Here is a 144179-nt window from a genome sequence, read left to right as displayed (position 1 = left end):
TACAGGGAGCAGCAACACAGAAGGAACAGTGCTTGTCATATGAGGAACAATTGAGGACTCTGGGTCTGTACTCATTGGAGTTTAGAAGGATGAGGGGGGATCTTATTGAAACTTATAGGATACTGAGAGGCCTGGATAGAGTGGATGTGGGGAGGATGTTTCCATTTGTAGGAAAAACTAGAACCAGAGGACACCATCTCAGACTACAGGGACAATCCTTCAAAACAGGATGAGGAGGAATTTCTTCAGCCAGAGGGTGGTGAATCTGTGGAACTCTTTGCTGCAGAAGGCTGTGGAGACCAAATCACTGAGTGTCTTTAAGACAAATATAGGTAGGTTCTTGATTAATAAGGGGATCGGGGGTTATGGGAAGAAGGCAGGAGAATGGGGATGAGAAAAATATCAGCCATGAGTGAATAGCGGAGCAGACTCGATGGGCCGAGTGGCCTAACTCTGCTCCTATGTGTTATAGTCTAAGGAAAACAACATCAGCCTAGCAAGCTTCTCTTCACAGCTGAAATGCTCCAACTCAGGCAACATGCTGGTGAATCTCCTCTGCACCCCTTCGAGTGCAATCACTTCCTTCCTGTGGTGACCTGAACTGCACACAGTACTCCAGCTGTGGCCTGATGAGCATTTTATACAGCTCCATCATAACCTCCCTGCTCTTATATTGTATGCCTCGGCTAATATAGGCAAGTATCTGCCTTATCTACATTTCCTGCTGCCTTCAGGGATTTTTGGGCACGTACCACGAGATTCCTCTAGTCATAGATTTCTTAGTATTTACCGTGCAGAAGGAGGCCATTCAGCCTGTCGAATCAGCACCAGCCCTTGGAAGGAGCACTCTACCCAAGCCCACACCCTATCCCCATAATCCAGTAACCCCACTCAACCCAACCCAACCTTCTTGGACACTAAGGATAATTTAGCATGGCCAATCCACCTAACCCGCACATCTTTGGATTGTGGGAGGAAACCGGAGCACCGGGAGGAAACCCCCACAGACACTGGGAGAACGTGCAGACTCCGCACAGACGGTGACCCAAGCCGGGAATCGAACCTGGGACCCTGGACCTGTGAAGCAACTGTGCTAACCACTGTGCTGCCGTGCAGCCCTCTGTACTTCCCAGCATCCTTCATATGCATATAGAATTCTGAGGGGGCTTAACAGGGTAGGTGTTGAGAGGGTGTTTTCTCCTCTTGGAGCACAGTTTCAAAATAAGGTGTCTCCTATTTCAGAGTGATGAGGAGGAATTACTTCTCTCGTGGGTCATTAATCTCTGTAACTCACTACCCCAGTTGAGACTGAGTTACTGAATATATTCAACGCTGAGTGAGATAGATTTAATCGACAAGGGAGTAAAGGGTCATGGGGGGATGGGGACAGGCGGGAAATTGGAGTTAAGGCCACAATTATATCAGCCGTGATCTTACTCATGGTGGAGCAGGCTCAGTGGACCGAATGGCCAACTCCTGTTTCTGATGTTCTAATGTTAACTGTTAAATAATGCGGATTGTTGCATATCAGCAGTGTGATGCCCCCCCACTCACCTCTGAACCTCCTCCAGCCCTGCATAATCCACAGGATCTCTTCGCGCCCCCAATTCATTTTTTAATATAAATTTAGAGTACCCAATTCTTTTTTTCCAATTAAGGGGCAATTGAGCGTGGCCACTCCACCTACCCTGCACATCATTGGGTTGTGGGGGTGAGACCCACGCAGACACGTGGAGAATGTGCAAACTCCACACGGACAGTGACCCGGGGCCGGGATCGAAACGTCTTGGAAGGTTTTGTGAAGTTAAAGGCGGGGTATCATGGCAGTTGTTGTTGTTGTTCTTTTTGGCTGACGATTGAGTACAACAACAACTTCTATTTATATGACACTTTAAAAAAAAGATTCAAACGTCCCAAGGTCTTCATAGGAGCAGTATAAAACAAAATATGACAGACTGCGCTTCAGGAATTATCCACTTGACTGTAAAGCTCTTTAGAACATGCTGGGGTTACAGATAGATAGAAGGATTATGGGTTTATTGAAATCCATCATGGCAGAATATGCCAGATGCTGATCATAATTCATAACAGAGTCATAGACAATCATGAAACTATAAATACAGCAGAAAATAACCACAAAGGACATTTCAGTGCACAAATAATTGCAGTACAAAATGCAGGTTTCCTTCATTTACAGAATAAAAATGAAAGGCCCCCTGCATTTCGTATTAAAGTCCATAGATCATATATCTTCAGGACCCGACTTGAACAAGAGGCGCTACAGAAATGCAAGTCCGTCTTTCCCACACCCCCCCCCGCCGGGGTTTCTCTCACGGTGACCAGGACACGCCCCCTCGCTCCCTGTCACTCACCAGCCCGGGCCCCGCCCCTCTCGCCGCGGCATGGGGCCCCGCCCCCGCCCTACGTCACTCGCAGGCCCGGCCCCACTCACGGCGTCCCAAGCCCCGCCCAGCCGCCTTTGCTGGGATGTAAAGCCGATGCCCGCTGCTGCCGCTGTGCTGTGATGGCCGAGTGGTTAAGGCGTTGGACTTGAAATCCAATGGGGTCTCCCCGCGCAGGTTCGAACCCTGCTCGCAGCGATAACCGTTTTGCACCAATTTAACTCCTGGTTAAATCATTGTGGCTCCTGACAAACTCATTTCCTGTTTCAATCAACCTTCAGCAATTGTGGATTAATCACCTTTCAGAGCCCAAACTGCTGGGATTCTTTTGTTCTATAATTATTCATATTTCACACAATCACTGATACTTGATTTTGAGTAAAAGAAAATGAAATTTTAAAAGTCACAGACATTAATCAATCCATATTAATGATTTTTAAACAAAATTTAGTAAACTAATCCTGCCCTCTTAGGTGGAGGTAAAAGATTTCACAGTTGGACCAAAAGGGAACTCTCACCGGTAACCTGAGGCCAACACTTGTCCCTCAACCAATACCATCAAAAAAGATAATTTTGACAAGTATCTTACAAGGCTCCTGTCAGTCACATTGCTGTCTGTGGGATCTTGCTGTGCGCAAAATGTATGCTACGTTTCTCACATTACAACAGTGGACGTACTTCAAAAATACCTCATTGGCTGTGAAGACTTTTGGGCATGGCCTGTGATGGCAAAGGGCGCCGGTGAAAGGCAGCTTCGCTCTTTAATTTGAATTTGTTATTGTGCTTAGGGTCAAACTAAAACGTTGAGATGAACATAGAACATAACAGCGCAGTACAGGCCCTTCGGCCCTCGATGTTCCGCCGACCTGTGAAACCACTCTAAAGCCCAAATACACTATTCCCTTATCGTCCATATGAAAGAAGAAGCACTGGTTACTCAACAGAAGGAGGCCACCTCACGGCGACCGCCGAGGGCCCAGGTTCGATCCTGGCCTTGGGTCACTGTCCGTGTGGAGTTTGCACATTCTCCCCGTGTCTGTGTGGCTCTCATGAAAATCGCTAATGGTCACAAGTAGGTTTCAATTACGTTACTGTGGAAAAAGCCCCTAGTCGCCACATTCCGGCGCCTGTTCGGGGAGGCTGGTACGGGAGTTGAACCGTGCTGCCGGCCTGCCTTGGTCTGCTTTAAAAGCCAGCGATTTAGCCCAGTGTGCTAAACCATCCCCCCCCACAACCCAAAAAGATGTGCGGGGTAGGTGAATTGGCCATGCTAAATTGACCCTTAATTGGGGAAAAAAAGAATTTGAAACTCTAAATTTATTTTTAAAAATAGAGGAGGGCCGTTCGACCTATCGTGTCCACATTAGGTCGGTGCAATAGCATCAGCCTGTCCCACAATCCCGGGGTGTATGTCAGTTGTGAGGAACTAAGACCTCACACTGTACATTTTTATAATGTATATATATAAAGAACAAAGAAAAATTACAGCACAGGAACAGGCCCTTCGGCCCTCCAAGCCTGCGTCGATCCAGATCCTCTATCTAAAACTGTCGCCTAAAAGAACAAAGAAAAAGTACAGCACAGGTATATATAAAGACATGCTCATTGCTGTTTCTAAAATTTAAAACAGAATAAAAACCTATAAAATGGCTGAACCTTTGCCTGTCTGTGATCCCCGATCAAAATAAACTACTTGGCAGTTTTTAGGAAAACTTGTAGCTCGTTATCTCTTAGGGATCTCTCACGACCACCATCTCATAAGGCCCAATTTCAAAGAGAGCTATACAAATGCCAACTGCATTTAATAATCCAAGCTGGCCAGAAGGAAATGGATCATCTAAGACAAAGGCCCCACAATCTTTCTTTTTAATTCAAAATGGTTGAGGCATTTAATAGTCTGGCAATATTATGGGCACACATCCTTCGTCGAAGGCGAGATGGGGCGGGGGTCACATGACTTAGGCCTCTGGCTTGTGGAACATGGAATTGCCTTGCCGAATTGTACAGCGCAGTCTGCTGTTTACTGTCAAGGGGCCCAAGCAAAACTGGAGTCAATGGGAATCAGGGATATGTCTCCACTGGTTGGAATCATACCGAGCATAGAGTAAGGTGGTTGTGGTTGTTGGAGGTCAGTGTACTCAGCACCGGGACATCACTGCACAAATTCCTTAAGGTAGTGGCCTAGGCCCAACATCTTCCGCTTTTTCATCAATGACCGTCCTTACAACATAAAGTCAGATGTGGGGGACGTTTGTTGATAATTGCACAATGTTCAGCACCATTCACGACTCCTCAGACACCGAAAGAGTCCATGTGCAAATGCAGCAAGACCTGGACAATATCCAGGCTCGGGCTGACAAATGGCAAGTAACATTCAAACCACACAAGTGCCAGGCAATGACCATCTCCAACAAGAGAGAATCAAACCATCGCCCCTTGACATTCAACGGCATCACCATCACTGTACCTCCCACGAAGAGTGGGATGATGGGTGGCACGGTAGTACAGTCGTTAGCACTGTTGCTCCATAGCACCAGGGACCCAGGTTCGATTCCCGGCTTGGGTCACCATCTGTGCGGAGTCTACACGTTCTCCCGTGTCTCTGTGGGTTTCCTCCGGGTGCTCCGGTTTCCTCCCACAAGTCCCGAAAGACGTGCTTGTTAGGTGAATTGGATATTCTGAATTCTCCCTCGGTGTACCCGAACAGGCGCTGGAGTGTGGGCAACTAGGGGATTTTCACAGTAACTTCATTGCTGTGTTAATGTAAGCCTACTTGTGACACTAATAAAGATTATTATTATTACTATCAACATCCTGGGGCTTACCATTGGCCAGAAACTTAATTGACTGGCCATATAAATACTGTGGCTACAAGAGCAGGCCAGAGACTGTTTTGAGCAGTTGCCAAATCTGACCAGCACCTATAAGACACAAGTGTGATGGAATATTCCCTATTTGCCTGGATGACTGCAACAACACGCAAGAAGCTCCAGGAAAAAGCAGCCCACTTGACTGACACCCCATGCACAAACATTCAATCCCTCCACCACCGATGCAGCGTGTCTGCAGTGTATACCATCTACAATTGTTTGGAGACTTGGGCGGAGAGATGGCAGGTGGAGTTTAATCCGGACAAATGTGAGGTAATGCATTTTGGAAGGTCTAATGCAGGTAGGGAATATACAGTGAATGGTAGAACCCTCTAGAGTATTGAAAGTCAAAGAGATCTAGGAGTACAGGTCCACAGATCACTGAAAGGGGCATCACAGGTGGAGAAGGTAGTCAAGAAGGCATACGGCATGCTTGCCTTCATTGGCCGGGGCATTGAGTATAAGAATTGGCAAGTCATGTTGCAGCTGTATAGAACCTTAGTTAGGCCACACTTGGAGTATAGGTTCAATTCTGGTCGCCACACTACCAGAAGGATGTGGAGGCTTTAGAGAGGGTGCAGAAGAGATTTACCAGAATGTTGCCTGGTATGGAGGGCATTAGCTATGAGGAGCGGTTGAATGAACTCGGTTTGTTCTCACTGGAACAACGGAGGTTGAGGGGCGACCTGATAGAGGTCTACAAAATTATGAGGGCATAGACAGAGTGGATAGTCAGAGGCTTTTCCCCAGGGTAGAGGGGTCAATTACTAGGGGGCATAGGTTTAAGGTGAGAGGGGCAATGTTTAGAGTAGATCTACGAGGCAAGTTTTTTACACAGAGGGTAGTGGGTGCCTGGAACTCGCTACCGGAGCAGGTGGTAGAAGCAGGGACGATAGTGACATTTAAGGGGCATCTTGACAAATACATGAATAGGATGGGAAGAGAGGGATACGGACCCAGGAAGTGTAGAAGATTGTAGTTTAGTCGGGCAGCATGGTGGGCTTGGAGGGCCAAAGGGCCTGTTCCTGTGCTGTACATTTCTTTGTTCTTTGTACAAGATGCCCTGCAGGAACTCACCAAGGATCCATAGGCAGCACCTTCCAAACACCTTCCAGCCACTACCATCCAAGGACAAGGGCAGCATATTCATGAGGACAAGGGCAGCATATACATGGGAACACCACAACTTGGAAGTTTCCCTCCAAGTCACTCACCATCCTGATTTGGAAATAAATCGCCGTTCCTTCACTGTCACAGTGGGTTTATCCATGCCACATGGGTTGCAGTGGTATTTACAGGGTCCCCGGGGGTGTGTGTCAGTATTTACAGGGGGTCCCCGGGGAGTGTGTCAGTATACAGGGGTTCCCCGGGGAGTGTGTCAGTGTTTACAGGGGGTCCCCGGGGAGTGTTTACAGGGGGTCCCCGGGGAGTGTGTCAGTGTTTACAGGGGGTCCCAGGTGAGTGTGTCTATTTGCAGGGGGTCCCCGGGGCGTGTGTCTGTATTTGCAGGGGGTCCCCGGGGAGTGTGTCTGTATTTGCAGGGGGTCCCCGGGAGTGTGTCAGTATTTACTAGAGTTCCCGGGGAGTGTGTCAGTATTTACAAAGGGTCCCTGGGGAATGTGTCTGTATTTGCAGGGGGTCCCCGGGAGTGTGTCCGTATTTACAAAGGGTCCCCGGGGAGTGTGTCAGTATTTACAGGGAATCCCCGGGGAGTGTGTCAGGATCTACAGGGGGTCGCTGGGGAGTGTGTCAGTATTTACAGGGGGTCCCCGGGGAGTGTGTCAGTATTCACTGGGGGTCCCGGGGAGTGTGTCAGTATTTACAGGGGGTCCCCGGGTTGTGTGTCTTTATTTACAGGGGGTCCCTGGGGAGTGTGTCAGTATTCACTGGAGGTCCCATGGAGTGTGTCAGTATTTACAGAGGATCCCTGGGGAGTGTGTCAGTATTTACAGGGGGTCGCTGGGGAGTGTGTCAGTATTTACAGGGGGTCCCCGTGGAGTGTGTCTGTATTTACAGGGGGTCCCTGGGGAGTGTGTCAGCATTTACAGTGGGTCCCTAGGGAGTGTGTCAGTATTTACAGTGGGTCCCTGGGGAGTGTGTCAGTATTTACAGGGGGTCCCTGGGGAGTGTGTCAGCATTTACAGTGGGTCCCTGGGGAGTGTGTCAGTATTTACAGTGGGTCCCTGGGGAGTGTGTCAGTATTTACAGGGGGTCCATGGGGAGTGTGTCAGTATTCACTGGAGGTCCCATGGAGTGTGTCAGTATTTACAGAGGATCCCTGGGGAGTGTGTCAGTATTTACAGGGTTCCCTTGGGAGTGTGTCAGTATTTACAAAGGGTCCCTGGGGAATGTGTCTGTATTTGCAGGGGGTCCCCGGGAGTGTGTCAGTATTTACAAAGGGTCCCTGGGGAATGTGTCTGTATTTGCAGGGGGTCCCCGGGAGTGTGTCAGTATTTACAAAGGGTCCCCGGGGAGTGTGTCAGTATTTACAGAGGGTCCGCGGGGAATGTGTCAGTATTTACAGAGGATCCTTGGGGAGTGTGCAGTTTTACAGAGGGTCCGCGGGGAATGTGTCAGTATTTACAGAGGATCCTTGGGGAGTGTGTCAGTATTTACAGAGGGTCCCTGGGGAGTGTGCAGTTTTACAGAGGGTCCGCGGGGAATGTGTCAGTATTTACAGAGGGTCCGCGGTGAGTGTGTCAGTATTTACAGAGGGTCCACGGTGAGTGTGTCAGTATTTACAGAGGATCCCTGGTGTGTATGCAGTTTTTACAAGGGGCCCCTGGGGAGCGTGTCAGTAATTACAGGGGGTCCCTGGGGAGCTTGTCAGTATTTACAGGGGGTCCCTGGGGGAGTGTGTCAGTATTTACAGGGGTCCCCGGTGAGTGTGTCAGTATTTACAGTGGGTCCCTGGGGGAGTGTGTCAGTATTTACAGGGGGTCCCTGGGGGAGTGTGTCAGTATTTACAGGGGGTCCCTGGGGGAGTGTGTCAGTATTTACAGGGGGGTCCCTGGGGGAGTGTGTCAGTATTTACAGGGGGTCCCTGGGGAGTGTGTCGGTATTTACAGGGGGTCCCTGGGGAGTGTGTCACGGTAGCACAGTAGTTAGCACCGTCGCTTCCAGAATCCCAGGTTCAATTCCCGACTTTGGCCACTGTCTGTTCGGAGTTTGCACGTTCTCCCCGTGTCTGTGTGGGTTTCCTCCGGGTGCTCTGGCTTCCTCACACAGTCCAAGGACGTGCGGGTTAGGTGGATTGGCCATGCTAAATTGTTCTTGGTGTCCAAAGGGGTTGGGTTGGCTTACGGGTATGGGGCGGAGGTGAGGATTTAAGTGGGGTGCTCTCTCCAAGGGCCGGTGCAGACTCGATGGGCCGAATGCCCTGCTTCTGCACTGTAGATTCTGTCAATTCTATGTCTGTGCCTTTAAGTTTTATGTCAGCAAGTGCGCATGCCCGTCAGGGTGGTCACGCCCCTTGCCTCTGTGATGTCACTGTGATTGGCGGTGCAGCTGTCCAATGGGGCTGTGCAGCCGGACACCAATCAGCCCGCTGCCGGCCAATAGGAGGGAAGGGATTGTGCAGCTTGGTTTCGGCGGCGCGGTGAGTAGGCGAGGCCGGGGATGCGGCCTGGGCCCTGGGCCCTGGGTCTGGGCTCTTCTCCCCGGGGTTCCCGTTCTTGCTTTCCGGTCCCAGCCCGGGAGCCTCTCCCGGCGGCTCGGATTTCCCGCAGGCCAGAGACCAGAGCGGCAGGAAAATCATCCCAACAACATGGGGATTAATCCCCGCTCCCGCCTGAGGAGGAATAATCCCCCTGTCTGAGGAGGAGGGGGTAATAATCCCCCCTGTCTGAGGAGGAGGGGTAATAATCCCCCTGTTTGAGGAGGAGGGGTAATAATCCCCCCTGTCTGAGGAGGAGGGGTAATAATCCCCCTGTTTGAGGAGGAGGGGTAATAATCCCCCTGTTTGAGGAGGAGGGGTAATAATCCCCCTGTTTGAGGAGGAGGGGTAATAATCCCCCTGTCTGAGGAGGAGGGGTAATAATTCCCCTGTCTGAGGAGGAGGGGTAATAATCCCCCCTGTCTGAGGAGGAGGGGTAATAATCCCCCTGTTTGAGGAGGAGGGGTAATAATTCCCCCTGTCTGAGGCGGAGGGGTAATAATTCCCCTGTCTGAGGAGGAGGGGTAATAATCCCCCTGTCTGAGGAGGAGGGGTAATAATCCCCCTGTCTGAGGAGGAGGGGTAATAATTCCCCCTGTCTGAGGAGGAGGGGTAATAATTCCCCTGTCTGAGGAGGAGGGGTAATAATCCCCCTGTCTGAGGAGGAGGGGTAATAATCCCCCTGTCTGAGGAGGAGGGGTAATAATTCCCCCTGTCTGAGGAGGAGGGGTAATAATCCCCCTGTCTGAGGAGGAGGGGTAATAATCCCCCTGTCTGAGGAGGAGGGGTAATAATTCCCCTGTCTGAGGAGGAGGGGTAATAATCCCCCTGTCTGAGGAGGAGGGGTAATAATCCCCCCTGTCTGAGGAGGAGGGGTAATAATCCCCCTGTCTGAGGAGGAGGGGTAATAATCCCCCTGTCTGAGGAGGAGGGGGTAATAATCCCCCCTGTCTGGGGAGGTGGTGTAATAATCCCCCCTGTCTGAGGAGGAGGGGTAATAATCCCCCTGTCTGAGGAGGAGGGGTAATAATTCCCCCTGTCTGAGGAGGAGGGGGTAATAATCCCCCCTGTTTGAGGAGGAGGGGGTAATAATCCCCCCTGTCTGAGGAGGAGGGGGTAATAATCCCCCCTGTCTGAGGAGGAGGGGGTAATAATCCCCCTGTCTGAGGAGGTGGTGTAATAATCCCCCTGTCTGAGGAGGAGGGGTAATAATCCCCCTGTCTGAGGAGGAGGGGTAATAATTCCCCCTGTCTGAGGAGGAGGGGTAATAATCCCCCTGTCTGAGGAGGAGGGGTAATAATTCCCCCTGTCTGAGGAGGTGGTGTAATAATCCCCCCTGTCTGAGGAGGGGGTAATAATCCCCCCCCCTGTCTGAGGAGGTGGTGTAATAATCCCCCCTGTCTGAGGAGGAGGGGGTAATAATCCCCCCTGTCTGAGGAGGAGGGTGTAATAACCCCCCCTGTCTGAGGAGGGGGTAATAATCCCCCCCCCCCCTGTCTGAGGAGGAGGTGTAATAATCCCCCCTGTCTGAGGAGGAGGGGTAATAATCCCCCCTGCCTGAGGAGGAGGGGGTAATAATCTCCCCCGTGTCTGAGGAGGGGGTAATAATCCCCCCCTATCTGAGGAGGGGTAATAACCCCACCTGTCTGAGGAGGGGTAATAATCCCCCCCTGTCTGAGGAGGGGTAATAACCCCCCCCCTGTCTGAGGAGTAGGGGGTAATAATCCCCCCTGTCTGAGGCGGGGGTAATAATCCCCCCTGTCTGAGGCGGGGTTAATAATCCCCCCCTTTCTGAGGAGGAGGGGTAATAATCCCCCCCCCTGTCTGAGGAGGAGGGGTAATAATCCCCCTTGTCTGAGGAGGAGCGGGTTATAATCCCCCGGTCTGAGGAGGGGGTAATAATCCCCCCCTGTCTGATGAGGGGTTAATAATCCCCCCCCCTTTCTGAGGAGGAGGGGGTAATAATCCCCCCCCCCTGTCTGAGGAGGAGGGGGTAATAATCCACCCCCTGTCTGAGGAGGAGGGGTAATAATCCCCCTTGTCTGAGGAGGAGCGGGTTATAATCCCCCGGTCTGAGGAGGGGGTAATAATCCCCCCCTGTCTGATGAGGGGGTAATAACCCCCCCCCCCGTCTGAGGAGGAGGGGGTAATAATCCCCCCTGTCTGAGGAGGAGGGGGTAATAATCCCCCCTGTCTGAGGAGGAGGGGGTAATAATCCCCCCTGTCTGAGGAGGAGGGGGTAATAATCCCCCCTGTCTGAGGAGGAGGTGTAATAATCCCCCCCTGTCTGAGGAGGAGGGTTAATAATCCCCCTAGTCTGAGGAGGAGGGGTAATAATCCCCCCTGTCTGAGGAGGAGGGGGTAATAATCTCCCCCGTGTCTGAGGAAGGGGTAATAATCCCCCCCTATCTGAGGAGGGGTAATAACCCCCCCTGTCTGAGGAGGGGTAATAATCCCCCCCTGTCTAAGGAGGGGTAATAACCCCCCTGTCTGAGGAGGAGGGGGTAATAATCCCCCCTATCTGAGGAGGAGGGGGTAATAATCCTCCCTGTCTGAGGTGGGGTTAATAATCCTCCCCTTTCTGAGGAGGAGGGGTAATAATCCCCCCCCTGTCTGAGGAGGAGGGGTAATAATCCCCCCCTGTCTGAGGAGGAGGGGTAATAATCCCCCTTGTCTGAGGAGGAGCGGGTTATAATCCCCCGGTCTGAGGAGGGTGTAATAATCTCCCCCTGTCTGATGAGGGGGTAATAACCCCCCCCTGTCTGAGGAGGAGGGGGTAATAATCCCCCCTGTCTGAGGAGGAGGGGGTAATAATCCCCCCTGTCTGAGGCGGGGGTAATAATCCCCCCCCTTGTCTGAGGAGGAGGGGGTAATAATCCCCCCCCCCTGCCGGAGGCGGGGTAATAACCCCCCCTTGTCTGAGGAGGTGGTATTAATCCCCCCTGTCTGAGGAGGAGGGGGTAATAACCCCCCCCCCCGTCTGAGGAGGAGGGGTTAATAATCCCCCCGTCTGAGGAGGAGTGGGTACTAATCCTTTCCCCCCCCTGTTTGAGGAGGAGGGGGGTAATAATCCCCCCTGTCTGAGTAGGGGGTAATAACCCTCCCTGTCTGAGGAGGGGGTAATAACCCCCACTGTCTGAGGAGGAGGGGGTAATAACCCCCCCACCCCCGTCTGAGGAGGGGGTAATAACCCCCCCTGTCTGAGGAGGAGGGGGTAATAACCCCCCCCCCCGTCTGAGGAGGGGGTAATAACCCCCCCTGTCTGAGGAGGAGGAGGGGTTAATAACACCCCCCCCCCCCGTCTGAGGACGAGGGAGGAAAAGCCCCCCCATCTCTGAGGAGGAGAGGGTTATAACCCCCCCCCCCCCTGTCTGAGGAGGGGGTAATATCCCCCCCTGTCTGAGGAGGATGGGCTAATAACCCCCCAATCTGAGGAGGGGGTAATAACCCCCCCTGTCTGAGGAGGATGGGGTAAAACTCTTCTCCACCCCGCCCCCCCCCCCCCCCCCGCCCCCCAAGAATTAGAGGAGCGCAGAGATCTCTAAAGAGTTGTGAGTCTGGAGGAGATTACCGAGATAGGGAGGACCGGGGCTAAGGGGGGATTTGAAAGCAAGAACAAAAATGTTAATAACGAGGGCCGGTGGTCCTGCAGCCAGTGTAGGTCAGCGAGCACAAGGGGGTGAGGTGTGTGTTATGACACCAGACTTTGGTGTGAGTTATGACACAGGCAGCAAAGCTTTGGAGGATCCTCAGTTTATGGCGACTGCAAATTGGGAGGGCGGCCAGGAGTGAATTAAAATAGTCTAGTCTGGAGGCAACAAAGGCATGGATGCAGGAGCCAGTTGGAGTTTAATGAGAATCTGATAGCTTCACATGTACAGAGCAGCTTTTTATATCCAATTATTTTTATTAATCCAAATTCTCCAGCTGCACAGTAAGATTTAAACTTTGGGTTGCGCGGATTAGTCTGATTATTATTTTGTTCCACGTCAGCCGGACTGACCCTCTCCAGTAACCCAGCAAGTCACTCAGTTCAAAGCAGAATAACGAGCTATACAGCACGGCAGAGGTTCAGGAGAAAAGCTCAGCGCATCGATGTGCATTGATAGGGTGCCTAAAATGACTCTCAGCACTTCATAGAAGAGATGATCAGAGACAATTTGACACCGAATCGGTTCAGGAGATATTAGATTTTAAGGGATGTCTTAAAGGAAGAGAGGTTGAGGAAGGGAATTCTAGAGTTCAGGACAGGTATGGCTGCCAGCGAAAATTGAAGATGCACAAACGGCCAGAATTGGAGCAGTGCAGAGATCTTTTAGGGATGGAGTAGGTTACAGAAATAGACGGGTAATGCCAAGGAGAAACTTAAAAGCGATGATCAGAATTTTAAAATTGAAACAGTGAAACGGCCGCCTGGCTTAGAGTAAGCAATAAAACAACAGCTTTGAGCTCATTCCGTTCTCTTTCTTGCAGTTCCACTTGCATTGAGTGCAATGGGTGAGCCGCAGCAGGTGAGTGCGTTGCCCCTGCCTCCGGCGCAGTACTACAAGGAGTACACAGACGACAATGTCCGTAAAGGCTTTGCCCCTAAGCCCCCACCTCCCATCAGGGATAGCTACACCATGTTTGGTAACCAGTTCCAGTGTGACGATTTGATCATCCGCCCTTTGGAGGGCCAGGGCATCGAGAGGCTGCACCCCTCCCAGTTCGATCACAAGAAGGAGCTGAAGAAACTCAACATGTCCATTCTGGTGAATTTCCTGGACCTCCTGGACATCTTGATCAAAAGCCCCGGGAGCATCAAACGGGAGGAGAAACTGGAGGACCTCAAACTGCTGTTTGTTCACATGCATCACCTGATCAACGAGTACCGTCCTCACCAGGCCAGGGAGACCCTGCGCGTCATGATGGAGGTGCAGAAGAGGCAGCGGCTGGAGACGGCCGAGCGGTTCCAGAAGCACCTGGACCGGGTGGTGGAGCTGATCCAGAGCAGCCTGACCTCGCTGCCCGATGACCTGCCCGAGGCTGGGGGCCTTCTGGCCAAGGTGAAGGCCGAGCCCATGGATGTGGATGAGCAAGTCCCCTGTGGACAGGCAGAAACTGAGGTGGACACTTTGTTGAAGAATGAGCAAGTTAGCGACAAAGATGCAGCCATGTGCACCATCATTGACGATATGACATAGACATGGCTTGACTTGTAAATACATCAGACTGCTTCAGAAGAGGCTGACGTTGATGGAGCTGATAGGATTTCAGTATAGTTGCTCGTGGGCATGAGAAATTGTCATTCTCGTCCCTCCCCTTCAACTATAGAGTAGAAGTATAGACTGCGGACTGTGTCTGGAGTGGCCTGAGTGAGCACCAGAACTGTTGGTGCCAATAATTTCAGGCAATGAATTTGCACAGATGTGTGTTGACTTAAAGAATTTGCTTTAATCCTTTTACAATCTCGGGCATTCCACGTCCCCTCAGTGAGCTACTTCTGGAATGTTACATCCTGGTTTTCCTTATTTCCTTGCCACCGCAGGTGGTTGTCCCGCTCATTCCCTCCTCCCACCTTTCTCAGACCCCCACACGTGAGAGGTGTTGAGGAGTCACGTCCAGGGGCAAAGTGTTTCCTGGTTTGTATTTGCATCTCGATTTGGTTCCTGAGTATCAAACACTGCACATCGCGCTCCCACCAGCTACGTATCACATGGGAGGCATGTGGAGCGACCAACGGAGCCAGTGATGCTTTGGATTTGACAAGACAAAACCCAGGTGTCTTCATCCTCTTCTCTGCTAACCTTGCCACAGCACCAACGTCCCACCTCCAATTCCACCCCCCACCCCCCTTCCCAGTGGATCACTTTCCTTGTTAGAGGTTCGATGGCTTCCTGTAACCATTGCAAAGATAGCCCGTTCACAGCTCTCCCGCTTTGTGGTATTTCCGATATGAAAAGTGAGCTGAACCGAGCACCCGAAGGTAGGGAAATGGGACACCAGTCTGCAGCACACTGTGCTCCATCGCTTCGTTGGGGATTGAGGTGACGTTTACGCCACTCAGTTGATCCTTTGCCCCTGCAGACGGCGAGCTTGCTTACTCGCTGAACGTGATTGCTGTGTTCACCTGTTTTAAAGTCGTGTCCCAGGCGCACAGCCACCTGACCCTGGAGACTTGCTTCCTGAGCCAGTGCCCGAGTGAGTGCAGGTTTTCAGGCCCCCCCCCCCCATTGGCTAACTGGTGGGGCACGTGGTTTGAGGTTAGGATGCGGAAGATTCAAACAAAAGTCCAAATTCAGCTTCTTGGGAGAAAATCCTTTGGCTTGGTAAATGTGAGATTAACAGTAATGGTAATGCTGGGGTTTATCAAATGCTGGAATCTGGTACTTCACTGTCTCCTTAAAGGAAGCAATTCTATCTCCAAATAAAGGCACTGTTGTCCGTTATTCTCTGAAATCTACCCCCCGCCCCCCCCCCCACAATCTAATGTTCGTTCTTCCACCTGGCAAGAAATATTGCAGCAAGTATGTTTTGTATTTCATTAAAATTCCATTCTGATTCAACAGCGAGTGCTTCTGATTGCAACCTGGCCCTGATGCGAATAAAGCACAGATTGATTTAGCTCTTTCCTTTGCTGACTGCTCTATCTGTTTGCACACACCACCATATAATCTGCAATACCCTCTGATGGCCAGAGCAATGTTTCATCCAATAGACAATGGGTGGGATTTACCAGCGCTCTGGTTTCCCGGGGAATCCTGTTGACAACGGCAGGTTCGCTTGATCCCGCTCGCGGGCCAGCTCCGTGGCTGAAAAACTCACAGTGGGTTGGTCGGTAAGTCCCGGCCAATGCGGCCTCTGAGGGACCAATCTTTTATCACTCCGCTGCAAGAGGGAATGCTGCATTACAGGAAGGTCAGCACTGAGGGAGTGCTGCACTATCACAGGTTCAGAACCGAGGGAGTGCTGCACTGTCACAGGGTCAGTACTGAGGGAGTGCTGCACTGTCAGAGGGTCAGTACCTAGGAAGTGCTGTGCTGTCAGAGGGTTAGTACTGAGGGAGTGCTGCACTGTCACAGGGTCAGTACTGAGGGAGTGCTGTACTGTCAGGGTCAGTACTGAGGGAGTGCCGCACTGTTAGAGGGTCAGTACTGAGGGAGTGCCGCACTGTCAGAGGGTCAGTACTGAGGGAGTGTTGTACTGTCAGAGGGTCAGTACTGAGGGAGTGCTGTACTGTCATGGTCAGTACTGAGGGAGTGCTGCACTGTCGGGGCAGTACTGAGGGAGAGTTGCACTGTCAGGGGGTCACTACTGAGGGAGTGCTGCACTGTCAGGGTCAGTATTGAGGGAATGCCGCACTGTCGGGGTCAGTACTGAGGGAGTGCTGCACTGTCAGAGGGTCAGTACTGAGGGAGTGCTGCACTGACAGAGGGTCAGTACTGAGGGAATGCTGCACTGTCAGAGGGTCAGTATTGAGGGAATGCCGCACTGTCAGAGGGTCAGTATTGAGGGAATGCCGCACTGTTGGAGGGTTAGTACTGAGGAAGTGCTGCACTGTCAGAGGGTCAGTACTGAGGGGGTGCTGCACTGTCAGAGGGACTACTGAGGGAGTGCTGAACTGTCAGAGGGTCAGTACTGACGGAGTGCTGCACTGTCAGCGGGGCAGCACTGAGGCAGCCTGCACTGTCAAAGGGTCAGTACTGAGGGAGTGCTGCACTGTCAGAGGGTCAGTACTGAGGGAGTGCTGCACTGTCAGAGGGTCAGTACTGAGGGAGTGCTGCACTGTCAGAGGGTCAGTACTGAGGGAGTGCTGCACTGTCAGAGGGTCAATACTGATGGGGATGCTGCACTGTGAGAGGGTCAGTACTGAGGGAGTGCTGCACTGTCAGAGGGTCAGTACTGAGAGAGTGCTGCACTGTCAGCGGGGCAGTACTGATGGAGTGCTGAACTGTCGGAAGGGCAGTACTGAGGGAGTGCTGCACTGTCGGAGGGGAGTACTGAAGGACTGCAGCCAGTCGGAGGTGTCATACATCAGACAACCAGTCCGCTCTCTCCGGTGAAAGGAAAACAATTCAAGCATATTATTTGAGAACAGCAAGGGATTTACCCTCGTCTGTGTTTACCACACAATAATAATCTTTATTAGTGTCACAAGTTGGTTTATATTAACACTGCAGTGAAGTTACTGTGAAAAGTCCCTGGTCACCACATTCCAGCGCCTGTTCCGGTACACGGAGGAAGAATTTGGAATGTCCAATTGACCTAACAGCACGTCTTTCGGGACTTGTGGGAGGAAAACCTCCCTCTTTAACAAGCTTTAGGCCACCTGCCCGAATATCCCGGTCTCAAATTCTGTTGTGTGTCTGCAAAGCAATTTTTGATGCAAATTGTTTCAAGTGCACTACTTGGAATCTTATCGCAAAAGCGAAACACTGCGGCCGTTAGCGATCTGGAACGAAAAAAAAAGAAAATGCTGGAAAAGCTCCGCAGCTCTGGCAGCATCTTTGGAGAGAGAAACAAGAGGCCACACGTTCCAGGTCGACGACCTTTCATCAGAATTCCTGACGTTCTGATGAACGAACAGACCAGAACGGATCTGATGAAGCGAAAGCCAAAGTACTTCAGCTGCTGAAACGTCAGCTCTGCTTCCCACTCCACAGGTGTTGGGGCACTTTGTTTTGGAATCTAATTTTAGATTTCTGCCAGTGGGAGAGAGTTAAAGTTCCTGACTTCGATCTCCAGATTGCTGTTCCGACACCGGAACCATTAGAGTACCGTACCCAAACCTCAGAGTAAAACAGCGGCAGGTCCCAGGTTCGATTCCCGGTTTGGGTCACTGTCTGTGCGGAGTCTGCACGTTCTCCCCGTGACTCTGGGCGCTCCGGTTTCCTCCCACAAGTCCCGAAAGACGTGCTGTTAGGTGAATTGGACATTCTGAACTCTCCCTCGGTGTACCCAAACAGGCGCCGGAATGTGGCAACTAGGGGCTTTTCTCAGTAACTTCATTCCAGTTTTAATGTAAGCCTACTTGTGACATTAAAGATTATTATTAAACATATGCTCTCACTTGCCGTGGACAGGAACATGCTGAATGCCAGATTCAGTGATAACCCGGCTTTACAGTCGATGATGTAACCTGACTCAAAGGAGCTTGATGTAATTTATGAAAGGTTCCAAATTCTTGGCTAAATTCTGCCACCTGCTGACCATCTCAATTGTTTCATTAAAATAGAAAGAATTTGCATTTCTGATATTCCCCAAATGCCTTCGAGCCAATGAAGTACGTCCAAAATGGAGTCAACTGTTGTAATGTAAGAAACCAGCGAGCTCTCACAAAAGACAATGATAGAATCCACAGCATCCCCACAGTGCAGAAGGAGGCCATTCAGCCTGTCGAGTCTGCACCAACCCTCTGAAAGAGCACCCTAACTAGATCCACTTCCTCGCCCTATCCCCGTAACCCCGCCGAGCCACCAAGAGGCAATTTTCTCACGGCCAATCCACCTAACCTGCACATCTTTGGACTAGAATGACCAACGCAGTTCAGAGATTTGGAAGAGAGGGCAAACGAGAAAGTGCGACAGCGGACTGTTCAAGAGGCGCCTGTCGGACATTGTGATGGGGAGATAACTGTGACTGGGGGGTCTCCTTTTCCTCCTGGATGTATGCCCCATGCCAGAGTGGCTGTAGAGTGGACACCAGCGGGTGGAAGAAGTCGTGGCCAACCGGAGAAGACCTGGTCAGGAGACAGGAGACTATTCAGCCCATCAGGCCCCTGCTAGCCCCTTGAAAATGCTATTGAATTAGTTCCACAAGCTGGTCATTCCTCACAGCGTTGTAAATTTGTTTCGACTATTTATCCAATTCTCTTTCGAAAGTTACGATTCAATTTCCTTCCACCGCCCGCTCGGTCAGCACATTCCAGATCGCACCTTCTCATTGTGTAAAAATATGATTTTTTATATCATGTCTGATTCATCAATCGCCTTAAATCTGCGAGCTCTGATTACCGACTCACCTGCCGGTGAAAATAGTTTCTGTTCACTCCATCAAAAACCGTTGACGATTTTGAACACCTCTATCAAATCTCCCTGTTTACCCCCTCTACCCCAAAGAGAGCAAGCTCAGCTTTGCCAGTCCATCCACATTACTGAAGTTCCTCACCCCTGGTACCAAAATCTCTTCTGCACCCTCTCTTAAGACGTAACACTCTTCCAAAAGTGTGGTGCCCAGAATTCAACATGTTGGCCCAGATCGTCCATTCTCCGGAGGTTTGTACCCCAGAGGTACCCTGGAAGTGGCGTTGGACCCTTCGGAAGTCCCCAGGCAAGGACTGCACTCGGGTTGCTCAGAGCGTTTCAATTTACTCTACACCTGGAACCGAAAATCTGATTTAAAATCTCTGAGCGGAATAGTTACCCAGGAATAGTCAGAAGGATTGAAACCACCTGTAACAGTGGTGCTAATGACCCCCCCTCCTCAACTACCCCTCACCCCCCCCAATCCGACTACACCCCTAACCCCTACACCCCATCCCCTGCGACAACACCAAATCCCTCAACCAATACCCCCGACCCACCTCAATCCCTCACCGACTTAACTTACACACTTGCTCTCTCTCCTGCGCAAATGGCTGGGACATTTAAACCTCCCAGAATATAGGGGCCACCACTGTGACAAGGGCACATGGCTTTGTTTCCTCTGACAGACTGCCCGACACAGAAGGCACTCCCAAAGCTGTTACTCTGAATATTTCTCAGCAGACCTGGGTCAGACGTCTGGACTAGAAACCAGGAGCTCCAGATGAAAGTAAGTGAAAAGTAAGTGGAGTTTAGTATCATCTTCAAACTTTCAACCTATGCCCAGTGCACCCAATTCTTCTTTAGAACCAAGAACTAGACCTGTCAAAGGGTGGATGAGCTTGCAGTCGAGCCAACGGCTAACTGGGGAGTGGTGGTGTCACCTTTAAAACACCTTCTGGAGTGGATTGGCGACTCCCAGATTATCAGCGTACAATCATCTTGCACATCAATTAATGTCAAGGAAGGGGGACCCCCAGGGTTAGGTGACACCCAGATACGACTGAGGAGGGATGTGTTGTAATATGCCTTTAAGGGATATCAGCATAACATTATCAGAAGGGAAATGTATCATGTGATCCAGTCTTAATTCCACTTTTGCTTTTGAGCAAAGCGTGCACAGCTCTGCTGCTGGTGTCTTCAACCTTTTACCTCTGTACAAATGTTCTGATGTGCCTAGTCTAAAGAATTGAACCCACTGCATACTTACCCAATCCTTTATGAGTGTTTGGTGCCTTTGTAATCGTTATAACAACACAACAGGTTGTGCATCCAAGAATGTAAGAGAGGACGGAAAAAGGAAAATGCTGGAAAAACGCAGCAGGTCTGGAGGCATCTGTGGAGAGAGTTAACATTTCAAGTCCGTATGACTCTTCTTCAGAGTTGAAGGGATGTGATGGGTTTATGCTTTTGAAGAGAGGGGGATGGAGCCAAATAGAAGGCCGTGGGGCGGGGGGGGGGGGGGGGGGGGGGAGGGGGCTGGAGCTCAGGAGAGAACAAGAGACAAAGATGTCATCAACATCAAAACAAAGGGAGTGTTCAAGACGAAGGCAGGTGCTGTAGTGGCAGAAAGGCCAGATAGCATAATGTGTAAATAACAGACCAGGGGTCAGCGCTTTCCGAAAACAAAACGTGAGAACAATAATGTGGGAGAGGTATTGTGTGCTGAGGCACGCCTAAACTCATTAAAGTGCGGCGTCTCTGTTCAACCACATGTTTAATGAACAGCACAAAGGACTGAACTTGGCAACCTGGAATGTGGACACTGACTGATGCAGGAAAGTTGGAGCAAAGTATGCATGGAGGCAGAAAGATTGACAATTGACCAGCTTTGACAAAGAGTCATTGGACTGGGAGCGTTAGCTCTTTCCCCTCCCTACAGATGCTGCCAGACCTGCTGAGATTTTCCAGCATTTTCTTTTTGGTTGACAATTGACCTGATGGGTCTGTCTGAGGTCAGACGAGCAGCCATCGGCCAGAAGAGGTCAGAACGCTGGATCTTTCACTGTAGTGGAGGAGATAAGCATCAGCATATAGTGGGCTTCCTGAAGTCACCGAGATTTGTCACTAGTCAGTGACGGTGATCAGAGTAGATGTTAACCCCAAGCCTATTAATATCATACAGTTTGATCTCCCGATAATTGAGATGGATGATGACGCATTATGGATGTGTAAAGATTCAAGAAACTATTGATGCATATCCAAAGAGAGAACATCTGGTTGTTATGGAAGATTTTAAAGCAAAGTTGAGAGAAAATACACAACGCAGCACTTGTGGCAAGTATGGTCTTGGTGCCGCCAACAAAAATAGATTAATATTCGTGGATTGGTTAGAGGACAATAAGTTGTTGCCCTGAATACATGCTTCCGTCATAGAGACAGCCAGCACTATACGTGGACTTCCTCTGGTAAATGTCACAAGGACCAAATTGCTTTAATCGGGCAGCCCGATAGCACAGTGTTTAGCACATTTGCTTCACAGCTCCAGGGTCCCAGGTTTGATTCCCGGCTTGGGTCACTGTCTGTGTGGAGTCTGCTCGTTCTCCCCGTGTGTGCGTGGGTTTCCTCCGGGTGCTCTGGTCTCCTCCCACAGTCCAAAGATGTGCAGGTTAGGTGGACTGGCCATGATAAATTGCCCTTCGTGTCCAAAAATGGTTAGGTGGGGTCACTGGGTTACGGGGATAGGGTGGAGCTTAGATAGGGTGCTCTTTTCAAGGGCCGGTGCTGACTCGATGGGCCGAATGGCCTCCTTCTGCACTGTAAATTCTATGATTCTATGATCATAGTCAGCAGAACAGTTACACGAGAAGGGTAAGGTCAGCCACCTAAATTGGCCAACTCCCGATTTAAAATGGCGAACGGCAAAGGCTGATGGGAAAGTCAGCCAACACAGACAGACACCAGCAGCTGCCGGTTTGCTGTGTATTTAACTCTGCAAAAGGCCAGACAACATCGATACCAGCGACCATCAGCATAACAAAGTAGCAACCATCTGCATACTGATGAGCAATTCCCGGGAACAATAAGTAACATTTGGGACACACAAAGCAAAGCCAGACTTCCCGGCGCCAGCAGGAGCCAACACAAAGGAGGTGAACGAGCACCTCAAGATCGCCCATCGATCAGGGAACCGCTCCAGTATTGGAGAAATCGAACCAAGTGATTAGGACAAAGTCCAATCACTTGGGACCAGGTACAGGGTCCGCCCCAAAAGGCGGGAAGCCCCTGGGGACTATAAGAGTTAAGCCCCAAGTTCAAATCGGTCTCTCTTCAGCTCTCTTCACCTCTTCGTCCTGCCCGGGTCTGTTGCTCTGATTAGCCTTAGTTTATTTAGTTCTGATTACGTCACCTTTGCTCACGAGTCGCCAGGTATCTTTCTGATACCGCCACGTGGTTCAAGCTCAAGTTATGATTAATAAGTCAGCACACCGCTGAGTAAGATTGAAATCAACGGTCATTTATTATATACAACAAGTAATGTTTATACAATAATCCTACTATCTATATAGAAACCTATCACTACTGGCCAATACTTAACTTTAGGAAGAGCCCACCAGGTCAGGGAAACGAATGGCTTATCGAATCGGATCTGGCCCGCGGGATTCAAAAGGCTGATACAGGTCGATGGCTAGGAGTCTTTATCGGGTAGCGATCGCTGGATTCAAACTTACAGTTGCTGGTTGATGTTCTTGCGAAGGTCTCGAGCAGGCGAAGAAGGGAGAGAGATAGCGATCTGAACTTGGCCCCTCACTTTATAGGGCCCAGGGGCTTCCCGCCTCCCGGGGCGGCCCTTGACCCTGAGTCCCAAGTGATTGGACTTGTTCCCAATCACTGGGTTTGATATGTCCAATAACGGGGCGATTCCCCGATCGGGGGGTGGTCGTTCACCTGCCTTTGTTTCGGCCACTGCAGGCGCCGACAGGTCTGGTCCGGCATTCAATTGGTAATATGTTGCAATTGTTCCCGGGATAGCCGATTAAACTGCAGATGTCTGGGTTGATGGGCTGCTAATAGTCCTGAGTATAACTGCAGATGTCTGGGTTGATGGGCTGTTAATAGTCCGGAGTATCGATCTGGGCCGACTTCCCCAGAGCCGAATACGCTATTCTGTCTGCAGCTGTCCGTTTGTGTCCTGTTGGCTGCTTTTCCCATCAGCCTTTTCGGTTAGCCATTTTAAATCGGGTTTTGGCCAAATTAATAGGGAAGCAGCCATTTTACGTGGCTACAATCCCGCCTTGTGATCCTAACGCGAAGCGCGAAGGATCACATAAATTTGTTTCTTCCATTCCCTGACCGGGGGGGGGGGGGGGGGGGCACCTCCTACATGGCCACTACTCTGACCCTAGCTATGCACAAAAATTTACCTAAACAATTCTTGAGGGCGCTATGTCAGACAGGGGCATGTATCTAAAAAAGAAAACTGGGAACCTCTAACTTTACCTAAACAACTCATCAAGCATTGCATAATCCTAACTCTCTAAACATACAACAACAATCATAATATTCCATATATTCTTTCCTGGCTTGGCAGTCAAGCGCAGGATCATACATTTCCATACATTTCTTTTTATTTACAGGAAAACGCAAGTGCATGTTTCATTATTCATAGGTCGCGGGGGTCTGAGGCCTGGTCATAACCGAATATCGGGGATCGGATCCGATAGACCGGGGTTCGAGCGCGGTACGCTCTCCTTTTCCACTTGCGGAGGCGCATGGTCTGTACTGCACAGCAGAGTATAGCCAATGCCAACAGTGCCTCAATAACGTACGACAGGGAGTACCAGGTTATGAACTTGGCACACCAGGATAATGCAGCGCGGCTGGTGACTGGGCCCTCGGTACTGCGGGGCAGTGAAACATTAACGGCAGGGGGGTTTGGAGTAATGGGGTCCGCGTTCCCGCGCAACCAAATGTTCAGAAAAAGAGTGTTGAGCACGATGAAAGGAGTCCTCATGGCTGTCCTCTTTCTTTTCTTTCTCTGTGTTCTCTGTTTTTCTCCGGTCCTGGAGCTTCTGAAGTTCTGAAAAACAAGCATAGTATCTGTAACTACCTTGGTTTAATATCCGGTGTGTTAGTGTGTCTGTCCTTCTTGGGGCCAATTAAACCCTTATAATTGGTCACAATATGTGACTTCTCCCCCATTTTTTTTTCAAAACAAATGTTAGGACACGGCACACTTCCCAATGGTGGACCAGTGCTAAGTTTATCATCCAAATGTTCTGGGATGTAAATAGCATTTGGCAGCAACCCAAAGGTTGCCTAAATAAATAAAACTGTTTTTGAAAGAAAAGGTCGAATGAGGTGCGTATGGGCCGCGACGGGTAAGATTTGGATGGAGCCCCCGGGTAGGACGGCTACCAATACCGTATGTCCCCTACCCGAGCGTTTTTGACCAACAGGGGGGTCCCCAGGCAGGGCGGGTCTCACGCCGTTTCTCCACTGCCTGGGCAACCGACAAGAACGGACAAAAATGTAGTCATCATGGTGGGGTTACTGTTCTGAATCTCCCGTCAAATCAGAAGAGCAGTTATGATCGGGCGTCTGATACCCGAACCAGTATCAGCTGAAAAGCTAGTTCCTCTGAACAAGCGTCTGGTGTCGGTGGGTGTCTGAGGCAAGTCCTCAGAGGTGTCAGCAGAATGGCCGTGTGGCGGTGGTGGTTGTCAGTGGGAAAAGTTAAAAGGTTCAGGTGAATGGGTGTGGGGCGGTGAGAACATTCTCCTGTTGGACGAACAACATTAAACAAACATACAAACAACGGAAAACATCCTGCAGGTTCCATCAGGAAGGACAACACTTTTCACCAAGTGTCTCCTTTAAATCATCATGTGGACACCTCAGTTCTCGGTTGCGAACAGGGTCGCAAAGGGGTTGGCGGAGTCAGGCCCGAGGTCGTCACCTTCTCCCGGGTGCCAAACTCTGGAGTGGATCAGGGCGGAAAGGGCTGCGTGGTGTGAGTTGGGGTCGTCCTCGTCGTTGCGGACGAGTCTGCAGGAGTTGTCGCGGTGCCAATGAGTGGTGTCGAGTTGGGTGGGGCCAAAGTCGGGGTCGTCCGTGTGGTTCGGTGGTCGGTGGTGTGGTTTATTTAAGTAAGTGATGAGGAAGGGGTCACTGGAGTCGTGGTCGGAGTTGCTGGGTGTGGGACCAGGATAGTAGGGAGGCGTGCTGTGGCTGTCGTCAGAGTCACAGTCGCTGTCTGTGCTGCTGCAGTCTGTGGGCGTTCCGGGGCGGAGCGTAAAGTTTGTGGGTGGAGTCGGGGGCGAGTCCGTGTCTGGGCTGGACGTGGAGGGGGTTGGTGTGGTCACGTTGGCTGTGGGTGGGGTTTGGTCGGCTGCGTCAAGCATGACGTGGAGGGCTTGGTTTGACTGTGCTCCATAAACCTTTAGCTGGTTTATGTGAAACCATGCAGTCTTACCATTTTGGTATTTGATTTTATATACCGATGGGTTTACTTTATCCGTAATGGAGTACGGACCCGAGTATTTCGGAGACAGAAATGTGCTGGGGTTATACACCGACAACATCACCTGTCCTATATTATACTCCGTTGCATGTACTGCCTTATCAAAACAGGCTTTGCTCTGTTTTCTTTTAGTGCCCAGTTTAACAGCGGCTGCTAACTGAGCCGTTTTTACATTCGCAAGTAATTGCTCAACGGCTTTCTCGTGGGTGAGTGCCGTAACTTCAGGGCTGGTCAGGTCTAAACCCAACAAGTACTCTGTCCCTTTCATGGGGCGTCCGGTCATGAGGGTGTGTGGGGTGAAACCTGTGGAGGTGGAAACAGTGTTACGCAAAAACATCAGCGCAAAGGGAAGGACCGAATCCCAAGTGGTGTTGTTTAGCTGGACCATTTTTCTAAGGGTGGTTTTTAGGGTCCGATTCATGCGCTCCACTATACCACTCGACCGAGGGTGGTACGCAATGTGAAATTTTGGGGTTATGCCAAATATCGTGAGGACGTTCTGCATGACCCGTCCCGTAAAGTGAGAAACTTGGTCCGATTCAATACTGCGGGGGAGTCCCCATCTTGTGAAGATGTGGTGGGTTAGGATTTTGGCGGTGGTTTTCGCGGTGTTGGTGCGGGCTGGAAATGCTTCCACCCACTTTGTAAAAGTGTCTATGACCACCAGAACATATTTATAGCCATTCCTGCAAGGGGGCAATGGACCTATAAAATCGATCTGGAGGTTAGTCCAGGGGCCATTAACGGGTCGGGTGTGGCTGAGATGCGCCTTTTTGGCATATCTATCTGGGTTGTTCTGAGCGCAGATGAGGCAATTCTCAATGTAATGGGATACATCCTCTTTGAGATTAGGCCACCAACAAAGCTGTTTGAGGTGGGCTGCGGTGGGTTTGATTCCCTGGTGTCCATGACCATCATGGAATAAACAGATCATTCGATTCCTATCCTGCTCAGGAACTACGTAAAGGGTGTCCTTTAGCACCACACCGTCATGTGTGGTTATTGTATTTCTGTACCTCTCGTATGAGGCTGGAAACTTCCCTTTCACGATTTCAGTGAGAGCGCTATCCTGCTTCTGGGCCTCTACTAGATCTTCGATCCTAGCCTGCGCGTCCTGAACTGCACTCACTGGCGCACTCACTGGCGCGCTCTCAGGGGGGCTTCCAAAAATACCCATGCCTGGATCCTGCCTTAGCCAGCGCGTCGGCTTTTACATTTCCAGGGGGGGAGGAACGATGGTGGCTGCGGACTTTTATAATGCCAAAGGTACGGTTCTTGGCTTTTTTCAGAATATGGCGGAGTAATGGGGCTGAGGGGAGGGGTTTCCCATCCGCGGAAACAAATCCTCCAGAGGGGCAGAAATTCTGTGAGGCTGTTGCAGACGTATAGACTGTCTGAGTATATGTCTGCCGGGCTGGGGAAGGAATCTGGGTGCTCTACAATGTAAGCGATGGCCGCAAGCTCTGCTGCCTGCGTGCCTAACTGTCTGGGGAATTTTAGTGCGATTTCCTCGAGGACGCGTCCCTGCGCGTCCTCCACATAAATCCCACAACCTGTTATGCGTTGCCCATCCAGGATTGTGGAAGATCCATCCACATAGATCCTGATGGGGTCACACGTGTCCGGGTGAGGGGGGTTCTGAGATGGAGTGGCTAGTTTTCTGGGGGGTGTTTTAGCTATAAAGGGGTCTGTATTATGGTGGGGCGAGATGATTTCACACTCATGGGGGGTTCCGGGGTACTGTAGATTGTCCGCTAAGTATGTGTGAGTCTTTGTCCGTTTTACTGTGATGTCCCGTCCTTGTAAGAGATGGGTCCACCTAGCAGCGCGGATTTGGCTGACGGTACCGTCTTTAAGTCGTCCGTCTAGTAAAAGTTGGGTGGGGGTGTGCTCGGTCAAAATGGTGATGGGGTTCAGTCCGGTAATGTATGAAAAGTACTGGACTGCCCAGAAAACTGCGAGCACGTGCCTCTCACAGGCTGAGAATCCCTGCTCCACAGCATCTAAAATCCGGGAGGCAGAAGCCACGGGTCTTAGCTGGTCGTGCCGTTCCTGCAGGAGCACGGCTGAAAGGGTGCGGTCTGTGGTCGCTACCTCTATTGCGTAAGGGGAAAGCGGGTCGGGAACTTGTAGTGCGGGGGCGGCTATGATCGCCTGTTTTAATGATTCCACAGCATCCGTATGCTGCGGAAGCCACTCCCAGGGGGCTCCTTTCTTTAGGAGGTCTGAGAGGGGCGCTGCCTTGCTGGCGAAATCGTCAGTGGTTTCGGCAGTAGCCAACCAGTCCTAAAAACGACCGGAGGGCTGACACGTGTTGGGGAAGGGGCAATTTAGCGATCGAGTCAATTCTTTTGTGCTCGATCTCGCGTTTGCCGTGTGTGATGATAGTACCCAAATATATCACCTTTTCTTCCAATATCTGGGCCTTTTTGGGGTTTACTTTACAGCCAATGGAGTGTAGTAACTCCAGGAGTTCGGCCAGAAGCTCAATGTGCTCTTCCTTTGTGTCTGTCTGCAGTAGTAGATCGTCTACGTACTGTACCAGGCATTCGGGGCGAGAACATTTTGCTGGTCCATTTGCCAGCTGTCGGTGGAAAATGGAGGGGGAGTTGTGGAAGCCTTGTGGCAGGCATGTCCACGTGTACTGCTGCGCTCTGAAAGTGAAGGCAAATTTATATTGGCACGCCTTTGCCAATGGAATGGACCAGAACCCATTACTGACGTCCAAAACCGTGAAATATTGGGCATGGAGTCCCTGTTTGAGCATGGTCTCGGGACTTGTTGCAACGGTGCGGGCTGCTGCGGGGGTGACTTTATTGAGTTCCCGATAATCAATGGTCAAGCGCCATGATCCGTCGGGCTTTCTTACTGGCCAAATCGGGGCATTATTAGTTGAGGCTACCGATCTTAGGACGCCCTGCTCTAATAAGCTTTCTATGACCTTTAGGATTTCTCCCTCTGCTTCTAGGGGAAATCTGTACTGTTTCTGGGGTCTAGGGTCCGGTCCTGTTATTTGTACGGAGCCAGTCATCCGTCCACAGTCGTGCTTGTGGGTTGCGAATGCTGCCCTGTTCTTTTGCAGGACTGCCCTAACCTGCCAGTCCGTGCTGAGTGTGGTGGGGTTGAACCAAAACTCGCCTCCTGCGCTAATTTTGTTCATGTAGTCCCCTATGTTGAGTGTTGCGGGGGCTCTAGCGGATTTCGCCATCTTCCAGACACACTGGTTGACTGGATCGAAAGAGAGGTGATGAGAATTCATGAAGTCGATCACTAAAATGTGCTCTGCTGTTGGGGGCAGGTCGACTAACATTACGGGGTGTTTTGTATTAATGGTGCCGATTTGGATGGGTACAGGGGTTGTGATATGTCCCTGCTGTGAGTGGCCTGTGAAGCCGCTGAGGGTGATAGTGGCTGTGGTGGGCCACGTGTCCTTACCAAGGGTGGAGGAATTTAAGGTTGTGCGGGATCCTCCTGTGTCCCAGAGAAGCTCGATCGGCTGTCCCCTAACCTTTGCTGCGACTACGGGTGCCGGTGTTTATGCAGTTACATTGTGTATTTGTGTTGCCCTATTATGTATTTTCTTTTCTTTTCATGTGCTTAATGATCTGTTCGCAGAAAAATACTTTTCACTGTATCTCGGTACACGTTACAATAAACAAAATCCAAATGCAATGGTAATCATCTGATTTAATTGCATGAACACAGTTCCAGGGATCTCTCCCTTCACTGAAGTGTGCTTACATCTAAAGTGAAGATTTGTATTGATGAACACAACGCAGGGAGGAAGTGGTCGAGCAAGGGAACCATGGTTTACTAAAGCAGTCGAAACACTTGTCAAGAGGAAGAAGGAGGCTTATGTAAAGATGAGACATGAAGGTTCAGTAAGGGCGCTCGAGAGTTACAAGTTAGCTAGGAAGGACCTAAAGAGAGAGCTAAGAAGAGCCAGGAGGGGACATGAGAAGTCTTTGGCAGGTAGAATCAAGGATAACCCTAAAGCTTTCTATAGATATGTCAGGAATAAAAGAATGACTCGGGTAAGAGTAAGGCCAGTCAAGGACAGTAGTGGGAAGTTGTGCTTGGAGTCCGAGGAGATAGGAGAGGGGCTAAATGAATATTTTTCGTCAGTATTCACACAGGAAAAAGACAATGTTGTCGAGGAGAATACTGAGATTCAGGCTACTAGACTAGAAGGGCTTGAGGCTCATAAGGAGGAGGTGTTAGCAATTCTGGAAAGTGTGAAAATAGATAAGTCACCTGGACCGGATGGGATTTATCCTAGGATTCTCTGGGAAGCTAGGGAGGAGATTGCTGAGCCTTTGGCTTTGATCTTTAAGTCATCTTTGTCTACAGGAATAGTGCCAGAAGACTGGAGGATAGCAAATGTTGTCCCCTTGTTCAAGAAGGGAAGTAGAGACAACCCCGGTAACTATAGACCAGTGAGCCTTACTTCTGTTGTGGGCAAAATCTTGGAAAGGTTTATAAGAGATAGGATGTATAATCACCTTGCTGCCATACTCTGTTTCCTGTTGGACAACCAATCTTCTAACTATGTTAACCTCTACACCATGAGCTCTGGTTTTGCAAAGCAACCTTTGAAGTGCCACCTTGTCAAACGTTTTATGGGAATTAAATTACAGCACATTCACAAATTCCCCTTTATTCACATCGCGTGTTACTTCCTCACAAAACTCCAATAAATTAGTCAATTCTGATTTCCCTTTCACAAAAGCATTTTGCGCTCGAGCGAGAGCGCGACGAGACTGGTGACTAGCGGGAGAGGCCAAAAATGAGAACCATGCAGGGCACCAAACCGTTTGCGATGCAACCGGCCCACTCCCGAAGGCAAAATCGGGATCCCGCCGTAGCATGGCGAGATCACCACTTAAGCCCTATTTCCATACAATGAACAGGAGCCACCCCATATCCAACGGCCTCCCCAGCAAGTGGTCACTCTGGCGCCGATTAGTAAATACGTGAATCTGGCGGAAGGGCTTCTGTGGGGAGCCGAGGAGGTGAGGAGCCATCTTTGCTCACAGGCAAAGAGCCCGGGGGATCCTGGGATTGCTGCCCCTGTGCTCGGAGAGGAGGTGGGGGGTTGGGGGGGGGGGCAACGGTGGGGTGGGAGGGTTCATCTCGGCTGGAGTGGCCCACCATGGGGGTGGGTGGTTCGGAGCAGGGGGTGGAGGGGGTGTTCAGCTGGGGAGGGCAACCGTGTGCGGCTGTCAACCCCTGGATCGTGTGTACCCATTCCGCGGCAACCCAAGCCCCTGCCAGTCTGCCTCACCCACCACCATAACCCCCACTGACCGTGGCGGCCTCTGGCCGTGCGGCTGAAGGCTATTGCTAACAGGAAATTGGCAGTCGTAGTTAAGTGAGCACTTCACACATCCCAAGTGAATTCCTGTGGGTGGGTGGGCCACATTAGCATGTGGGAGTTCTTGCCTTGCGTCCCAAACAGTCCGTGGCAGCTGGACACTGTGCTTGAACACTGCGGGAGGCACCACCACACACCCAGCAGCCAATATCCGAACACCCAGGGAATGGGACACAGTTCCGGGGACATGTCCAGAGCCGGAGGATGAGTGAATGTAACAAGGAGGGGACCAGTGCCAGGTCCAGGTGATGTTATGAGCGGGTGTCCAGGGTACAGAGTCTGGGGGAATGGAGTGTCCCAAGGTGGAAGACATCGCTGTTTGTCAGTCTAACACTCTCTCCCAATTCCTTACAGATATTGAACAGTATGGACGATATTTTGGACCTTGCGGAACTTGCCCTGATGGTGATGCTGGTAGGCCGGGTGGCCAGGCGCCGGAGATGGAGGCATCAGCAACGTCAACAGAGGCTCGAGACGGTGGCCCATGCGATGGCCCCCTCCCCACACCCTGAGGACCCAGCTGCCCATCAGGCCTGGGTAGGGACCCAGAGGGGAAGGCCCACGATAGCCCAAGGTGTACAGTCATGACTGGTCATTCGAACAGATGATGGAGAACACGTGGGGCATGAGGCTCCGCATCGACAAGGAGACGGTGCGGTACCTGTGCCATATCCCCGCGGACCTGGCACCACGTGGAGGAGGAGGACCTCTGCTCTCTGTGGCCATAAAGGTCACTGCAGCCCTCAACGTTTACACCGCAGGATCATTCCAGGGCTCGAGGGGGACCTGTGTGGTATCTCACAGGCCACAGTCCACAGGTGCATCTGACAGGTCACGAATGTCCTGTACCGGGCAGAAAACTGTATCAACATTGACATGGACCAAGCCCAACCGGATGCCCGGGCAGCAGGTTTCTCCGCCATCACCAGGATGCCCCAGGCCCAGGGGCTGATAGATTTCACACATGTTGTCCTGCACTCACCGGGCTATCTGGGAGTGCCCTACATCAACAGGAAATGGTTCCACTCCCTGAATATCCAGCTCGTGTGCAACACGAAGATCATGCACGTGTGTGCACTCTTCCCAGGGAGTGTTCACAACAGCTACAACCTGGGGCAGTCAGAAATCTCTGAACTCTTCGAGGAGCACCCCAGGCTGGTCAGCTGGCTCTTGGGGAATAAGGCGGATCCACTTAGGGCCTGGCAAATGACACCAGTACAGAGGCCGGAGACCGATACGGAGACCCGGTACAGTGAGGTCCATGTGGCCACCCGGGCTGTCATTGAGCGGTCCATCGGACTGCTCAAAATGCGGTTCCGATGCCTCGACCAGTCCGGTGGTGCCCTGCAGTACACCCCTGCAACCTGCGTCCACCGCAACCTGGCGCAGCAGCGGGGCAACGTGCTGGAGGTGGAGGATGAGGAACATGTGGCCACCTCTGAGGAGGAGGAAGAGGAGGAGGTTCCGGTCCAGCAGGGGCTGGACGACGATCCTGGGGAGGAACCGGAGGACCAGGCAGAGGTTGCAGGACAAGCAGCAGCGGCGAGGGTCCGGCAAGCCTGGAGGACCAGGGCGGCCCTTATACTCGCCCGATTCATATAGGACGTGGCCTGATCGCTACCCTCCACCCCCGTGCAGCCCGCCCCCTGCAGTGTAGGCACTGTCAGCGGGTAACTGTTGAGGGCAGCGGAGTGATGATATTACCGTGCCACCCTGTCCCAGGTGAGACGTGGCGTCATCAGAGGGGTGGAACCCGGGGAAGCAGTGGCCACCATCGCCGCTCCATGGGATGGGTCCAGGTTGGCACCCAGTGCCCCCCTCCTCCCGGTCGGTGGCCATAGGGCCCTGGGTTCACCTTAGGACAAGGGGGCAGCTGGATTGAATCCCGGCTGCCCCTGCATCACCAGGCTCTGCCAGCCTTGGCGGCTCCCCAATGTCTGCGCCATGATGTCGATATACTTGACGATGCTCCTCAGTGACTGGAGCAAGCTCTGCAGTGTATCGGCAATGCCCATCTGAGACTGGGACATGTCCCGCAGAACCTCACCAACGTCAGCCTGGTACTGGGTCACGTCCTCCAGTGAGTCAGGCATTCTGCCGAGACCCTCAGCCATGGCTGTCATTGACTGCGCGACAACTTGGACACCTTTACTCATGCTGCTGATGGCGTGCACCTGGCTCGCCACTGCGACCGCCACCCTAGCAGTGTTGGACTCTGTGCCACGCGTCGATGCCGATATCTCCTGCACCTGTAGACACTGGGACTACTTCAATTAGCTAGAGACCTGCTTTAGTGTCGCTGACATCCCCTCTGAATTTGATCGGCACACCCTATCGTCTCCATCAGCCCCAGGTACCAGAGGCTCAGCATCAGACTGGGACCCAGCTGGGTCCTGGGATCCAGCAGAAGTCCAACTGCTGTCTCGTCTGGGGGTTCCTGCCTCCGCCTGATGTACATCAGCAACTGTGTGGGGCTCACCAGACTGTGCCCCAGAAGCCTGGCAGAGGTGCCTGTCTCTGTGCGGGTGGAGGGTGGGGATGATACCTCTGGCGCCTCGATAGTGGCATCCTCGGAGCTCTCCTCTGGGGTGTTCTCGGATAGGCCGGCGCCATCGGCTGGAGGTCCTGAGGGACAATGGACATATGCTCAGTGGGAGGGATGGGTCATTCAGTTTGGCAAAAACAATTGACGTGTGACAGTCCACCTGGGTGGGGCCCGGTGGGTCCTCACCTCTGCGGCACACACTGACCTCCGCATTGGTGACCCTCTGTCCTCGGTCACCACCACAACCTTCAGGGTCCATTCCTCAAAGGTGATGAGGATTCTGATGTCTGGCACCCCACCACCAGTCTGGGCCCTCTGCCGACAGTTATGGGCCAACTTCTCCTGCAGAGACACAGGGCATCATTAGCCGCACGCGCGGTTCGGTGCGAGAGGCGGAGGGGAGGTTCCGGGGAGAGGGTGGTTGGGGGGGGGAAGGGGGGGGGGGGTTTGGGGTGGGGAAGAAGGTTTTGGGGAGGGGCTTGGAGAGGGTGCGGCATGGGTGAGCCAGGGCACGGTGCTGGGCACTTGGTGCCAGGTGCAGTCTTGTGAGGGGAGGGTATGGTGCCAACCCACCCATGCGGCTCGGTGTAGGTCACTGACCTTCTTGCGGCACTGGGTGCGGCTGCTCCTGGTCACGCTGCCCAAGCTTACGGCCACTGCCACTTCCTCCCAGGCGGCATTGGTTACCCCGTGGCTGACTCTCCGGGACCCTCAGGGGAACAGGACATCCCTCCTGGTCTCAACCGCCTCCAGGAGCCTCCCCAGGTCAGCATCCCCGAATCGTGGGGTTGGTTGTCTGGGCCCCTGGTTGCGCGCTGGTAGGGTTGGCTGAGCAAGAGCAGTTTATGTCCTGCTCGACGTTGTTAGCGGGGGGGGGGGCAGGCGAGTGCGGTCCCGGCGAATCGACTGACGAGCCTTCATTTGCGGCGTGAAGCCCGTGGGGCCTCCTTAAGGGACCAATAAACAATTAACGTTGTATTGCGGTGACGGTCTTGCCGGGCCGGGCGCTGGGAAACTCGCGGCAGTTCCCGCTCGCTATCAATTAGAATCGAGCCCATTGAATCTGCCTTCCTGCATTGAGATTTTCGGCGTACCCCAATATAACCTCCTTCAGAATGGATTCCAGTATTTCCCTGATGACAAGTGTTAAGCTAACTGCGTGTAGTTCCCTGCTCTCTGTTCCTCTCCTTTCTTGAGTAGAGAGTCACCTTCGCCATTTTCCAATCTGATGAGATCTTTCCAGAATCTGGGCAATTTTGGGTTAAACCAACATCTCCAATATCTCAGCAGTCATCTCTGTGACAACTCAAGGATGAAGTCCATCTGGATTGCTGCCAAGCTCAGATTGACCAGCAGGTATTGGACAAACCGGGTCACTAATGCGTCAGGTGAGCCCCCCCCCCCGGCTGTTTTTTTATTCAGTATTATTACTGAAATGTCCTCGGAGGACGGGGTATCACCCCTCTGGATAATTCCTCTCGGGCTCCCTTGCCCTGACCAAGTCATTCCGGTTCCGTGCATCTAATTTACAATGTTTCGGAGTTGCTTTTAGATAGAATTATATTGTTCCTTTAGACCGCAACATAATTGCTTCTCTTATATCAATTCACCAAAAACATTTCTTCAGTGTAGCACACCTTCAGGACTGTCCCTCTGACAGTGCTGCACTCCCTCAATACTGACCATCTGACACTGCAGCACTCCCTCAGTACTGACCCGCTGACAGTGCAGCACTCCCGCAGTACTGACCCTCTGACAGTGCTGCACTCCCTCAATACTGGCCCTCTGACAGTGCAGCACTCCCTCAGTACTGACCCGCTGACAGTGCAGCACTTCCTCATTACTGACCCTCTGACAGTGCTGCACTCCCTCAGTACTGACCCTCTGACAGTGCAGCACTCCCTCAGTACTGACCCTCTGACAGTACTGCACTCCCTCAATACTGACCCTCTGACAGTGCAGCACTCCCTCAGTACTGACCCGCTGACAGTGCAGCACTTCCTCAGTACTGACCCTATGACAGTGCTGCACTCCCTCAGTACTGAACCTCTGACAGTGCAGCACTCCCTCAGGACTGACCCTCTGACAGTGCAGCACTCCCTCAGAATTGAACCTCTGACAGTGCAGCACTCCCTCAGTACTGCCCCTCTGACAGTGCAGCACTCCCTCAGTACTGACCCTCTGACAGTGCCTCACTCCCTCAGCACTGGCCCTCTGACAGTGCAGCACTCCCTCAGTATTGACCCTTGGACAGTGCAGCATTCCCTCAGTACTGACCCTCTGACAGCACAGCACTCCCTCAGTACTGACCCTCTGACAGCGCAACAATCCCTCAGTTTGACCCTGTGACAGTGCAGCACTCCCTCAGTACTGACCCTCTGACAGCGCAGCACTCCCTCAGTACTGACCCTCTGACAGTGCTGCACTCCCTCAGTACTGACCCTCTGACAGTGCAGCACTCCCTCAGTACTGACCCTCTGACAGTGCAGCACTCCCTCAGTACTGACCCTCTGACAGTGCAGCACTCCCTCAGTACTGACCCTCTGACAGTGCAGCACTCCCTCAGCACTGACCCTCTGACAGTGCAGCACTCCCTCAGTACTGACCCTCTGACAGTGCCTCACTCCCTCAGCACTGACCCTCTGACAGTGCAGCACTCCCTCAGTATTGACCTTTGGACAGTGCAGCATTCCCTCAGTACTGAGCCTCTGACAGTGCAGCACTCCCTCAGTACTGACCCTCTGACAGTGCAGCACTCCCTCAGTACTGACACTTTGACAGTGCAGCACTCCCTCAGTACTGACCCTCTGACAGTGCAGCACTCCCTCAGTACTGACCCTCTGACAGTGCAGCACTCCCTCAGTACTGACCCTCTGACAGTACAGCACTCCCTCAGTACTGACCCTCTGACAGTGCAGCACTCCCTCAGTACTGACCCTCTGACAGTGCAGCACTCCCTCAGTACTGACCCTCTGACAGTGCAGCACTCCCTCAGTACTGACCCTCTGACAGTGCAGCACTCCCTCAGCACTGACCCTCTGTTTCTTTGCTGAATATGGATCTCAGAGTCTTAAATTTTCCTTTATTATTAAAAGTCTCTAGCGATAGTGAAATTCACGCTGGCATCTGTTAACTCAGACATGAGACCACCTGCACCTCCCTCGCAGTCCTACATCCTCCAGCAACACCTCTGCTTCCTTTTCATTTCTTTCTACCCTCCTCCATTGGGGGCTGTTATAGATTCTGGGCCTCTGGCCTCCAGTTGCTTCTGGCTGAACATTCCGCACTTTCTGTAAAAACAAACTCTTCTGAATTCTGCCTGTGTTTGTTTCGAGATTGAATTACTTCCCTCTGATTACTCACACACTGATGGAAATACGTTCTCACGAATAACTTTATCAGAGCCCCGATCAATTGTGAAGTTACCGAGAACCGGGTTATCTGCCCAAAATCTTCCTCTAATAGGATCAAAAGATTTTTCTTATTTTTAATCGGTGGCAATGATTGGCTTGTGCTGAATTTGGTGCGATACTCTTTGCGTTTTGTTATCTGCCTGCTCGCTTGATTTGCAAAGGATGTGGTTTCACATTCTACCTTCATCAGAGGCTGAAGACAACGTAGCGCATTTTCCTGACAGTTTCTCAGCTATCAGTAACTGTGCACCTACGCTGTCCCTTAGCACTGCAATATTCACTGAAACTTCTGACACACTCCTGTCTCGCTCTCTCTCAATGGGGAGGGACATTCGCAATTAGAATGAATTCCAACTCCATCCTTGAGGAGTTCCTCATCAAACGCTCGCAGCAGAAACGAAGGACTTCGCCCTCCAACTACAAGGAACGATATTTCATTCTGACCAAATCCAGACTGGCCTACTATGAGTGTCGTACAGGGGTATGTCTCTCTCTCTTTCTCTCTTTGTCTGCTTATTCACTGCTGGCCAATACCAACGCCTAATACCAATCTCGCACGCTCCATCAGCTGCGGCCGTGCGACTCGGTCACGGTTTGAGCCCTTTTTGGGTATGCGGTCTCGTTCGTTGTTTCGCATGTTTGCCTGTTGGTAAAGATCTTCAGGGTTGCGTCTCACCTGCCCACCTTCTGTCACACCCCCAGTGCCAACATGGTGGCTCCAACGGGCTTTGTTGATGGGTTACGGGGAGAGAGGTGTGGGCCTGGTTGGGGTGCTCTTTCCAAGGGCCGGTGCGGACTTGATGGGCCGAATGACCTCCTTCTGCACTGTAGGGGCAGCACGGTAGCATAGTGGTTAGCACAATTGCTTCACAGCTCCAGGGTCCCAGGTTCGATTCCCGGCTTGAGTCACGTTCTCCCCGTGTGTGCGTGGGTTTCCTCCGGGTGCTCCGGTTTCCTCCCACAGCCCAAAGATGTGCAGGTTAGGTGAATTGGCCATACTAAATTGCCCTTAGTTCCAAAATTGCCCTTAGTGTTGGGTGGGGTTTCTGGGTTATGGGGATAGGGTGGAGGTGTGGGCTTGGGTAGGGATGCTCTTTCCAAGAGCCGGTGCAGACTCGATGGGCCGAATGGCCTCCTTCTGCACTGTAAATTCTATGAAATTCTCTGATGATTCTATTGCATCACAAGCTCATCCGGTCCTTGTAGGGGCACAACTAATCCCTCACCACTCACAGTGGTCACTGAGCTGGTGTGAAAAGTGTGAAGCTAAATTTATTTTTAGCGTTGGGCTCCTCAGTTACTGAAGTGTCAACATTGGCACGGTTGGTGCTGGGACCTTTGGTGTTTGTCCACGATGGCTTGTGACATATTATGTGTCAATGTATCTCACTCTCGGCTGCTCTGCCTTGTCCACCCAGCCAGTGGGAATGCCAGGTCTGTGCACTGTGTAACATCATGTTGTAACTCTGCAGCGTTACATATTCCAGTGCTTCTCTTAGCCGGCGTTAACCCCCCCCCCCCCCCCGCGTAAACTTCAGCTCATCCAAAACTGAGCCTCATAACTGTCACCAGACCCCGTTCCCCTACCACCCCTGCGTTCATTGACCCATATTAACTCTTTAACTCCTGGTCCAGCCACACCTCCGTTTAAAAACTTCTCTTTGTTTTCAAGCCCCTTCCATCACCTTGCCCCTCCCTATCACTGTACTCACCTCCAGCTGTGCATCCCTCGGATATCAGTAAACTCTTCCAGTCCAGGCCTTTTACACATCACCGATTTCCATTGCTCCACTGGATGCTGGGCCTTCAGTTATCAAGGCATCAAATTCCTTCCCTAAACCTCTTTGCCTCTTTAGCTCTCCCCCTCCCCTTTAAAATGCTTATAATCCACCTCTGTGACTCAAGTTTCTGCGAGGAACATGCTACAGCGCTAGATTGTTTTCACTTTACATTTCTAAGTCGGGATGGTGAGTGTCTTGAAGGGGAACTTGCAGGTAGTGGAGTTCCCATGTGTCTGCTGCCCTTGTCCTTCTAGATGGTAGCGGTCACGGGTCTGGAAGGTGCTGTTAAAGTGAGTTCCTTTAGTGCATCTTGTAGATGGTGGATACACGGCGGAGGAAGTGAATGTTTACGGTGGTGGATGGGGTGCGATCAAATGAGCTGCTTGGACCTGCATGGTGTTGAGTTTCCTGAGCGCTTTTGGAGCTGCATTCATGCAGGCAAGCAGAGAGTATCCCGTTACATTCCTGACTCGTGCCTTGTAGAATGTGGACAGACTTTGGGGAGCCTGGAGGTGAGTTACTCACTGCAGAATTCCCAGCCTCTGATCTGCTCTTGTAACCACAGTATATATATGTCCAGTCCAGTTCAGGTTCTGGTCAATGGCAACCTCCGAGGTAGCGGGTATATTCAGCGATGTCAATGCCATTGAATGTCAAGGGATGATGGTTAAATTCTCTCTACTTGGAGATGGTCATTGCCTGGCACTTGTGTAGTGAATGTCACAGCCCAAACCTAAGCATTGTGCAGGTCTTTCTGCATTTGGACATGGACAGCTTCTGTGTCTAAGGAATTGTGAATGGTGCTGAGCATGGTGTAATCACCCCCACTTCTTCCCAAGGTGAAGAGAGGGTCATTGATGAATAAACCCATTGGACTTTAGGAGAATGATGGCTGATCTCACTGAAACATGTTTGATCCTGAGGGGGTAAGAACCAGAAGGATATTTCCACTTGTGGGTAGATTAGAACTAGGAGACTAATTTAACTTTGGCGAAATGTTCTCTCTCGGAAGACCGTAAGTCTTCGGAATTCTCTTCCGCAGAGAGCAGGGGCGGCTGGGTCACTGAATATATTCAAGGCTGAGTTAGACAGATTCTTGATAAACAAGGGAGTCAAGGGTTACGGAAAGCAGGAAGGAAAGTGGATTGGAGACCACAATCACATCAGCCATGATCTCATCGAATGGTGGAGCAGTCTCAAAGGGCCGAATGGCCTCCTCTTGTTCCTATGTTCCTATGAAGCCGCTGAATATGGCTGGTCCTTGGGCACTAATAGTTGAATCCACCAAGCAGCACAGATACGTATTTGCAAGGACCATAAGCCACAGATAGAAGAAGTCCAGTGTGTGCCTGTTTTCGTGTGACTGTGTTTTTGTGACTGTGTAGTTCTGTGCTGCATGTTTTGTGAGTGTGAGTGTGTGTGGCCGTGAGTGTGTGTAAGTTTGTGCGTGTGTGCAAGCGTGAATGTGTGTGAGCACGTGTTTGCGTGACGCGCCATGGGACTTCAGTGATTCCCAAACTTTAACATCCAACAGACTGCTTTCATGAAAACGCCAAACCTTGCAAACCCCCTGCCTAAAAATAAGCATGTCCCAGAGATTTACTTTCTGAATAAATTATAAATGAAAATAATGTAAAAATTGTCAAAGTGGTGATCTTGGAAATATAAAATTATTTTTCCTCATGACACCATTAATAATTACATTATTATTTATCATTACATTACTAATGTTACATTATGAAAACAGCAACACTCTTCCAAGATTTCACTTTCGTAACTCGGGTTACGAAACATGTTTCGTAACCGTGGGGTGTAAAACTGTTCGAATTAAAAATAACACGTTGAAAACGCTGACAGGCAGACAAACTATTAAATGAGAACGTTCACTCATGTCTCACCAGAGCGAGCCAGCAGGTCTGGTATCATGTGTAGCTCACTGGGTGGGCGCCAAACTGATAGCTGCTTCTGAATAATGCAAATAAAAACCACGTATCTTAGTTATGCTGGATTCGCTTTTAATAGGCTTGCATTTTCGTAATTCTGTTTAGTTATTTATTTGTACATATGTCGAATCAATGGCACACGCAATGTCCGTCAATTCCCTCATACTTGGCGAAAAAAGCACCAAATGTCATTTTCCCGTAAGCTTAGAAATTTGGCGTATAACCACGTTTGCTTCCTCCATGGAATTTTCCCCAAGAACTGGGCTAAAGCATTTTGCAACCCCCCCCCCCCCCCCAAGGGGTTGACACACCACAATTTGGGAACCGCTGCTTTATGTCGATGGTGCTGTGTAAATGCAAGCTGCTTTTGTACATAATGATTCTGGAAGAGGCCTTGATGGGGTTACACAACTGTTATCGTGGAATAATTGTAAGTTTGATGCCGTTACGTCATGGGAGTAATGCAGAATAAATCTGGCCTCAGTCTGTTCACTATTTCCAATATACGGACTACAATGGGACCATCAGTAGTTGAGACGATGATATCACCATTGACCAGGATCTGAATGATGAGCCGGTTTGATAAATCCCCCAACCTGCCTTTCAATCCCTTGCATCTCGTAAGGTTATGGAACGTTTATTTCTTCGAGTGGCTAGTTCTGAAACATAAGGGACATGAGGAACATGACGGATAGCAGGTACTAGGTCTCCTAAATAGCAAGTTCCTGACCAGTATTTTGGGAGCCAGGAATATGCCCTATCATCACAAATAAAATACGTTTTATTATTTGTGATGTTACGTATGCCTGTTATTGTTGAGGACCGTTTAGTTCCTTGTAATAAATTTTGTGTACATTTATAAGCTGTGTTAACATCTAAATAATTAGCACAAACACTATTGCCTATTTTCATCCCTTTAGAGTGATTACTAATGAGGCATATTGATCCTTTTTGTTTAATATTAGTTGGGAGGCTAACATATTGAGGATTTTTGTTAGGGTTATATTTAAGTTGGTGCCATCCTGAAAAGGTGTTTAGTGGATAGCCCGCAGATTTCCCTAAGTTAATAAATTTCTGTAAATAAATCTTGCACCTTCCTTTTTCACATGAATATGCTCCAGAACGGAACACTACAGAGCAAGGGACACTCTGATAGATGTACCATTCTGCTGTTTCTGAAGCATTAAAGGGGGTAGTTAAGAAGGGAATACCCTCTCCTGAGTTAGTAGGGGTAGCAATGCATACCCAACAATTGGAAATGTTGAAATTTTTAGCATCTATCTTAGATGTGTGAAGGAATGTGTTCTCATTCAGTCCTGGTACAACATTTACAAAGCTAATCAAATAACTGAGAATTAATATTACGGTAAACATTTTACAGATCGTAATATATATACGCGCGCTTCACATGTGATGCGTCGATCCAACTTTTCTTTCCTTAGTATTGCTTAAAACATTGATACACCGATTAAAAATTAATATCATGATTACATAATTCAGTAATAAACAATTAATAATAATAATTTCATGGATACAAATAGAATGATTATACAGTAAAATAACTGAAGTTTAGTATATGATTTAGTAATAAATTATTAATAATAATTCACTAATAAATGAATAATAATGCAGTAAATAATAGTTCAACAGAAACTTTCCATTTTGATGCTATTGGCTCGTGGTGCTTATGAATAAATATGAACCATGTGGATTGGTGGGGCACTATAGGTAGGCATGCATTCGCCAAAGTATCTGATCAGCAACATTAGTACGTAAATGATAAGTCCAAATATGCAAAATAGGAAAAGTCCCTTAATGATGTCAATTCCTGTGCCACCCAACCAATTGGAAAGTCAACCCCAAAGAGTGTAATCAAAGGGTTGGTCAAGTTTTTTTTTAAACTTTGTACTGGATGTGAATTGACAAGTCTTTGACATCTTCTGAATTATACGCAAAAACTGTTGAAAGGATTAATTTTCCTACAGAAACAAAAAGGGGCGTAGAGCTTGGAATGATGCCATTCGCATCTTTCTCAACCGTTTTTTAAAAATATATGTCACTCAAATGGACTGGGAGTAAAAGTTGGATTGCTGCCAAATTCCCGTTATCAATTGTCTTAGAACAAGTGTTCTCTTGGAACATAGATTTGCTTTTAATAAAAATTGTGTGGTTTTTTTTCAGAAAACAGCTTCCACATTGTCTGAAGTTTTAATTTTCAAGCTAATTTTAAAAATTTATTTTAAAATATCAAACACAATAACATATTGAATATATGACTGAACCAATCTTGCGCTGAATGAACTTGGTTTTCTGTAGATAAATTCGTCGACACTGTTAAAGGAAGCACAGCTAACAAGATTTGTTAATTTCTTAAAATTAATAAAGCAACATTCAAAATAATGACAGTTTTCTCGAGTTAACAGTTCTTGCAACTTTTTAGCGATACGTGACTTGAGGCGTATCCCTGTAGCCAGGAGGTGGGCCTTCATCGTAGGAGACCAGTTGGTAATCATGAAATCTGAAACTCGCAAAATGGCCGTCTTCAACACGAGAAAGGAATTTCATTTCTCTTCTGGACAGATTTGTCGTTAACGGAGGAAGAGAGGCAACTCTTGACATGCTTTTTTTAGCAGTTGCGGTTTCGGACTGAGGTCTGGGTAGGATCAAGTTTAAAGCTGCAGACAGTTCTGGTTTTAAACCAGTGACAAAATGGTTTTTTGATAGCTCTTTTAAATGGTTTAAAACCCAGGCTGTTGTCTTTATCACTTTAACTCCAAGCTGTTTGGTGCTTAATGGGTTAAGTTGTATTACACTTTGTTTGCCACTAGGCTCATTGCTCAACCGAATAGGCTTTACTTGTTTAAAAATCTCACAGTCTATTAAATCTGCCATGATCTTTTGGATCGGGGCCAGCAGCATTTCATGGTCGGTCTCAGAGTAAGATAACGGTTCTGGGGTAAAAGTGTCCTTGACAAATAATTCATTTGGCCAGATACCCTGTGGAACTTCAATCAGTGTATTCATTGTTTTCATGTCAGTAGCAACTTGCAATAATGTAGGATTTGGTTTAGATATCACTGGTACATCTTGGGCTTTAGTTAAAATCATTTCAACTCTTCCTGTTGGTAGCACTGTTTGCTTTGGAGAGTTCAGCTGATGTTTTAAAGAGAGATTTGAAGGCTTTTGAGCTGTTAATTTGTCTGTCGGTAATTTGTTATGACATTTCATGGTGTCCATGTCACTTTCCAAAATACATTTTTCCTTAAGTAACTGGCAATTTTGACTTTTAAGACCATCATTTTCTGATATTAACTGTTGAAGTTTGGATTCTGAGTCAGTATTTTTACGTTGTAATTCACCAATTTGAAATGATTGTTGTTGAACTTTAAAGGTTTCATTTTTCAATAATGTTCTAATCTGATCACATTGTTCAAGTTTAGATTTTGCATCTCGGAATTCTTCAACAACTGCTGCTAGTTGGTCTTTAGTGGACTTAAGGTCATGATCTAATTTAGTTTTTGCGATTGTCTCTTGATGTTTTTGGAGCTGTGCATTTACTGCAAAAGACCATTTCATATGTTTTCCTCTATTTATGCATGTGGTTTTTCCCCATGCCTTCTTGATATTATCAAGGGACCACTGTTCTTTGGGAATATCATATTTTGATTCAATCGTTCTTGCAACTTCAGACAGTCTAAATTGTCTACAAATCAAAGATCGAAGATCACCCAATATATCGTCAATAGAGACATCTGGTACAGCGCAACCTCCCTTGGACGTTGTGGGAAGTAGTTCTCTACCATTTGAAGGTCCTGAATCTATTTTAGGAGTCAAGTCCGCCATAAACTCAACCTTACACCCAATTGTTTGGTTGTCAACTATGTGTAATCTGTGTACACTACCGTGACTATTCTTCCAGTCCCGTTTTATTTTAGTTTCAACGACCGGCACCCGATTGAATTAACACAGTCTATAAAAAAGGTTCTTTCTAGGGGTCGAAGCACTGCTTGATGCGTAGTTAAGACTTTTAATGGGTGAAAAATATATTTCTTACCCCAGTCTAGCCTTTTGTTTTGGTCTTCCATCCTTCTGGTCTTTCTTCGGTCTTCTGATTTCTTCCTGGCTGGCTCCTCCCCTCCTGCCTGACTCACCAGTTGTAGGGATCTACCATGCAGATTTAGTGGCACTTGCAACACTAAAACTCAGTAGAAATTTGAGTTAAAACTTCTCGGGTGCAAATAAGAATCGTTTATTGCCTCTATTTGATCACAGTTGAGAGTCACTTAAATCTTATTCTCTCATAAGTCTGGCTAGCAAAAAGGACTTAAAGAGAAACAACTTGTACACAATTTAACTTTCAAAATAATACAGAAATGGTTTCTTGCTTACGGCAAAACAGCTTGCATTTACTTCAAGAGTTAGAGTGGAAAAATGAAAGTATAGAGACAGCGAATAGTTTAGATCAAAGTATAGATGATTCATGAATAAAGATGGCTGTATGGACCCTCACGGTTATACAAAATCATATCAGTCTTTAGCCATCTATCTACACTCCTATGTAATCCTAATTGGTTTGGGTTAGAATCGAATGAGTTTGATTTGACGGTTAGCTGTCAATCTTCAATGTGCAACATTAGTTTTAAATGTTTCATGTCTGAATACTTGTGCATGTTATGGAATGCGGTTCTGTGCTGTTATCGTGACCAGTTTAAACTGGTCTTCTGCTGACTTTGCTGTTATCCGCATCATGAACAATGGTGCCTTCATATTACTATGGCGTTGCTATGTCCTTGCTCTGAGAAATGGTACAGCACAAGTATAGCGTCAAACTGTCTTGCAAATGTATTTGTTAGCTCAGTAAAAGTGTTGTTTTAATCATTAATGGAATTATGCTGTTTCATGCTCTTTTGTGTCTCTGTATGTTTTGAGATTGCCTGAGGTTATGAGTGAATGTAAAATGGGTATTTAAAGGCTGGGGCTTAATATTTACACTAAATAGCTGTCTTTTACCTATCAGGTGTATTAGTAAATAGTTGGTTTCTACACTTACTTTGATACAAGTTTGTAATAAAATGCTTTTAAGAAAAAAAAATTAATGTTGTTTCGACAAGTGTAAATTGAAATCAGATTAGAAAGGAGCGGACGCATCAGACATCTTTCTTTCTGCGTCCTCAGGATGTGGTGTGGGTGGCAAGGCCGGCACTTATTGTCCACCCCCAGAGCACAACGCTGTGGCTATCATGTCACAGGACGACGAATCCCGGTTCAAATCCCACCGAGGGCACTTAGCTCATTGGAATTCATATCCTCTCATGAGATGGGGGCTCCCCTGGTATTTATTGCCCTTGCTAGGCCAGAGGCAACCAAATCAGGCCAGACCAGTTGAGGATAGCAGATTTCCAAATGCACCTTAGTGAACCTGCCCGTTGATGATTTCATGTTCTTAGATTAGCTTTCAATTCCAGATTTTGTTTATTGAATTTAAATTACTTCAGCGGCTGTGGTGGGATTTGTGTCAGGGCATGGGACTTTGGGTTGCCAGCCCTGTGACATTAACACTGCACCACCATCTCCCCTACGTTGATGAATGTGACTACTGTGGTAATACCAGGTATTGCGGTACCTGAGAGGTGGATGACCATTGGCTGGACCCAGGAGTCTACCATTGGCTGATGTACATAGCTCCGCCCTGAGAGGCGGAGTATTAGAACCAATGCCATCCCAGCAGCCTTCACTTTCTGTATCGAAGCTGCTGGGGAAGAGTTCTAGCAGATTAGAGACGATTAGTATGACTCACCTTGTCTCGAGAGTAATTGATTGCGCACACCTACGTAAAGTGAAAGGCTGCTTTTTGGTGTTTGTGTAGCTGGTGGGGAAATTCACTCTTTGCCAACTGCCCTCCACCTCACCCCCAAGCTCACAATTTAACGGGTGGCCCAGTGTCCCACTCAGTGAAGGGATGCCAGGTTAAATATTCCCCAGGGTACAAACGCGGACATTTCCAGACCACCGTCACGTGGTTTCAGACTCCGATATTCCTTGATCACAAAAATAAAAGCAAACGACTGCAGATGTTGGGAATCTGAAACGAAAACAGAAAACACTGGACGGTCTCAGCAGGTCTGACAGTCTCCGTGGCGAGAGAAGGGAGCTAACGCTTCGAGTCTGGGTGACATGACTCTTCTTCGTCAAAACTCTTGATCACTTTTGATCGGATGACACTCTGACCTCACGGGTGCCTGACCATGTGACACCAGATCCGGGGAAAGGTGATCACATGACTTCCACGACGGTGCTTTTAGCCAATGACAATGAGGAACATTTATTCTCCCAATAACTCGAACCAAGAATGAACAACTCAACACCAACATTTGTAAATGAGTGCTTCATGGATGCATAAATATTACCGCACAGGAGACCATTCAGCATTCCTTGTGCTAATGTTATCCCCTTCCCTGCCTGCTACACTCCCGGATCCTTCCATATTCCTCCTCCCATTCCCTTTGAATTGAGGTTTACATCTCTGCCTAATAGTCGCACATGGTGAAGGATCTCATGGTCTAATAGCCTTCAGTTCAAAAATCTCCCTCCTCCCTTTCTGCCTGTTTCTTCCTCGAGAGTGCTCGAGTTTCAGTCCCGTGTTCCCTGTTCACTCACCGATAGTGTGAATATTTCACTGGATCAGTCCCCAGGTTCACGTCCCCCTTTCCCAGATGTTCCCCTCAAATCTCTTCACCTCTCCCCTTTACTGGTTCTTGTGCCCCCCCAGCCCCCTCACCCTCAGTCCTGCTGTTCCAGAATCTGGGAGCAATAGTGATCACAACATTCAGGCCAACCCATTAACCTCCCCCTGCCCCACCCCCACCAACCCCCCCCCTTCACTCCCTCCAGATGACTTCCCACCCCGCCTTAAATTCCTGGACCAACTTCTCCCTCCTCTCTGAAAGACATTATTCCCCAGTCACCTCTTGGTCCACTGGTCTCCTTCCTTTGCCCCCACTCTTGAGTAGCCGTACATCCGCCTCCTGCCCCCCCCCCCCCCCCCACCCCACCCACTACCACCCCTGATTTCAGAGCTTCCCTGGGAGCTGATAGAGTATCCTGATTCCTAACTCCCCAACCTTCCAGACGATATTTCCCTATGGGGTCACCAGGGCTGGACTGTAAGGGTGGGGGTAGTATCCCTGATTCTGAAAAACACGTGATCATCCCGGGATATTTCGGAAGTGTTGTGTTGGGCGCTCTGGATCCGTGTAACACATACAGGTCACCAACACTTGAAATAGTGCAACACTATTTTATTGAATCATTAACTGTTTAACATACTCTCACTGTGGGTTAATGCGATACTAGCTTTAGCTAAAGACCTTTGCCTTGTCCTAACCAGTCGATGCACTCAGCACATGGTGAATGTCTGTGTTGCAGGCTGTGAGCTCGATCCTCCGAGCTAGCTGCAACTCGAATGAGCGGGAACTCTCCTGTCCCCTGTCTTTATAGTACGTGTGCTCTAACTGGTGATTGGCTGCGGTGTTGTGTATGTTGATTGGTCCCACTGTGTGTCCATCAGTGTGTGTCTGCACCATGATATACTGGTGTATATTATGACAGGAAGGGCGGGAAAACCCTTCTGCCGGCAGTCACAATGAAATTCCCTTTTGCGTCACACTGTGCAGCAAATGTTATCAAACAACAACAACTTGCATTTATATAGCACCTTTCATTGTGGTTAGCCACTCACAGGAGCGATAATCACAGAAGCATCTTCAAGGATGAAAGACTGATGGAGAGATATAGAGAGGATATTCGAGAGCTGAGGGTCTGGGTAGCTGAAGACAGGAACATCAATGGGGAAGTCATTAAAATCATATTCATAAAACCAGAACTAAAGGTACACAGCGATGTCAGAGGGCAGGAAATCTGGAGGAGATTACCGAGGTAGAAATACATTTAAGACATTAGGAGTACATGTGCCAGTCACAGTACAGAATACAGGATTGCTACACATGCGACAGGGTGGGGAGGAGAGAGAGTCCAGAGAAATAATGACATGTAAAATACATCTGCTGATAATAATAATCTTTATGATTGTCACAAGTAGGATTACATTAACACTGCAATGACGTTACTGTGAAAATCCCCCAGTCGCCACATTCCGGCGCCTGTTCGGGTACACACAGGGAGAATTCAGAAATTCCAAATGACCTAATAGCACGTCTTTTGGGACTTGTGGGAGGAAACTGGAGCACCCGGAGGAAACCCACGCAGACACGGGGAGAGCGTGCAGACTCCGCACAGACAGTGACCCCAGCCGGGAATCGAACCTGGGACCCTGGAGCTGTGAAGCAACAGTGCTAACAACTATGCCGAGTTGACAATGATGATTATTATTTGCTCCAATGCAGTGCCAAAGGAGTGCCGCACTGCCCGAGGTTTAGTAGGGAAAGAGTGCTGCACTGTTGGTGATCCAGGACTGAGAGAGTGCTGTATTGTTGGAAGCTCTGTACTGGGGGAGTGTGGTAATGTCAAATGGTCAGTACTGAGATCGTGCTATGTACTGATTGGCGTCTGTGTCTTCCTACATCGCAGTGAGACTTGACAAAGTTGTCAATTGTTTACAAAGACCTTTGAGGTGACCTGAATGATGCTGAGGGAGTTGTCACGGCAAGTGCTTTCACCCTTCTGCGTCAAACCGTGGAGGAGGTATTACTGCCTGTTGGTAGAAAAAAACTTTCCCAGACACACCTTCCAGTCTCTCAATATAAGATTACGATAAACCCTGAAAGGGTCAGAAGTCTACTTCCCAAATAAGACAGCAATGCTCAGACTGTTACTGTGTATTATAATCTTCCAAATGACCTGCCACTACCTGCTTAATACTGGATTCCAGCTATTTCCCAATGGCAGACATTTATCCGGTTTAGTTTCCTGTTTTCTGTCTCACTCCTTTCACATCTGCTGCGACTTTTCCAGAATCTAGGGAATTTGGGAAGTTTACAACCAATGCATCTGCAGTCGCTTCTTTTAAGACATTAAAATTTACAATCGTGAGGAGCTAGGAACAGGTGGAGGTGCAAAGGGACTGAAGGCCCCTGTGCACAGGGCAGTGAAATGTGGTACCTGCTGGAGAGAAAATAATTTAAAAGGCTGATGCAGTGTTCTCTGAAAGGTAAATCATGTTTAACCAATCCATTGCAGTTCTGTGACGGAGTCACAATGTGCTGTGGATATATGGGAACCGATAGATGCTGCTGTACTTTTAAAAATTTAATTTAGAGTACCCAATTCATTTTTTTCCAATTACCGGGAAATTTAGCGTGGCCAATCCACCTACCCTGCACATCTTTGGGGTGTGGGGGCGAAACCCACGCAAACACGGGGAGAATGTGCAAACTGCACACGGACACTTTTCAGGTGCAAATAAGAATTATTTTACTTGTCTTACAATTGAGAGTCATTTTAAAGTCCAGCCGCCATATGGCTCACAAAGAGGCAATTTGTAGACAATTGAACTTTCAAACAATCACAGATAAAATTTACTTGCTTAGGCAAACAGCTCGACAATAACTTTTAAAGTCAAAGTCTGAAAATGAAATATGAATACAGGGAGACAGATAACGAATAGTCAGTCGACAAAGAGAGCGAGAGAGAGAGCTAATCTTCAGCTTCAAACCAAGTCCATCAACCAAACAACCAACTAACCTACCAAAAAATGGCGGGCGGAAACTCTTCAGTTATACTGTTTCATATCTGTGTTAAGCCATCTAATCACACCCCAATATAATCCTAATTGTTTTGGGTTAGACTCAAACGCATCTGATTTGGCGGCAAGCCGTCCATCTTTAATATGTAACATTACTTCTACATAGAACATAGAACATAGAACAATACAGCGCAGTACAGGCCCTTCGGCCCACGATGTTGCACCGAAACAAAAGCCATCTAACCTACACTATGCCATTATCATCCATATGTTTATCCAATAAACTTTTAAATGCCCTCAATGTTGGCGAGTTCACTACTGTAGCAGGTAGGGCATTCCACGGCCTCACTACTCTTTGCGTAAAGAACCTACCTCTGACCTCTGTCCTATATCTATTACCCCTCAGTTTAAAGTTATGTCCCCTCGTGCCAGCCATATCCATCCGCGGGAGAAGGCTCTCACTGTCCACCCTATCCAACCCCCTGATCATTTTGTATGCCTAAATAGTTTCATCTCTGCATACTTGTGTATGTTAAAGAATGCGATATTGTGCTTTATCAAGGCCAACAGAAACTGGTTTTATTCTGGCTTGGCTATTGTAACAATGGAGACTTCATGTTATCTTGTCATGCAATGCTGGACAATGACTTGAAAAATGTAAATCAAACTGTCTGTTTTAATCTAGCAAAGAAAATAATGCTGCTTCTATGAAATTGTTATGTTTCGAGAATGTTGGAATCAAGTACATTTGATTCGATGTTTTATAAACTGTCCATTTATAAAAAACAGCATAGTCTAGAATGTTTCAGCCTGTATAAGTTATGGAATGTGATTCAGGCTGTTATCACTAATGGCCCGAAATGAGAACAATAGAGCCTTTAAGTTACTGGGCTCTTGCCACCTCGTTGCCATGGATTCAGCCCTTGTCCTTGGAGAAATGTAGTGAAAAGTGTTTGTTTTATCAGACTTCTGTGTTACTTTAAAACTATGTACCTAAAAGTTGTGTTGGAGAAAATGATTAAATGAATTTGCAGAATATGTGTTTTTAATCCTTAACTTCAAACTGGGGCTTAATATTTATGCTTAAGCAGCTATCTTTGACCTATATTAGGTGTATTAGAAATACCTGGCTTCTACATTTAGGCAGGAATGTGGGGTTGACGTTACAATCAGATTAGCCACAATCTTATTGAATGGCGGAGCAGGCTCGAGGGGCCGAATGGCCTGCTCCTGATCCTAATTTGTATGTCAGCCTTTGTAATGTAAAGGAAGTTTTGTTGCAGTTATGCAGATCTCATCTGGAATAGTGTGTGCAGTTCTAGAGATCACATCTGGAGTGCAGTGCAGATTCACCAAGCTTCCAAAAGTTAGATTTCTAAAGAGTGATATCATAAAGTAGGCTTGAATTCCCTGGAATGCATGGGGTTCATTAAAAAAGGCTTTTCGGATTTTGAAAGAAATTTATACAGAAAGTTTTCAGGCTAGCAGGGGACGAGCAGAATTTAAATCGTAGCATATGCAACTGAGTGGAAGGCGGTTAAAAGTCAACCACATTGCTGTGGGTCTGGAGTCACGAATTGGACAGAGTGGGCAAGGATGGAAAGTTTCCTCCCCTGATCAGCAGCAGTGAATCAGAGGAGTTTTTACAATACGGCTAACTTTGTGGCCACCGTTACTGAGGCTAACTTTCCAATTCCAATTCTCTTCCCACATCTAGTGGTCACTTAGGCAGACTTCCGCCTGTTTCCATCGCCAGTAATTCCCGGAACAGGTGGCTGGTCTGCCGCCAGGGGCTTGTAGCTTGAGGGGCTCCACTCCACATCGAGAGTGGCTGACCAGGAGTCTCTCCCTCTCTTACCACCAGTGTGTTTGGCAGGATTTGCGGGTTGGCACACTCAAGCTGTTTGGCCGGGTTATGAATTCACCTTCCTTGGCCATCACGTCCTGGGGTGGGACTTGAACCCAAGGCTTACTGGCTCTGACATAGAGACGCTGTGCATTGGGCCACAAGACCTCCCTAACTTCTTTCATTCCAGGTTTCTTTAATTAACTCAACTCAATTTCGATTTGATGGGCTTTGAACTCAGAGCATTAGTCCAGATCTCTGCATTGCTCGTCTTACTAACATAGTCACTATACCGCCAATTTTGAGAGTTCAATGTCTTCCTGTACCCATATTCCTGGAGCCCTTCCAGTAAACCTCATCGAGCCAGAAGGAAAAGACAGTTCAAAATCCCAGTAAAAATCGGCAGCACTAGTTATACTAGCTGGTTTAGCTCACTGGGCTAAATCGCTGGCTACCAAGGCAGGCCAGTAGCACGGTTCAATTCCCGTACCAGCCTCCCCGAACAGGCGCCGGAATGTGGCGACTAGGGTCTTTTCACAGTAACTTCATTTGAAGCCTACTTGTGACAATAAGCGATTTTCATTTTTCATTCATTTCATTATACTGGAGTTCCATTGAAGGGATACAAGAGTAGTTTGGACAAGTTTTACTGGTATCTTTCATTTCCAAGTTTTGCTGGTTGTTCCCTTGCCCACTCCAGGCCCAGAGTCACCAGAATACCCCAGTGGGCTGGGTACCCACTTGGTGAAATCTCTGACAGCGCAGCACTCCCTCAGTATTGCACTGAAGCATTTTAGCTCAAAGGGTTCTACTCTTCTTGATCCTGTGCTCGAAATCTCTGAGTGATGCTTCGGATGGCTGACACCTCGACCTCGGACCTGTCCCTGCTTCACAGAGTTAAATGATGAATCTTGTGTCTTGCAGAAGAAGCTCATACTGAAAGGATCCATCGACATTTCCAAGATCAAATGTGTGGAGATTGTGTTGAGTGATATCAGCTTCCCTTGCACTTACAAGTACCCGTTCCAGGTAAGATGATGCCAATTATCCTTTATTGGGGCACTTTAACTGGGCTGCTTCACAATCCAACTGGGCCTCAAGTGCACCTTGGTTCGAACTTCCCTCCAAGAAGGTTTCTGTTACAAGCAATTCTTTACAAAAGGGCTGATTTTAACCCGTTACCTCCCCCCCCCCCCCCCCCCCCCCCCCCCACACACACACACACCATCGTTGACCAGCAGCAATGGCTGGATGGGTAACACAACCAGTGAGAACAAGGGGGAGTGGGTATAGTTACGATTGTGAGGGAGGGGGAAAGGGTAAAGGTGGAAAGGGAAAGGGGGAGAATATGGGGATAGGAAGGTCTGGATGGCCGCAGGCCATTTTTATTTGCTTGAGTTCAGGCATGGGAAGGACGCCCATTACATCCTAATTTTAAATGGCAAATCACATCCCATTGACCTCATTTTAACTGCTGGGCCCACTAAGGCCCACTCAGACCAGGACCAAAAGTGAAAGTGAATCCAGTCGGTTCTGCTCCAGTTTCTTTATTCATTCCTGTATGTAAGCATAACTGGCAAGGCCAACAATTATTGCCCTTTCCTAATTGCCCCTTGAGAGGCTGGTGGTGAGCTGCCTGATTGAACCGCCACACAAAAACACAAGAATTAGGAGTAGGCCATTCAGCCCCTCGAGCCTGCTCCACCATCCAATAAGATCATGGCTTATCTTACTGTGGCCTTAACTTCACTTTCTTGCTTCCCTCCTCGTAACCCTTGACTCCCTTAATTGTAGATCAAAAACCTGTCTATATTCAATGACCCAGCCTCCACTGCTCTCTGCGGAGTGCGATTCCCAAGATTTTCAAACAGAATTCCTCCTCATTTCCTTCATAAATGGGAGACGCCTTGGGCAAAATCTAACTGCTGCGAACGCGGCCGGCAAACATCGCGAGAGGCTTCTCTCTCGGGACTTACACCGGCTCACTACTCCTCGCGAGATCTATTGCGATCTCGAGACTCGTCGCGATCTGGATCCTTCCCACAACGGGCAAGACCCAAATCTGCATTTGTGCACTCGCCACATCTAACCAGCGCCCAGGATCAAATCCCCTCGCCGAGGAGACCCCAGCCAGGTGCTGTTTAGCACTTGTCTCCACAAATGGGTACCAGGTGGACCAGCACTTGGTGGGGGGGAGGGTTTCGCAGGCGATCGGGGGCCCCTGGCTGATCGGGTCCTGGGCAGGGTGCTGCCCATGGCTCCCCTGATGCCACCTGGGCACACTGGCAGTGCCCCCCGGGTGCCCAGGGACTGGTTTAGCACAGGGCTAAATCGCTGTCTTTGAAAGCAGACCAAAGCAGGCCAGCAGCACGGGTTCAATTCCCCGTACCAGCCTCCCCGAACAGGCGCCGGAATGTGGCGACTAGGGGCTTGTCGCAGTAACTTCATTTGAAGCCTACTTGTGACAATAACCGATTTTCATTTCATTTCAGAGGCCACGGTGGGGATGGGGGTGGGGTTGTGGGGGGGGCGGTCTCGAGATCTGGGTGCTGCTTAAAAATGGCCTCCCGATTTCATCCTGCACTGTCGAGCAGAGCCCGTTGTGCAGGAAATGGGACTGTGTGCGGTCTCGACTGGGCATTCCTCACTGAGGCAACAAAATGAAGCAGAGGCCTACTGGCGCTGGGAATCTCCCAGCTAAACACTCCCGACACGGGAATCTCCCAGCTAAACGCTCCCGACACGGGTATCTCCCAGCTAAACACTCCCAACACTGGAATCTCCCAGATAAACACTCCCGACACGGGAATCTCCCAGCTAAACACTACCGACATGGGAATCTCCCAGCTAAACACTCCCGACACGGGAATCTCCCAGCGAATCACTCCCGACACGGAAATCTCCCAGCTAAACACTCCCAACACGGGAATCTCCCAGATAAACACTCCCAACACGGGAATCTCCCAGCTAAACACTCCCTACATGGGAATCTCCCAGCTAAACACTCCCTACTTGGGAATCTCCCAGATAAACAATCCCGACACGGGAATCTCCCAGATAAACACTCCCGACACGAGAATCTCCCAGATAAACAATCCCGACACGGGAATCTCCCAGATAAACACTCCCGACACGGGAATCTCCCAGATAAACACTCCCGACATGGGAATCTCCCAGCTAAACACTCCCGACATGGGAATCTCCCAGCTAAACACTGCCTACATGGGAATCTCCCAGATAAACACTCCCTACATGGGAATAGAACAAAGAACAAAGAACAAAGAAATGTACAGCACAGGAACAGGCCCTTCGGCCCTCCAAGCCCGTGCCGACCATGCTGCCCGACTAAACTACAATCTTCTACACTTCCTGGGTCCGTATCCCTCTATTCCCATCCTATTCATGTATTTGTCAAGATGCCCCTCAAATGTCACTATCGTCCCTGCTTCCACCACCTCCTCCGGTAGCGAGTTCTAGGCACCCACTACCCTCTGCGTGAAAAACTTGCCTCGTACATCTACTCTAAACCTAACCCCTCTCACCTTAAACCTATGCCCCTTAGTAATTGACCCCTATACCCTGGGGAAAAGCCTCTGACTATCCACTCTGTCTATGCCCCTCATAATTTTGTATACCTCTATCAGGTCGCCCCTCAACCTCCTTTGTTCCAGTGAGAACAAACCGAGTTTATTTAACCGCTCCTCATAGCTAATGCCCTCCATACCAGGCAACATTCTGGTAAATCTCTTCTGCACCCTCTCTAAAGCCTCCACATCCTTCTGGTAGTGTGGCGACCAGAATTGAACACTATACTCCAAGTGTGGCCTAACTAAGGTTCTATACAGCTGCAACATGACTTGCCAATTCTTATACTCAATGCTCCGGCCAATGAAGGCAAGCATGCCATATGCCTTCTTGACTACCTTCTCCACCTGTGTTGCCCCTTTCAATGACCTGTGGACCTGTACTCCTAGATCTCTTTGACTTTCAATACTCTTGAGGGTTCTCCCATTCACTGTATATTCCCTACCTGCATTAGACCTTCCAAAATGCATTACCTCACATTTGTCCGGATTAAGCTCCATCTGCCATCTCTCCACCCAAGTCTCCAAACAATCTAAATCCTGCTGTATCCTCTGACAGTCCTCATCGCTATCCGCAATTCCACCAACCTTTGTGTCGTCTGCAAACGAGAATCACCCAGCTAAACACACCCCGACATGGGAATCTCCCAGGTAAACACTCCCGACACGGAAATCTCCCAGCTGAACACTCCCGACATGGGAATCTCCCAGCTAAGCATTCCCGACATGGGAATCTCCCAGCGAAACACTCCCGACATGGGAATCTCCCAGCTAACACGGGAATCTACCAGCTAAACGCTCCCGACATGGGAATCTCCCAGCTAAACACTCCCGACAATGGAATCCCCCAGATAAACACACCCGACATGGGAATCTCCCAGCTAAACACTCCTGACATGGGAATCTCCCAGCTAAACACTCCTGACATGGGAATCTCCCAGATAAACACACCCAACATGGATATCTCCCAGCTAATCGCTCCCGACATGGGAATCTCCAAGCTAAACGCTCTCGACACGGGAAACTCCCAGCTAAACACTCCCAACATGGGAATCTCCCAGCTAAACACACCTGACATGGGAATCTCCCAGCTAAACGCTCTCTCCATGGGAATCTCCCAGCTATACGCTCCCGACATGGGAATCTCCCAGCTAAACGCGCTCGACACGGGAATCTCCCAGCTAAACGCTCTCGACACCGGAATCTCCCAGCTCAACGCTCCCGACATGGGAATCTCCCAGATAAACGCTCCCGACACAGGAATCTCCCTGCTATACGCTCCCGACACAGGAATCTCCCAGTTAAATACTCACGACACGGGAATCTCCCAGCTAAACGCTCCTGACACGGGAATCTCCCAGCTAAACACTCCCGACATGGGAATCTCCCAGCTAAATGCTCCCGACGTGGGGATCTCCCAGTTAAATGCTCCCGACACGGGAATCTCCCAGCTAAACACACCCCGACATGGGAATCTCCAGCTAAATGCTCCCGACACGGGAATCTCCCAGCGAAACGCTCCCGACATGGGAATCTCCCAGCTAAACACTCCCGACAGGGGAATCTCCCAACTAAACACTCCAGTCATGGGAATCTCCCAGCTAAACACTCCCGACACGGGAATCTCCCAGCTAAACGCTCCCGACACGGGAATCTCCCAGCTAAACACTCCCAACACGGGAATCTCCCAGATAAACACTCCCAACACGGGAATCTCCCGGATAAACACTCCCGACACGGGAATATCCCAGCTAAACACTCCCGACATGGGAATCTCCCAGCTAAACACTCCCGACAGGGGAATCTCCCAACTAAACACTCCCGACACGGGAAACACCCAGCTAAACGCTCCCGACATGGGAATCTCCCAGATAAACGCTCCCTACACGGGAATCTCCCAGCTAAACACACCCCGACATGGGAATCTCCCAGCTAAACACTCCCGACACGGGAATCTCCCAGCTGAACACTCCCGACACGGGAATCTCCCAGCTAAACACTCCCAACACGGGAATCTCCCAGATAAACACTCCCAACACGGGAATCTCCCAGATAAACACTCCCGACACGGGAATCTCCCAGCGAAACACTCCCGACATGGGAATCTCCCAGCTAACACTCCCGACACGGGAATCTCCCAGCTAAACACTCCCAACATGGGAATCTCCCAGCTAAATGCTCCCGACATGGGAATCTCCCAGATAAACACTCCCGACATGGGAATCTCCCAGCTAAATGCTCCCGACATGGGAATCTCCCAGATAAACACACCCCGACATGGGAATCTCCCAGTTAAATGCTCCCGACACGGGAATCTCCCAGCTAAACACACCCCGACATGGGAATCTCCCAGCTAAATGCTCCCGACACGGGAATCTCCCAGCTCAACACTCCAGTCATGGGAATCTCCCAGCTAAACACTCCCAACACGGGAATCTCGCAGCTAAACACTCCCGACACGGGAATCTCCCAGCTAAACGCTCCCGACACGGGAATCTCCCAGCTAAACACTCCCAACACGGGAATCTCCCAGATAAACACTCCCGACACGGGAATCTCCCAGCTAAACACTCCAGTCATGGGAATCTCCCAACTAAACACTCCCGACACGGGAAACTCCCAGCTAAACGCTCCCGACACGGGAATCTCCCAGATAAACACTCCCTACATGGGAATCTCCCAGCTAAACACTCCCGACACGGGAATCTCCCAGCTAAACACTCCCGACATGGGAAACTCCGAGCTAAACACTCCCGACACGGGAATCTACCAGCTAAACGCTCCCGACATGGGAATCTCCCAGCTAAACACTCCCGACAGGGGAATCTCCCAGCTAAACACTCCCGACACGGGAATCTCCCAGCTAAACACTCCCGACACGGGAATCTCCCAGCTAAACACTCCCGACAGGGGAATCTCCCAACTAAACACTCCCGACATGGGAATCTCCCAGCTAAACACTCCCGACACGGGAATCTCACAGCTAAACACTCCCGACATGGGAATCTCCCAGCTAAACGCTCCCGACATGGGAATCTCCCAGCTAAACACTCCCGACAATGGAATCTCCCAGCTAAACACTCCCGACAGGGGAATCTCCCAACTAAACACTCCCGACATGGGAATCTCCCAGCTAAACACTCCCGACACGGGAATCTCCCAGCTAAACGCTCCCGACATGGGAATCTCCCAGCTAAACACTCCCGACAATGGAATCTCCCAGATAAACACACCCGACATGGGAATCTCCCAGCTAAACACTCCCGACATGGGAATCTCCCAGATAAACACACCCAACATGGATATCTCCCAGCTAAACGCTCCCGACATGGGACTCTCCCAGCTAAACGCTCTCGACACTGGAATCTCCCAGCTAAACACTCCCGACATGGGAAACTCCCAGCTAAACACTCCCTACACGGGAATCTCCCAGCTAAACACACCTGACATGGGAATCTCCCAGCTAAACGCTCTCACCATGGGAATCTCCCAGCTAAACGCTCCCGACATGGGAATCTCCCAGCTAAACGCTCTCCCCACCGGAATCTCCCAGCTAAACGCGCTCAACACGGGAATCTCCCAGCTAAACGCTCTCGACACCGGAATCTCCCAGCTAAACGCTCCCGACATGGGAATCTCCCAGATAAACGCTCCCGACACAGGAATCTCCCTGCTATACGCTCCCGACACTGGAATCTCCCAGCTAAACACTCCCGACACGGGAATCTCCCAGCTAAACGCTCCCGACACGGGAATCTCCCAGCTAAACACTCTCGACATGGGAATCTCCCAGATAAACGCTCCCGACACGGGAATCTCCCAGCTAAGCATTCCCGACATGGGAAACTCCGAGCTAAACACTCCCGACATGGGAATCTCCCAGCTAAACACTCCCGACACGGGAATCTACCAGTTAAACGCTCCCGACATGGGAATCTCCCAGCTAAACACTCCCGACAGGGGAATCTCCCAACTAAACACTCCCGACATGGGAATCTCCCAGCTAAACGCTCCCAACATGGGAATCTCCCAGCTAAACACTCCCGACATGGGAATCTCCCAGATAAACACACCCAACATGGATATCTCCCAGCTAAACGCTCCCGACATGGGAATCTCCCAGCTAAACGCTCTCGACACGGGAATCTCCCAGCTAAACACACCTGACATGGGAATCTCCCAGCTAAACACTCCCGACATGGGAATCTCCCAGATAAACGCTCTCTCCATGGGAATCTCCCAGCTAAACGCTCCCGACATGGGAATCTCCCAGCTAAACGCTCCCGACCTGGGAATCTCCCAGATAAATGCTCCCGTCACGGGAATCTCCCAACTAAACACTCTCTCCACGAGAATCTCCCAGCTAAACGTTCTCTTCACGGGAATCTCCCAGCTAAATGCTCCTGACACGGGAATCTCCCAGCTAAACACTCCCGACATGGGAATCTCCCAGCTAAACGCTCCCGACACGGGAATCTCCCAGCTAAACACTCCCGACACGGGAATCTCCCAGCTAAACACTCACGACATGGGAATCTCCCAGCTAAACACTCCCGACATGGGAATCTCCCAGCTAAACGCTCCCGACAGGGGAATCTCCCAACTAAACACTCCCGACACGGGAATTTCCCAACTAAACGCTCTCGACACGGGAATCTCCCAGCTAAACACTCCCGACACGGGAATCTCCCAGCTAAACACTCCCGACATGGGAATCTCCCAGATAAACACTCCCGACACGGGAATTTCCCAACTAAACGCTCTCGACATGGGAATCTCCCAGCTAAACACTCCCGACACGGGAATCTCCCAGATAAACACTCCCGACATGGGAAACTCCCTGATAAACACTCCCGACATGGGAAACTCCCATGTAAACATTCCCTACACGGGAATCTCCCAGCTAAACACTCCCGACACGGGAATTTCCCAACTAAACACTCTCTCCACGGGAATCTCCCAGCTAAACGCTATCTCCATCGGAATCTCCCAGCTAAACACTCTCTCCACGGGAATCTCCCAGCTAAACACTCCCAACTCGGGAATCTCTTTCATTTCTGTTAAATCGCGCCCCTTACTTTAAACGGTGTTCCCTCTTTCTAGATTCTTCTATGAAGGGAAAGATCCTATCATCATCCACCCTGTCGAGCCCCTCTTGATTTTATGCATTCTGTAGGTTCATGTTTCATTCTTTTAACCTCCAAAGAGCGTAGGCCCAACTTTTCCCCATGAGATGGTCCTTTCATTCCAGGAATCAATCTCACCAATCGCCTCTGAATTGCCTCTAAGGCAAGCATGTCCGTCCTGTGGGCAGCATGGTAGCACAGTGGATAGCACTGTGGCTTCACAGCGCCAGGGTCCCAGGTTCAATTCCCGGCTGGGTCACTGTCTGTGCGGAGTCTGCACGTTCTCCCCGTGTGTGCGTGGGTTTTCTCCGGGTGCTCCGGTTTCCTCCCACTGTCCAAAGACGTGCAGGTTACGTGGATTGGCCACGCTAAATTGCCCTTAGTGACCAAAAGGTTAGGAGGGGTTACTGGGTTACGGGGATAGGGTGGAAGTGAGGGCTTAAGTGGGTCGGTGCTGATTCGATGGGCCGAATGGCCTCCTTCTGCACTGTATGTTCTATAAGCTGACCAAAACTATGGGCAGAGCCATGTGGACGTGACAGGGGTCAAGGCCATTGGCTGGAGAGCTGGCAAGAGCCCCGCATTGCCTCTTTTCCACTCCATCTTGTGCCACTCCAGGCCAACCTTTCCTCGGGTTCATGGACCCCAGGCGGAGGTCCTGCCCACCAGGAGCCGCTGGCCAACCGGGACCAGCGGCTCTTCTCTACTCTCCAGCCCCTCTGGGGAGGCGGGGTTCGCCGTGAGCACGCCACCCACCCGAGGCCTCGCACTGAGGTGGGGTCCACCTGAATGGTCCTGGGAAGTGGTTCGGGGTGAGGGGGATGCCACTGGAGAATCTAATGCCAGGTCCCTCAATCAGGCACTGCCTCTCACCCCTACACCGGGAGGCTTCCAGCAACACGGCACTGGTTTGCTTGCCATGCACCACTCATGCCCAGTACCCCCCCTGCTGCTAGGTTAAAACCAGCGCCGATGGGTTGAGGCCCTTCAGTGGGCATCACTTCCTTACTTAACAGCCCCAACTGGCGGCAGGGTAGGAAGGCCATTCATGGGCCTTCCTGCCACGGAGTTTACCGCGGTGGAGGCAGGAACATGGTCAGTGCTACACCGGCCACCCTCCCGCCCAATTAAATGCCCCTGTTACCAAACCACCACGTGAGTTGGCACATAATTCCACCCTGTATGCAGTACTCCAAGTGTGGTCTCACCAATGCCATCTACAGCTGTAGCACGGCCTTGCAATAACAGCCGACATTACTTTTGCCTATTCAGTACTTGTACCTGCTGCAACATTCTGCAGTCTCTCTCCATTTCAATAATATTCCGCTTTTCTATTCTTCCTGCCAAAGGGGACAATCTCACAATTTCCCTCCTTATAATCCATCTGCCAAATTTTTGTACACTCACTTAAGATCTTCTCTATGTCTATACCTATGCAATTTACATTGTGTATCTATCGTATGTCTTATGTTTTTCATGTATAGAATGATCTGTCCGGACTGTACGCAGAACAATACCTTTCACCGTACCTCGGTACACGTGACAATAAACCCAAATCCAGATATCTGTATCACCTAGCAAATTCTTTGTATCCTCCTCACAACTTTCCTTCCAACCTATCTTCGAATCGTCCACAAATGTGGCGACAATGTAGCCAATTCCCTTGTCATTAGTATCGGTCGTGCGAGGCCTCAGCACTGATCCATGCGACACCCCAGTATTTGCCAACCTGAATTCATCCCGGCTCAGTCAGTAGCTTCTGTTCGAAAGGCAATCAGAGTGGCGGCACGGCGGCACAGTGGTCAGCACTGCTGCCTCCCGGCGGCGAGGTCCCAGGTTCGATCCCGACCCCGGGTCACTGTCCGTGTGGAGTTTGCGCATTCTCCCCGGGCCTGCGTGGGTCTCACTCCCACGACCCAAAGATGTGCAGGGAGGTGGATTGGCCACGCTAAATTGCCTCTTAATTGGGGAAAATATAATTGGGTACTCTAAATTTATTTACAAAAAAGGAAAAAAAGAAAGCCAATCAGGAGAAAGGTCTTTACCCAGATAGCGGGAGAATGTGCACCCGCTACCACAGGGAGTGGTTGAGGCTGTTATGGGGACACTGAGGGAGAATAGAAGGACATGTTGATGGCATTTGATGTGGAGGTATAGGAGGCTTATGTGGAGCATATATACTGGCAAAGATTAGCTGGGCCTGTTGGCCTGTTTTTTGTGCGGTAAACACTTTGTGATACTTTGGAGGTAATGCATTGCATGTGAAGCACTTTGGCACTTCCTGAGGTTGTGAAAGGTTCTGTACAAATGCGAGAATTTTCTACCTGCTCATTTATTTTGCAAATGTGGCCACAATAATCTCCGCCAAGGAAACCAAGAAAGCAGGCTGATATTTATATTTGAAAACTGCATCAGGTCTGACGGAAGGTTTTGATTGCTGTGGTTCCCAACTTGACCTGTGAGGCACGATCAATTGAACAAAGACTAGAGTTGGATACAACTGAGGCTTTATTGCTCTAAGATGTGTGGCCTCCCACAGCAGATGGCGAAATGGCTGCTGAATGGAGGACACGCATATTTATACTCCGCCTACTGGGCGGAGCCAGCAGGCAGGGACTACCGGCGAACCTGTAGTACAGGTCCTACCTTACATCCCCTAATACAGGTGCAACAGTGGTTTACCACAGCCTGGTACAGAACTATACAGGTTTAGTTGCTCCCGAAATAGTTACGGATGAGGAGAGGCCATTCGACCCATCTTCACTCATCCGTCTGTAGATTCTAACACTGGCCCATTGAGATGAGCAAATTGCTTCCTCAATGAGTCGCGAGGTTTCCCTTCCATTCCTTTATGTGGAAGCTTGTTCCCCACATTTCACAGTGGAATGCCATGATCGTACAGTGGTTAGTACTCTGTGTTGTGCCCACAACAACCTCGGTTCGAACCCAAGTCACGACTGTAGAATTTGCACTGCCCAGTGTATTTGGGCGATGCGGTGGCACGGCGGTTAGCACTGCTGCCTCACGGCCCAGGGACCCGGGTTCGATTCTGGCCTTGAGTGACTGTGCGGAGTCTGCACGTTCTCCCCGTGCCTGCGTGTGTTTCCTCCGGGTGCTCCGCTTTCCTCCCACAGTCCAAAGATGTGCAGCGTGGGCTCATGGTGATACGGCGGGGGGAGTGGGCCTCGGTAAGATGCTCTTTCAGAGGGTTCGTACGGTCCCACTGGGCCGATTAGCCTATTTCTGCGCTGCCTGCATTCTGTGGAGCATTATTCACACAGAGTGATCAATTTCTTAATGTCAGTCACAAAGTTGTTGGGAAACTCTTTCAACCCTGTGCCTGTACAGGTTAGCACAGTTGCATAGTGGTTAGCACAGTTGCTTCACAGCTCCAGGGTCCCAGATTCGATTCCCGGGTTGGGTCACTGTCTGTGCGGAGTTTGCACGTTCTCCCCGTGTCTGCGTGGGTTTCCTCCGGGTGCTCCGGTTTCCTCCCACAGTCCAAAGATGTGCAGGTTAGGTAGATTGGCCGTGGTAAATTGCCCTTAGTGTCCAAAATTGCCCTTAGTGTTGGGTCGGGTTACTGGGTTATGGGGATAGGGTGGAGGTGTTGACCTTGGGTAGGGTGCTCTTTCCAAGAGCCGGTGCAGACTCGATGGGCCGAATGGCCTCCTTCCGCACTATAAATCCTATGGTTCTATGATTCCATGTACTGCCCAAACCGAGTTATTTTCCTGCAGTTTAATTTAAATAAATATCCTGAGGGACCGTTCTCTGTACCTTGAATAGTCTGGTATTCCTTTGCAAGATCACTTCCCAGAAGCCTTCCCGCTGGAAAGCTCAAATCTCTCCTGATGCCTTGGAATTCTGGCACTGGCCAAACACGCCAGGCTCTGACGATTATGCTCCCGGCCTGTCTCCGCTCTGCCTCTTCACTTGGTGACAGAGATAGACACATATTTAAAGTTTGGTCTGATTCGAGCACTGTATCGTTGTGCTCATTGACTATGTCGCTCAACATTCTGCAGCCTCTGTCACTTATGCTCTCTGTTGGTTGGATGTGTTCAGGGCTGAACTGACTTAGACTCGGTTCCCTTTCAATATTCATAGAATCATAGAATTTACAGTGCAGAAGGAGGCCATTCGGCCTATCGAGTCTGCACCGGCTCTTGGAAAGAACACCCTACTTAAGCCCACACCTCCACCCCATTCCCGTAACCCAGTAACCCCAGCTAACCTTTTTTGAACACCAAGGGCAATTTAGCACGGCCATTCCACCTATCCTGGCACATCTTTGGACTGTGGGAGGAAACCGGAGCACCCGGAGGAAACCCACGCAGACACGGGGAGAACGTGCAGACTCCGCACAGACAGTGAACCCAAGCCGGGAATCGAACCTGGGAACCTGGAGCTGTGAAGCAACTGTGCTAACCACTGTGCTACCGCGCTGCCTCAGCACTTTGAACACAATTCATGGAGTTTCCCAGTTTTCCTCCCAATAGAGAAAAAAGGAGCCAATCAGACTCCTGAAGCGTTTACGGCTTTCGGTCAGAATGTTGTTCTGTGCAGGAAGGGCGTTGAGAGGCGTGGGGAGACAGCTGGACTGTGACAGTGAGGTAAAGTAGGGCTTTCAAAAACTTCGAGCCACAGAGCCCCCAATAACCTCATAAGGGCATCGGGGCCCCGTTTTGCCATGAATTAGGTCCGAACACAGAAATTAAATGTAAACAAGTCTTTTCTAGTTAAATCTAAACCTATCTTTGGAATTAGGAAGAGGCACGCAGTCACAACTACATTCACCAGATACACGTCCCCCTCACATTAACCCCTGGCCAAGCCTCCCTCCCACGGACCCTTAACATTAACCCCGGGAAGTTAAATCCACTAGAGTGGGTAATAATTTAGAAGTTACATGATTTTAATAAACAAAGTCTTGGGCACGTTTAGTGGGTACCCTGGCATCCGGATGCCTTGACACTGCTCGTCTGGCAACCTGTCAGAGCCCTGCCAGCCTGTGCCACCTGGGCACTCTGGTAGTGCCAAGGTTCCAGGCTGGCAGTGCCAAGGTGCCTGGGTGGCAGCAGGAATGCCAGGGTACCACACCACCCAGAGCCCGACTACCCAGCCCCCCCCCCCCCACCTACCCCCCGCCCCCCCCCCCCCCCCCCCCCCCCCCCCCCCCCCCCCCCAGGTGTCGTTACACATGGTTTGTGTGGACCAGTGCTGAACGGCAGCAGGCCGAGGTCTCCCAGGCGCGGATGTTCGTTCCCGGGACTCAGGAGCATTAAGCGCCGACATATTTAGGTGAGCTTAACTGCTCACTTAAGTATGCAAATCTGGATCACGCCCAATGCCTCCTTCTCCGTAATATGTACACTTCTCAAGCCTTCACTATTTATTTCCCCAAGTTCCCTAACATCCATGCCTTTCTCTACTGATGAGAAATATTCATTTAGGATCTCATCCATCTCTTGTGGATCTGCCCATAGATGACCTTGTAGATCCTTAGGAGGCCCTACTCTCTTCCTCGGTATTCTTTAGCCCTTTATGTATTTGTAGAAGCTCTTTGGATTCTCCTTTGCTTTATCTGCCAAAGCAATCTCATATCTCCTTTTTGCCCTCCTGATTTCTCCCTTAACTCTACTCCGACAACCTCTATACTCTTCGAGGGTTTCTCTCACTCATCCCTTTCTCTCACACTCATCTCTCCCTCTCTGGCGCACACAATCATCCCCCCCCCACACACACTCACCCCTCTCTCTCTCTCACGCACACACTCACCCCTCTCTCTCTCTCTTGCACACACACATACCAACCCCACACACACTCACCCCTTTCTCCCTCTCTCACACACACTCACCCCTTTCTCCCTCTCGCACACACACACACTCACCCCTCTCTCTCTTGCACGCACACACCCACCCCACACACTCAACCCTTTCTCTCTCACACACCTCTCTCTCTCACACACACACACTCACTCCTCTCTCTCTCTCACGCACACACTCACCCCTCTCTCTCGCTCTTGCACACACACATACCAACCCCACACACACTCACCCCTTTCTCCCTCTCTCACACACACTCACCCCTTTCTCCCTCTCGCACACACACACACTCACCCCTCTCTCTCTTGCACGCACACACCCACCCCACACACTCAACCCTTTCTCTCTCACACACCTCTCTCTCTCACACACACACACACCCCTCTCTCTCTCACACACCCCTCTCTCTCTCACACACACACACACCCCTCTCTCTCTCACACACACCTCTCTCTCTCACACACACACACACACCCCTCTCCCTCTCTCACACACACCCTTCTCTCTCTCTTGCACACACACACCCACCCCACACACTCAACCCTTTCTCTCTCACACGCCTCTCTCTCTCACACACACACACACCCTTCTCTCTCTCTCACACACACACACTCATCCCTCTCTCTCTCTCTCTCACATGGACACACGTCATCCTCTCTCTCACACACACACCACTGCGAGGGCTATACGCTCCATCGGTCTCTCACACGTACACTCACCCCGGTCTCATACACACCTCCCGAGGCCTGTTAGTGCTTCTCACCGTCTCCTTTTGCTGCCGGCTCCATTTCCAGGATCAATCCTTACTGTTGGTTGTGGGCTTTTCCGCCCGAGCAACAGCGAGATGCAATAAGTCAAATGGACCAATCAGAGAAACGCCTCTCTGATCACTGGATGCTGATAGGCTGACTAGTCAGAGGCGGTGCTTCTTGAACCAGTCCCCGAGGTGTAGGTACACCCACAGTGCTGTTAGAGAGAGAGTTCCATGGTTTTGACCCAGCGACAGTGAAGCAACGGCTGATATATTTCCAATTCAGGGTGGCGTGTGACCTGGGGGAACCCGCAGCCACGCACCTGCTGTCCTTACCTCTCGGGGCAGTAGAGGTGGAGGTTTGAAAGGTGCTTAGTTCAAATTTTAAGACTAACAGGAGGAGAGTGTGAAGGCAAAAGGGCCATTTTGGGGATGGCAGTCTTTTAACAATGGAGTGGCACAGGGATCAGTGTGGGAATATATGGGGCGGGATTCTCCGGAAACCGGCGGGGTGGGCACTCCTGCGCGAAGGAGTGGTGTGAACCACTCTGCCGACGGGCCGCCCCGAGGGTGCGGAATCCTCCGCACCTTCAGGGGCTAGGCCGGCGGCGGAGAGGTTTGCGCCCCGCCAGCCGGCGTGGAAGGGGCTTGGCGCCACGCCAACCGGCACCGAAGGGCCGCTGCCGGCCGGCGCTAGTTGGCGCATGCGCAGGAGCACCAGCGTGTGCTGGCATCATCCCAGCGTATATGCAGGGAGGGGTTCATCTCCGCGTCGGCCATTGCAGACTGTTACAGCTGGTGCGGAGGAATAGAGCGCCCCCACGGCACAGGCTCGCCCGCGGATCGGTGGGCTCCGATCGCCGGCCAGGCCACCATGGGTGCACCCGCCGAGGCCAGATCCCCCCGCGCCCACTCGAGGACCCCGGAGGCCGCCCGCGGAGCCAGGTTCCGCCGGTAAGTACCTGTCGTAACATACGCCGGCGAGACCGGCCTAAAACGGGCGGCCACTCGGCCCATTGTGGGCCGGAGAATCGCCGGGGGGGGGGGCCCGCTGCTAGCGGCCGCCGACCGGCGCGGCACGATTCCTGCCCCCGCCAAATCCCCGGCACCGGAGAATTCGGCAGCTGGCGGGGGGCGGGATTCATGCCGCCCCCCCCCCCCGGCGATTCTCCGACCCGGCGGGGAGTCGGAGTATCCCGCCCATGGTAGCTACATTTGCTGATGGCACAATGATGGCACAAAGTGTCAGGAGGACATAAAGATCTTTACAGAGGGATTTAGATCGGCTAAGTGAGTGGTCAAAGATTTGACAGATGGAGTATAAGGTGAGAAAATGTGAACTTGTTCACCTTGGCAGGAAGAATAGAGAAGCAGCACATTATTTAAATGTGGAGAGATTGCAAACTCTACATTACAGAGGGATCTGGGTGTCCTGGAGCATGAAATGTTTGTCTGAGGTACAGCAAGCGATTCGGAAAGAAACATAATGTGAAGTGATTATTGCAAGGAGAATGGAATATAAAAGTAGGGGAGCGTTACAGCTGTGCAGGACATTGGGGCGACCACATCTCGGTCCTTTGTACAATTTTGGCCTCCTTACTTCAGGAAGGGTACACTTGCATCAGAAGCAATTCAGAGAAGGTTCACTTGGCCGATACCCATTGAAGTTTGGAAGACTGAGAGGTGATTATATCGCAATATATAATTCCTGAGGGTACTGACGGAGTGGGCTGTGAGAAAACGTTTTGCCTTGTGGAAGAATCCAGAATCAGGGGGTCACAGTTTAAACAAGACAGAGGTCAGGATAAATGTTCTCCCCCTCCGAGGTTTGTTTGTCTCTGGAATCCTCTTCTCGAAAGAGCAGTGGAGGCTCGATCGTTCCGAGTTTTGGTATGGTATGTCGGCTTTCATAGCGAGAGGATTCGAGTACAGGAGCAGGGGTGTCTTTCTGCAATTATACAGGGCCTTGGTGAGACCACACCTGAAATATTGTGTGCAGTTAGTGGTCTCCTTACTTGAGGAAGGATGTTCTTGCTCTGGAGGGAATGCAGCGAAGGTTTACCAGACTGATTCCCGGGATGGCAGGACTGGTGTACGAGGAGAGATTGAGTCAGTTAGGATTTGCTGGAGTTCGGAAGAATGAGGGGGGATCCCATAGAAAACCTATAAAATTCCAAATGGACTGGCCGGGGTAGGTGCACGAAGAATGTCCCCGATGGTGGGGGTGTCCAGAACCAGGGGTCACAGTCTGAGGATACCATTCAGGACTGAGATGAGGAGAAATCCATCCCCCAGAGAGTGGTGAGCTTGTGAAATCTGCTACCATCGGAAGCAATATGAATGAATGAATATCGCTTATTGTTGCAAGTAGGCTCCAAATGAAGTTACTGGGAAAAGCCCCTAGTCGCCACATTCCGGCACCTGTTCGGGGAGGCTGTTACAGGAATCGAACCGTGCTGCTGGCCTGCCTTGGTCTGCTTTCAAAGCCAGCAATTTAGCCCTGTGCTAAACAGCCCCTAGAGGCCAAAACATTGTAGTTTCCAGGGAGCAGTTAGATTTAGCTCTTGGGGTGAAAGGGGATCAAAGGATATGGGGAGAAAGGCTGGATCAGGCTTTTGATTTGGATGATCATAACATCACAATGATTGTGGAGCAGGCTCGAAGGGCCGAATGGCCACTTCCTGCTCCTATTATATCTGTTTCTATGTTCAAGGCCAACATTCTATTCAGCTTTCTCATTGTTTCTTTGTACCTGTTATTGCATTGGCTTTTAATGACTTATGTACATTGACAGCTATCCCTTCCCTGCTCTTCAGTTCCTTATCTCTCAGCATTAACAAAATATGCTCAGTCCCTCATCGCCTGCTTTAAATTCCATCTGCCAATGCTCTGCTTGTTACACATTCGGCCCTATTCATTTTGTGGTTTCTGACCTGCCTTGAATGGACTTCCTCTGGTGTGGAAGGGACTGCATTCAGTGGATGTATGTTACCTATTTATATGCAAGATTGAGATGGAGTTGGAAGCCAGACGTCGAGAGTTTCACTCCATGCTGCCGCCTACTGGCCAAAGCATGCAACTCCATCGTTACAGGCAACTGTTTACATAGGACGTTCCATGTTAAAGGTGCGACTAAAAATGGTGACAGCAGAAAGAGTGCAAATGTACAGATTCTTAATCATTTATCTAAGCTCCATTATTGATACAAACACTTTTTTTAAATTTCCCTTTCCCCAGGTTGTTCACGAGAATTATTTTCTGTACGTGTTTTCACCAAGTAAAGAGAGTCGACAAAAATGGGTGAGCGCTCTGAAAGAAGGTGAGGGGTCAAGGCAATCTGCGCAAATATTCAGCAGTGTCAACGTGTACGATTTTCGATAATAATGACCTTTATTTTTGTCACAAGTAGGCTTACATTAACACTGCAATGAAGTTACTGTGAAAATCCCCTAGTTGCCACATTCCGGCGCCTGTTCGGGTACACGGGGAGAATTCAGAATGTCCATTTCACCTAACAGCACGTGTTTCAGGACTTGAGGGAGGAAACCGGAGCAGACACGGCGAGAACGTGCAGACTCCGCACAGGCGGTGGCCCAAGCCGGGAATCCAACCCGGGACCCTGGCGCTGTGAAGCAACAGTGCTAATGAGGCCCTAGAAACGGATTGGGCTGATCATAGAATCGAACATCCAAAAAAGAGGCCATTTGGTCCATCTACATTATACTGGCTGTTTGAAAGAACTGAACAGCTAATCTCACCACCTGGTGGGTAGATGGTGCAGAGGAGTGGCATGGTGGCACAGTGGTTAGCACTGCTGCCTGACTGCGCCACAGACCCGGCTTCAATCCCGGCCTTTTGTGACTGTGTGGAGTTTGCACGTTCTCCCCGTGTCCGTGTGGGTTTCCTCCGGGTGCTCCGGATTCCTCCCATAGTCCAACGATATGGAGGTTAGGTGGACTGGCCATGCTAAATTGCCCAGGCGTGTACAGGTTAGGTGAGGTTATGGGGATAGGGCTGGGGTGTGGGCCTGGGTAGGGTGCTGTTTCAGAGGGTCGGTGCAGACTCGATGGGCCGAACAGCCTCCTTCTGCACTGTTGCAATTCTATGATTCTATGAGGGAAAAGGGGAGAAGTTGAGGCTGGACTGTGAGATATACCGAGAAGCTGATCAGTAGGACTGAGGGAATGAGAGGTTGAAGTCGGCCTTGAAAATGGGGCAGGTGTGTTAAAACCGAAGGTCCTTTCCTGATATTAAAAATAAGATGACATTAGTTTGCTATGTTTATTCTAATGAATAACTTGAAGAATACAGATCAAGGGAATACAACCTTAAAATTAGCACTAGGTTTTTATGCACAAATCCGGAAGCACTTTTTCACACAAAGGTCGACGGAATCACAAAATACTGTGGCTGCTGAATGTTGGTCAAAGGACATTTTGAAGTCCAAGATTTTGTTGACTAAGGGTATCGAAGGACCTGTAGCTAAGGTAGATCAATAGAGCTGAGGTAAAGATCAGCCATGATCTGATTGACTGGCCCGACAGGCTTGAGGGGCTGAATGGCCTCCTCCTCTATGTTATCCAATGGAGATCCACATTGAATTGAGTACACAGACCCAGCTGTGTTGGGTATGTTTTGACACTTACTCTTTCTCTCCTCTCGTTTTGTCTTTCAGAAGCTAAGAACAACAATATTCTGATCCCCAAATACCATCCAAACTTCTGGACTGAGGGTCACTGGAGGTGTTGTGCCCAGCTGGATAAGTTGGCTATGGGGTGCCTCTTGTATGATCCTAACAGGGACTGTACGTTGTATTCTTCTGTCGTACACCACGGGCGATGTTTCATTAAGAGAATTTCCTTCATTGACAGCAGGCTTATCTTCCCCCCCTCACATCTCAATATCTTAGTGAGTATAGCTCCAGGTGGAATCCATGCTCAGATTCACAGAATCACACAATGCAGAAGAGGCCCTTCGGCCCATCGAGTCTGCACCGACACGTGAAAAACACCTGACCTGTCCACCGAATCCCATTTACCAACACTTGGCCCATAGCCTTGAATGTTACGCCGTTGCCAAGTACCCATGCAGGTACTTTTTAAAGGATGTGAGGCAACCCACCTCTCCCATCCTCCCAGGCAGCGCGTTTTCCTCAAATCCCCCCTAAACCTCCTGCCCCTCACCTTGAATGGTGTCTCCTTGTGATTGACCCTTCAACTCAGGGGAACAGCTGCTCCCTGTCCACCCTGTCCGTGCCCCTCACAATCCTGTACACCTCGATCAGGTCGCCCCTCAGTCTTCTCTGCTCCAGCGAAAACAGCCCAAGCCTATCCAACCTCTCTTCATAACTTAAATGTTCCGTCCCAGGCAACATTCTGGTGAATCGTCTCTGCACCCCCTCCAGCGCAATCACATCCTCCCTATGATGTAGTGACCAGAATTACACCCAGTGCTCCAGCTGTGGCCTCACCAGAGTTCTGTACAACTCCAACATGACTCTCTTGCTTCTGTAATCTATGCCTCGATTGATAAAGGCAAGTGTACCATATGCCTTTTTCACCACCCTATTAACCTGCCCTTCGGCCTTCAGAGATCTATTTACAAACACGCCAAGGCCCCATTGTTCCTCAAACCTCATAATGTCATGCCGTTCATCGAATACTTCCTTATCAAATTATTCCTTCCAAAATGTATCACATCAGGTTTTTCAGGGTTAAATCCCATCTGCCACTTATCCGCCCACTAACCGTCTCGTCTATATCTGCCTGTAACCCAATAGACTCAAGGTCACTGTTGTCCACTTGGACATTTGCAAGCTCACTGATCCTACCCCCACATAGTCATCTATAACGTTTATAGAGGGAGGCACGCTGATGCAGTGGTTAGCACTGCTGCCTCACGGCGCCGAGGACCCGGGTTTGATCCCGGCCCCGGATCACTGTCGCTGTGGAGTTTGAATATCCTCCCTGTGTCTGCGTGGGTCCCACCCCCACAGCCCAAAGATGTGCAGGGTCGGTGGATTGGCCATGTTAAATTGCCCCTTAATTGGAAAAGAATGATTTGGGTACTTTAAATTTATATTAAAAAATCAATGTCGTTTATATAAATGATGAATAACAGGGGACCCAGCACAGATCCCACCACTGGACACTGGTTTCCAGTCACTGAAGCAGCCGTCTGTCATCATCCTCTGTCTTCAAACTTGTTGGGAATGACCTCCCTCTGACAAAGCCATGCTGACTATTCCTGATCAAACCTTGCTTCTCTAAGTAGAGATCGATTTTCTCCTTCAGAGGTTTCTCCAATATTTTACATACCACTGGTCTGTAGTTCCCTGGCTTATCCCGACAGCCGTTCTTTAAATAGTGGGACCACATTAGCTGTCCTCCAGCCCTCTGGCACCTCCCCCATGGCTAGAGAGGAATTAAAAATTTGTTACAGAGCCCCTGCGATCCCCTCCCTCGCCTCCCACAGCAATTCATCCGGACCTGGAGATTTGTCCACTTTAAAGCCTGCCAACACCTCCAATACCTTTTCACTCTCCATGTCAATTTGCTCAAGAATCTCACAGTCTCTCTTCCCGAGTTCCATACCTACCTCCTCATTCTCTTGGGGTGAAGACAGATATGAAGTGTACAGATGCTCTGCAGCCGTTCAGTGACATCCCGGACCCTGGCACCAGGGAGGCAACACACCATCCACAATAACGCCTATCTGTGCCCCTGACGATAGAATCCCCTATTACTATTGCTCCTCACCTCCTTGTGTATAGACAGGGTGCTTGTGGTGCTAGAAGCTTGGCCCTGTCCACACTCCCTGGAGGAACCGACGACCTCACCAGTCCCCAAAAGTCCGGAATCAATCAGTCACAATCCCAGCTAATATATAGGGTGCAAAAACTTCTCAGCTTCTAAACAGGCACCAAATGTGAAAATTGTAGGATAGAATATACATGGGCTGTGTAAGGAGATTAAATGGATGAGGTAGGCACAAAAATCCATGTTTCCTGTCTCTTACATAACACCTTGCCCAAGGGTATTTTATTACTGGACCATGGTGGATGAGGGAGGGCTAAAATTCCAAAAACCTTTTTATTTATTTGTTTGTGGGTTGTGGTTGTCTTCGACATGACCAGCACTTATTGCCCATAGCTGATTGCCCCGGAGAAGGTGGTGGTGGAGCTGCCTTATTGAACCACTGCAGTCCATGTGGTGTAGGCACACCCACAGTGCTGTTAGGGAGGGAGTTCCAGGATTTAACCTCGCGACAGTGAAGGAACGGCCGATATATTTCCAAGTCAGGACGGTGCGTGGCTTGGAGGGGAACTTGCAGGTGGTGGCGTTCCCATGTGCCTGCTGTTCGTCCAGAGTGCTGAAGGTCATGGGTTGGGAAGGAAATTAAATGGGTGCATGGAGTGCACGGTCGGGTGGAGTGCACATGGACTTTATTGAGTACAAAGCCATTGATTGCAATGGGAAAAGCTGAAGTTCGAAGACTGAACAATTAAGAATAATTTAATTCGCAGTGGGCAAAGCAATTTGCATTCTATGTGTCAAAGGCTGGAGCAATTCCCTTTACCCCCATTCACCCAGCCCTGAACCTCAGCTGGCCAACCAACTCAGAGCAGGGTGATGACCCCCTGGGCAGGGTCAAGGGACACAGGTCAGAAGTCCCACTCACCAATGATTTGCCATTTTCAGCAAAGAGAAGCCAAGTCAATAATCCTCAAGCACGTGAAGACCATTTTCCTTTTCACTAAGTGGTACCAAGTCAGTGCAGGTGACGCCCCAAGTATTGTAAGTGTCTAAAATTGTATATTCTTCACTTTTCAGCTAAGAAACCTCTCCCCCCCACTCCGGAACTGAACAAGGTGAGTCTGTCGCATATTCGGCCTCTTGCAAGTTTCTCTCAGCTCTCTCTCAATTGATTGTGTAACTTTCACTTTGCGACCTAGTGGAAACCTTTGCCACCAGAACCAGTGGAGCTAGAGCCTGAGCTGGAGACGGAGCCCGAGGTGGTGGTAGCTCTGTACGACTTCCATGGCCAAAGTGCACAGGACCTGTCGCTGGTGAGGTGCGAGGAGTACATAATCATCGAGAAGTGCGACGCAAACTGGTGGCACGCACGTGATAAAAATGGGTACGGTCAGTCTCACGGGAACAACGTAAAATCCCCAGTGTACAAACAGATCCTTCGCTTCCGCAGCTCTAGGCAGGGGTTGATGCTAAGCCTTCTCCCACCTCACTGCTTCTCACCATATTAACATACCCTTCTCCTTCATGTGTTTAAACGTATCTCTTACAATTCACTCCTTGTAGCTGTGAGTACCACATTCTCACCAAACGTGCTGTTGGATTTATGATTCCTAGTTTTGGACTCCCCCAGAAGCAAGCACAGTTTCTTCACATCCACCCAACTCCCTCAGGTACCCCCAGAGGGAATTGGCAACCATGGAAATCCCTTGGATTGGCCCATGGTATTTGGCATGTCCACATGAACTCTTATCAACCTTTACAGATGCACCATAGAAAGCATCCTATCTGGCTGCATCACAGCCTGGTATGGCAACTGCTCGGCCCAGGACCGCAAGAACCTTCAGAGAGTCATGAACACCACCCAGTCCATCACACAAACCTGCCTCCCATCCATTGACTCCATCTACACCTCCTGCTGCCTGGGGAAAGCGGGCAGCATAATCAAAGACCCCTCCCACCCGGCTTAGTCACTCTTCCAACTTCTTCCATCGGGCAGGAGATACAGAAAACACGCAAGAACAGACTCAAAAACAGCTTCTTCCCCACTGTTACCAGATTCCTAAATGACCCTCGTATGGACTGACCTCATTAACACTACACCCTGTATGCTTCATCCGATTCCAGTGTTTATCTAGTTACATTGTATATGTTGTGTTGCCCTATTATGTATTTTCTTTTATTCTCTTTTCTTCTCATGTACTTAATGATCTGTTGAGCTGCTCGCAGAAAAATACTTTTCACTGTACCTCGGCACACGTGACAATAAACATAGAACATAGAACATAGAAAATACAGCACAGAACAGGCCCTTCGGCCCACGATGTTGTGCCGAACCTTTGCGAACAAATCCAATCCAATCCAATGATTGTGTTTCTGCCTTCGTTTGCCGTTTCCCTCTGTGGCGTGGCTGAAACCCTCCCACTCAAGGGCGGGTAGAGTACCACAGTGGTTGGCACAGTTGCTTCACAGCTCCAGGGTCCCAGGTTCGATTGCCGGCTTAGGTCACTGTCTGCGCGGAGTCTGCACATTTTCCCCGTGTGTGCGTGGGTTTCCTCCGGGTTCTCCGGTTTCCTCCCATAGTCCAAAGATGTGCATGTTAGGTGGATTGGCCATGATAAATTGCCCTTAGGTTAGATGGGGTTGCTGGGCTATGGGGATAGGATGGAGGTGTTGACCTTGGGTAGGGTGCTCTTTCCAAGAGCCGGTGCAGACTCGATGGGCTGAATGGCCTCCTTCTGCACTGTAAATTCTATGATTCTATGATTCTTGAACACCAGCTATCAGGTGTGTTGGGAGGACTTTCAGGCTGATAGTCAACTTGCTTGAATAACGTCAAAATCGACCGTGATGAATGCACCTACCGTGGCCATCAAGTCATGCAATGGGACTTGGAGCCTCTGGCACAGAGGTATGGCGACGCTACCCACTGTGCCACAGGACCCCTCCGGTCACATCTACCCTAGTGAACCTAATTGAAACGTGTAAAATCCTGAAGGGGCGGAGGCTGAGAAAATATTTCCCCTGAACAAGGAATCGAGTAGACGGGGTCACAATCTCAGAATAAGGTGGTCAGCAAGTTAGGACTGAGGTGAAAATAAATCTCTTCACTCAGAGGGTTGTGGGGTCTTGTCATTTCTATCCCAGAGAGATGGCATTGAGCACATTCAAGACTGAGATTCGTAGATTTTTGGGACTAAACAAATTAAAATACATGGCGGTGGGGCGGAGTTGAAGATAATTGAATGGTAGTGGAGGCCTGAAGGGCCAAATGGCCTATTCCTGCTTCAATTTTATACTTTCTTATTAAGCCTCCTGCTAGAGGTATGCAGCAGCCAGACCAAACCTAGCTCCTTAGCATAGAGGGTGCGGGAAATACTCAGCGGATCCGGAAGCATCTATGGAGAGAGAAACCCAGTTAACGGGCTGAATTATACATGGTTCCGGATCTCCAGCAAAAAGGTCAGGAGGGGCAGCTGCCATGGTAACATCGGCTGCCTCGCAGCCATGTCATGATCGATTGGCCAGTAATAGACAGGAGGCGGGGCTTTTGGCCTTCCGGATCAGGATGTCCCACCTCAGAGAGCTGCTGACCAATCAGAGGCCGGCAGCTCTCCAGCACTTTGGACACACGGAGTGGGATTGTTTGCGGGCGGGGGGTCTTGCTGGGTGCTGAGCTGGCAGGCTCCGACGAGGGGGAGGGGGTGTCGAGGAGGGTGCGAGGTAAATGGAGGGCGGGGGTTTGAGACACCGTTGGGGGCAGGGCGACCTGGTGGAGGGAGGGGGGGCAAAATCTGGTTTCAAGGGGCCCTTTAAGAAGTGAAATCGCTTCCCACCCCCCCCCCCCCCCCCCTCGACCCCAACCCCCACCAGCCCATGCAGGCAAGTCTGGTGGGGACTCCTTGGAGTGGGCCCCTCCCGTCCCCACGTTAAGTCATGGTGATGGCAGGAAGAAGGCCTTAAATGGACACTAATTGCTCATGTAAGAATCCATAGAAACCTTACAGCGGAGAAGGCGGTAATTCGGCCCATCGAGTCTGCATCCTCCCCCAATTAGCCCACTAAGCACCTCAAATAGCCTACTGGTGGACAGGCCAGCTGATGTCACCCCCACAGTGGAGGAGCAGGGGTGGGCAGGTAGGCCACCGGCTTCGCCCCCCCTTACCACCCACCCCCCCCACCCACTTCAAACCTGCTAGCGGTGGGGCCGGTGAGGTGGGGGACAGGTAGGGGGTATAATACAACCCCACATGTCGGATTAATGACCCTTCCTCAGAACCTTTTCTTGGGAGTAGAGATAGTTTCATAGATTATCATAGAATTTACAGTGCAGAAGGAGGCCATTCGGCCCATCGAGTCTGCACCGGCTCTTGGAAAGAGCACCCTACCCAACGTCAACACCTCCACCCTATCCCCATAACCGAGCAACCCGACCCAACACTAAGGGCAATTTTGGACACTAAGGGCAATTTATCACGGCCAATCCACCTAACCTGCTCATCTTTGGACTGTGGGAGGAAACCGGAGCACCCGGAGGAAACCCACGCACACACGGGGAGGATGTGCAGACTCCGCACAGACAGTGACCCAAGCCGGAATCGAACCTCGGACCCTGGAGCTGTGAAGCAATTGTGCTATCCACAATGCTACCGTGCTGCCCCTAAGGGAAATTTATCAGAACGGGATGAGGAATTTAAGTTACGGCAGACTCGAGAAACTGGGATCGCTCTCCTGAGATGAGAGCAGATTATGGACAGATTTAATGGAGATGTCGAAACAGTGAGAAACTATTTACATTAGCAGTGGCTAACCAAATGTCACAGATTTGATATAATTGGCAAAGAACCCAGAGGGGAAATGGATCTAGTTGCCCTTAGCTCTGTTGGAGCTGCTTATTATTGGTTGGTTGAGGTGCTCACCGCTGCAATGCACCCATATTAAATCCAGCCGTGAAGGGAGGGGGAGGGGAGGAGGATGGGAGGGGGAGAGGTCTGGGAGAGGAAAGGGAGGGTGGCGGAGGAGGGGGCGAAGGGAGACGGAGGAGGGGGCGAAGGGAGAAGGGGCGGGTAGATCGGAGAGAGAGAGAGAGAGGAGAGATGGAGAGAAATCAGGGAAGAGAGAGATAAGGGAAGGTTATAGGAAGGGAGGAGGGATGGCTGGAGAGAAAGGGAGGGAGATGAGTTTGAGACAGGAAGAGGGAGAGGCCTATTCCTGTAATAATGTGGCTTTTGTTTTGGACTCCATGCAGAATAACTGGATATATCCCCAGCAGTTACGTGGTGGAAAAGAGCTCGGAGAATCTACAGGCTTATGAGTAAGAATCTTCCATTTTCTGTTTATTGATCACAGAGGTTTTTGTGTGTCCACAGGACATGCAGCAATACCATGCACAAACACAGTCCGGGCATCTTTAGCCTCGGGACTAAGGGGGAAGTAGTGCCGTAAGTGGTATTCGCACTAGACTATAGTGATCCAGAGACCCAGGGCAAGATCCGGGGACTCGGCATCAAATCCCACCGTGGCAAAGAGTGAAATTCGCATCCAGTAAACAATTTGGAATTAAAAATCCAACGATTGGCTCGCGAACGCCGTCCCCACCTGGCATGTGACTCCAGAGCCACACTGCAGTTGGTTCTCGAATGCCCTCTGAAACGGAGGGCAGTTATGGATGGGCATGGATGTTGGCACACCCACTGCTGCCAACATCCTGTCAATGAAAAAATGAAAAAGAATTTCCCGCAGCCTGTGGATGATTCCCCTGATCTTTTTCCAAAATCCTGAACAGTTTTCAGAGAGTAATTGAAGGGACACGCTGACAGGCAGGCCGGTAATCAGAGGAACACAAATCTGAGGTCAGTGGCTGGTGTAGAGTGTTTCAATAGGGTTTTTTTTGGAGGCTTCTTCCTCATTGATGAAGTGCATGGATGTTTTGAACAAAAGTGCACCTGAGCCTGTGACACCATCGGGAGGGCAGGCACGCTTTCAGTTTAGCCACGGAGAGCTTGTGTTTAGATGTGTTTTGCTGCTGCTGGTGTCTCAGACCATTTCGGGGTTTAGTGGGCTACGATGAAGGGATGTTTCTCCCAGGCCCTCCAACAGTGCTGGTGCCACTGTATCTGCTGCTGCACAAAGGGGACCAAATAGGAGCGGGGACCAGCACAAGAGGAAGCTTTCAAAGACGTGAAAACTCTGCAACGATCAACTAACTGCTGGTTAACTTGGATCTGGACAGAGAGCTCGTTCTGTGATGTCATGCTTTGCCTTATGGCGTTGGGGCAGTGCTCCCTCACCTGATGGTGGATGGGTCAGAAACACCCACATGGGCAGCGTGGTAGCATAGTGGCTAGCACTATGGCTTCACAGCTCCAGGGTCCCAGGTTCGATTCCCGGGCTGGGTCACTGTCTGGGCAGAGTCTGCACGTTCTCCCCGTGTGTGCGTGGGTTTCCTCCGGGTGCTCCGGTTTCCTCCCACAGGTCCCGAAAGACGTGCTGTTAGGTGGAATTGAACATTCTGAATTCTCCCTCTGTGTACCCGAACAGGTGCCGGAGTGTGGCGACTAGGGGCTTTTCACAGTAACTTCATTGCGGTGTTAATGTAAGCCTACTTGTGACAATAAATATTATTTGCATCATGCACAGACAACAGCTGAGAAGGGATATTGCCAGCTCGACAAGGAAGGTCTAGCCATCGTTTTCACTGTGAAATGGTTTCATCAGTACCTTGATAGGCACCCATTCACTATATGACCTTTGGACACTATGGGAATCAAGGGATATATCTGTAGTTCAGGGAAGTGGAGTTGCGGTGGAAGACCAGCAGTGATCTTATTGAATGGTGGGGCAAGTTTGAGGGGCTGAATAATCTACAGCTGCTCCTATGTCTTATGTTCTTAAAGATTTGAAGGGAAGGCATTTGGGGGGTTATGGGGAAAGAGCGAGGCAATGGGACAAACCGAAAAACTCTTTCAAAGAACCAGTAAGTACAACCGCAATGGGCCAAATGGCCTCCTTCTGTGCTATAAGATTCTAAGGGCTGAATAATATGGGGTGGCAGGGACTTGGGCAGCAGTGCCTGGAGGCAGCTGCGGGACTGCCGCCGAAGAGAGGAGCCCAAGGCCGTGGACCCCCGGAGCAGATAGGCATGAGTCCTGGGCACAGAGGTTTGGGGGCATTACGATGCAGTCGTGGGGCGAGGTGGGTTTAAGAGGGGGAGTGGATAGGAAGGATGGTGGGGGGAGGGGGGCATGCAATCATCAAAGGGCAGCCCCTCAATAAGTGACCCTCCCCTTTATTCCCCTAGCAACCATTTCATGCAGAATGTCAGCTTCCCACTCCCACCTTGTTATCCAAGTCAAGCCAATTATGGTTTTGGAAGCATCTTATTAGGGCCAATAGGCTTGATAAGAATACTAATTGACCCATAATTGGCGGGTTGTTGATTTTGGTGACCGCCACTCCCCCTGTATAATGGGTGTTGGCTCAGGCGTGGGGAGAGGGGGGGGCAGGAAGGTGGTGGGATTGGGCGCCCATGCCATTTTACTTGTTCCCCTTACAGGGAACATGGCTACCGGCGGCACATAGAATTCAGCCCTAAGACCCCCCACTACAGCCATCAATGGGATTTCCCACCAGGTAACTCGACAGGGTGGGAGGCGCGAAGGTTTGCCGGACTGTATGTGTGCTCATCTGGTTCCATGTGAAGGACGTTCATCTCAGATTCCCTTCTCTTGCAGGTGGTACAACAAGAACATCACGCGAAACAAAGCAGAACAATTGCTTGAGAAGGAGGTGAGTGGTTTCGTTGCTCTGCCCATGGCTCCTCTGGCCAGGGTACGATGAATGTGAAGCAGTTTCAGCTGTGTCTCGACCCAGAAGGGAATAGAGAGAAGGGGAGTTGCTGTAGGAGTGTGCGATGTTTTGGCTGTGTTTTGTTCATAGAAACTTCGAAACTTTATGGCACGGAAGGAGGGCATTTTGCCCATTGTGTCCGTGCTAGCTGACACGCAGCTCCTTCCAGCTCGTGGCCCTGGGGGCTGGTGCATGTCCAAGAAAAATTCATTCATTTACTCTTTGGTTGTGGGAGTCATAGCAAGACCAACATTTATTACTCATCACCTAACTTCCTTGTGTGAGAAGCTCATTTCTCATATTTGAAAAGATGTTGGTGGGTTTTCTTCTTGAATCACAGGAAGGCAGTTCGATACAAATTGTGCATCTTGTTAGACCATTTTAGAGAAACGTCCATAGTTAATTGAGTTAGCATTGAAATTCTACAGCGTGTATCTCACCCCCTGACTCCCCAAAGCCTGTCCACCATCTACAAGGCACAAGTCAGGAGTGTAATGGAATACTCTCCACTTGCCTGGATGAGTGCAGCTCCAACAACACTCAAGAAGCTCAACACCATCCAGGACAAAGCAGCCCCGCTTGATTGCTTCCTGTCCCACAAACATTCAGACCCTCCACCACCGACGAACAGTGGCAGCCGTGTGTACCATCTACAAGATGCGCTGCAGGAACTCCCCAGGGTTCCTTTGGCAAGACCTTCCAAACCCACGACCACTACCATCTTGAAGGACAAGAGCAGCAGATGCCTGGGGATCCCACTACCTGGAGGTTCCCTGACAGGGATCACAACCCTGACTTGGAAATATATCACAGTTCCTGCACTGTCGCTGGGTCAAAATCCCGGAACTCCCTCCCTAACAGCACTGTGGATATGCCTACACCACATGGACTGCAGCGGTTCAAGAAGGCAGCTCACCACCACCTTCTCAAGGGCAATTAGGGATGGGCAATAAATGCTGGTCTATGCAGCGATGACCACGTCCCAAGGGTGAATGAAAAAAATGGTGGCTCAGATTGAATAAAAACACGCAGGTTTCCTTCATTAAAGGACATTAGTGACTGGATTTTTGTTTTAGTCCAACAGCTTCATGGCCAATTTTAACGAGGCCAGGTTTTTATTCCATATTTTCCGAAAAGAACTGAATTTACGATTCTCGAACTGTTCTGGTGTTCTGAACCCCATGTTTTCTGAATCATTCGCCCAGTAACAGAAGGCCGAAATCACTGTAGCCACTGCAATGATACAGAACCATGGGGTTAGGTGGATTGGCTATGATAAATTGCCCGTAGTGTCCAAAATTGCCCTTAGTGTTGGGCGGGGTTACTGGGCTATGGGGATAGGGTGGAGGTGTGGACCTTGGGTAGGGTGCTCTTTCCAAGAGCCGGTGCAGACTCGATGGGCCGAATGGCCTCCTTCTGCACTGTAAATTCTATGAAATAAAGCACAGAAGGAGGCCATTTCTCCCATCATGCCTGTGCTAGCTCTCGGAAATCCAGTAACTCCCACTCGCTAGCTTTTAGCTTGTCTCTTTCCCTCACTGCACACTCTGATAATGCTTTCCAGTTTCCAATGGGCCCCAGAATATAAATGTTTGGAGTGATTTTATAATCCCTGCTCTTGAGGACTGGATTATAACAGGTTGGAAATTCAAGGCTGACAATGCTGTCGCCACATTTCCACTTCCAGACTTGCTGTGAGCAGAACCGTGTTCAGTCCTGATTCAGATCAACGATTCAAGGGGAGCAAGCGATTCAATCCATGCACAAACATCCTGCACGGTATAATTAATCGGCAGCTCATTTCAATTTTATTTGGCCTAGTCAAGTATTTGAAAAGCTTTGTCTCAACCCATTTTCGTCAAATTGATCAATTTACCTGGAGCTGATGGGGAGATCGGGATTAACCAGAAAGTCTGTCGATCTCTGTCTTTGATTGTGTGATACCTTGAGCACGATAATTATTCACCCTGATAATGACTGTGTTTCAGGCTAAACAAGGAGCTTTTATGGTGAGAGACTCGAGACATGCGGGGATGTACACAGTCTCGGTGTTCAGTAAAGCTACCAGGTGAGGGATTTCTAACCCAATGCGCGAGTCTTACCTTTTCCGCTGCGGCATTGTTTCAATAACCAGAGAATCACTGCAGAGCAGAAGGAGGCCATTCGGCCCATTGTGCCTGCACCGACCTTCTGAAAGAGCATCCAACCTAGGCCCACTTCCCCGCCCTATCCCTGTAACCCCACCTAACCTGCACATCTTTGGATACTAAGGGGCAATTTAGCATGGCCAATCCACCTAACCTTCACATCTTTGGACACTTAGGGCGAATTTTACCATGGTCAATCCACCTAACCTGCACATCTTTGGACACTAAGGGCGAATTTACCATGGTCAATCCACCTAACCTGCGCATCTTTGGGCACTTAGGGCGAATTTTACCATGGTCAATCCACCTAACCTGCGCATCTTTGGACACTAAGGGCGAATTTACCATGGTCAATCCACCTAACCTGCGCATCTTTGGACACTAAGGGCGAATTTACCATGGTCAATCCACCTAACCTGCGCATCTTTGGACACTAAGGGACAATTTAGCATGGCCAATCCACCTAACCCGCGCATCTTTGGACATTAAAGGGCAATTTATCATGGCCAATCCATTTAACCAGCGCATCTTTGGACTTGTGGGAGGAAACCGGAGCAACTAGAGGAAACCCGCGCAGACATGGGGAGAACGTGCAGACTCCGCACAGACAATGCCCCAAGCCGGGAATCGAAACTGGGACCCTGGCGCTGTGAGGCAACAGTGCTAACCACTGTGCCACCGTGCCGCCCCGTGTGATCCAGTGAGAGAGAGTCAGAGGGTGGGCGGTTACTCCAGAAGCAAAAGATAAAGGCAATCATGGTGAGAGAGAGACAAATGAAAACATAAGGTTAACTATATTGGTCAGCAAGGTTGGAAGAGGAATAATTTTAGGAGGCCTCTGGAAGGGGGATGGAGCTGACCAGGATGAGAACTTTGTGGAGCGGGAGGTCCTGAATATTTTGTGTGATGGAGCAGTTTACCTCAGAGCACAGACATCTCTGACACACGATGACTGGAATCTCTGAACTTCTCTGCAAATGGGTGAAAAATGCAATTAACAAACGTCACAGAAGTCACAATATCCAGACACCATGCACAAACTCACACGCATGTGCACACACATGCACTCACACAGAGTGCTGCACTGTTGTAGGGTCAGTACTGAGGGAGTGCTGCACTGTTGTAGGGTCAGTACTGAGGGAGTGCTGCACTGTCAGAGGGTCAGTACTAAGGGAGCGCTGCACTGTCAGAGGGTCAGTAGTGAGGGAGTGCCGCACTGTCAGAGGGGCAGCACTAAGGGAGTGCTGCACTGTCAGAGGGTCAGTACTGAGGGAGTGCTGCACTGTCAGAGGGTCAGTACTGAGTGAGTGCTGCACTGTCAGAGGGTCAGTACTGAGGAAGTGCTGCACTGTCAGAGGGTCAGTAGTGAGGGAGTGCTGCACTGCCAGAGGGTCAGTAGTGAGGGAGTGCTGCACTGTCAGAGGGTCAGTAGTGAGGGAGTGCTGCACTGTCAGAGGGTCAGTACTGAGGGAGTGCTGCACTGTCAGAGGGTCAGTACTGAGGGAGAGCTGCACTGTCAGAGGGTCAGTGCTGAGGGAGTGCTGCACTGTCAGAGGGTCAGTACTGAGGGAGCGCTGCACTGTCAGAGGGTCAGTACTGAGGGAGTGCTGCACTGTCAGAGGGGCAGTACTGAGGGAGTGCTGCACTGTCAGAGGGTCAGTACTGAGGGTGTGCTGCACTGTCAGAGTGTCAGTACTGAGGGAGTGCTGCGCTGTCAGAGGGTCAGTACTGAGGGAGAGCTACACTGTCAGAGGGGCAGTACTGAGGGAGTGCTGCACTGTCAGAGGGTCAGTACTGAGGGAGTGCTGCACTGTCAGAGGGGCAGTACTGAGGGAGTGCTGCACTGTCAGAGGGTCAGTACTGAGGGAGTGCTGCACTGTCAGAGGGACAGTACTGAGGGAGTGCTGCACTGTCAGAGGGTCAGTACTGAGGGAGTGCTGCACTGTCAGAGGGGCAGTAAGACCATAAGTAAGATCATTAGACATAGGAGCAGAATTAGGCCACATCGAGTCTGCTCCGCCATTCAATCATGGCTGATATTTTCTCATCCTCATTCTCCTGCCTTATCCCCCAAACCCTGATCCCCTTATTAACCAAGAACCTATCTATCTCTGTCTTAAACACTCAGTGATTTGGCCTCCACAACCTTCTGCGAGAAAGAGTTCCACAGATTCAACACCCTCTGGCTGAAGAAATTCCTCCTCATCTCTGTTTTGAAGGATCGTCCCTTTAGTCTGAGATGGTGTCCTCTGATTCTAGTTTTTTCTACAAGTGGAAACATCCTCTCCACATCCACTCTATCCAGGCCTCGCAGTATCCTGTAAGTTTCAATAAGATCCCCTCTTATCCTTCTAAACTCCAACAAATACAGACCCAGAGTCCTCAACTGTTCCTCATACGACAAGCTCTTCATTCCAGGAATCATTCTTGTGAACCTCCTCTGGACCCTTTCCAAGGCCAGCACATCCTTCCTGAGATGCGGCACCCAAAACTGCTCACAATATTCTAAATGAGGTCGGACCAGAGCCTTTTACAGCCTCAGAAGTACATCCCTGCTCTTGTATTCCAGCCCTCTCAGCATTGATGCTAACATTGCATTTGCCTTCCTATCTTCCGACTGAACCTGCACATTAACTTGAAGAGAATCGTGAACAAGGACTCCCAAGTCCCTTTGTGCTTCTGATTTCCTAAGCATTTCCCCATTTCAAAAATAACCTATGCCTCCAGTCCTCCTACCAAATTGCATAACCTCACACTTTTCCACGTTGTATTCCATTTGCCACTTCTTTCCCCACTCTCCTAGCTTGTCCAAGTCCTTCTGCAGCCGCCCTGCTTCAGCAATACGACCTGTCCCTCTACAGATCTTTGTATCATCAGAAAACCATCTCTCACTCTCCAACACACACTACTGGATACAGTTAATCCTCTCTGACACTGTAACACACTATACTGGATACAGACAAGCCTCTCTCACTCTGTAACATACTTTACTGGATACAGTTAATCCTCTCTCACTCTGCAACACACTATACTGGACACAGTTAACCCTCTCTCACTCCGTGACGCACTATACTCGATACAGTTAATCCTCTCTCGCTCTGTAACACACTATACTGGATACAGTTAATCCTCTCTCACACTGTAACACACTATACTGGATGCAGTTAATCCTCTCTCACTCTGTAACACACTATACTGGATACAGTTAATCCTCTCACTCTGTAACACACTATACTGGATACAGTTAATCCTCTCTCACTCTGTAGCACACTATACTGGATAAGGTTAATCCTCTCTCACTCTGTAACACACTATACTCGATACAGTTAATCCTCTCTCGCTCTGTAAACACTATACTAGATACAGTTAATCCTCTCACTCTGTAACACACTATACTGGATACAGTTAATCCTCTCTCACTCTGTAACACACTATACTGGATACAGTTAATCCTCTCTCACTATCCAATACACTATACTGGATACAGTTAACCCTCTCTCACTCTGTAACACACTATACTGGATACAGTTAATCCTCTCTCACTCTGTAACACACTATACTGGATACAGTTAACCCTCTCTCACTCTGTGACGCACTATACTCGATACAGTTAATCCTCTCTCGCTCTGTAACACACTATACTGGATACAGTTAACCCTCTCTCACTCTGTAACACACTATACTGGATACAGTTAACCCTCTCTCACTCTGTAACACACTATACTGGACACAGTTAACCCTCTCTCACTCTGTGACGCACTATATTTGATACAGTTAATCCTCTCTCGCTCTGTAACACACTATACTGAATACAGTTAATCCTCTCTCACTCTGTAACACACTATACTGGATACAGTTAATCCTCTCTCACTATCCAATACACTATACTGGATACAGTTAACCCTCTCTCACTCTGTAACACACTATACTGGATCCAGTTAATCCTCTCTCACTCTGTAACACACTATGCTGGATACAGTTAATTCCCTCTCGCTCTGTAACACACTATACTTGATACCGTTAACCCTCTCTCACTCTGCAACACACTATACTGGACACAGTTAATCCTTTCTCACTCTGTGACACACTATACTCGATACAGTTAATCCTCTCTCACTCTGCAACACACTATACTGGATACAGTTAATCCTCTCTCACTCTGCAACACACTATACTGGATACAGTTAATCCTCTCTCACTCTGTAACACACTATACTGGATACAGTTAATCCTCTCTCACTCTGTAACACACTATACTGGATAAGGTTAATCCTCTCTCACTCTGTAACACACTATACTGGATACAGTTAATCCTCTCTCACTATCCAATACACTATACTGGATACAGTTAACCCTCTGTCACTCTGTGACACACTATACTGGATACAGTTAATCCTCTCTCACACTGTAACACACTATACTCGATACAGTTCATCCTCTCTCGCTCTGTAACACACTATACTGGATACAGTTAATCCTCTCTCACTCTATAACACACTATACTGGATACAGTTAATCCTCTCTCACTCTGTAACACACTATACTGGATACAGTTAATCCTCTCTCACTCTGTAACACACTATACTGGATAAGGTTAATCCTCTCTCACTCTGTAACACACTATACTGGATACAGTTAATCCTCTCTCACTATCCAATACACTATACTGGATACAGTTAACCCTCTCTCACTCTGTGACACACTATACTGGATACAGTTAATCCTCTCTCACACTGTAACACACTATACTGGATACAGTTAATCCTCACTCACTCTGTAACACACTATTCTGGATACAGTTAATCCTCTCTCACTCTGTAACACACTATACTGGATACAGTTAATCCTCTCTCACTATCCAATACACTATACTGGATACACTTAACCCTCTCTCACTCTGTAACACACTATACTGGACACAGTTAATCCTCTCTCACTCTGTAACACACTATACTGGATACAGTTAATCCTCTCTCACTCTGTAACACACTATACTGGATACAGTTAACCCTCTCTCACTCTGTGATGCACTATACTCGATACAGTTAATCCTCTCTCGCTCTGTAACACACTATACTGGATACAATTAACCCTCTCTCACTCTGTAACACACTATACTGGATACAGTTAACCCTCTCTCACTCTGTAACACACTATACTGGACACAGCTAACCCTCTCTCACTCTCTGACGCACTATACTGGATACAGTTAATCCTCTCTCGCTCTGTAATACACTATACTGGATACAGTTAATCCTCTCTCACTCTGTAACACACTATACTGGATACAGTTAATCCTCTCTCACTATCCAATACACTATACTGGATACAGTTAACCCTCTCTCACTCTGTAACACACTATACTGGATCCAGTTAATCCTCCCTCACTCTGTAACACACTATACTGGATACAGTTAATCCCCTCTCGCTCTGTAACACACTATACTTGATACAGTTAACCCTCTCTCACTCTGAAACACACTATACTGGACACAGTTAATCCTCTCTCACTTTGTGACACACTATACTCGATACAGTTAATCGTCTCTCGCTCTGTAACGCACTATACTGGATACAGTTAATCCTCTCTCACTCTGTGACACACTATACTCGATACAGTTAATCCTCTCTCACTCTGTAACACACTATACTCGATACAGTTAATCCTCTCTCACTGTGTAACACACTATACTGGATACAGTTAATCCTCTCTCACTCTGTAACACACTATACTGGATACAGTTAATCCTCTCTCACTCTGTAACACACTATACTGGATGCAGTTAATCCTCTCTCACTCTGTAAAACACTATACTGGATACAGTTAATCCTCTCTCACTCTGTAACACACTATACTGGATACAGTTAATCCTCTCTCACTCTGTAACACACTATACTGGATACAGTTCATCCTCTCTCACTCTGTGACACACTATACTGGATACAGTTAATCCTCTCTCACTCTGTAACACACTATGCTGGATACACTTAATCCTCTCTCACTCTGTAACACACTATACTGGATACAGTTAATCCTTTCTCACTCTGTAACACACTATACTGGATACAGTTAATCCTCTCTCACTCTGTAACACACTATACTGGATACAGTTAATCCTCTCTCACTATCCAATACACTATACTGGATACAGTTAACCCTCTCTCACTCTGTGACACACTATACTGGATACAGTTAATCCTCTCTCACACTGTAACACACTATACTCGATACAGTTCATCCTCTCTCGCTCTGTAATACACTATACTGGATACAGTTAATCCTCTCTCACTCTGTAACACACTATACTGGATACAGTTAATCCTCTCTCACTCTGTAACACACTATACTGGATACAGTTAATCCTCTCTCACTCTGTAACACACTATACTGGATAAGGTTAATCCTCTCTCACTCTGTAACACACTATACTGGATACAGTTAATCCTCTCTCACTATCCAATACACTATACTGGATACAGTTAACCCTCTCTCACTCTGTGACACACTATACAGGATACAGTTAATCCTCTCTCACACTGTAACACACTATACTCGATACAGTTAATCCTCTCTCGCTCTGTAACACACTATACTGGATACAGTTAATCCTCTCTCACTCTGTAACACACTATACTGGATACAGTTAACCCTCTCTCACTCTGTAACACACTATACTGGATTCAGTTAATCCTCCCTCACTCTGTAACACACAATGCTGGATACAGATAATCCTCTCTCACTCTGTAACACACTATACTGGATACAGTTAATCCTCTCTCACTCTGTAACACACTATACTGGATACAGTTAATCCTCTCTCACACTGTAACACACTATACTCGATACAGTTAATCCTCTCTCGCTCTGTAACACACTATACTGGATACAGTTAATCCTCTCTCACTCTGTAACACACTATACTGGATACAGTTAACCCTCTCTCACTCTGTAATACACTATACTGGATACAGTTAATCCTCTCTCACTCTGTAACACACTATACTGGATACAGTTAATCCTCTCTCACTCTGTAACACACTATACTGGATACAGTTAATACTCTCTCACTCTGTAACACACTATACTGGATAAGGTTAATCCTCTCTCACTCTGTAACACACTATACTGGATACAGTTAATCCTCTCTCACTATCCAATACACTATACTGGATACAGTTAACCCTCTCTCACTCTGTGACAGACTATACTGGATACAGTTAATCCTCTCTCACACTGTAACACACTATACTCGATACAGTTAATCCTCTCTCGCTCTGTAACACACTATACTGGATACAGTTAATCCTCTCTCACTCTGTAACACACTATACTGGATACAGTTAACCCTCTCTCACTCTGTAACACACTATACTGGATCCAGTTAATCCTCCCTCACTCTGTAACACACTATACTCGATACAGTTAATCCTCTCTCGCTCTGTAACGCACTATACTGGATACAGTTAATCCTCTCTCACTCTGTGACACACTATATTCGATTCAGTTAATCCTCTCTCTCTCTGTAACACACTATACTCGATACAGTTAATCCTCTCTCACTGTGTAACACACTATACTGGATACAGTTAATCCTCTCTCACTCTGTAACACACTATACTGGATACAGTTAATCCTCTCTCACTCTGTAACACACTATACTGGATACAGTTAATCCTCTCTCACTCTGTAACACACTATACTCGATACAGTTAATCCTCTCTCACTCTGTAACACACTATACTGGATACAGTTAATCCTCTCTCACTCTGTAACACACTATACTGGATAGAGTTAATCCTCTCTCACTCTGTTTTACACTATACTGGATACAGTTAATCCTGTCTTTCTCTGCAATACACTGTACTGGATACAATAAACCCTCTCTCACTCTGTAACACACTATACTGTATACAGTTAACCCTCTCTCACTCTGTAACACACTATACTGGATACAGTTAATACTCCCTCACTCTTTAACACACTATACTGGATACAGTTAATCCTCTCTCACTCTGCAACACACTATACTGGATACAGTTAATCCTCTCTCACTCTGTAACACACTATACTGGATACAGTTAATCCTCTCTCACTCTGTAACACACTATATTGGATACAGTTAATCCTCTCTCACTCTGTAACACACTATACTGGATACAGTTAACCCTCTCTCACTCTGTAACACACTATACTGGATACATTTAATCCTCTCTCACTCTGTAACACACTATACTGGATACAGTTAACCCTCTCTCACTCTGTAACACACTATACTGGATACAATTAATCCTCTCTCACTCTGTAACACACTATACTGGATACAGTTAATCCTCTCTCACTCTGTAACACACTATACTGGATACAGTTAATCCTCTCTCACTCTGTAACACACTATACTGGATACAGTTAACCCTCTCTCACTCTGTGACACACTATACTGGATACAATTAATCCTCTGTCACTCTGTAACACACTATACTGGATACAGTTAATCCTCTCTCACTCTGTAACACACTATACTGAATACAGTTAATCCTCTCACACTCTGTAACACACTATACTGGATACAGTTAATCCTCTCTCACTCTGTAACACACTATACTGGATACAGTTAATCCTCTCACACTCTGTAACACACTATACTGGATACAGTTAATCCTCTCTCACTCTGTGACACACTATACTGGATACAGTTAATCCTCTCTCACCCTGTAACACACTATACTGGATACAGTTAATCCTCTGTCACTCTGTAACACACTATACTGGATACAGTTAATCCTCTGTCACTCTGTAACACACTATACTGGATACAGTTAATCCTCTGTCACTCTGTAACACACTATACTGGATACAGTTAATCCTCTGTCACTCTGTAACACACTATACTGGATACAGTTAATCCTCCCTCACTCTGTAACACACTATACTGGATACAGTTAATCCTATTCCACAACCTGTGTGGGCAAAGTTAAGTTAAAATATTCAGAAATACCCTCCACCTTCCTGGCTGTTATGCGCCATGCCTGAATTAACCCTTTCTACTGAACAGGGGGGAAGGATGATGGGTGAGGTTGTTCAGATTGTTTGAATGTCCGGCGACATCTTTGTATGTCTCGACTGGCCTCTGACCAGTTTGGACATTTCATCAGCTCCAAGATGGCCAAGCTGGAGAACTCTCTCCGAGTCTGACTGCCAGTTTGTTTGCAAATGAACCACTAGCAGGGTTTCCAATGTTTCCTCCTGAACCATATCATCACCAGCTCGTGTGGCTGTTTAGCAAAGGCTGCAAGGATCTAATGCATGAAGGGAGTCGTAGACCACATCCTCTAGAACTAAGCTCTCCAACTCATACCACCTAATGTGTGAAAATTAACCAGGGGATGTTGCTATGTTCTGAGAGATAAATCATAAAAAATAGTTAACAATTCAGAATCAGGTTGTGTGTTCCGCCTCGCTGCCCTGTGTGCTCTTTGCTGACCTAGAAAACCCTCATTCTTTACAATGTCAAACTAGCCTAGTCCGATGATCCTCCTTCATATATTCAGATGAGTTGCTGATCAGCCTGTTTCACAACCGCTGACATTTCTCCAATCGTAGTGGCTTTAATTTACAGTTCTGAAGTGCTGATTGAGCGACAGCAAGTGAGGGAGAGATATAAAGTGTGATAAAGGTCGGCAGATTAGGCATAAAAGAGTGAGGGAATTGAGGGAGAGGCAGAGAAAGAGAGAGAGAGAGGAATGAGAGAGAAAGACGGTGAGATAAAGAGTGGTAGTGACAGAGAGAGATAGACAGAGGGGCACTGAGAGAGAGACACACACACGCGCACAGACAGCGAGATAAACAGAGACCGTGAGAGTAACAGAGCCAGTCAGATTGAGAGAAGAGAGTGAGAGAGCAAAGCAAAATGGAGAGGCAAGCAGAGTGAGAGATGGTGAGTGACAGAAAGAAACAGAGGAAGACTGAGCGAGTCAGAGAGATGGAGGCGCACCGAGATAGTGAGAGCGGGAGGAGAGATAAACCTTGTAAAGGATAAGTAAATGTGTACGAATGGCGCCAAGGTCATTCAGCCATGTTGCCTTGGACCAAAGGCCAATGAGCTCCATTGGTTTCTCTGACATCACCCAGCCAGTTTGCATTCTTTAACGGTTGGTTTGATAATCTCGAATCCAGTTGTCACACCAGTTTCTTCCATTGAGAACGATTTAAAGCAGATTGCCCCATGGCGGTGGGGGGGGTTTCCACAACATTATAAACGTGACCGGACCTCATTGGCACTTTCGGACATCCTGAAGTTGTGAAAGGTGTTGTATAAATGCAAGATCTCTCTCTTTTTTATTACTTCCACCAGCGAGAGCAGTGCCGGGGTCAAACATTACCACATCAGAGAAATCGACGATGCTCTCAAACGCTATTACCTGGCAGAAAAACACGTCTTTGATTCCATTCCAGAACTGATCACGTACCACCAGCACAATGCAGCAGGTAAAGAGATATTTGTGGCTGTGGCGAGGTTCTATAGCCTGAATTTCACAATTCTCCTCAGGGAAGGGGTGGGGTTGGCGAGGGGGGGGGGGGGGGGGGGGAGGGGGGGTGGAGTGTGAAATAGCACAAATGGGCTTCCTGCCCACCCCAGCCTCTCAGTGATTTTGCACATGGAGCGGGCGAGGCTTTGGACCGTGCCCACCATTGCCTGAATTGAGGCCCCCAATTGGCCAGTTATTGACCACTTAAGCGCTGTTTTCTGTCCAGCCTCTATTTTAAGGCTGGTGTGAGGGTTCCGCGGGTATGGGGGCAGCTGAATGTAATGGGGTTTCGGTCTCGGGCAGGACTAAGGGGGTGCCATCATCAGAAGCCCCCTCCCAACTTTGGGTGCCCCCTTCCAGTCCGGTGGCCACTGGACTTCACCGCCGATCCCAGTCTCTCCCGTACTATCCCAGGTCTTCCCTACCCTTCCAGTCCTGAGATCCCGAAAAGTCATCTTTTCATGCACTCTTGGGATTCAGGCTCTGCCATGAACTTCCACTTCTATCACAGCAGAGACCAAAGAGGTGCTGGGCCACCAGACCTCGAAGGACTTCCTCCTGAGTGAGGGGTGAAAGCCCCATCTGCAGACCATTGATGCTCATTCCAGCGTGAAATGGCTGCGGGGCAGGGGGAGTTTGCAGGGCTGTGGCCCCCATTGGGCCTTCAGATGGCAGGATGGGGATCCTTGCCATCTGAAATATCCTGGTGTGGTCGCTGCCTCTTTTTAAAGGGCGATCTTCTGAAGGGTCGTGTGACCCACACGTCCAATCGGTATCCAGCACAGGACATCACCGCGCAGAGCGTGGGATTTGCACAGCTCGATCCAGGAGGCAAATTGACAACATCGAAGCTGCGCTACTCTGTCGATAGCATGTTGTGTAAGTAAACATTAATTCTTTGTACCTAACTGGTGGAGCCAGGTTGGTACATTTGGCGGCGAAGTATAAAGAAAAAGCACTGGGTGCGCCTGCAAGATCATCAGCTCAGTACCTGGCCCAGTCCCAGTCAACCTTACCAAGCAAAAGACAGCTGCAGTGTATTTATGAGAGTGGATCCCTTCGAGACCTCTGCTGACGATTGGGTGCGGTATGTCGGGCCATTTGAATTTTTCATCCCAGCAAATGGAGTTGAGGAGGGGAAGAAGGCGGCAATATCGCTAATCCCGTGCGGGACCAAATTTACATATGATTCAATCCATGGCCTTACGTCCGCAAACACACCCGGTGCAAGCACCTTTATGGAGGCCGTAGACTTGGTAACAGAGCACTGCCCCCCAAAGCACTCTGCGATGATTTTGCAACAGTTTAAATTCAATTCCATGGGAAAACCCGACGGGAGACCATTGCAACCTACAGAGCGAGGTTTAGGAAAATTGCAGGACATTGTGACTTTGGTACAACACTAAGTGATATGCTGACCAGAAGACCATAAGACGTAAGAGCGGAATTAGGCCACTTGGCCCATCGAGTCTGCTCCGCCATTCAATCATGGCTGATATTTTCTGATCCCCATTCTCCTGCCTTCTCCCCATAACCCCTGGTCCCCTTATTAATCAAGAACCTATCTACCTTCATCTTAAAAACACTCAGTGAATTGGCCTCCACAACCTTCTGCGGCAAAGAGTTCCACAGATTCATCTGGCTGAAGAAATTCCTCCTCATCTCTGTTTTAAAGGATCGTCCCTTTAGTCTGAGATTGTGCCCTCTGCTTCTAGTTTTTGCTACAGGTGGAAACATCCTCTCCACGTCCACTCTATCCAGGCCTCGCAGTATCCTGTAAGTTTCAATAAGATCCCCCCTCATCCTTCTAAACTCCAACGAGTACAGATTAATTTTTTACAAGTGTTGGAAATAGCATTAGCAATGGAGAGAGCTGCGAAGGGTGCCCAGGAACTTCAGAGCACGCAGAATGGCACGATCCACCAGGTAGAGCGGGAAGCGGCAGACGGCAGTGGTGCCAAAAGCAAAAGACACCCGTTTAAACCACAAAACAAATACTGAAGCTGGTAGAGAATGAAGATTCAGGAGAATGAACCAACCACCTAGGGTCTGGACAGAGTGTTACAGGTGTGGAGGAAATCACTCCCCAAAGATTTGCAGATTCAAGGAAGCGGAATGCTCTGTTTGCCAGCTGAAAGGCCACCTGAGCCTCAGATGCAAGATTAAACAGAGCCTGCCTAGTACCAGTAGAATGAGCAGTCCAGCATCATTACATAGTGGTGAAGATTGTTCAGCGAGTGTTCAGAATGTTCTTCAGCTGAATAATGTGAAGACAGGTAAAGTAGCTCCCGTTACAGTGGTGTTACTGGTCAATGGCAGCCCATTAAGAATGGAAGTGGACACTGGAGAGGCTGCTGCCACAGCAGGGGAGCTGACCTACAGGTATCTTCAAGAAAGGGTTCAGTCCCTCAGGCTGCAGAACACATCAGGTAGATTGGCTACCTACAAGGGGGAGGCTATGAAGATAGTAGGGACAACAGAAACATCTGTAGCTATGGGCAGCAATCAGCCCAACTTCCATTATCGTGGCGTCTGGCCAAGGACCAAGTCTTGGTCGCTCCTGGCTCCAAGAAAATAAACTCACGAGGTTGGACAGTCTTAGCATTAAGGAAGGGGTCTGCATAAAGTAATCCGGAAGTTTCAAAATGTCTTTCAGGATGAAGTCGGAAAAATCAAAGGCTTAAAGGCAAAAATTCACAGGTCGACCCAGAGGACACCTCAAATGTTTTTCAGGGCTAGACCCTGTGCCCTATGCTTTGTTGGCGAAATTTGAGTCCAAACTAGAAAGGCTTGAAGAACTGGGTATCATCCAGCCAGTCCAGTTTGCAGAATGGGCAGCCCCTACAGTACCTGTGGTTAAGCCAAATAAAACAGTCCACACATGCAGGGTCTATAAATTAACAGTAAACCAAGCAGCAAAGCTGGACAAATACCCTATCCCAAAGATAGAGGATTTATATAGCAAGACAGGCTGGAGGACATTCATGTACAAAATTGGATCTGAGAGTCACGCATATCGATAGTTGCAGTTGGAGTTGGATGATACGTCCAGATGATACGTGACTATTAATACCGATAAAGAATTTTATCAATACACATGCCTACCTTTCGGAGTTTCATCAGCTTGCACCATATTTAAAAGAACCATGAAAAATTTATCACCGGGCTTGTCGTTGTGCATTTGGATGATGTATTGATTACTGGTGCAACCGAAGAAGCACACTTGGTTAATCTAGAACAAATACTGAGAAGATTTCAGGAGGAGGAAGTTCACCTAAAAAGATAAAAATGCCCTTTCCAGGCCAGTGAAGTAGCTTACCTCAGTTACCACGGTTACCGTGTGGATGCCCAGGGACGGCATCCTATTGAGGACAAAGTAAGGGCAATGAAGGAGGCTCTGGCCCCTAGAAACACTGAAGAGCTTCAACCATTCCTGGGGATGGTTAATTATTACGGGCGTTTCGCTCCAAATCTGTCAACGCTATTACCCCTTTACACGTATTACTGAAGAAAAACCAGAGATGGTTCTGGAAAGCACCACAGAGAGAAGCATTTAATAAGGTCGAGCAACTATTGCATTAATCTTGCCTACTGGGACATTTTGACCCGTCCAGGAAGTTGGTGCTAACGTGTAATGTCTCCCCAAATGGATTTGGGGCAGTTCTCTCTCACAGAATGGATGATGGGCCTGAGACGCCTGTTGCATACGTGTCAAGAAGCCTTTCTGAATTTGAGAAAGGTTATCCGCAGAGAGAAGGAGAATGGCTGTCTGTCGTGTATGGACCGAGAGAACTCCACCAGGATGTCTATGGAAGACATTTCACTGTGGAACAGACCACAAGCCGCTGATGGGTTTTAAAGGGGGACAAGGTTATTCTGTCGATTGTATCCGTCGACACCTTATCAGCGACCAGGGACACAAATGGTCAAAGCTGATGCCCTTAGTCACCTTCCACTGCCAGATCGTGAATCATAGAATCATAGAATTTACAGTGCAGAAGGAGGCCATTCGGCCCATCGAGTCTGCACCGGCTCCTGGAAAGAGCACCCTACCCAAGGTCAACACCTCCACCCTGACCCCATAACCCAATAACCCCCCCCCCCAAACACAAAGGGCAATTTTGGACACTAAGGGCAATTTATCATGGCCAATCCACCTAACCTGCACATCTTTGGACTGTGGGAGGAAACCGGAGCACCCAGAGGAAACCCACGCACACACGGGGAGGATGTGCAGACTCCGCACAGACAGTGACCCAAGCCGGAATCGAACCTGGGACCCTGGGGCTGTGAAGCAATTGTGCTATCCACAATGCTACCGTGCATTGTATACCGACCATCACTCCCCACACAGACACACACACACACATGCCACCGCCACCACCACCCCACCCCCCCCCGCCCCGCCCCCACCCCACCCCCAGTACCGCAAGAAGTCGCGACGGTGATGAATTTTCTAGACATTTTGCCAGTGTCAGCACAGCAAATGAATTCGTGGAGCAGCAGAGACCCGCTGTTATCAAAGATAAGGCACAAAATATTAGTAGGTTGGCAGGATGACATGAAACCACCCTGCATTAGGAAAGAGGAGCCATGCTGCCTTTTAGCTTTGACAAAGGGTCATCTGGACTCGAAACGTGAGCCCTTTTCTCTCCCTAACGATGCTGCCAGACCTGCTGAGGTTTTCCAGCATTTGCCCTTTGGTTTCAGATTCCAGCATCCGCAGTGAGTTGTTTTTATCCAAGCTGAGAGGATAACATTATTCCACAGGGAGCGAGAGTCATTGTCCCTGTGCCAAAAATGACGATGTTTGCTCGAAGCTATGTTTGGTGGCCAGGTATTGACGCCGATATTGAGAGATTAGTGAAGCACTGGGATCAGTGCCAGTCACAGGAGACATGACCGGCTGCAACGCCTTTGCACCCTTGGGAATGGCCAGGTCGGCCATGGGTGTGAGTGCACATGGACCCATTTCTTGGGCACAGCATTTCTACCATTGGCAGATGCCCCCTCCTAATGTCTGGAAGTATTTGAGACGGGCTCCACAACCACATATGCCACAGCCGAGAAACTTCACCGGTGCATCGCACCATGAGTTACCCAAAGTACTCGTATCGGATAACGGAACGACTTTTGAAAGTGCCAAGTTCCTACGTTCCATGCCTTCCAAAGAGATGGAGCAGATCAGAACTGCGCCGCATCATCTCTCATCCAATGGACAGGCTGAGCGGGAAGTCCAAACATTCAAGACCGGCTTAAGGAAACAATCAGCTGCATCTTTGGAAACAAAACTAGCCCGGTTTATCTTCGTGTTCAGGGCCACCCCGCATTCAACCGCAAGTACATCTCCGGCAGAACTATTGATGGATCGATGCTTAAGGACAAAGCTAGGTCTGGTATTCCCAAATTCAGCAAAGAAGGGAGAGGCAAAACAGTGGAACCAGGAGAGGAACCATGATTCAACTAAAGAGGCAAGCTCGTATGAGATAGATGACCCAGTTTCATAGAATCATAGAATCTACAGAACGGAGACAGGCCCTTCGGCCAAAACTGGCCCATGCCAACCAAAACACCACCTAAGCTAACCCCATTTGCCTGCATTTGGCTCATATCCCTCTCGTTTACGTGAGACATTTCGGGAATGGCCCAAGCAGGAATTGTTGTGGCCACAGTAGAACCGTCTTACCAAGTGTATGTAGAAGACAGGATTTTGAGGAAACATGTGGACCATGAGCGTGGATGAGCGTCACCCCAGGAGCCACTGATCGTTGTTGCCAAGTGGAAATGTTGTTGGCTGCCCGAGAAGTGAAATGTCCAATCAGCCTGTGACAGGCGAGAGTATTGTTGCAACTGAGACAAAGGAGTTTGAAGCCTCAGTTCCGGAAGAGAGACCCTAATGTGGCAGTTTCTACAGAAAGTATCCCAACAGAAGCAGACTGGGAAGTTGGGTCGCTCTATGAGGAAGCGGAGGTCACCAGAGAGACTGAGTTTTTGCTGGATTGTTTAAAAATATTTATTATTGTAAATTATGGGGAACTGTATTTGTTTTGTTTTAAATTTAGAGTACACAATTCATTTTGTCCAATTAAGGGGCAATTTAGCGTGGCCAATCCACCAACCCTGCACATCATTGTGTTGTGGGGGGCGAAACCCACGCAAACACGGGGAGAATGTGCAAACTCCACACGGACAGTGGCCCAGAGCCGGGGTCGAACCTGGGACCTGGGCGACGTGAGGCAGCAGTGCTAACCACTGTGCCCGAACTGTATTAGCTAACCATCATTCTGTGCAGTAAGGAACTTATTTTTTTATAAATTAAAAGTACCCAATTCTTATTTTTCCATTTAAGGGCCAATTTTAGCATGGTCAATCCACCTACTTGCACATCTTTGGGTTGTGGGGGTGAGGCCCACGCAGACGCCTGAATGCGCAAACTCCACTCAGAGCCGGGATCAAATCCGTGTCCTCAGCGCCATGAGGCAACCGTACTAACCACTGCGCCACCGTGCTGCCCCTGAATTAATGAGCTCATAGGGGGAGGGATGTAGTAGCTGGTCCCTTTAAGGGGCGATGTGCAGAAAGGTCTTGTGACCCGCTCATCCATTCGATACTTAACGCGTGGAATCGCCAAGCAGAGCACGGACCTTTGCTCAGTTCTATCCAGGAAGCCAACTGGCAGTATCAAGGCTGCACTATTCCGTAAATAGCATGTTGTATAAGGAAACCTTTGCTGTTCGTGTCTAACTGGTGGAGCCAAGTTACCATATCTGGGCCTGGGTGAAATGGACAGGATAAACCCAGTGTGACTGAGTCTAGATCATACAGCACAGAGAAGGCCGTTCGAACTGTCAGGCAGGAGCCACTTCTCTGAAGTCCTACTCCTGTGCTGTTTCCCAATTTCCCTGTATTTGGCTCCTCTTCAAGTATCCCTCCAATACCCTTTTGAAACTTATGACTGAGCCTTCTCCAGCCTGCCTTTCAGGCCGTGCATTCCAGATCACACACAGCGAATCCAGCTAACTCTAATTATAAGTTGCTGGGTTCACTCAGTAGACACAGGTCCAAGTACATGGGCCTTGCTGCTGACAGGCCCGTTATTTGTATCCCCTCTTTTTAATTCAGATTGCTAAGACTGTTTTCCCACCCTCCAAAGTGAAACACAAAACCGACATAGTATATAACATGTGGACGTTAGCAGCTCCCTTTCCCTCAGTGATATTGTGTTCAAACAGGACTGCACCTTGCGTTAAATCTGAAGAGAAATGGATTTTTGTCTTTGGCAGGTTTGGTTACGCGGCTGAGATACCCCGTGTCTTCGTGGAGAGAAACAGCTCCCACAACAGCTGGTTTCAGTTACGGTAAGCCTGATTCGAGTCTTCTGTTAACAAAACAAAGTAAGAAGTCTTACAACACCAGGTTGAAGTCCAACAGGTTTGTTTCGATGTCACTAGCTTTCGGAGCACTGCTCCTTCCTCAGGTGAATGAAGAGGTATGTTCCAGGAACATATATATAGACAGATTCAGTCGGGGAACACTTCAGCAGTCAAGGGCATTCAGCCTCTGATCTCCGGGTAAGCGTTCTCCAAGGCGGCCTTCAGGACGCGCGACAACGCAGAATCGCCGAGCAGAAACTTATAGCCAAGTTCCGCACACATGAGTGCGGCCTCAACCGGGACCTGGGATTCATGTCGCATTACATTCATCCCCCACCATCTGGCCTGCAAAATCCTACCAACTGTCCTGGCTTGACACAATTCACACCTCCTTAACCTGGGGTTACCCCATCTCTGGATCCGTAAAGATTTAATCACCTGCTAATGCTCGCATTCCAAGCATTGTCTGGCATCTTTGAATCTGTCTATATATATGTTTCTGGAACAGACCTCTTCATTCACCTGAGGAAGGAGCAGCGCTCCGAAAGCTAGTGTTCGAAACAAGCCTGTTGGACTTTAACCTGGTATTGTAAGACTTCTTACTGTGCTCACCCCAGTCCAACGCCGGCATCTCCACAACAAAACAAAGACTGAGGAGGAGAGGGGGACAGGTTTTGGGAGGGAGTTCCAGAAATTAGGACCCAAGCATCTGATGGCTTGGCCGCCAATGATGGAGCGCTTCAAGTTGGGGTTGCTCATGTAGTGTAAAGGTCTGACACACACAGGGTTAACGTGGGGCTGAGCACAGTACCGCCTACACAGTGGTGTCAGAAGGCACGTGATCCAGATTCAGGGTCAGTATGGTGTTGAACCGAGACATGTATAGACCTAAGCATGGAGACAGCTCCCAGCCTGTACCCTTTACTGTACATGTGTAAGTCGTTCTAGTAATTAATAAAGACTTTACAGTTAACCTACAGGAAACCATGGAGCCGCCTTTGAAACACACCGATCTGTAACAACAGTCTCCCGACATCGTGGCAGCAAAGTGATTAAAAACCCAGAACCTCACTAAAATGCAGAGACAAACCAAAATGTTGGACGACTGAGAAAAATTCAATAAATCATTCTGACCAAAAAGAAACTCCTAACGAAGCAGAGGCCTGGAGGAGAATTAGCCAGAAAAAGCTCCAGAGAAAAGGCCCGGAAGCTGAAGGCAGAGATTTAAAATTCCTCACTGCAGCAGAGGCCTCCACTGAATCTCCTTTGATAGTCCAGTTTTAGAGTGAAGAGTTGACAGAACTTGCAAGGGGGAGCTAAATCTTTTAAAGTTCCAGGTTGCAGCAAGTCCAGAGAACTGCTTTAAGTACTTCAGTGTCGGAAAGCTTGGAAGAAACCCGTCGCTAAAACCCAATCCCCGAGTCAGAGCCTGAATATGCGCCGTCCAAGTCCGTCCGAAAGAAAAAGGAAGAAGAAATAATTACATATTTTGGGAACGTCACAAAAATAAGCAGGACCTCCAATTTGACTGACTCGACAGTTTACAAAGCAAATAATCGAATGCAAGAAGTCTGCAGGCAGCCGATCCAGGCAGCCATTGTTAACCTTTGTTTCAAGAAAGGTGGCATCGTCATTTTGTGGAGCCCACCAAATCGGGCAAGGATGAGAAATCTCTTTTTGTTTCTGAATGAACAGGGGCGGCACCTGAAAATCCGGACTAAGTTCCAGAGAAAGTTTTTAAAAGGCTGAAGGCTGGGCAATAGAATTGCCTTCATATTGAATTCAAAAGCTCAGGGGAGCAAATTATTGGCCAGAACTATTGGTTTTGAAGGTTATGCGCAGATAACAAGTTTAAAAAGAAACTCCTCCATCAACAGAAATCTGACAACTGTGGGAAGCAGTGCAGAGAGATAAATTATCGCTGCCCGACATTCTTAAAAGGACAACAGCGGGGCGGCACTGTAGCGCAGTGGTTAGCACTGCTGCCTCACGCCGCCGAGGACCCGGGTTCGATCCCGGCCCCGGGTCACTGACCGTGTGGCGTTTGCACATTCTCCCCGTGTCTGCGTGGGTCCCACCCCATAACCCAAGGATGTGCAGGGTAGGTGGATTGGCCACGCTAAATTATGCCTTAATTGGAAAAAATAATTGGGTACATAACTTTTCAAAAATGTGCAGCAGCATTTAAAACTGCAGCTGCAAAAAAAAAAAATACTTAATAACCGCGGATCACAATTCCACACTTTCAAGTCAATTCAGTCTAATCCAAGGGCCAGGGCAATCACCAAATTGGAGGCTTTGGTGGAAAACATTCTTAAAGATACAGCAAAGAGTAGGTAAACACGCTGCTTCATTCGATAGGCCCGATTGCAGACAGCATCATTGTAAGACAGGGAATTAATGAATCATCCACCAAATTCAAAGGGTACTAAAACCATTCGACATTTATTTCAATCTAAGCAGTAATAAAATACTCTAAAGAGCTCGGTTCGATGAAAGAGTCCAATTGCCAGGAAAACCAGTCGATTCATCCATCACTCACCTATATAGGATGAGAGAAGGTTATGAATATGGAGATTTGAAGTCTGAAATCATCAGTGGCAGAATAGTGGTAGAAGTAACAGCGAACGCACTCTCTGGCCTCCTCCAAGCAGGTCTAACCCTGGAAAAGACAATCCAGATGGTTAGACGGTCAGAACCATTTGAGCAGCACAGGACAATCTGAAGGCGAGAGAATAAATCACGGTGCAGAAACCAACCCTCAGTCCAGCTTGTCAGGCCACAAAGACACACTAGGTCAAGGAAAGCAGTTCCTGGAAGGCCAGCAGAGTGACCATGCCAGCTCTGTGGAGCGAAGCGCCCTCACAGGCGAAACCAATATCCTGCAATCTCAGCCCAATGATTCCAATGAACCAGGATTGGACACTATGGCAAGCTGTGCAATGCAAGAATTCTAAAAAGCGCAGAAGGCCCTCGGATGACCCACGACGTCGAGATTGCAAATCCAAAAGGTTCGCAGCCTTGCTTCTTCAGTGAGGACAAAGATCTTGCTTTCTTATTTTAAAATGTGAAATTTCTGTCAATGACCATCCAGCAAATTTCAATTTGGTACAGGAGAACAGCGCGATGGTCCTTTTGGACAAAGAGCTGAAGGACCCCTGGCTTCAAACAATATACCCACCACTTTACAGGCCCAGAGGAATCCAACTTCCGTCATTGGTATGATCGTGGACCCAGCTTTTCTATCTCAAGAGCAGGGATGCCTGTATAACCTCGGATCTCCTCAAGATGGCAGGGGATGTCAATACAACCAAACAGAACCTCACATTCCTGAATGCTCAAATATAAAACAGAACACCCTGACTGGAAATTCAGCTCCGAACTGATCTCTCTCTTTGCGGAGCAGGTCTGTCCGTTCTCGTTACAGGTCCCGGAAAACGCTCAATGGTCAGAACCGCCAACCACAATTCTTCGAGGACACTCGCCAGCAAGAGGAGGCCCCGAAAAGGAACACCAGCGATCGAGAGTCCAAGGACTGAACCCACCTCCCGGAAACACCTGCCAAGTGTGGGGTCGAAGACGGGGCTCTAGGATCGGGCTCCTCAGCCATGGACGAACCCACAGATCCCATGACCAGTAACACGGAGTTTCTTAGGTGCGCAGTCATACTCGTTCGCCGAAGGAGAACTACAATGTCCCCAGTGAAAGAGAGTGATCAGCAGTCTGAGAAACCTCAACCTCCAGCCTGGACAATGGTACAGCAGGTCAACACTGCAACACTGTGTGTGCACAAGCTGCAACTCCCAACCGGCATGCCAAAGACACTAGAGATGCTGGAAGCTGGCAGCAGCCATCCGTGGCTGACAATGAAGAACAGAGGTGAGTGTGTCACTGTTCTCCCTCATCGAGGTGGTCCACACAATGGCAGAAAAAGTGAAAGAAGTGAGAAGGAGACCAACACAATGTCTGTCCACCTTGCAAGAAATGAGTTAAAGTTGCAGCAACCACCAATCATCACAGCCAGAGGGGAAGTGCGGTTCAACACGTAGGATTAGCAGAAAAGAATGAAAGCGAATGCAGATGTCAGCTCAACCCACCCCCCCACCCCCGACCAACAGGAAGAACCAGCCTACCACTGCCCTGACAAAACTGCAAATTAGACATGGAAGCGTTATAATGTCCCCAGCCTGCCCGAACCTTTAGATTCAAGGACCTGAAGCGGGGAGTTAGGCTGGGGATAATGCAGGATTAGTATTAATGGAACAACAAAAATGTATTGGAATGCTAACAATTTAAGATCTGACGTAAACAAATATAATTCTAAATGCATTTGATTAAGCCTTGGATGAAGGTGTAGTATGAGGGTCTGGCACATATAGGGTTACTGTGGGACTGAGTACAGGACCGCCCACACAGTGATGTAAGAAGGCACATGACACGCACCAAGGGTCAGAGTGGTGTTGAGCAGAGATGTGTGTGGATCTAAGCATGGCGACAGCTCCCAGCTTATACTCTTAACTCCACATGTGTAAATCAAATCCATAGAATCCCAACAATGCAGAAGGAGGCCATCCGGCCCATCGAGCCTGCACTGACCCTCTGAAAGAACGCCCTGCCTTGGCCCACTCCCCGGCCTATCCCCATAACCCCGTGCATTGATCATGGCCGATCCACTTAACCAACACTTCTTTGGACTGTGGGAGGAAATCGGAACCCACGCGAAGGAAACCCACGCAGACACGGGGGAAAACGTGTAAACTCCACACAGACAGTCGCCCAAGGCCAGAATCGAACCAGGGTCGGTGGCGCTGTGAGGCAGCAGTGCTAACATCTGCGCCATCGTGCCACCCTAATAGTCCCAGCAGTTAATAAATGCTTACAGTGGACCTACAGAAGACCATAAAAGCTTCTTTCTGACATACCATTCTGTAGCCAACACCCTCCCAACATTCATGTTGATGAATGCAGAGACCACTAGGGTTGGAAGAGGATACAGACATAGGGAAGCTTTGGAAGCTATGGAGGAATTTGAAAAGAAAGACATGAAATTTAAAGTTGAGATGCTGCGGGGGCAGGAACTGATCAGCAGGCACAGGACGATGGTCAAACAGGACCTGATGGGAGTTAGAACTTGGGCTGCAGATTGTTGGAAGTACTGAAGTTTACGACAAGCTGTCCATTGGAATAGTCAAGCCCAGACAAAAACATGGTTGAGGGCTTCAGCTGAGCTGAGGCAGGCAATGTTACAGATATAACTGCAAAGGCATTTGAGTGAAAAATGGAAAGAGATATAGAAGATAGCTTGATCTGACGTTGATACTTTCTCTGGTGTGAAACAGGGACGTGGGAGATCACAGCCACCTCACTGACCTTTATTGAGGAGGTCGGCTGTGGTCAGTTTGGCATCGTGCACATGGGTTACTGGAAAAACAAGTACCAAGTGGCCATCAAAATGATACGTGAAGGAGCCATGTCTGAGGAAGACTTCATCGAGGAGGCTCAAATCATGATGTAAGTTGGTGAACTGGGAAGAGGGTGGATTAATCTCCTGTGCTCACAGGGAGGGGTTTGGATCCGCAAAGCATGAGCAGAAAGAAAAAGAGAGGGGCTGAATGAGCAGATTGGCCATTAACACTGGACAAATTGTCAGATCTTGCAATGGGATTGATGACAACAGACCCCCCATCAGCTGCACAAATCAGGACTCAGCCTGCATTCCAATGCGTATTGCTGGGAGACCCTCTTGGGCTCTTTGACAGCAGTTTGGTCTTTTCACCGCCACATTTTTCTTTCCCCTTTTGCTGTGTCCAGTCCTCCTCACGCCCCTCAGATCTCCAGGTCTGTTGAAGGGCCCAAATCTCGAATTTCCTACGGTTTCTTATCATTTTGTTTCCAGTCATTTGTCTCTCTTGTGTTTGGGATGCGTCAGGTTGAAGTTTATGTGACCCCAGTGAGTGCATGGTGAGCGAGCGGCTTGTATGAAAGCATTGATGCCCATCCCAATGTCTTCCTGCCTATAGCCCCAAGCCAATTGACACATGTTTGGTGTGGGCAGCAAGGTGGGAGAGGGTGGCCTGATTTTTAGAAAAAATATCCAAGTGCTTAAAGGGCAGGAAGGGCACCGGGTCTCGCTCTTTGGGGGCTTCCCTTTGCCCATCGTGGGGCAACCCCCACTGATGTCGCTCCCTCCTTCCTCCCAGCCCACTTCCGCCCTTGAACCCAGCCGCTCCCCCTCACTGCCCCTCTCTCTAACCTACCCAAACCCTCCAGGCCCAAACCTGCAGGCCTTGCCCTCCCCTCGGAATCCATCAGCCTTGATCTCCCTCTCTTCCTGCAGTCCCCGGAATCAGCCACTGACCCCGTCCTGGCGCTGAAGGGACTGATGCAGCTGCAGGTCAATCGGATTGGCTGACAGCTCCAGAGGGTGGGACTGCTGCCCTAATGAGGGTGGGGGCGGGGGTGGGGGTGGGGGGGGGGGGGGGGGGGGTAGGGGGGGGGGGCGTGGAGCATGTTGGCTCCAAACCATTGTTTCCGGGGGTGGGGGTGGACCATCCTGTCTGGCTCCCCATATTTTTAAGCCCATCGAGACGAAAGCACAAACAGGGCATTTGGCCCATGATGGTGTATATGCTCCACATGGGACTCCCCCACCCAGGGGGCTGGATACTATGGGGTGGGGGGGGTCCTGTCTCCCCTCTCTGGTGGATGCCAACGATTCGGGGCGCCTTCCAAACCCGCTACTGCTACCCACCTGGAAGGAGAAGGGCAGCAGAGACCTGGGAACACCACCAGCTGGAGGTTCCGCTTCAAGTCACCCACCAGCCTGACGTGAAAACGTATCGCCACCCCTTCACTATCACCGGGTTAAAATCCTGGAACTCCCTCCCTAGGAGCACTGTGGGTGTACCTGCACCACATGGACTGCAGCAGTTCAAGAAGGCAGCTCACCACCACCTTCTCAAGGGCAACTAGGAATGGGCAATAAACGCTGACCTCACCATCCTGTAAAAATGAATTTTTTAAAACTGTTCAAAGCTTTTGTTAGAATTTATTTACAGGATGTGGGCGTCGCTGGTGAGGTCAGCATTTGTTGCCCATCCGTAGTTGCCTAGCTGTTTGGAGCGATTCTCCTCACTGTCCAAAGCCTTCATTTATTCCTCGGTCAATATCATCAAAGAAACAGATTTATCCCATTGCTATTTCTGAGATTTTGCTGTCAGCTATAAATTTATCATAGAATTTACAGTGCAGAAGGAGGCCATTCGGCCCATCGAGTCTGCACCGGCTCTTGGAAAGAGCACCCCACCCAAGGGCAACACCTCCACCCTATCCCCATAACCCAGTAACCCCACCCAACACTAAGGGCATTTTTGGACACGAAGGGCAATTTATCATGGTCAATCCACCTAACCCGCACATCTTTGGACAGTGGGAGGAAACCGGAGCACCCGGAGGAAACCCACGCACACACGGGGAGGACGTGCAGACTCTGCACAGTGACCCAAGCCGGAATCGAACATGGGACCCTGGAGCTGTGAAGCGATTGTGCTATCCACAATGCTACCCTGCTGCCCATAAAGATGCCATGTTCCCTACATTTACAACCACACTTCCAAAAAGTACTTCATTGGCTGTGAAGGGCTTTGGTACATGATGAAAGGCACAATTTAAAGGCAAGTCTTTTCTTTCTCTGTTACTAGGAAGCTCTCTCATGAGAAGCTTGTGCAGTTGTATGGTGTCTGCACACAGGACGGCCCTATCTACCTGGTCTTTGAGTATATGAAGCACGGAAGTCTGTCAGAGTACCTCAGGGTGAATCGTGGGGCCTTCAACAAGGAAACCCTGCTGGGCATATGCCAGGATGTGAGTGAGGGGATGGAGTATCTGGAGAGGAACAAGTTCATCCATCGGGACTTGGTAAAGATTTTTGTCTTTCTTAAATCGAAGTGCAGTTGTGGTTTTAAGGGAAACCGTCATTCTGCTAATGAGCTGTGCTGGGTGAACATAGGAAATAGGAGCAGGGTTAGGCCATTCGGCCCATCGAGCCTGCTCCCTAACCCAAACAGATCATTGCTGATCATCTACCTCAACACCACCTTCCCCATATCCCCATGTCCCTTAATGTCACCTATCGATTTCTGTATGGAACATGCTCAATGACTGAGCCTTCGCAGCCTCTGGGGTAGAGAATTCCAATGATTCCCCACCCTCTGAGTGAAGAAATTCCTTCTCATCTCAGTCTTAAATGGCCTGCCCCTTATTCTGAGACTTGTGTTCCCTGGTTCTTGACTCAACAGCCAGGGGAAACATCCTCTCCACACCTACCCTGTCACGCCCTGGAAGGAGTTTGTAAGTGTCCATGCGATCACTTCTCATTTTTCAAAACTCCAGAGAATATGGGCCCGGTTTCCTCAAACTCTCCTCATGAGACAATCCCGCCATCCCAGTCCAGTGAGCCTTTGTTGCAATCCACCCGTGACCGGTACATTCATCCTTAAATAAGGAGACCAAAAAACTGTGTGTGGTCTCACCAGACCTCTGCAGTTGCAGCAATACACGGTCACATCAGCGGAATAATCCCGGGTTTCGCCTTTGGTTGGCCTGAATTGGCCTGGTTTGTCCGGCATGCAATGGATTCGATACCCAGAGATGGCACCGCCTCCCCAGGTTAGGGAGGAGCAACACTCATCCTGGGTTCCTGCTCCCGACCAAGTAACAGCAGTGCCCGTCCATGAGTGTGGCGCGGGGTTTGGCTATAATGCCGCTCAGAGTCCAATATCCTGCTGGTGGTTACACTCTGGGCTTCCATGAGGAGAATGGCGCATTGTTCCAGGGCTAGTGAATTCCACAGAATCCCGACCCTTTGAAAGAAGTAATTTCTCCTCAGACTCCCTAAAACTGTGACCTCTCATTCTGGATTGCACCTCAAGTGGCAACATCTGCACTACGCCTACTTTATCAATACCTTTCCCCACCTTATATACCTTCATTAGATCTCCCCTCAGTCTTCTAAACTCGAGAGAGTCAAGGCCAAAACAGCGCAATCTCTCTACATAAGACAAACCCTTCCTTTCTGGAATCAATCTAACGAATCTCCTCTGCACTGCCTCTAATGCAACTACATCCCTCCTCAAACAAGGAGACCAAAACTGTGCGCAATTCTCCAGGTGGGGTCTTGTACAGTTGCAGCAACACTTCCCTATTTTTATACTCTAGTCCTTTAGCTGTAAAGGCCAAAATCCCATTTGCCGTCCTTATTACTTGCTGCACCTGCACACTAGTTTTCTGTGATTCATGCGCGAGAACCCCCAGACCCCCCTGCACTGAAGCACCTATAAACATCACTTAGTGATCAGCCTGTGCCTGAAATGAAAGCGTGAGGTTATGTACTTTGGTAGGAAGAATGGAGACATAGGGCTGGATTCTCCGATTTAGAGGCGATGTCCCCACGCCGGGGTGGGAACGGTGCTGTTTTACGACCCGGCTCTAGCTGCCGAATCGGCCCGGAGTATTGCTGGGTCCGTGGCCGTGCATGCAACATGGCGCCGGCTACTCGCGGACTCGGCCTACGAAATAGTGCCCCCACCCCCCACTTTGGCCGGCTCGCGCGCCCCGGACCACACCCCACCAGTGCCCCCATCTCCTGGCAAAGTCCCCGCTGCCAGCGGGTCGCCCCCTCCCTCAGGCAATGTCCTGAGGCCATCGATACGGCACACGCCGTACTCGGAGAGTATGCCTCTTTGGAGGGGGCGGAGCATCGCAAAAGTGGCACCGCCCCCAATTGGGTCGTGAACGGGGATTCTCCGTCGATCGGTGAACCTGATTTCGGCGTCGGCGACCGGAGAATCCCGCCCATAGTCTATATCCTAAATGGGAACAGGTTTAGGAAATCAGAAGCACAAAGGGACTTAAGAGTTCTAGTTCAAGTTTCTCTTAAGGTTAACGTGCAGCTTCAGTTAGCAGTTAGGAAAGAAAATGCAATGTTAGCATTCACGTTGAGAATACAAGAGCAGGGATGTACTTCTGAGGCCGTATAAGGCTCTGGTCAGACCCCATTTGGAGTAATGTGAGCAGTTTTGGGCCCTGTATCTAAGGAAGGATGTGCTGGCCTTGGAAAGGGTCCAGAGGAGGTTCACAAGAATGATCCCTGTAATGAAGAACTTGTCGTATGAGGAACGTTTGAGGACTCTGGGTTTGTACTCGTTGGAGTTTAGAAGGATGAGGGGGGATCTTATTGAAACTTACAGGATACTGCGAGGCCTGGATAGAGTGGACGTGGAGAAGATAGTTCCACTCGGAGGAGAGACTAACACCCAAGGGCACAGCCTCGGACTAAAGGGACGATCCTTTAAAACTGAGATGAGGAGGAACTTGTCCAGCCAGAGGGTGGTGAATCTGTGGAACTTTTTGCCGCAGAAGGCTGTGGAGGCCAAATTACTGAGTGTCTTTAAAACAGAGATAGATATAGAACAAAAAGAACAAAGAAAAGTACAGCACAGGAACAGTCCCTTCGGCCCTCCAAGCCTGTGCCGACCATGCTGCCCATCTAAGCTAAAATCTTCTGCACTTCCGGGGTCCGCGGTAGTGAGTTCCAGGCACCCACTACCCTCTGTGTAAAAGACTTGCCTCACAGGTCACTGAAAGGGGCGACACAGGTGGAGAAGGTAGTCAAGAAGACATACGGCATGCTTGCCTTCGTTGGCCGGGGCATTGAGTTTAAAAATTGGCAAGTCATTTTGCAGCTGTCTAGGAGAGGTTGAATAAACTCGGTTTGTTCTCACTGGAACAACGGAGGTTGAGGGGTGACCTGAAAGAGGTCTACAAAATTATGAGGGGCTTAGACAGAGTGGATAGTCAGAGTGAGGTACCCTCAATAACGACGCTTAGAGATTAAACGGTAAAGAAGGCTTTATTAGACTAAGAACTATGTTAGAGCTGAGACAAGTGCTGACTGCTACACAGCCCATGAGGCAGCCCTTTATATATGGCTCACAGATGGGCGGAGCCAGAGGCGGAGTCCCCAGGGTTCCAAGCCCGGTCTTAAAGAGGGCATCACCTTACATGATGATAAGGCAGTAACCGTTCATCACACAGAGGCTTTTCCCCAGGGTAGAGGGGTCAATTACTAGGGGGCATAGGTTTAAGGTGCAAGGGGCAAGGTTTAGAGGAGATGTACGAGGCAAGTTTTTTACACAGAGGGTAGTGGGTGCCTGGAACTCGCTGCCGGAGGAGGTGGTGGAAGCAGGGACGATAGTGACGTTTAAGGGGTATCTTGACAAATATATGAATATGATGGGAATAGATGTTCTTGATTAATAAGGGGTCAGGGCTTATGGGGGGAAGGCTGGAGAATGGGGATGAGAAACATATTCATGATTGAATAGTGGAGCAGACTCAATGGGCCCAGTTCTGCTCCTATGTCTTCTGGCCTTATGGTTAGCAATGTTGGAGGGGGTGTGAAATCATGAAGCTACGCCTTGTTGCTCCTAATGCTCTCCATTGCTATCCTCATGGGATCAGAGCCAACATCTCAAAGTTTGCAATTTTCTTGCAGGCAGCAAGAAACTGTTTGGTGGGAGACTCGCTTTCAGTTAAAGTATCTGATTTTGGAATGACAAGGTAATGACATCCTCTGCCAGCATCTGGACTGTGTCGCTTGATTGGTAATTTTATCTTCCTTTAATGGGGTGTGGGAGTCACTGGCAAGGCCAGCATTCAATACTCGTCCCTAATTGCCCTCGAACTGAGCACTTCAGAGATCAGTTCGGAATCGACCACATTGCCATGGATCCGGAGTCACATGTCCACCAGGTGAGGATGGGCGATTTCCTTCTCTGAAGGATATTAGAACACCCGATGTGTCTTTACGGCAATCGATGATAGCTTCATGCTCACCATCACTGAGGCTTGCTTTCAATTCCAGATTTAGCGACTGAATTTAAATTCTACCAGCTGCCGTGGTGGGATTTGAACCCACGTCCTCCGAGTATTGGTCTGGGCTTCTGGATTGCTCGTCCACATCACCCGCTTTGCAACCATCTCCCCCTGCATTTATCAGCCAACCTACTCCCATCTTTAAGTGATCTTCCCCTGCTGCTTAGCTCTGGTTTTCAGTAAATTATGATGAGGGGCGTTAGAAATATCCTGAATTTAAACGCATGGTGCACAGCGCATCAGCCCGCCTCTGCCCCGCTGATGGAGACTGACGTCTTGCTTTTCCTTCTCTTCCCCCTCCGTGACGGAAGGTTTGTCCTTGATGACCAGTACACCAGCTCCTCAGGCTCAAAGTTCCCAGTCAAGTGGTCGGCTCCCGAAGTTTTCCGATATTCCAAGTTCAGCAGCAAGTCGGATGCCTGGTCATTTGGTGAGGAAACGTCGCGTGTGCTTGGCGACGTGAGCAGAATTCTGCGTGGCAGGGCCTCGTGGTCTGGGATGGGCTGCCTGAGAGGGTGGGATGGAAGCAGGTTCAACTGTAACTTTTAAACAGGGAATTGGACAAATACTTGAAGGGGAATGTTTTGCAAGACTGTCAAGGGCGAGGAAGTGGGGTTGGGATTGAATGGATGGCAATTGCAAAGGGCTAGCACAGGCACGATGTGCTGAATAGCCTCCTTTTGTCTTGTATCATTTCCTGGAGTGTTGCCCAAATCATATGGAGGCATCCAGGGGTTCGGATGAGTTTGTTCACTGCGGAAGACTAAGTGTGGGGGAGGGGAGGGGGGCATGACGCATGTCTCCAAAAACACAGAGGGTGGCAAAACAGATGGGAAGGCCTCTCTCACCACACAGCAAATATGTAGAGGACAGAGGACAGCAGCATGAGCCTGATTAATCCACTGAGCACAAGGGGTGATGAGGGAAGATGGCCCTTTGGGGACGAAGAGGACAGGTCGGGCCTAGATTTGAGCGATGGTGTAAAACAGGTGGTAATGAGTTGATGATCCATTTTACATTTTACACCTTTATCTGTGTTAATTTACATTGACTACACGCCCTATTCCCCTGAAGATTTAACGGGGCTAGAGCAAAGAGGGATTTGACAATATTTTCTATTGTTATCCGAAGTCAAGATTGCCCCCAGTCAGGGAAGGTCTGTAAGGATTTAAATGTAATAGAGAATTTGGATCCAGGGAACTTTCTCTCTTTGGTATGGGGGAATTTCAATCATTAAGAATGGACAAAGGAAAGTTAGAATAGCGTGGCATGAATCTTGTCAGTTTGCGTTCCATCACCAGGGCCAATAGCGTGTAGGAGGGGGTGTCTTTAATCTTTAATCTTTTATTATTGTCACACGTAGGCGTACATTAACACTGCAATGAAGTTACTGTGAAAATCCCCTAATCGCCACACTCCAGCCCCTGTTCGGGTACACGGAAGGAGAATTCAGAATGTCCAATTCACCTAACAAGCACGTCATTCGGGACTTGTGGGAGGAAACCGGAGCACCCGGAGGAAACCCACGCAGACACGGGGAGGACGTGCAGACTCAGCACAGACAGTGACCCAACGGGGAATCAAACCTGGGACCCTGGCGCTGTGAAGCAACAGTGCTAACCACTGTGCTACCGTGCCACAGACACCAGAAGTGAGAGTCCCGTTGAATGTCAACCCATAATTTGGTGCCAGATTTTCACTCTTGGTTTACTGCCAATGTCTGGGGTGGTATTCAAACTCTGCACCTTGTGACCCAAAGACAGTGATGGTTACCAGTAAAGCTCCCGACTCGCTCTCACCGTTGTTACTGCTTGCTGCGATGTGTGCGTCAGCACATCAGCTTCACCCCCAGATGTGTGGGTGAGGTTTAACCCTCGTCTCTGCCATAGGCGCAGGACACCTACTGTTGTGGTGAGGGGGAGGGGGGGGGGCGGTCCCTGGACCCTTTTACAGAGGTTGTGTCACTGGCTTCACCATCCGTGAAGCAGCCTCGTTACAACTTCCTTTCCCACGGTGGGACACTAAAGCCAGCAAAATGAATCTCTTTGCTCATTGTCCTATCCAGATTAAATGGGTGGTCGTGTCCACGTTAGGGCTCTGGGAGGGGGGGGGGGGGGGGGCTCTTGTTTGTGAGGTGGGCGTGATTGGGTGTAGTATCAATCAGCCAAATCCCATTCCTCACTGTGTTTCAATTTTGGAAATAGAAAACAGAAAAAGGGAAGGAGTGTGAGTGTAAAGAAGCAAGAGAGACTGACCCCTGTAAATCCGCAAAGCAAGATCCAATCTGTTTGTGAAATGCAAGTTGCCGCAGTCCCCTGCTTTCCCCTTTGAGGACCGGCCGGTGGGGGTTTAACCTGAGGGTCACCGCACCTCAGGCGAGGGGCAAGGTTGAGAAGGCGGAGCCTTCGTGAGTAACCTCAGCCGGTGCGGGGATTGAACCCGCGCTTGTTGACCTCGCCAACCGGGCGCCCAGCCAACTGAGCTGAACCGCCAACAGTGGGGTGGCATGAGATGCCAGAGTTGGAGCAGCCTGCAGGGTTGCAGGACTACAGGAGGTCAGAGGGAAATCAGCTATGAGGAGTTAAGAGAGGCAAGTATCAACAATGAATAGCAAGTGTATAGAAAGGGCAGATAGGAAGGACCTTTTCCATTGAGGAGAGGGGGCAATAACCAGGGGGCATAGATTTAAGGCAAGGGGCTTTGGAGGGGATTTGAGGAAATGCTTTTTTACCCAGAGGATGGTGGGAGTCTGGACCTCGCTGTGTGAAAGGGTGGGAGATGCAGGAACCCTCACAACATTTAACAAGCATTTAGATCAACACTTGAACGCTGTCGTATACAAGGCTATGAGTGCTGGAAAATGGGATTGGAATAGATAGGTGCTTGATGGCCACCATGTACATGATGGGCTGAAGGGCCTCTTTTTGTGGTGTAAAACTCGCCGACTCCATGACCATGACTCTAATAATAGGGCCATGGACAGGACGTATCTGCGGTGGACAATGCTGAAGGAATCACTGCTCATGTTCTTGGTTTTCCTGCAGGCGTTCTGATGTGGGAGGTGTTCTCCGAGGGAAAGATGCCGTATGAAAACCGTCTGAACACTGAAGTGGTCGAGGAACTCGCAGCCGGATTTCGTCTTCACAAGCCAAAATTGGCTTCTCCTTTAATTTACAAAATCATGAGCTGCTGCTGGCTGGAGGTTTGTGTTGCAATCGAGAAACTCGCCTGTAAATAATGGCGTGCGTTCGGAGGGCCCCAGAGGGGATTAGAGGTGAGGAGCGGGAAGGCCACGGAGGGATTTGAAGACACCGATGAGAATTGTAAACAAAGCACTGTTTGACCGGGGAATAATCTAGATTAGCAAACACAGAGGTGGTGAGTGATCAGGAACTTGGTGTGAGTTAGAGAACGGGTAAGAGGGTATTGGATGACCACAAGTCTGTGGAGGGTAGAGTGTGGGAGACCAGCTGGAAGAGCTGAAAGTTTAATCTAGAGTAACGAAGGAATGGGTGATGCTTTCAGCAGCTGACCAGCTGGAGCAGGACCTGAGTGAGTTGGGCAAGGAAGGTGGAAATAATGGCATGGATATGTGGTCAAAAGCTCATCTCAAGGGCAGCCCGGTAGCACAGTGGTTAGCACAGTTGCTTCACAGCTCCAGGGTCCCAGGTTCGATTCCCGGGCTGGGTCACTGTCTGTGCGGAGTCTGCACGTTCTCCCCCGTGTCTGCGTGGGTTTCCTCCGGGTGCTCCGGTTTCCTCCCACAGTCCAAAGATGTGCGGGTTAGGTGGATTGGCCATGATCAATTGCCCTTAGTTTCCAAAAAGGTTAAGTGGGGGTTGCGGGGATAGGGTAGATACGTGGGCTTGAGTGCGTTGCCCTTTGTGAGGGCCGGTGCAGACTCGATGGGCCGAATGGCCTCCTTCTGCACTGTAAATTCTAAATTCTTAAAAAAGGCCATTATTAAAAACTCTTCCATAGGATGTGAGGGTTGCTGGGCAGCACCATAGCTCAGAATTTATTGCCCCATCCCTAATGGCCCCTTGAGGAGGTGGTGGTGAGCCGCCTTCTCAAACAGCGTTTGACCCAGCGACAGTGAAGGAACGGCCGAAATATGTCTAAATCAAGATGGTGTATAGCTTGGGGGGGATCTTCCAGATGGTGGTATTCCCATGTGTCTGCTGCCTCAGGTCCGTCAAGGTGGTAGAAGCCAGGGGTTTGGAAGGTCTTGCCGAAGGAACCGTGGTGAGTTGCTGCAGTGCATCTTGTAGATGGTGCACACGGCCGCCACTGTGCGTCGGTGGTGGAGGGAGTGATTTTTGCAAATGGTGGATGGGGTGCCGATCAAGCGGGGCTGCTTTTTCCTGGATGGTGTTGAGCTTCTTGAGTGTTGTTGGAGCTGCACTCATCCAAGCGAGTGGAGAGTATTCCAGCACACTCCTGACTTGTGCCTTGTCGATGGTGAACAGGCTTTGCCGAGTCAGGAGGTGAGTTACTCACAGATCCCAGCCTCTGACCAGCTCTTGTAGCCACAGTATTAAAATGGCTGTATCAGTCCATTTTCCAAGCAATGGTAACCCCCAGGATGTCGATAGTGGGGGATTTAGCGATCAGCTGCCCTGGTGGGATTTGAACACACGTCCCCAGAGTATTAGCCTGGATTACTAACTCATTGACATTGCCTCTACATCACCGCCTCCCCCATTAATAGTGCTATCTAAATTCAAGTTGTTGTTGTGTGTGTAATCAGTTTGTGCATCACTTCTAAGAGTTTCTGGCTGCATTTAAGCGGCGTCCGAGGTGCCTGATCCTCAGCCACTGTCGCCTTTCCCCCACCACCTGACAGGCTACAAACCTGTGAATTAACACGATGAGGCAGCAGGGATCTTGGGTGCAGCCTGAGTGAACACACATGAAGGCAGAGCCTGCCTCCTGCACTCTCCACCTTGGGCTCAGTCAGGTTTCTGAGCCAGTGGTTCTTGCTGCAAAGTGGGCGTTTGGTTGGCAGGATTTTTGTCCTCTGCTGTGATGCTTCCTGTGGTTAAATATTCTGCTGACACACTGTGGGTTTGCAGGGCAGGCACAGCAGCTGCTTTGGTGAAGCAATAGAAGGTCGTCACCCAACAAAACCCCCAGCGGGCAGTTCGAACCTTCCAGAGAGGAGGAGAAATATGGGGTAAAGTCCCTCCCTGATTTGTGATCATTGGGAAGCTTGGCTGGAGTTAATTATAGTTTGTTCCCGTAAGATGAAGCTTCAGTAAAATTCAGGTTTTTAGGCAGGTTTTCAAACACACATCAATTCACGGAGAAAAAGTTCCATCTGTTTCACTAACTCTGCGGCCTCGGCTAACTTCGGTAAAACAACCACTTTGTTGGGGGGGAAGGTGGGGTGCACGTAGAGTGGGCATTATGGTCAGTACCATCAACACTGACCACTACTGGGGGCAATGGGATTCACAGAGTGGCCAGTGTGGATGGTGTGGGTCACAGCGCCCCAGTGGAAGGCAGTGTGGACGGTGTGGCTCACAGCACCCTCAGTGCTGGGCTGTGTGGATAGCGAGAGTCACAGCGCCCCCCAGTGCTGGGCAGAGTGGATGGTGAGGGTTACAGTGCCCCCAGTGCTGACCAGTGTGGATGGTGAGGGTTACAGCTCCCCCAGTGCGGGGCAGTGTGGCTGGCGAGTGTCACAGCGCCCCCCCAGTGCTGACCAGTGTAGATGGTGAGGGTTACAGCGCCCCCCAGTGGTGGGCAGTGTGGATGGTGAGTGTCACAGCGCCCCCTAGTGTTGGGCTGTGTGGATGGTGAGTGTCACAGCGCCTCCCAGTGCGGGGCAGTGTGGGTAGTGAGTGTCACAGCGCCCCCCAGTGCGGGGCAGTGTGGACGGTGAGGGTCACAGCGCCCCCAGTGGTGGGCCGTGTGGATGGTGTGGGTCACAGCACCCCCCAGTGCTGGGCTGTGTGGATGGTGAGGGTCACAGCGCCCCCCAGTGCTGGGCAGTGTGGACGGTGAGGGTTACAGCACCCCAAGTGCTGACCAGTGTGGACGGTAAGAGTCACAGCGCCCCCACTGCTCACCAGTGTGGAAGGTGAGTGTCACAGCGCCCCCCCCCCCAGTGCTGGGCAGTGTGGACGGTGAGGGTTACAGCGCCCCCCAGTGTGGGGCAGTGTGGACGGTGAGGGTCACAGCGCCCCCAGTGCTGGACAGTGTGGATGGTGAGTGTCACAGCACCCCCCCCCCCCCCCCCAGTGCAGGGCTGTGTGGATGGTGAGGGTAACAGCGCCCCCTAGTGCTGGGCTGTGTGGATGGCGAGAGTCACAGCGCCCCCCAGTGCTGGGCAGTGTGGATGGTGAGTGTCACAGCCCGCCGCCCCCCCCCCCCCCCAGTGCTGGGCTGCGTGGATGGTGAGTGTCACAGCGCCCCCTAGTGCTGGGCTGTGTGGATGGCGAGAGTCACAGCGCCCCCCAGTGCTGGGCAGTGTGGATGGCGAGGGTTACAGCGCCCCCCAGTGCTGGGCAGTGTGGATCGTGAGTGTCACAGCCCCACCCCCACCCAGTGCTGGGCAGTGTGGACGGTGAGGGTTACAGCGCCCCCCAGTGTGGGGCAGTGTGGACGGTGAGGGTCACAGCGCCCACAGTGCTGGACAGTGTGGATGGTGAGTCTCACAGCCCCCCCCCCCCAGTGCTGGGCTGTGTGGATGGTGAGGGTTACAGCGCCCCCTAGTGCTGGGCTGTGTGGATGGCGAGAGTCACAGCGCCCCCCAGTGCTGGGCAGTGTGGATGGTGAGTGTCACAGCCCCCCCCTCCCCCAGTGCTGGGCTGTGTGGATGGTGAGGGTTACAGCGCCCCCTAGTGCTGGGCTGTGTGGATGGTGAGAGTCACAGCGCCCCCCAGTGCTGGGCTGTGTGGATGGTGAGTGTCACAGCGCCCCCCCCCCAGTGCTGGGCAGTGTGGATGGTGAGGGTTACAGCGTGCCCTCTAGTGCTGGGCTGTGTGGATGGCGAGGATCACAGCGACCCCCAGTGCTGGGCAGTGTGGATGGCGAGGGTTACAGCACCCCCCAGTGCTGGGCAATGTGGATGGTGAGGGTCACAGCGCCCCCCAGTGCTGGGCAGTGTGGCCGGTGAGGGTTACAACGCCCCCCCAGTGCGGGGCAGTGTGGATGTGAGGGTTACAGCACCCCGAGTGCTGACCAGTGTGGACGGTGAGGGTCACAGCGCCCCCAGTGCTCACCAGTGTGGAAGGTGAGTGTAACAGCGCCCCCCAGTGCTGGGCAGCGTGGATGGTGAGTGTCACAGCCCGCCGCCCCCCCCCCAGTACTGGGCTGTGTGGATGGTGAGTGTCACAGCGCCCCCTAGTGTTGGGCTGTGTGGATGGTGAGTGTCACAGCCCCCCCCAGTGCTGGGCTGTGTGGATGGTGAGGGTTACAGCGCCCCCTAGTGCTGGGCTGTGTGGATGGCGAGAGTCACAGCGCCCCCCAGTGCTGGGCAGTGTGGATGGTGAGTGTCACAGCCCCCCCCCAGTGCTGGGCTGTGTGGATGGTGAGGGTTACAGCGCCCCCCAGTGCTGGGCTGTGTGGATGGTGAGTGTCACAGCCCCCCCCTCCCCCAGTGCTGGGCTGTGTGGATGGTGAGGGTTACAGCGCCCCCTAGTGCTGGGCTGTGTGGATGGTGATAGTCACAGCGCCCCCCAGTGCTGGGCTGTGTGGATGGCGAGAGTCACAGCGACCCCGCAGTGCTGGGCAGTGTGGATGGCGAGGGTTACAGCACCCCCCAGTGCTGGGCAATGTGGATGGTGAGGGTCACAGCGCCCCCCAGTGCTGGGCAGTGTGGACGGTGAGGGTCACAGCGCCCACAGTGCTGGACAGTGTGGATGGTGAGTGTCACAGCCCCCCCCCAGTGCTGGGCTGTGTGGATGGTGAGGGTTACAGCGCCCCCCAGTGCTGGACAGTGTGGATGGTGAGTGTCACAACCCCCCCCCCAGTGCTGGGCTGTGTGGATGGTGAGGGTTACAGCGCCCCCTAGTGCTGGGCTGTGTGGATGGCGAGAGTCACAGCGCCCCCCAGTGCTGGGCAGTGTGGATGGTGAGTGTCACAGCCCCCCCCTCCCCCAGTGCTGGGCTGTGTGGATGGTGAGGGTTACAGCGCCCCCTAGTGCTGGGCTGTGTGGATGGCGAGAGTCACAGCGCCCCCCAGTGCTGGGCAGTGTGGATGGTGAGTGTCACAGCCCCCCCCTCCCCCAGTGCTGGGCTGTGTGGATGGTGAGGGTTACAGCGCCCCCTAGTGCTGGGCTGTGTGGATGGTGATAGTCACAGCGCCCCCCAGTGCTGGGCTGTGTGGATGGCGAGAGTCACAGCGACCCCGCAGTGCTGGGCAGTGTGGATGGCGAGGGTTGCAGCACCCCCCAGTGCTGGGCAATGTGGATGGTGAGGGTCACAGCGCCCCCCAGTGCTGGGCAGTGTGGACGGTGAGGGTCACAGCGCCCACAGTGCTGGACAGTGTGGATGGTGAGTGTCACAGCCCCCCCCCCAGTGCTGGGCTGTGTGGATGGTGAGGGTTACAGCGCCCCCCAGTGCTGGACAGTGTGGATGCTGAGTGTCACAACCCCCCCCCCAGTGCTGGGCTGTGTGGATGGTGAGGGTTACAGCGCCCCCTAGTGCTGGGCTGTGTGGATGGCGAGAGTCACAGCGCCCCCCAGTGCTGGGCAGTGTGGATGGTGAGTGTCACAGCCCCCCCCTCCCCCAGTGCTGGGCTGTGTGGATGGTGAGGGTTACAGCGCCCCCTAGTGCTGGGCTGTGTGGATCGTGAGTGTCACAGCCCCACCCCCCCCCAGTGCTGGGCAGTGTGGACGGTGAGGGTTACAGCGCCCCCCAGTGCGGGGCAGTGTGGATAGTGAGTGTCACAGCGCCCCCCAGTGCGGGGCAGTGTGGACGGTGAGGGTCACAGCGCCCACAGTGCTGGACAGTGTGGATGGTGAGTGTCACAGCCCCCCCCGAGTGCTGGGCTGTGTGGATGGTGAGGGTTACAGCGCCCCCTAGTGCTAGGCTGTGTGGATGGCGAGAGTCACAGCGCCCCCCAGTGCTGGGCAGTGTGGATGGTGAGTGTCACAGCACCCCCCTCCCCCAGTGCTGGGCTGTGTGGATGGTGAGGGTTACAGCGCCCCCTAGTGCTGGGCAGTGTGGACGGTGAGGGTTACAGCGCCCCCCAGTGCGGGGCAGTGTGGATGGTGAGTGTCACAGCGCCCCCCAGTGCTGGGCAGTGTGGATGGTGAGTGTCACAGCACCCCCCTCCCCCAGTGCTGGGCTGTGTGGATGGTGAGGGTTACAGCGCCCCCTAGTGCTGGGCAGTGTGGACGGTGAGGGTTACAGCGCCCCCCAGTGCGGGGCAGTGTGGATGGTGAGTGTCACAGCGCCCCCCAGTGCTGGGCAGTGTGGACGGTGAGGGTCACAGCAGCCCCCCCACCCCCCCCAGTGCAGGGCTGTGTGGATGGTGAGGGTTACAGCGCCCCCTAGTGCTGGGCTGTGTGGATGGCGAGAGTCACAGCGCCCCCCAGTGCTGGGCAGCGTGGATGGTGAGTGTCACAGCCCGCCGACCCCCCCCCCAGTACTGGGCTGTGTGGATGGTGAGTGTCACAGCGCCCCCTAGTGTTGGGCTATGTGGATGGTGAGTGTCACAGCGAATCCCAGTGCGGGGCAGTGTGGATAGTGAGTGTCACAGCGCCCCCTAGTGCTGGGCTGTGTGGATGGCGAGAGTCATAGCGCCCCCCAGTGCTGGGCAGTGTGGATGGTGAGTGTCACAGCCCCCCCCTCCTCCAGTGCTGGGCTGTGTGGATGGTGAGGGTTACAGCACCCCCTAGTGCTGGGCTGTGTGGATGGTGAGAGTCACAGCGCCCCCCAGTGCTGGGCTGTGTGGATGGTGAGTGTCACAGCGCCCCCCCCAGTGCTGGGCAGTGTGGATGGTGAGGGTTACAGCGCGCCCCCTAGTGCTGGGCTGTGTGGATGGCGAGAGTCACAGCGACCCCCAGTGCTGGGCAGTGTGGATGGCGAGGGTTACAGCGCCCACCAGTGCTGGGCAATGTGGATGGTGAGGGTCACAGCGCCCCCCAGTGCTGGGCAGTGTGGACGGTGAGGGTTACAGCGCCCCCCCAGTGCGGGGCAGTGTGGATGGTGAGGGTTACAGCGCCCCCCAGTGCAGGGCAGTGTGGATGGTGAGGGTTACAGCACCCAAGTGCTGACCAGTGTGGACGGTGAGGGTCACAGCGCCCCCAGTGCTCACCAGTGTGGAAGGTGAGTGTCACAGCGCCCCCCCCCAGTGCTGGGCAGTGTGGACGGTGAGGGTTACAGCGCCCCCCAGTGCGGGGCAGTGTGGATGGTGAGTGTCACAGCGCCCCCAAGTGCGGGGCAGTGTGGACGGTGAGGGTCACAGCGCCCCCAGTGCTGGGCAGTGTGGATGGCGAGGGTTACAGCGCCCCCCAGTGCGGGGCAGTGTGGACGGTGAGGGTTACAGCACCCCCAGTGCTGGGCAGTGTGGATGGTGAGTGTCACAGCCCCCCCCCCCCCCCCCAGTGCTGGGCTGTGTGGATGGTGAGGGTAACAGCGCCCCCTAGTGCTGGGCTGTGTGGATGGCGAGAGTCACAGCGCCCGCCCAGTGCTGGGCAGTGTGGATGGTGAGTGTCACAGCCCCCCCTCCCCCCCCGCCCCCCGCCAGTGCTGGGCTGTGTGGATGGTGAGGGTTACAGCGTCCCCTAGTGCTGGGCTCTGTGGATGGCGAGAGTCACAGCGCCCCCCTGTGCTGGGCTGTGTGGATGGTGAGTGTCACAGCGCCCCCCCCGAGTGCTGGGCAGTGTGGATGGTGAGGGTTACAGCGCCCCCTAGTGCTGGGCCGTGTGGATAGCGAGAGTTACAGCGCCCCCCCAGTGCTGGGCAGTGTGGATGGTGAGGGTCACAGCGCCCCCAGTGCTGGGCTGTGTGGATGGCGAGAGTCACAGCGCCCCGCCCCCCCCCCCCCCCCCCCCCAGTGCTGGGCTGTGTGGATGGTGAGTGTCACAGCGCCCCCTAGTGCTGGGCTGTGTGGATGGCGAGAGTCACAGCGCCCCCCAGAGCTGCGCAGTGTGGATGGTGAGTGTCACAGCCCCCCCCCCCCAGTGCTGGGCTGTGTGGATGGTGAGGGTAACAGCGCCCCCTAGTGCTGGGCTGTGTGGATGGCGAGTGTCACAGCCGCCCCTCCTCCCCCCCCCCCGCCAGTGCTGGGCTGTGTGCATGGTGAGGGTTACAGCGCCCCCCAGTGCGGGGCAGTGTGGATGGTGAGGGTTACAGCGCCCCCCAGTGCGGGGCAGTGTGGATGGTGAGGGTTGCAGCACCCCAAGTGCTGACCAGTGTGGACGGTGAGGGTCACAGCGCCCCCAGTGCTCACCAGTGTGGAAGGTGAGTGTCACATCGCCCCCCCCCAGTGCTGGGCAGTGTGGACGGTGAGGGTTACAGCGCCCCTCAGTGCGGGGCAGTGTGGATGGTGAGTGTCACAGCGCCCCCCAGTGCGGGGCAGTGTGGACGGTGAGGGTCACAGCGCCCCCAGTGCTGGGCAGTGTGGATGGTGAGTGTCACAGCCCCCCCCCCCCTAGTGCTGGGCTGTGTGGATGGCGAGAGTCACAGCGCCGCGCCCCCCCCCCCAGTGCTGGGCTGTGTGGATGGTGAGTGTCACAGCGCCCCCTAGTGCTGGGCTGTGTGGATGGCGAGAGTCACAGCGCCCCCCAGTGCTGGGCAGTGTGGATGGCGAGGGTTACAGCGCCCCCCAGTGCGGGGCAGTGTGGACGGTGAGGGTTACAGCACCCCCAGTGCTGGGCAGTGTGGATGGTGAGTGTCACAGCGCCCCCCCCCCCCCCGCCCCCAGTGCTGGGCTGTGTGGGTGGTGAGGGTAACAGCGCCCCCTAGTGCTGGGCTGTGTGGATGGCGAGAGTCACAGCGCCCCCCAGTGCTGGGCAGTGTGGATGGTGAGTGTCACAGCGCCCCCCCGAGTGCTGGGCAGTGTGGATGGTGAGGGGTACAGCTCCCCCCAGTGCTGGGCCGTGTGGATAGCGAGAGTTACAGCGCCCCCCCAGTGCTGGGCAGTGTGGATGGTGAGGGTCACAGCGCCCCCAGTGCTGGGCTGTGTGGATGGCGAGAGTCACAGCGCCCCGCCCCCCCCCGCCCCCAGTGCTGGGCTGTGTGGATGGTGAGTGTCACAGCGCCCCCTAGTGCTGGGCTGTGTGGATTGCGAGTGTCACAGCGCCCCCCAGTGCTGGGCTGTGTGGATGGCGAGTGTCACAGCGCCCCCCAGTGCTGGGCAGTGTGGATGGCGAGTGTCATAGCGCCCCCCAGTGCTGGGCTGTGTGGATGGCGAGTGTCACAGCGCCCCCCAGTGCGGACCAGTGTGGATGGTGAGGGTCACAGCGCCCCCCAGTGCTGACCAGTGTCGATGGCGAGTGTCACAGCGCCCCCCAGTGCTGGTCTGTGTGGATGGCGAGTGTCACAGCGCCCCCCCAGTGCTGACCAGTGTGGATGGTGAGGGTCACAGCGCCCCCCAGTGCGGGGCAGTGTGGACGGTGAGGGTCACAGCGCCCCCAGTGCTGACCAGTGTGGACGGTGAGTGTCACAGCGCCCCCCAGTGCTGGGCAGTGTCGATGGCGACGGTTACAGCGCCCCCTAGTGCTGGGCTGTGTGGATGGCGAGGGTTACAACACCCCCAGTGTGGGGCAGTTTGGATGGTGAGTGTTACAGCGCCCCCCCCCCCCACCCCCCCCCCCCACCCCCCCCCCAGTGCTGGGCTGTGTGGATGGCGAGGGTTACAATACCCCAGTGCTGGGCTGTGTGGATGCTGAGTGTGGCAGCGCCCCCCAGTGCAGGGCAGTGTGGATGGTGTGTGTCACAGCGCCCCCCAGTGCTGGGCAGTGTGGATGCGAGGGTTACAGCGCTCCCCCAGTGTGGGGCAGTGTTGATGGTGAGTGTCACAGCCCCCCCCCCCCCCAGTGTGGGGCAGTGTGGATGGTGAGTGTCACAGCCCCCCCCCAGTGCGGGGCAGTGTGGATGGTGAGTGTCACAGCCCCCCCCAGTGCGGGGCAGCGTGGATGGTGAGTGTCACAGCCCCCCTCAGTGCTGACCAGTGTGGATCGTGAGGGATACAGCGCCCCCCAGTGGTGGGCAGTGTGGATGGCGTGGGTCACAGCGCCCCCCCCCACTGCTGACCAGTGTAGATAGCGGTGTTTACAGCACCCCCCAGTGCTGGGCCGTGTGGGTAGCGAGAGTCACAGCGCACCCCAGTGCTGGGCAGTGCGGATGGTAAGGGTTACAGCGCCCCCCAGTGCTGGGCAGTGTGGATCGTGAGTGTCACAGCCCCACCCCCCCCCAGTGCTGGCCAGTGTGGACGGTGAGGGTTACAGCGCCCCCCAGTGCTGGGCTGTGTGGATGGCGAGAGTCACACCGCCCCCCAGTGCTGGGCAGTGTGGATGGTGAGTGTCACAGCCCCCCCGCCCCCCCAGTGCTGAGCAGTGTGGATGGTGAGGGTTACAGCGCCCCCTAGTGCTGGGCCGTGTGGATAGCGAGAGTTACAGTGCCCCCCAGTGCTGGGCAGTGTGGATGGTGAGGGTCACAGCGCCCCCAGTGCTGGGCAGTGTGGATGGGGCGGGTTACAGCTCCCCCAGTGCTGGGCTGTGTGGATGGCGAGTGTCACAGCGCCCCCCAGTGCTGGGCAGTGTGGATGGCGAGTGTCACAGCGCCCCCCAGTGCTGGGCTGTGTGGATGGCGAGTGTCACAGCACCCCTCAGTGCTGACCAGTGTGGATGGTGATGGTCACAGCGCCCCCCAGTGCTGACCAGTGTCGATGGCGAGTGTCACAGCGCCCCCCAGTGCTGGGCTGTGTGGATGGCGAGTGTCACAGCGCCCCCCCAGTGCTGACCAGTGTGGATGGTGAGGGTCACAGCGCCCCCCAGTGCGGGGCAGTGTGGGCGGTGAAGGTCACAGCGCCCCCAGTGCTGACCAGTGTGGATGGTGAGGGTCACAGCGCCCCCCAGTGCTGACCAGTGTGGATGGTGAGGGTCACAGCGCCCCCCAGTGCGGGGCAGTGTGGACGGTGAGTGTCACAGCGCCCCCAGTGCTGACCAGTGTGGACGGTGAGTGTCACAGCTGCCCCCGGTGCTGGGCAGTGTGGACGGTGAGGGTTACAGCGCCCCCCCCCCCCAGTGCTGGGCAGTGTGGACGGTGAGTGTCACAGCCACCCCCAGTGCTGGGCAGTGTGGATGGCGAGGTTTACAGCGCCCCCTCGTGCTGGGCTGTGTGGATGGCGAGGGTTACAACACCCCCAGTGTGGGGCAGTGTGGATGGTGAGTGTTACAGCGCCCCCCCCACCCCCCCCAGTGCTGGGCTGTGTGGCTGGCGAGGGTTACAATATCCCAGTGCTGGGCAGTGTGGATGCTGAGTGTGGCAGCGCCCCCCAGTGCGAGGCAGTGTGGATGGTGTGTGTCTCAGCACCCCCCAGTGCTAGGCAGTGTGGATGGTGAGGGTTACAGCGCCCCCCCCCCCCCCCCCCAGTGTGGGGCAGTGTGGATGGTGAGTGTCACCCCCCCCAGTGCGGGGCAGTGTGGATGGTGAGTGTCACAGCCCCCAGTGCTGACCAGTGTGGATGGTGAGGGTTACAGCGCCCCCCAGTGGTGGGCAGTGTGGATGGCGTGGGTCACAGCGCCCCCCCCACTGCTGACCAGTGTAGATAGCGGAGTTTACAGCGCCCCCCAGTGCTGGGCCGTGTGGGTAGCGAGAGTCACAGCGCCCCCCAGTGCTGGGCAGTGTGGATGGTGAGGGTCACAGCGCCCCCAGTGTTGGGCAGTGTGGATGGGGAGAGTCACAGCGCCCCCCAGTGCTGACCAGTGTGGATGGTGAGGGTCAGAGCGCCCCCCAGTGCTAACCAGTGTCGATGGCGAGTGTCACAGCGCCCCCCAGTGCTGGGCTGTGTGGATGGCGAGTGTCACAGCGCCCCCGAGTGCTGACCAGTGTGGACGGTGAGTGTCACAGCGCCCCCCAGTGCTGACCACTGTGGATGGGGAGGGTCACAGCGCCCCCCAGTGCTGACCAGTGTCGATGGTGAGGGTTACAGCACCCCCCAGTGTGGGGCAGTGTGGACGGTGAGGGTTACCGCGCCCCCAGTGCTGGGCAGTGTGGATGGGGAGAGTCACAGCGCCCCCCAGTGCTGACCAGTGTGGATGGTGAGGTTCAGAGCGCCCCCCCAGTGCTAACCAGTGTCGATGGCGAGTGTCACAGCGCCCCCCAGTGCTGGGCTGTGTGGATGGCGAGTGTCACAGCGCCCCCGAGTGCTGACCAGTGTGGACGGTGAGTGTCACAGCGCCCCCCAGTGCTGACCACTGTGGATGGGGAGGGTCATAACGCCCCCCAGTGCTGACCAGTGTGGATGGTGAGGGTCAGAGCGCCCCCCAGTGCTGACCAGTGTCGATGGCGAGTGTTACAGCGCCCCCCAGTGCTGGGCTGTGTGGATGGCGAGTGTCACAGCGCCCCCGAGTGCTGACCAGTGTGGACGGTGAGTGTCACAGCGCCCCCCAGTGCTGACCACTGTGGATGGGGAGGGTCACAGCGCCCCCCAGTGCTGACCAGTGTCGATGGTGAGGGTTACAGCACCCCCCAGTGCGGGGCAGTGTGGACGGTGAGGGTCACAGCTCCCCCGGTCGTGGGTAGTGTGGATGGTGAGGGTCACAGCTCCCCCAGTGCTGACCAGTGTGGATGGTGAGGGTCACAGCTACCCCGGTGGTGGGCAGTGTGGATGGTGAGGGCCACAGCTCCCCCAGTGCTGGGCAGTGTGGACAGAGAGTGTTACAGCGCCCCCCAGTGGTGGGCAGCGTGGATTGTGTGGGTCACAGCGCCCCCCACTGCTGACCAGTGTAGATAGCGGGAGTTACAGCGCCCCCTGTATGGGGCAGTGTGGATGGCGAGTGTCACAGCGCCCCCCAGAGCTGACCAGTGTGGATGCTGAGGGTCAGAGCGCCCCCCAGTGCTAACCAGTGTCGATGGTGAGCGTTACAGCGCCCCCCAGTGGTGGACAGTGTGGATGGCGTGGGTCACAGCGCCCCCCACTGCTGACCAGTGTAGATAGCGGGAGTTACAGCGCCCCCCAGTGCTGGGCAGTGTGGATGGTGAGGGTCACAGCGCCCCCCAGTGCTGGGCAGTGTGGATGGTGAGGGTCACAGCGCCCCCGGTGCTGGACAGTGTGGATGGGGAGTGTCACAGCGCCCCCCAGTGCTGGGCTGTGTGGATGGCGAGTGTCACAGCGCCCCCCCAGTGCTGACCAGTGTGGATGGTGGGGGTCAGAGCGCCCCCCAGTACTGGGCTGTGTGGATGGCGAGTGTCACAAAGCCCCCCAGTGCTGACCAGTGTGGACGGTGAGTGTCACAGCGCCCCCCAGTGCTGACCAGTGTGGATGGGGAGGGTCACAGCGCCCCCCCAGTGCTGACCAGTGTCGATGGCGAGTGTCACAGCGCCCCCCAGTGCTGGGCTGTGTGGATTGCGAGTGTCACAGCGCCCCCCCAGTGCTGACCAGTGTGGACGGTGAGTGTCACAGCGCCCCCCAGTGCTGACCAGTGTGGATGGGGAGGGTCACAGCGCCCCCACAGTGCTGACCAGTGTCGATGGTGAGGGTTACAGCACCCCCCAGTGCTGGGCAGTGTGGACGGTGAGGGTCACAGCGTCCCCCCAGTGCTGGGCAGTGTGGATGGCGAGGGTTACAGTGCCCCCCAGTGCTGGGCTGTGTGGATGGCGAGGGTTACAACACCCCCAGTGCGGGGCAATGTGGATGGTGAGTGTCACAGCGCCCCTCCAGTGATGGGCAGTGTGGACAATGAGGGTTACAGCGCCCCCCAGTGCTGGGCAGTGTGGATGGCGAGGGTTACAGTGCCCCCCAGTGCTGGGCTGTGTGGACAGTGAGGGTTACAGCGCCCCCCAGTGCGGGGCAGTGTGGATGGTGAGTGTCACAGCGCCCCCCAGTGCTGGGCAGTGTGGACGGTGAGGGTTACAGCGCCCCCCAGTGCTGGGCAGTGTGGATGGTGAGGGTTACAACACCCCCAGTGCTCACCAGTGTGGACGGTGACTGTCACAGCACCCCCCAGTGCTGGGCAGTGTGGATGGCGAGGATTATAGCGCCCCCCCAGTGCTGGGCAGTGTGGATGGCGAGGGTTACAAGAGCCCCAGTGTGGGGCAGTGTGGATGGCGAGGATTACAGCTGCCCCCCAGTGCTGGGCAGTGTGGATGGTGAGGGTTACAGCGCCCCCCAGTGTGGGGCAGTGTGGATGGTGAGTGTCACAGCCCCCCCCCCCCCAGTGCTGGGCAGTGTGGATGGTGAGTGTCACAGCCCCCCCCTCAGTGCTGACCAGTGTGGTTGATGAGGGTTACAGCGCCCCCCAGTGGTGGGCAGTGTGGCTGGTGTAGGTCACAGCGCTCCCCAGTGCTGACCAGTGTAGAAAGCGGGAATTACAGCGCCCCCGAGTGCTGGGCAGTGTGGATGGTGAGTGTCACAGCACCCCCAGTGCCGACCAGTGTGGACGGTGAGTGTCACAGCGCCCCCCAGTGCTGACCAGTGTAGATAGCGGGAGTTACAGCGCCCCCCCCCCCCCAGTGCTGGGCAGTGTGGATGGTGAGGATTACAGCGCCTCCCAGTGCTGGGCAGTGTGGATGGTGAGTGTCACAGCCCCCCTCAGTGCTGACCAGTGTGGATGATGAAGGTTACAGCGCCCCCCAGTGGTGGGCAGTGTGGCTGGTGTAGGTCACAGCGCTCCCCAGTGCTGACCAGTGTAGATAGCGGGAGTCACAGCGCCCCCCCAGTGCTGGGCAGTGTGGATGGTGAGTGTCACAGCACCCCCAGTGCTGACCAGTGTGGACGGTGAGTGTCACAGTGCCCCCCAGTGCTGACCAGTGTAGATAGCGGGAGTTACAGCGCCCCCCAGTGCTGGGCAGTGTGGATGGTGAGGGTCACAGCGCCCCCCCAGTGCTGACCAGTGCGGACGGTGAGTGTCACAGCGCCCCCCAGTGCTGACCAGTGTAGATAGCGGGAGTTACAGCACCCCGCAGTGCTGACCAGTGTAGAAAGCGGGAGTTACAGCGCCCCCCCAGTGCTGGGCAGTGTGGACGGTGAGTGTCACAGCGCCCCCCAGTGCTGACCAGTGTAGATAGCGGGAGGTACAGCGCCCCCCCAGTGCTGGGCAGTGTGGATGGTGAGGGTCACAGCGCCCCCCAGTGCTGACCAGTGCAGACGGTGAGTGTCACAGCGCCCCCCAGTGCTGACCAGTGTAGATAGCGGGAGTTACAGCGCCCCGCAGTGCTGACCAGTGTAGAAAGCGGGAGTTACAGCGCCCCCCAGTGCTGGGCAGTGTGGACGGTGAGTGTCACAGCGCCCCCCAGTGCTGACCAGTGTAGATAGCGGGAGTTACAGCGCACCCCAGTGCTGGGCAGTGTGGATGGTGAGGGTCACAGCGCCACCCAGTGCTGACCAGTGTGGACGGTGAGTGTCACAGCGCCCCCCCAGTGCTGACCAGTGTAGTTAGTGGGAGTTACAGCGCCCCCCAGTGCTGGGCAGTGTGGGTTTAATGACTGTCCTAATCAAGGTCTGTTATTACATCAGTTTCCTCTGGGTTATGATTGTTCAACATTGTTTATTTTACTTAAAAGTTAAGAAATAACAAAGTCCTTCCTATTTTTCTCGGCCCAGAGACCTGAAGAGAGACCTTCATTTATTGAGCTTCGGAATGAATTAAATGAGCTCTCCGAATCTGGAGAACTGTGAACACACATTGCGATGGTGCGTCCTTGAAACAGAACAATCAAACGTGGGCACGAGAACTCTTTGACTACGCTGCGTTGTTTATTAATTATTTATTTATTACTAATGGAAATCATCTCTGATGCTTGCTGGAACAGAGTCCCATGGCAGCAGAACTCCCTGGAGATCTCGGTCGAGGTGTGTGCCTTAGCTGTTCAACCGTAGAGGCGTCGCAGCTGAGCCCAGTCCTGTCAGCAGCATTTGTTTCCCCACCACACCCGAGTTGTACTGAGCTCAGCTGTCGTATCCCGACTCCAGTATTGACTGAATCGAAAGGAGCTGTATCATTTTATAATATTCAAAGACTGAGGCACCGATACAGAACGCCTGGTAAAAATGTTCACTTCAAAGACTGAACCCCTATTCACCTGAATTCTTGCTCATTTCCTTGCAAGTCTGTGGCTTTACAATCAGGTGTTCTTCGCTGGGGGATCAAGTTGAGCGTCTGTCCACAGACTCATAACACGGCAACAGGTCAACCTGACCCGGTCCAAGACAACATAATCACTTCCCAAAATTATAGCCACTCACACGCAGCAGGTAGAAGGAAGCTCGGGGTGTTTTTAAGATCAAGAACTGATGATAAGACATAACTGACCTGCCCCTTTATCAAGACCAACTCTATCTACCATATCCAGCTACCCACCTCCTCCCCATATCCCTCAAACCCACCTACCCACCTCCTCCCCATATCCCTCAAACCCACCTTCTCCCCATATCCCTCAAACCCACCTACCCACCTCCTCCCCATATCCCTCAAGCCCACCTACCCACCTTCTTCCCATTTCCCTCAAACCCACCTCCTCCACATATCCCTCAAACTCACCTACCCACCTCCTCCCCATATCCCTCAAACCCACCTACCCACCTTCTCCCCATATCCCTCAAACCCACCTCCTCACCATATCCCTCAAACCCACCTACCCACCTTCGCCCCATATCCCTCAAACCCACTATCCACCTTCACTCCATATGCCTCAAACCCACCTACCCACCTTCGCCCCATATCCCTCAAACCCACCTCCTCCCCATATCCCTCATACCCACCTACCCACCTTCTCCCCATATACCTCAAACCCACCTACCCACCTTCTCCCCATATCCCTCAAACCCACTATCCACCTTCACTCCATATCCCTCAAACCCACCTACCCACCTTCTCCCCATATCCCTCAAACCCACCTACCCACCTTACCCCCATATCCCTCAAACCCCCCTACCCACCTTCTCCCCATATCCCTCAAACCCACCTACCCACCTTCTCCCCATATCCCTCAAACCCACCTACCCACCTTACCCCCATATCCCTCAAACCCCCCTACCCACCTCCTCCCCATGTCCCTCAAACCCACCTACCCACCTTCTCCCCATATCCCTCAAACCCACTATCCACCTTCACTCCATATCCCTCAAACCCACCTACCCACCTTCTCCCCATATCCCTCAAACCCACCTACCCACCTTACCCCCATATCCCTCAAACCCCCCTACCCACCTCCTCCCCATATCCCTCAAACCCACCTACCCACCTCCTCCCCATATCCCTCAAACCCACCTACCCAACTCCTCCCCATATCCCTAAAACTCACCTACACACTTCCTCCCCATATCCCTCAAACTCACCTACCCACCTTCTCCCCATATCTCTCAAACCCACCTACCCACCTTCTCCCCATATCCCTCAAACCCACATACCCACCTTCTCCCCATATCCGTCACATCCCCTACCCACCTCCTCCCCATATCCCTCAAACCCACCTCCACCCCATATCCCTCAAACCCACCTACCCACCTTATCCCCATATCCTCAAACCCACCTACCCACTTCCTCCCCATATCCCTCAAACCCACCTACCCACCTCCTCCCCATATCCCTAAAACCCATCTACCCACCTTACCCCCATATCCCTCAAACCCACCTACCCACCTTATCCCCATATCCCTCAAACCCGCCTACCCACCTCCTCCCCATATCCCTCAAACCCACCTACCCACCGTCTCCCCATATCCCTCAAACCCACCTACCCACCTTCTCCCCATATCCCTCAAACCCACTATCCACCTTCACTCCATATGCCTCAAACCCACCTACCCACCTTCGCCCCATATCCCTCAAACCCACCTCCTCCCCATATCCCTCAAACCCACCTACCCACCTTCACTCCATATCCCACAAACCCACCTACCCACCTTCTCCCCATACCCCTCAAACCCACCTACCCACCTTCTCCCCATATCCCTCAAACCCACTATCCACCTTCACTCCATATCCCTCAAACCCACCTACCCACCTTCTCCCCATATCCCTCAAACCCACCTACCCACCTTACCCCCATATCCCTCAAACCCCCCTACCCACCTCCTCCCCATATCCCTCAAACCCACCTACCCACCTTCTCCCCATATCCGTCACATCCCCTACCCACCTCCTCCCCATATCCCTCAAACCCACCTACCCACCTCCACCCCATATCCCTCAAACCCACCTACCCACTTTCTCCCCATATCCCTCAAACCCCCCTACCCACCTCCTCCCCATATCCCTCAAACCCACCTACCCACCTCCTCCCCATATCCCTCAAACCCACCTACTCACCTCCTCCCCATATCCCTCAAACCCACCTACCCACCTCCACCCCATATCCCTCAAACCCACCTACCCACTTTCTCCCCATATCCCTCAAACCCCCTACCCACCTCCTCCCCATATCCCTCAAACCCACCTACCCACCTTCTCCCCATATCCCTCAAACCCACCTACCCACCTTACCCCCATATCCCTCAAACCCCCCTACCCACCTCCTCCCCATATCCCTCAAACCCACCTACCCACCTTCTCCCCATATCCGTCACATGCCCTACCCACCTCCTCCCCATATCCCTCAAACCCACCTACCCACCTCCACCCCATATCCCTGAAACCCACCTACCCACTTTCTCCCCATATCCCTCAAACCCCCCTACCCACCTCCTCCCCATATCCCTCAAACCCACCTACCCACCTCCTCCCCATATCCCTCAAACCCACCTACTCACCTCCTCCCCATATCCCTCAAACCCACCTACCCACCTCCACCCCATATCCCTCAAACCCACCGACCCACTTTCTCCCCATATCCCTCAAACCCCCCTACCCACCTCCTCCCCATATCCCTCAAACCCACCTACCCACCTTCTCCCCATATCCCTCAAACCTACCTACCCACCTCCTCCCCATATCCCTCAAACCCACCTTCTCCCCATATCCCTCAAACCCACCTACCCACCTTCTCCCCATATCCCTCAAACCCACCTACCCACCTTCTCCCCATATCCCTCAAACCCACCTACCCACCTCCTCCCCATATCCCTCAAGCCCACCTCCTCCCCATATCCCTCAAACCCACCTACCCACCTTCTCCCGATATCCCTCAAACCCACCTACCCACTTCTCAGTCCTGATATCTCTAACTGATTGCCAGCCACACAAATCCCTCTGGGGGTGAGGATTGCGGACTTCAGTTACCCTTCGTATGAAACAAAAATCAGTGGATGGATAATAACAGCTACATTTATAAAATGTTAGCTTTTTATGTCTCAAAGGAATTCTCGATGTATTAATTTACAGATACTGAATATGTAAATGGTCATATGAACATATATGCTGTTGTAAATGTGTATTTTTATAAAATGTAACCGAATGAGAAAATACACAGACTGAAACAAATTTGCATTTCAGATTATTTTAATATTGAAGAAAAATATCTGCCCGATATATTGCTTCCTCATTGACTGGGATCAGATTCTAATGGGTAATAGGGTTTTAAAATCCCTTTTCAGAGTGCGATTGTGGCTATTTATCTCAATTTTGTTTATGTTTATGAGTCTTGTACTGCCTCACGGCGCCGAGGTCCCAGGTTCGACCCCGGCTCTGGGTCACTGTCTGTGTGGAGTTTGCACATTCTCCCCGTGTGTGCGTGGCTTTCGCCCCCACAACCCAAAGTTGTGCAGGGTAGGTGCATTGGCCACGCTAAATTGCCCCTTAATTGGAAAAAATGAATTGGGTACTCTAAATTTATATTAAACTATTCTTTCCAATCTGAAAGGGGAGGGGGGTCATCAAACAAGCTGCCCCAGCCCTGTGAACAACACATGGGTAGCACAGTGGTTAGCACTGCTGCCTCACAGCTCCAGGGTCCCGGGTTCAATTCCGGCCTCGGGTGACTGTCTGTGTGGGGTTTGCACTTTCACCCCGTGTCTGCGTGGGTTTCCTCCGGGTGCTCCGGTTTGCACCCACAGTCCAAAGATGTGCGGGTTAGGTGGACTGGCCATGCTAAATTGCCTCTTAGTGTCCAAAAAGGTTAGGTGGGGTTACGGGGATAGGGTGGAAGCGTGGCCTTGAGTAGGGTGCTCTTTCCAAGGGCTGGTGCAGACTCGATGGGCCGAATGGCCTCCTTCTGCACTGTAAATTCTATGATTCTATGTGTAGGTTCGTGCTCGTTCACAGAAGTTTGCCTCCTGTCACTATTCTGAGGAAGTGGGGAAAAGAATAAATAAGTGAGTTTGTACATTTCTAGAGCGAAAACGAGAAGTTATTCAAGACAATGTACAAAGGTACACACAAACTACTCTCACACAGCCAAACACACACACATACAGGCAACAACACACACAGACAGACAAACACACACACAGACAAACACACACACAGACAAACACACACACATATTGGGTCACGTTGAGATCAAAAAGGAGGAGGTACTGGGGTCTTGAAAAACATTAATGTAGACAAGTCCCCAGGGCCTGATGGGATATACCCCAGAATACTGAGAGAGGCAAGGGAGGAAATTGCTGGCGCCTTGAGATAAATCTTTGTGTCCTCACTGGTTACAGGGGAGGTCCCAGAGGACTGGAGAATAGCCAATGTTCTTCCTTTGTTTAAGAAGGGTAGCAAGGATAATACAGGGAACGATAGGTCGGTGAGCTTTACATCAGTGATAGGGAAATTATTGGAGAGGATTCTTCAAGGCAGGATTTACTCCCACTTGGAAATAAGTGGACGTAATAGCGAGGCAACATGGTTTTGCGAAAGGGAGGTTGTGTCTCACTAACTTGATTGCCTTTTTCGAGGAAGTGACAAAGATGATTGATAAGGGTAGGGCAGTGGATGTTGTCTACATGGACTTCAGTAAGGCCTTTTACAAGGTCCCTCATGGCAGATTGGTACAGAAGGTGAAGTCACACGGGATCAGAGGTGAGCTGGCAAGATGGATACAGAACTGGCTTGGTCATAGAAGACAGAGGGTAGCAGTGGAAGGGTGCGTTTCTGAATGGAGGGCTGGGACTAGTGATGTTCCTCAGCGATCAGTGCTGGGACCCTTGCTGTTTGTAATATAAATGATTTGGAGGAAAATGTAACTGGTTTGATTAGTAAGTTTGCAGACGACACAAAGGTTGGTGGAATTGCGGATAGCGATGAGGACTGTCAGAGAATACAGCAGGATTTAGATCGGTTGGAGACTTGGGCGGAGAGATGGCAGATGGAGTTTAATCTGGACAAATGTGAGGTAATGCATTTTGGAAGGTCTAATGCAGATGGGAAATATACAGTAAATGGCAGAACCCTTAAGAGTATTGATCGGCAAAAGGATCTGGGTGTTCAGGTACACAGTTCACTGAAAGGGGCAACGCAGGTGAGAAGGTAGGCAAGAAGGTATACGGCATGCTTGCCTTCATTGGCCAGGGCATTGAGTTTAAAAATTGGCAAGTCATGTTGCAGCTTTATAGAACCTTAGTTAGGCCACACTTGGAGTATAGTGTTCAATTTTGATCGCCACACTACCAGAGGATGTGGAGGCTTTAGAGAGGGTGCAGAAGAGATTTACCAGAATGTTGCCTGGTATGGAGGGCATAAGCTATGAGGAGCGATTGAATAAACTCGGTTTGTTCTCACTGGAACGAAGGAGGTTGAGGGGCGACCTGATAGAGGTCTACAAAATTATGAGGGGCATAGACAGAGTGGATAGTCAGAGGCTTTTCCCCAGGGTAGAGGGGTCAATTACTAGGGGGCATAGGTTTAAGGCACAAGGGGCAAGGTTTAGAGTAGATGTACGAGGCAAATGTTTCACGTAGAGGGCGGTGGGTGCCTGGAACCTGCTGTCGGGGGGAGGTAGTGGAAGCAGATAAGTTAGTGACTTTTAAGGGACGTCTTGACAAATATATGAATAGGATGGGAATAGAAGGATGTGGTCCCCGGAAGGGTAGACAGTTTTAGTTCAGACGGGCAGTATGTTTGGTGCAGGCTTGGAGAGCCGAAGGGGCTGTTCCAGTGCTGTAATTTTCTTTGTTCTTTGTAGGCAAACACACACCGAAACCGCAGATAAACAAACAGAGGCAAACACACAAATATTAAAAGTCAGACAAGCACACACATGGACACACAAATAATGACACAGACACACAAAAACACGGGCACACACACAAGCACACACACACAGGTGCGCAGACACAGAAAAACAAGGTTTTGACTGATGCTCAGGAGCTCCGGAATAAATTCAGGACATGATTCAGGAGTGATCTGGAGCATGAGGTCCAGATTGACAACTTGACTGGAACTGGAATGTGAGAGATTGGATTCAGAAATCTGAATACATATCCACCTTCGAAGGGATGATTCGGACAGAGGGCGAGGTAAGAAGAAGGAACGTACATTCCTGCAGCGCCTTTTGTAACCTCAGGATGTCCCAGGCAATGAAGTACTTTTGATGTGTAATCTCCAATAAAATGTAGGAAAAGTGGCAACTAATTTATACAAAAGAAGATCGAATGAATAGCAATGTGTAAATGACCAGATTACTTTTTTAGGTGATACGTGGGGATAAATGTTCACGGATACACGTCGGAGAAGTCATCTGCTCATCTTCCACAGATTGGGGCAGTTCCACACACACTGACTCTCACTGGGGTACGGGTTCCACACACACTGACTCTCACTAGGGTACAGGTCCCACACACACTGACTCTCACTGGGGTACGGGTTCCACACACACTGACTCTCACTGGGGTACGGGTTCCACACACACTGACTCTCACTGGGGTACGGGTCCCACACACACTGACTCTCACTGGGGTACGGGTTCCACACACACTGACTCTCACTGGGGTACGGGTCCCACACACACTGATTCTCTCTGGGGTACAGGCTCCACACACACTGACTCTCACTGGGGTACGGGCTCCACACACACGGACTCTCCCTGGGGTACGGGTTCCACACACACTGACTCTCACTGGGGTCTGGGTTCCACACACACTGACTCTCACTGGGGTCTGGGTTCCACACACACTGACTCACTGGTGTACGGGTTCCACACACACTGACACTCACTGGGGTACGGGTCCCACACACACTGACTCTCACTGGGGTACGGGCTCCACACACACGGACTCTCCCTGGGGTACGGGTTCCACACACACTGACTCTCACTGGGGTCTGGGTTCCACACACACTGACTCTCACTGGGGTCTGGGTTCCACACACACTGACTCACTGGTGTACGGGTTCCACACACACTGACACTCACTGGGGTACGGGTCCCACACACACTGACTCTCACTGGGGTACGGGTTCCACACACACTGACTCTCACTGGGGTATGGGTTCCACACACACTGACTCTCACTGGGGTACGGGCTCCACACACACTGACTCTCACTGGGGTACAGGTTCCACACACACTGACTCTCACTGGGGTACGGGCTCCACACACACTGACTCTCACTGGGGTATGGGTTCCACACACACTGACTCTCACTGGGGCACGGGTTCCACACACACTGACTCTCACTGGGGTACGGGTTCCACACACACTGACTGTCACTGGGGTACGGTTTCCACACACACTGACTCTCACTGGGGTACGGGCTCCACACACATTGACTCTCACTGGGGTACGGGTCCCACACACACTGACTCTCACTGGGATACGGGTTCCACACACACTGACTCTCACTGGGGTATGGGTTCCACACACACTGCCTCTCACTGGGGTACGGGTTCCACACGCACTGACCCTCACTGGGGTACGGGTTCCACACACACTGACTCTCACTGGGGTATGGGTTCCACACACACTGACTCTCACTGGGGTACGGGCTCCACACACACTGACTCTCACTGGGGTCTGGGTTCCACACACACTGACTCTCACTGGTGTACGGGTTCCACACACACTGACTCTCACTGGGGTACGGGCTCCACACACACTGACTCTCACTGGGATACGGGTCCCACACACACTGACTCTCACTGGGATACGGGTCCCACACACACTGACTCTCACTGGGGTACGGGTTCCACACACGCTGACTCTCACTTGGGTACGGGCTCCACACACACTGACTCTCACTGGGGTACGGGCTCCACACATACTGACTCTCACTGGGGTCTGGGTTCCACACACACTGACTCTCACTGGTGTACGGGTTCCACACACACTGACTCTCACTGGGGTACGGGTCCCACACACACTGACTCTCACTGGGGTACGAGCTCCACACACACTGACTCTCACTGGGGTACGGGTTCCACACACACTGACTCTCACTGGGGTATGGGTTCCACACACACTGACTCTCACTGGGGTACGGGTTCCACACGCACTGACCCTCACTGGGGTACGGGTTCCACACCCACTGACTCTCACTGGGGTATGGGTTCCACACACACTGACTCTCACTGGGGTACGGGTTCCACACACACTGACTCTCACTGGGGTACGGGTTCCACACACACAGACTCTCACTGGGGTATTGGTTCCACACACACTGACTCTCACTGGGGTACGGGCTCCACACACACTGACTCTCACTGGGGTACGGGTCCCACACACACTGACTCTCACTGTTGTCATAATATCCACGCATGTATATAATGAAGTGCAGGCAGGCAGTGATTGTCACACAGGATGACCAGTAAGCACACAACACAGTGCAGCCAATCACCAGACAGGACACTACCACTATAAAGCCAGAGGGCACTAGGTTTCCCGCTCTCTCGGGACCCAGCCAGTGAGACAGTCAGAATCCACGAGCTAGCACAGTGCAAACACCATGCGGTAGCTAGTAAGTCTGGTCAGGCTAGTACAAGGTCTCCAGTCAGTTCAGTATTGTGTCGACCCACAGTTAAATATGTATATTAGTTCTAACATTCAATAAAACCGTGCCGGATCTTCTTTAGTGTTAGAGGTCTGTTTATAGCATCACTGCATCAAGTGCAGTCTACACCGAACCAACCTGCCTAACACATCAACTGTTATACAGGTTCTACACACACTGACTCTCACTGTGGTACGGGTTCCACACACACTGACTCTCACTGGGGTACGGGTTCCACACACACTGACTCTCACTGGGGTTCGGGTCCCTCAGACACTGACTCTCACTGGGGTACGGGTTCCACACACACTGACTCTCACTGGGGTACGGGTTCCACACACACTGACTCTCACTGGGGTATGGATTCCACACACACTGACTCTCACTGGGGTATGGATTCCACACACACTGACTCTCACTGGGGTACAGGTTCCACACACACTGACTCTCACTGGGGTACAGGATCCACACACACTTACTCTCACTGGGGTACGGGTTCCACACACACTGACTCTCACTGGGGTATGGATTCCACACACACTGACTCTCACTGGGGTACAGGATCCACACACACTGACTCTCACTGGGGTACGGGTTCCACACACACTGACTCTCACTGGGGTACAGGATCCACACACACTCACTATGGGTTCCACACACTGACTCTCACTGCGGTACGGGTTCCACACACACTGACTCTCACTGGGGTATGGATTCCACACACACTGACTCTCACTGGGTACAGGATCCACACACACTGACTCTCACTGGGGTACGGGTTCCACACACACTGACTCTCACTGGGGTACGGGTCCCACACACCCTGACTCTCACTGGGGTATGGATTACACACACACTGACTCTCACTGGGGTACAGGATCCACACACACTGACTCTCACTGGGGTACGGGTTCCACACACACTGACTCACACTGGGGTACGGGTTCCACACACACTTACTCTCACTGGGGTACAGGATCCACACACACTGACTCCCACTGGGGTACAGGTTCCACACACACTGACTCTCACTGGGGTACGGGTTCCACACATACTGACTCTCACTGCGATACGGGTTCCACAGACACTCACTGGGGTATGGATCCCACACACACTGACTCCCACTGGGGTACAGGATCCACACACACTGACTCTCACTGCGGTACGGGTTCCACATACACTGACCCTCACTGGGGTACGGGTTTCACACACACTGACTCTCACTGGGGTACAGGTTCCACACACACTGACTCTCACTGGGGTATGGGTTCCACACACACTGACTCTCACTGGGGTACAGGTTTCACACACACTGACTCTCACTGGGGTACGGGTTCCACACACACTGACTCTCACTGGGGTACGGGTCCCACACACCCTGACTCTCACTGGAGTATGGGTTCCACACACACTGACTCTCACTGGGGTACAGGTTCCACACACACTGACTCTCACTGGGGTATGGTTCCACACATACTGATTCTCACTGGGGTACGGGTTCCACACACACTGACTCTCACTGGGGTACAGGTTCCACACACACTGACTCTCACTGGGGTACACGTTCCACACACACTGACTCTCACTTGGGTATGGGTTCCACACACACTGACTCTCACTGGGGTACGGGTTCCACATACTGACTCTCACTGGGGTACGGGTTCCACACACACTGACTCTCACTGGGGTATGGGTTCCACACACACTGACTCTCACTGGGGTACAGGTTCCACACACACTGACTCTCACTGGGGTACGGGTTCCACACACACTGACTCTCACTGGGGTACAGGTTCCACACACACTGACTCTCACTGGGGTATGGGTTCCACACACACTGACTCTCACTGGGGTACAGGTTCCACACACACACTGACTCTCACTGGGGTATGGGTTCCACACACACTACTCTCACTGGGGTATGGGTTCCACACACACTGACTCTCACTGGGGTACGGGTTCCACACACACTGACTCTCACTGGGGTACAGGTTCCACACACACTGACTCTCACTGGGGTATGGGTTCCACACACACTGACTCTCACTGGGGTATGGGTTCCACACACACTGACTCTCACTGGGGTACGGGTTCCACACACACTGACTCTCACTGGGGTATGGGTCCCACACACACTGACTCTCACTGGGATACAGGTCCCACACACACTGACTCTCACTGGGATACAGGTCCCACACACACTGACTCTCACTGGGGTACGGGTTTCACACATACTGACTCTCACTGGGGTACGGGTTTCACACACACTGACTCTCACTGGGGTACG

The 144179-nt window shown here is 51.1% G+C and overlaps 2 protein-coding genes and 1 non-coding gene across 3 annotated transcripts; all 3 read left to right on the top strand.

Annotated features, from left to right (window-relative positions):
• Window positions 1–2518: 2518 nt before the first annotated feature.
• trnas-uga (transfer RNA serine (anticodon UGA)) lies at window positions 2519–2600 on the top strand. Its single transcript has one exon. It is a non-coding gene; the product is annotated as a tRNA-Ser (tRNA).
• Window positions 2601–8761: 6161 nt separating this feature from the next.
• med7 (mediator complex subunit 7) lies at window positions 8762–15530 on the top strand. Its single transcript, XM_072512670.1, has 2 exons — window positions 8762–8870; window positions 13401–15530. Exon 2 carries the CDS (start codon window positions 13421–13423, stop codon window positions 14108–14110), a length of 690 nt encoding a protein of 229 aa, XP_072368771.1. The 5' UTR covers window positions 8762–8870; window positions 13401–13420; the 3' UTR covers window positions 14111–15530.
• Window positions 15531–37003: 21473 nt separating this feature from the next.
• On the top strand, window positions 37004–133483 carry LOC140427130 (tyrosine-protein kinase ITK/TSK-like). Its single transcript, XM_072512669.1, has 17 exons — window positions 37004–37264; window positions 52978–53082; window positions 70580–70661; window positions 72018–72146; window positions 75175–75212; window positions 75297–75481; window positions 79343–79408; window positions 81828–81882; window positions 83931–84010; window positions 94442–94575; window positions 101900–101974; window positions 107329–107500; window positions 109690–109906; window positions 113544–113608; window positions 114235–114353; window positions 116968–117125; window positions 132647–133483. Exons 1-17 carry the CDS (start codon window positions 37127–37129, stop codon window positions 132719–132721), a joined length of 1893 nt encoding a protein of 630 aa, XP_072368770.1. The 5' UTR covers window positions 37004–37126; the 3' UTR covers window positions 132722–133483.
• Window positions 133484–144179: the final 10696 nt, after the last annotated feature.

Source organism: Scyliorhinus torazame, chromosome 7, assembly GCF_047496885.1.
Source record: "Scyliorhinus torazame isolate Kashiwa2021f chromosome 7, sScyTor2.1, whole genome shotgun sequence".
NCBI classification, from domain to species: Eukaryota; Metazoa; Chordata; class Chondrichthyes; order Carcharhiniformes; family Scyliorhinidae; genus Scyliorhinus; species Scyliorhinus torazame.
The sequence above is the reverse complement of the archived record's forward strand: the minus strand, read 5'-3'. Positions and strand labels throughout refer to the sequence as shown.

What these genes read in the sequence shown, in the direction of transcription:
- LOC140427130 (XM_072512669.1), top strand. Translation starts at nt 37,127, where the DNA reads ATGAATTCCAACTCCATCCTTGAGGAGTTCCTCATCAAACGCTCGCAG. An exon ending in AACAGCTGGTTTCAGTTACG is followed by an intron (nt 101,975 to 107,328) that starts GTAAGCCTGATT and finishes GGTGTGAAACAG; the next exon opens with GGACGTGGGAGATCACAGCC. An exon ending in GTCGGATGCCTGGTCATTTG is followed by an intron (nt 114,354 to 116,967) that starts GTGAGGAAACGT and finishes GTTTTCCTGCAG; the next exon opens with GCGTTCTGATGTGGGAGGTG.
- med7 (XM_072512670.1), top strand. Translation starts at nt 13,421, where the DNA reads ATGGGTGAGCCGCAGCAGGTGAGTGCGTTGCCCCTGCCTCCGGCGCAG.